Source organism: Lepisosteus platostomus, chromosome 4 (assembly GCF_059453375.1).
Source record: "Lepisosteus platostomus isolate fLepPlt1 chromosome 4, fLepPlt1.hap1, whole genome shotgun sequence".
Classification (NCBI taxonomy): Eukaryota; Metazoa; Chordata; class Actinopteri; order Semionotiformes; family Lepisosteidae; genus Lepisosteus; species Lepisosteus platostomus.
Genome location: NC_142614.1, coordinates 849,614 through 957,318, shown reverse-complemented (window position 1 = coordinate 957,318; position 107,705 = coordinate 849,614). Strand labels below are relative to the sequence as shown.

Genomic DNA, 107,705 nt, shown 5'->3' with positions numbered 1-107,705 from the left:
GCAGTGTCCAGTCCTGGTCCTGTGCAGTCAGTGTGTCTGTGTGACCGTCGCGGTTCCGCGTGGGCTCGTGCCCCCCCGCAGCACCTGGGGAACGAACCCGGGTCTCCAGCGTAACGCAACAGGGCACCAACCGGGTGTGCTAAAGGAGACCTAAAGGAGACCTCCCCCAGCGCAGGCAGCTGAGGACCCTGCTACGCGCAGGGAGGGCGATGACGTCAACGTATCCGAACTAGCTCCGCTACACCTGCAGGGTGTCCAGTCTTGGACCTGAGCGGTCAGTGTATCTGCAGGGTGTCCAGTCTTGGTACTGGACACCCCTTGTCCCTTTGTATAATAATAATAATAATAATAATAACTTCTTAGTCATGAATTAGTGTTTAACACACCGAAGGCATGACCCCACATTGGTCCTGCCTGGACTTTCACCAGATGTTACAAATACTTAAACAGTAAAACAATAGGTTGTCATTATTTCAATTCACGCATCCGAACGGAGTGGATATGGATTATAATTAGTTTCTGTCTAATTCTGAGAATGTACTAATATGTCAAAAACAGGAGCGAGACGCTGGGAGGTGTCGAGCCGTGTCGCAGCCCGAGTGTAAAAAACTCAGAAAACTCTTCCTCCAGGAGCCAGAGGAGGAGGAGTAACGACTCCCGGCGCAATGAGCGCGGAATGTCAGCGGCGCTGTGAGGCGGAACCGGTGCTGTTGCACAGGAATCACGCGGCAGGCGTGTGGCCGCAGCAGGTACAAGAGCAAAATGTCTCAAACAAACCATTGGAGTCACTGTAGAAACATGAACTGCGTTTAGGTAGTTACCAGAAAGACACAGTATATACAGGGTTTCCAGCACAAGTATTTTGCTGCCCTGTCAGGATGTTTGAAAATCAAGACCTGGGTGTGAAATGTATTCATGGGACCCATCTATGTAGACATTTGGCTCCGTACAGAACAAGTAGGGCTGACGAGTCTCATTTCTGCATCGCACTTCATCTAAACTATAGTTGTACTTTTATTCCACTAGATGGAGCCATTGCACTGAGTGAGGAAATGTTTTCACCTCTTTCCTTCAGTGTTGAGTGCTGAGCACGCCCGCCCAGTCTCGGTGACATTCATGACATCTGCTCAGGAGTGTGTGCTGAGATACCTGACCTCTGCCATGGCTTTCAGTTGAGACTTGTGCCCAGAGGGAGGGACAATGATGAACGACAATCTTCTCAAGTCTGCAGAGTCAAGGGAGTTCCTGTGGAATGAAGTTCCTGGAAAATGGGCTAAAGGTTTTAGACTGCGGCCTAGTGTTGCTCACAGGGAGGTTTCTGGTGCAGATTAAAAGAGAAGCTGAGCAGCAGCCCAGCCCTGGTCACTCAGTGCTGGCCTTCGGCTGGCAGCCAGAGGACAGGGGTGAGCAGCAGGTCTTCCTGCCCCTTGCCCGCCTGTGACAGACGATCCTCTAAAACACAGCTTCTCAGCATGGCCTCCGGGGTCATTGGGGTCAGCAGTGCCTCCAGTGACCAGGACCTGACTGGACTTGAGGAGCGCAGCAGCACTGTGGAGCTACAGACAGCAGCTGGCGCCAGAGCTTCCCCACCTGGGACAGCCGTGACACAGGGCTTCCTGTGGGCAGCCTGGAGAGACTCAAACAGCACAAGACTATCAGGTAAATGACACAGAAATAAGAATTAAAACCTGAGGCGACCCCTAGGACGCGAGGAGTGTATTGCATGAATGTTTGAAGACTTGCCTGTAGTGCTGTGATCTGAGCACCTGTGTGGTGATTTATTCCAGGACAGAAACTGTTCCAGAACAGAGCTGCCCATCCTGGCGATTCGGATCCTGGGGTGGATCTGTGGGGCAGGGAGGACCGAGGAAGACGAGGGAGAGGAGGGGGTGTCCGCTGAATCCTGCAGGTTAGGTCGGTCATGGGGGAGCCAGCAGGGAAATCCCTCTGTTTCCGTCCAACACTGAACAGGCGCTCAGCCCCTGGGCTGCAGCTGCCCAGCAGAGCTGTGGAAGCAGATCCCATCGGATCATCAAGACACTGCCCGGTGAGCTCCCAGGATCAACTAGCTCCTGGTAATCAAGTAACCTAGACAGGTCTGTTTTTCCGAGTCATTTCCCGCGCAAGCTCCACACACATGCCTCCCACAGATGAATGTCAGAGAATTATTTTTTAAATTTGTGGTTTTATTTTGTTTTTGTGTATTGTGAAATCCTCATATTGACTTGTGCGTAATTGTACTTCCCATATTATTTCCAAAACTGCTTCTGCTTGGTGCTACAGAATGTGACCCTTGACAGACAGCTCTCTGCTCACTGGTGGGTCAGAGAGCTGTCCCCCATGCTGAGCTGTGTTTCACCTCTGTCAGCTGCCCCCCTCTGAAGCTATAAAACTTGCTCCCTATGAGCTGTCTGTCTCAGTGCCTCCAACTTTGACACAGGACAGAAGCAGAGGGCTGGTCACTGATTTTTATACTGAATGATGTTGGATTTAGTGCATTAGTCATTTCACAGCTGGGGCCTGTACAGGGTTTTGTTGATGTCTAGTACAGAGTGGGGCTATGTGTTCTTGGTATATGTGATGGGAAATCAGTATCTCTGAAAGGGCTATAAACCAGCTGACACCAGCTGCTCCTGGGAGGTCTCACCATACATAGTCTCGGCAGAAGGGGGCGCTATACCACCCCTCCTTAACACCTCCTTACAATGTGGAACAAGTCTGACAGCATGATCATAAGAGCCGCATGGCTCCATAAATACATATGCCTTTCATGTGAGCTGACAACAGGAGCTCCTTCCCAGTGGATAATTCATTGACTTCATCCCCGTGAACTGCTGCACAAAACGAACTTGACTTCAACAAGCATATTAAGGGAAGTTTAAATTTAAGGTTTTGTGCTGCTGGTACTGATGTGCCTCCTCTCCTTTGTTTGCATGGAAAGACAGGGTGCTAGAAGTTAAATGTGCAGTTCCTGGAGCTGCTGGGTCGGTCCAGGGTTTTCCAAGTAAAGGTGCAGCAACACGCAGAAAAATGCAGTCAAGGGCAGGGGAGGTGTGGTTGAGCAGGAAGCAGAGCAAAGCCTGGCCCAGCAGGGCGCAGCAGCAGCAGCCGCTCGAGGCATGAGCTCCAGCACCCAGCCTGAGCCGGCTGAGCCGGCTGGCACGCGCAGACACACAGGGGGCAGCAACGTGGTGATCCGCCCTCCTCCGTAACTGCTGACCGCTCCACGGTGAGGTCAGTGAGGTATTGAACACATGATGCCCGATGACTCGCAGACGGTTTAGGAGTTGGCGTTTTCAGAGGGTGTTTGGGCGCTCAGCCATGTCCGTCTCTCTGCAGGCGCACGTCCTTGGGCTGCGGTGCCCGAGCACATGGAATGAATTCCGAGCAGCCGGCTGTTTAGAGTAGAGCTGGCCTGTGCAATGTCACCTCTCAGTGATCTTTCACGTTGGGTCGCCTCGCTGCATCCAAGAACACACTCTTCCTCCTCTCCTCCGGGCACTGGCATATGCAGATATTCACCATTTCCCTTTGGATTTGAGGGTGCCCGCAGAAATCAGCTTTCCACTGTGCCCTCATTCAGCTCCATTGCATCTTGCCAGAGAATCTCAGAGCTGAGCTCTTCGGACACTGGAATGTCAGAGTGTAGAAAATCGACTGCTGCTCCTGACACAGTGCATGGAGATGCAGTTAGCAGCTGTGTGGCATTTGAACTCTCCCTGCTGTTACACACACCCTCATGGGATTAAAAAGGCTAGTTTCGACACAGACTGAGAATACAACTTCACACCTAGCACAGAACAGGATGCACACAGACAGCAACATCTTCTTGCTTGGCCTACTGCATCATGCAGGGCCTGAAGCAGATGCTCGTAGCTGAACCACCTGATTAGACGCAAGTGCTGGGGAGAAAACAGCTCCATTCCATCTATGAAGTGCTCTGTGTGATGTGGAAGGACGCTGAATGGTCTTTGTTGTGTTTTAAAAATGACCACTGCACTAGTTAAGGAATCCAGTGCTTCTCCTCAGCTGTCTCTGTCTTACTGTTTTCATTCTGACATCAGTCTGCTTCTTCTGTTTGATCTTAAGATGTTTTTTGTCAGTTAAGGCAATGATTACTGTGCTGGTTTTGCTCACTATAAACCTGTCCCTTGTGAAGCCCCGAGAGCACTGCCTGCAGGTGCTGGGCTGTGCTGCTCTCTGCCCAGGCGGACAGCAACAGGAGCAATGCCCTTCTGAGGAAGGAATGTGGTCTTGTCTGGAAGTGCCAGCCTCCTGTTTGCTCTGCACGTGGTACAGCTGGCACAGCGCACAAACACAGAAAGGAAAAAGGCAACAACCTTTTCCAGTCTGCACCCAGTTCTTCTCAGTGTGTGTGCAAGATTCTGTTTGATTCATTTTGGTAACTGCTGGGTTTTTTCCCTTTGGTGTCTGTGACATTTATACACTTACAAGTTGCCACTAATCAGATCTTGCTTATCTGCCTGCCAAGCCCTAGTGCTGTTGTCACTCTTTGTTTGCTAACTATCTGTTTCACTGGCGTCTTGGCCACTGGCATGTTGAACTGCTAACAAAGCTCACAGATTCTTCCACTTGGACTTCAAGGATTTGACTGAAACCAGAGACAAGGACTCTAAATAATGGCGGCAGTGTGTATATACCATATATCAGTAGCCTCTCTGTCTCAGCAATAACTACTGAGCAATCCTTCTTGCTGGGTTACACTGGGCAGTTTGTCAGCTGTGAGGTACTGTCCGTTGGCGGCACTTTCCAAGCCAAACAGTTAATAGTCTTAATCCGGTCTTTGAACAGGCTGCAGGTTAACAGCACAGTGTGAGGGTTGTCTTGCGGTCTTGTGTCTTAGGAAAGTGTGAGAAGGCATTCTGCGCTGTGATTGCTCTGCAAGGCCGAGTGTGAGGCAGCAGTGTGAGTGCAGGGGCCCAGCGGACACCTCTCCGTGTATTCACTCAGCAGCTCATCACCAGCTTCCATTCTCGGGGGCTAGCTCGGAGGATGCTTTACTTTTGCTCTGTGCTCAGCGTGTGTTTCTGAACTGGAAGCTGCACCCTGGGAGGAAATGAGAAAGGTGCAAACGTGCCCCTCCCCTGTAGCAGGCAGCTGAAAGATGGTATAATTAACTTCAGAGCTGCTCCCGGAGGATCCTCAACAGCTTCATCCAGACCCAGACCTCAGAAAGCAACACACAGACCCTTGTGGTGCCAAGACATCATCCTGCTCTTGTTTAAAACTCCCTTTGTGAGAAGAAAAGAGATGATATCTAATAAGGGCAGTATCTCTTCTGATGCCCCTTAACTCAGCGGAGTCTCCCCATGTATCACAGTGCTGACAGAATGCGATGCGTCCGGCTCTGCTCAAGCAGGCCATTGCCGGGAGGCACAGCTCCCCTCTCCCAGTACCGCGTTACCCCAGTAACCTGACCGTCTTCAGTGCATTTTGACTGACTGGTCACTCAGCAGGAACCTTTCGTGATCTCCTGCTCCTTCCAAGACCTTTCAGATCCGCTAGCTCTGCCCTGAGCCGGTCAGGGTCTTGTCACGTTGTTTCACGCTGTGGTCTGCGGTGTCTCACTGCTCTCCGGCTGCTCGCCTCTGTCCAGAGGAACCCAAAACCCACATTCCCACAGAGGTCAGGAGACTGCACACAGTGACAGAAGTCTCACACACTGAGCACCCTCGGTTTCCTGAGTGCAGCCCGCTGGGGAAACAGTCAGCACTGCAGCTCTTCTGAATAAGACAGTCATTAGTGAAAAAATACCCCACTAGCTGGAAAAAACTGCCTTGTCACCCCAGCTTCGTGGAGAGGTGAATATTTCTGGACACAAAAGCATTTGATTTTACTGAGCATGATCAGTTTTTCAAGATCGTTTTTTAAAAACCTTGAACGTGTTTTCTTCCAGGAATTTTGGTGTGGGAAACAGTACAGTAGATGCCCATGGGGGTCTTCTTCGAAATGCACTATTAATTGTTGGTTTCCACAGAAGAACAACAGAATTTGTGCCATCCCTCAGGTATTGTCTCCTGCAGATAAAGACTTCCTCCTATACCCTGCGCAGTGACTGGCAGGAAGTGCAGCGCTGGCCTGCAGATCGTATCGGAAACAGCACATCACTGTTTTCATTAGGCCACCACTCACACACATGTAGGCCATTTGCTCCGTTACTGCAGACTGATGAGATGATTGCTCAGAGGAATGCAGGCTCCTGCGGCAGCGGGTCTCGCTCGTGCTGAGAGGCGGATACGTTTCCCTAGTTGCCTCACTCAAAGGAAAAAGCCACCAGCACACGCAGGAAGATTGCTGTGCGGAACACAACAGAGCACAGCGTCGTGCAGGGCCTGACACAGATGCTTGAGTCTAAGGCTGATTCAGATACCAAAGTGTGGCAATGCTGGATAGTTCCACTGTGCCTTGCAGTGCTCTTATACACTGGTACTGTATATACTGTGTGTTTGTTGGTACACATTCCTTGGTGCTTCAGTTGTGTTGTTTTTGTACATTACTTCTCGCCTTCATACAGTACATTTTTATGAGAGAATACTCTTCCAGGCTGTTTTGGTTTGTGATAACAACTTTTCTTGAAATATGCAAAGCCTCCTAGAATATACATGTAGATGCACATATAGTGCAGAATGCTCTGTATTTCAATACTCCCCATCTCTCATTTCCATGCAGCTGGGTGGTCAGATCCCTGCTAGTCTGCTGAAAGAAGAAAAGAGGCATTGTTTGAGAGTGTGGTGCTGGGGTGGGCCTTACTGTCACAGCAGTGATACCTGTTCTAGCTGCGTCTGAGCTGGGGGAGTGGGAGAGCGTCTCCTGGCGGCAGCTGGGAAGCGCAGTCTGACCCTCTCCCTCCGGCTGGCTGCCTGGGCTCAGTGACAGACTAGAGGCGTTACACTGCGTGCTTCCCAAACCACAGAGCTGCACGGAATTTCTCTTCTGACTTCCAACCGGCGTCTGAACTCACCGAGAAAGTGGAGGGCGGGGGGGGGTTGGGGTTCATAATTCTTAGTGTGATGCAATGTGGGTTTCACTCAATTGTGTTATCTGCTCAAAGTTAACAAGAAAAACAAAATCTTGGAAATGTTATAGGAGGTGAACAAGAAGGCCGATGGCTGGAAGTAAGAAGTGTACTGCTCTTCCATCCCATCGGATCTCCTTCGTGAGCAATTCTTAACTGATTGTACTCTTTAGAAGAACACTGTGCTTTTAAGTGTGTGTCAAAGAAGAGCCGAGCCGAGCCGTGACGTGAACAGGTCTCGTTTCTCCCAGGCGCCTGGTCCTGTCTCGAATCCGCCACCTGCCAGTGTTTCTGAAGGGTTTATGTTTCACACAGGAGGACGTGTGAATGCAAATTTACTCAGCCGAGGGCTTGTGGGAAACCACTGAGCTCTGCATTCACACTTCATATAAGAAAATATAAGCAAAGGCAAACAGTGTTGTCCTTGATGTCAGTTGTATGGCTGCCAGCGCCCCTAATTCAGCACGCGATCGTCCTTGGTGTCGTGTTTGCTCAAGTCAGCCCCAATAAGCAAACCTGGAAAGCTGCCACTGCATAATAACAGCTAGAGAGGAGGCCAGTAAGGATTGAGTGTGACCAAAAACAAACATCAGTTTTCTAAAATTGTTCAGAAAAGTTACTTTTTCAAAAGAAGTGTACCTATATAAATATTGTGAAGCAGAGGTCTTCATTGCAGAAAAGGTCTAACAAGTCTATTCAGTCAGAGGGTAAAGACTTTGACTTTTTTGTCTTTAGCTAAGAAGCTGTGTAGGACAGCGAATGAAAGCTCAGACAAAATGACAACAGTAAGAGTCAGTGTCCCTTGGACCAGGGCTGGAGAGCTCTGCCGTATTCTACTTAACAACGAAAATCTTACTGCTGCTAGAGTCCACAGAGGCAGCCATGATGTGCCATGCAGGGTATCAGCCAGGAGAGCCTTTGTTACTATGAGTTAACTGTGGCAGAGTGGTGTGGTTTTCCTCTGACTTCCCTTGTCAAAGATGATACATTGCAGAGAAAGAGAACAAACAGGATGCTGATAAGAAGGCAGAGCTGGCTTTAAAAAACTGTAAAACACAACTCCCACCTGCCATTATCTTACAGGATCAGCAGATAGCTAGCATGACTTAAGATAAGTTTTTGCTGTGATGACTTTTTTTTTAGCTGTCACTTTTTTTTTCTTGTTTTGTTTGTTTTTGGCAGGTAAAATGTACTGAGAAAAGGTCTGCCAAGATGTCTTTAAGAACATGTACAGAATGCACTAGCTTTCTTCCCAATGTCAGAGCGGTGGCTCTGTGGATCAGGATCTGCGTCTGTGGCTGGAAGGTTGCCGGTTCATATCCTGGAAAGGAATCCTACTCCATTGGGCCCCTGAGCAAGGCCCTTAACCCCAGCTGCTCCAGGAACACTGTACATTGGCTGACCCTGCGCTCTGACCCCAAGCTTCTCTCCCTGTCTGTGTGTCTCATGGAGAGCAAGCTGGGGTATGTGAAAAGACAAATTCCTAATGCAAGAAATTGTATATGGCCAATAAAGTGATCTTATCTAATGGGCTCTGAACTGGCACAACCTTATTGAAAGAAGCCTGGGAGCAATCTAACAGCACAAGCTAAGTGCACATCACTGGCCAAAATACTGGGAAACTTGCAAGGAAGTGAACAGACACTCTAAGCTGCAAGCAGTTCATGAACGTCTCTGGCCAGGACAGTCCCCAGATATCAATCCCATTGAAAACGGTTTGCAGTTCAATCCCATACAGACTTAATCTGTGCAGCCCCACCTGGATGATGCACCAGTCCGCTCCCCCACAGCAGCTCTCAGTGGGGAGGAGAGCAGAGGGATGAAGCCAGTTCAGAGATAGGGGTTATTAGAAGGCCATGACTGGTAAGGGCCAATCGGAAACACCCGGACTCTTCTTGAGAAACACCCCGGAATTTTTTAATGCCCACAAAGAGTCAGGACCTTGGTTTTACTTCTCATCCGAAGGACGGCACCTTTTTTTTACAGTATAGTGTCTCTGTTACTATTAGGCATTAGGACCCACACAGACAGCAGGATGAGCACCCCCTACTGGCCCCACTAATACCTCTTCCAGCAGCAACCTTAGTTTTTCCAGGAGTCTCCCTTCCAGGTACTGACGAGGCTCACACCTGCTGAGCTTTAGTGGGCGGTCAGCTGTGAGTTGCAGGATGATATGGCTGCTGGCTAAACAGATGCTCAGTGATATGATATGCTTGGACATGTTGATGCGTATGTGCCCAGCGATAGACTGGCATCATGTCTAGGGTGTGGCTGTGGTATGGGCTCTGTGTTTCTGGGCTTCTTCCAGTTCTGGTATGGGATGAATGGACACAGGTGTCCTGTGGACAAGGGCACTGCTGGCACCCAGGAGTACACAGATCACTAAATCACTGGTGTGTCTTTCTGTTTTCTCTCGCAAATCTTAATGAAAAACAGCGTCAACCCGACACAGGTCTCACTTATGCTGGCAGACAGGATACGTTCTGGCAAAGGCAATCATTTAAAACGCTGAGAGCCATCACACTGAAATATGAATGAAATGGCTCACAACACAGACCCAATAGGAAGGGCAGTTTAACAGCAGGTAATAAACGGAGTCTAGATTTGTTGGCAGAGGTGTGACCATCTTTCTTATCAGCGCTCAGCAGCCTGGGATAGTGTGTTCTGTTGGGCAGTAAAAGATTACAGAAACCTCTGTAGGATCAGCTCTAGCCTCATTCCTCCTGCCATATCATTTTGATAGAATTTCAAGCACAAGTAGAGTAAGATCCGAAGGCAGGGTTGTGGGGAAAGGTTATTGCAGCGAGACTGGGGACGGAAAGGAACACCCGAGCCTCTCTCTGAGACCTGCAGTGGCCAGGGGTGGTGTCGGCAGAGCCAGGTAAACAGCAGGCGCATGTCTTCTATCGCTGGCGTGGCCCAGCGTACTTTCCCATGAGTCAGTGCGTGGGCTGTGAGAGTCTCAGTTCGTTCTCAGCAGCTCTGTTCTCAAGAATCTCTCTAGAGCAGAACACTAATCTAGAGAGTCAAAGATGTGATTGATGTGACCACATGCGGCAACACTGCACTCGCCCACAGCGCCCACTGGCCCTTGACTGTTGTAGGTCAGAGAAGGAGGGGGACTGCACATGTCATTGGTGACAGAACCTACAGTACTTGATTCCATTCTTATTTTTCATCAGTTTGTCTTGATCTACAGTATCTGGTTGACCACTTTAAGAATGGGCTCTCTTTTAGATCTTTTGTCCTAAATCTGTCCAGCCTCTGATGGTGATGGCTGTTTGGCCCAGATCTAGAGCACTCAGCAGAAGCACACGCGAGGAGATGGAAAGGGCACAAAACAGCATTTACAAGCAGAAGCGGTCATGCTGGGTGGGTGCCGTCCTGCAACGGCAGTGGCTCTGGGATTCCCACAGCTGTGAAGCCGTTCCAGTCAGCAGGTGTTGATAAATGGTTTCTAGTTTTGCGTATGTACCTAGAGCTCTTGTGTTTCAGCAGAGGGAGATATTTAATCTTTGCTTTCTGTGTCAGAAGTGAGGGGATCTGTTTTTGTAGGCCCTTCACTGTCACAAAACCAGCTCCACTCCACAGGAAATGAACATAGTGATACCCCTCCATCATCAGAAAGAAACATGATGTACCTTTGTGCAATGCGTGAATGCGGAATTATTTGAGATTCCAAGCCCTTGTTGGAGAGTTGCAGTAACAAGAGGCTATGCACTTCACGTCCAGCATACCCAAGTAACATGAAGAATTAGTTTGTCACTTGGGTATCCCTGTCTGTGATCAGCACACCACACACCTGTTAACCATTAAAGGACAATAAAGCCGGTTGAGCCAGCAGTTCAGCTCCCCTCTCCAAGAGCAAATAAGGGAGGATCCCTGCAATATTGTGAACAGTAATTCTCTACATGTGTTCACACAGTGGCTGAGAAAGGGTCTGCTTCTGTCTTAAGAGTCAGGTTATCTAACTGCCTGAGGAGCCTGAGGAATGGAACCTGCATCATTCTGAGCCAGCAGCAGCGTCACCTCTGCCCCGCACAGCTCTCCCTCAGAGCAGGCCCTGCTCGGATGGGAAAGCCTGAGGAAATCTGTCTTTGCTTTATTCAGCTCAGATGGAAAACACGACATAAAAGGAGATGGTCACAATTTTTAATTGGGTCGCCTGTTGCAGTTCCAGGCTCCCACATCCCTTTGTGTAATGAAGCACCACATGCCCTGAGTACTAAATCCTCTTCTCACACATAGCAACACTGGCTGTGCAGCTCATCCCTTTAATGTGTTTTTCTGAAACAGTTATTTTAAAAAAAAAATTTCAATAACTGATGTCATGAAGAAAGAAAAAGCCATTAGTAACTCTCATGAGGAAACTTTTCGGGAATTAGGAATGTTTTGTAAGCTTCTTTGGAATGTGATAAAGTTCTGTGGTCCAAATTTCCAAAGAGGCAAAAAAAACCCAAACAGATCATAGGCATGTAACTCAGCTTAACCACCTGCTTAATTAACAGACTCTTACATTAGAAATGTGAGTATTTTTTTCTTGCATGCAGCAACATGTGAATTTTGAATTAAATAGCCTCCTTTCTGGGGAAAAAAGACTTTCTTGTGACTTTGCAGTGGCAAGGCTGAGTGCTGTGAAAACCTAGAAGCCATGATCGCACTCCCTTGCAGCCAGTTTCCATCCTGAATGACCTCCCTCCTCTTTGGGCTGGATCGTGCTCTTTTCTGTGTCTGCGTCCACTGGCTCATGCAGCTGGAACTGAGGATGCAAGTGCTCCCCCTTGCTCCGATCTGGGGGCCAGATTAGTCAGATACCCCACAATGTGGCTCCAATGCACTGCAATCACTCAGGTTTATTTGTTTAGTTCAAACACTTTTACAAGCAACTCTTTACCAGAGGTCAACACTGCCATGAGCTTGGTTAATGTGCTCACTGTCTACAGCACTGTAACCTGCCAGTCATCATGCATTGTCTCAGACAGGTAGGAGAACATGGAGAGCCAGGCATCATGATACATGCAACTTTGCACACACATGTAAACAACAGCACTTGATCACAACATGTACTGCAGGGTAGAATAATATTGCAGATAGACAGACGTTGTAAGACTGCAGCTCACAATATTCTGTACAATACAGGGGCACTTTTTACACTGAAGGTTTACAAATGCACTGACCAGTTTGTTTGATTTTTGGCTTCACTTGCTTGAAGTTCCCGCAGCTGCTCCATGAACTGCAAAGTTGAATTGCTGAGCTCAGGAAGCTCCTTCTTTCCTCCCTCCAGCATCCTTGGCTGCAGGGTGGTGGTTATGCTGCGTACCCGAGGAGAAACAGCTCCCCTTCTGACCTGTTCTGCTCTTGTGTTGGTTCCCCCTGAGGCAGAGCTGAGAGCATGAGTGCCAGCAGGCCGGAGCCTGGCAGGGCTGAGTGTGCTGCGGTCCGGTTACTGGCCCAGAAGCGCTGATCTGCTGCTGACATTCCATCGCATCTCTTAACCATGTATTGCAGCATGGAGGGATTCATGAATTATACAAATTATATTTATCATTTGTTCTGAGAGAAATATAGCTAAACATTCCGGGTTTTCTTTCTGGGATTTATGTATTCTTAAAAACACAAACAAAAAAAAAAAATTTTTCCTCCCCTCTACTGAGATCTCTTTGTGGTACGCTTTTCTGATGCACATCTGGTCTAATGCTGTCTGCCTGGTTTTACTGTTTGGATATGGTCCTACAGAAGACATGTTCCCAGCTGCATGGTCACCCAATCAAGACCCTTCGTGCTGTGCTTACTTTCAAACTCCTTTCCTTTGTCATGGCAATTACAAAATTCGGCAGTGTCCATTGGACTATTGTTCCATGCGAAAGGCCTGTGGACAGTCTAGGTTGTGATTCTGACTGTGAACAAATGTAACGTGCCTGCTGAAATTCCCAGAGGGACTACTGACACAGGGACCAGCTGGAGTCAGCTCTTCTTGCAGCACACAGGCTCTGGACAGCAGCAGCAGCAGGCACTCCCTTGCCCTCTGCTGCTGTGTCCGAGCCAGTCAGGGATCTGAGCTGCACACGAGGGCTATACTTCCTGTGACGAGGCTCCATGTGTGCAACACTGGCCTTGGCCCTGTTCTCAAGGTCTCTGAAGCTGCTCAAAGTCTGGTCTTCCTTCTGCAGTGGGAGCAGAAGAAAGAGAGCCGAAGGAGCAGGAGGAGTCGGTGGTGAGCTCACCCCGTCCTCCTGCGTGTGGTTCCGCTGGAGTGGAGAGTTGATGTGTCCAGATGTGAGGAGACCTCTGTTATCAATATAAATTAAACCTGTCACAGTATAAATTAAATTACATCAGTTGTTGTGATGAGAAATGTCCATCCTGCACTTTGAGACCATGAAATGATAATAATTTTAATACATGGTTGAGTGCTAATTAATAGAGTTCCTGCCAGCTAATCCGGAAAGCAGACCAGCATTCAGGGAGTTTAGAGCCCTTGCTGTAGTCAAGCAGTCATTGCCACCTTCAGTGTCCTGGCTGGGCGCTGGCCGTGAGGGGCTGTGCTTTCTGGAAGAGGAAGAAGGTAGGGCGCCAGGGTGGCACCCGGCCGCCAGCCCCCTGAACGTGCTCAGTGAGAGGTGACAGGCAGGCTGCAGTAGGTCTGCTGCTCAAAGGGGGTGCCGTGACCCTGGCTGGGCTCAGGGAAGCTGTTGGTCTTCAGAGCGCTCTGGGAGAAGCGGCAGCACAGCAGGGAGCGCAGCTTGTGGAATGTGCTCTTCCGGAAGATGATGAAGATCCAGGGGTCCACGATGGGATTCGTGGCGGAGAAGCGGAACGCCAACAGGTTGTCATCGTCATTGCCCCCCGGAGAGATGGCGCTCACGAAGCCGCAGATCTGGGAGGAGAAACACGAGGACAAACAAAGCGTTAAGACATGAAACGGAGGCCAGCGGACAATGGCCTCTGCCCAGTCCTGCACACCAGGGAGCAGGAAGCCCGGAGGCACACGCAGTCACATGCCAGTGCAGGATTAATAAGACTGGCGCGAATTTAAACCTGATGGGTTTCATTCATCTGGCATGTTTTTCCCATGACCTCAGAGGGCTTGACACCCAGCCGTCCCACTCCTAGCCGTAGGAATGGATTTCAGACCAGAGGACTTCCTGTTAGAAGTTCACCATGGTACATTTCTGCCTTGCGTTTTTTTTCCTCTGCTGTGGTCTGATGGCATGTGCCGTATTTGCCAGTGTCCCTGTGCGCTTCCTGATCTTCTCGCTGCTTTCGCTCTGCTCTGCTACGCTGAGAGTTCACTCGTGGCTGCTGAGAGCAGGGGCTTGTGTCTCAGCTGCAGACAGAGGCAATAAGACACAGTCCTGCCCCATCCTGAAGGACGTGCAGTGGAAACTGAAATCATAATACAGATGTTTTTGCCTGGTTTGCTACAGACAATTGTATCAGAGTTTTCTTTTCTGCTGATTAATAAGAATGTTTGTGTCAGTCACTTTGTGTCAGTGTCTGTGTTGCTATGGATGTACAAGCAGATAGAAAATGAGTCATAGGGGAAGTGTACTGGGGTCATTATGTGTGTTTCACAACTATTTCTGCTTTTAAATTATTTTAATTTGTCTGCTCAGCCTGATGTACTGTAGCAAGAGGAAGGGGACCTCAAGAATTGTAACACAATATTAAACCAATAATTATCCTGACAGGATAGATACTCTTCAGACGATCAGCTGATCCTCTTCATGATTTTTAAAACACTGGTCTTTTAAAACAGCAAGAGACTGCCAGAGACTGTTGTACAATTTCATTCCTCAGCCACGAAATGAGGGACAGTGTATTGACACATATTTGCACAGGCATTCGTGAGGTTTTACAGATCCCACACCCATTATGTCATCGGGATTTATTGGCGGTTTCATTTAAAAAAATGTTGTATTCCGCACTGTGACCCTGGCATGCATTCCTGCTCTTGCCTGTCAGATGGCTGTTTATTGTTTTGGAACTTGTACAGTTTATTACTCTTGTCCACAGTATTTTGTTTATAAAGGAAAATGACTCTGGGTTCACAATTAGTTTTCGGTTGCCCCTGCACAGGCTAAACTTGGCTCTCTTTCATGGAAAGACCAGGGTGGGCAGCAAATTGTTCCTGTCCTGTGGAGAAACAGCTTCCCTTACCCACGGCTTTAATGCTGTCTGTAGCCTCGTTTCCCATTGTCTCTCTCAATAGACTGATCTCCTACTGCCTCTGTACAGTACATATACATGAGGCCCATCTTAGTAGGTGGATGAATCTAAACTTTTGTCCAACCTTTTCCTAAAGATTTGCAGGATTTGGACGTCAACCGTCGGGCTGGGTAGTGTGTTCTAGACACCCACTACTTGAAATAAAAATAAAGTATTCTCTGTCCTAAATTAATTCCCCTTAAGTTTCACACCAGGTTTGTGAAACTGGTTTGAACAAATCTAAACCCTTTAGGATTTTGTCTACCTGGATCAAACCTTTTCTAAATATCCTTTGTTCTAACCTGAAGAAATGTATGTGCCTCATCCTGTCTGTGTACAACAGTCTCATGAGACTGGGGCTCACTCTCTTTGTTCTTCTTTGAACCTTTTCTATGGCTATAATATCATTTCTGTGGTACATTAGTCTGTGTAGTAACCTGCTCTGACATATTGCCTGTTTACACAGTAATCCTGAGACTTCAGACTCTGCTGCCCTGTTTTGTTCTTAAATGAGCAGAGAAAAGGGAACAAGTAAACATGTATTTCCTCCATGACAATTCTAATAGAAGGGCAGCTCTCAGTGTCGATTACATACGCCTATGGGATTTCCTTTGTGCTGTAATTAAGGTCTGCAAATATTTTGTCCTCAATATCGGCGCTGGCAGCCGGCCTGGGTGCTGCTCCAGTGCAGAGGGGAGAGGCTGCAGCTCCCCCCGTGCTCCGGCCCGCAGGAACAACAGAGGACTTAGGGATTGAACACAGAAGCACTGTGTTACTGAATGGCTCAGCTTTCTTTGTCTTGTTGCTATTTCCAAAAAAATCTAATCTAATTTTCCATAAACCATTGGAGTAAAAAAAGGATATTTTGCCCAGGTCTATTGTCTTAGAATTATTCCTTGAAATTTTGCACTTTCAGGAGATGATAAGTAAACTTCACTCTGCCGCAGAATGCCCTAAATATCCTTCTTCATATCATATCATACTAGGTCATGGTACCATGATAGTCTATATCTACTCAACATCTTTCACAGGTTGTGAATTGGTGTGTATCATACTTTCCCAATCCCCTCTGCGCTCTTCTACTTCTGTACCATGAGCTCAACTTTCGTTTCATTCAAACTGTAAGTGCATGAGGCATCAGCCAAGTCTGTCAGTGTGGTGAAATGACTAACCCCAAAAGTACCTACAGTTCTCTAAGATCTTCTTGTGAGTGTGTAGGTAATAATGTTTCTTTATTAGCCCTATACAATTTCTTGCAGTAGGAATTTGTCTTTTCACATACCCCAGCTTGCTCTCCATGGAGACACAGACACACAGACAGGGAGAGAAGCTTGGGGTCAGAGCACAGGGTCAGCCATTGTACGGCGCCCCTGGAGCAGTTAGGGTTAAGGGCCTTGCTCAGGGGCCCAACGGAGTAGGATTCCTCTGCCGGCTGTGGGATTTGAACCGGCAACCTTCCAGTCACAGGTACAGATCCTTAGTCACAGAGCCACCACTATTCGGAAGTTTCAAATATGCCATCATGAAGACATCTGAGTTCCAGTTTACACCAAGTTTATATCTCTGTGCTCCTCATCAGTGTCACTGGAGGTTCAGCCTATCGCTTTCCACTCTAATCAGAGGGTTGTCTGTCTGTCATCTTATCATAGCTGGTGTCGCTGTCTGGCACATTTGCTGGCTACAGCAATACTTGAATGCAGGACAGGTGCAGTTTCCAGAATCCAAAGATATCAAGGGCCTTTGTGTGATTCTTGTGGATCAACATCTATCTAATTTTGGAACCCTTTGAAGAGAAAGTTCCAGGACTCAAACACAGATCAGGTTTCTGTTCTAGAGTAGCTCTTCATCGAGATTTGATCTTGCAATTGTCACTCCCGGTCCTGGAGATCAACAGCCCAGCAGGTTTACAGCTGAGCTCAAGTTCCTCAATGTGTAGAGACTTGGAAATAGGTACAAGTCAGGCTTGTAAAATAAGTCTTTAACAACACAGCTCTATCACTGTGAAATGTGCCCATTTTAAATGCAGAGCCATGTGGAGCATCAGAATAAGTAAGCAGATGTTAACATCTTGCTGTTAACATATTAACATTTTTGCCCAGTGTTTGCCTAAGGCCTGGTGTTCAGGTGAAAACAGTGTTCAGGTGAAAAAGTATTTCTTTCATAAATAGCCGGTTACATGAGAACGATGTATTTAATTGATCTGAAGATCTCATTCAGCAGTTTCATGGAAAAAAACCAGGGTATCAGCATCAACAACACAGCTAGATCGCTTGTTCCACATCCCTGCAACCCATTGGGTATAAAAGCTTCATGTTGTCTTGCCAGTGTGGCAGGATCGTACCCGCTGAACCAGGGGACGTGAGCACTGTCCTCCGAGATCCACCTGCTGGGTGCTTGCGCTTTCACACGACCCAGAGAGCTCTGTCTGGGGCTGTGAAGCTGTGGCTCCTGGTTTCAATGACACTGTGGTGTAGGACAGCCGCCACTGACCGTGTGAGCAGGCCGCTCCGCTCCGCTCCACACGGATCTTCACAATATTCACAGTTTGAACAGTCGAGAGCAAAACGCCACACCAGAACGAACCTGCTCTCTGAGGAGGTGTACCGGCCCGGTGCTGGCTGAGACGCCAACTGGTGGCACATAGGAGGACTCTGTGGGAGGGCTGGAGCTGTGCCAGCTTGTGTTGGGAATTTTCTATTCAGGATTTCCCGTTGTGGTAATCCGAGGGACAGGAATCCCGCCGGAGAGCTGAGGCGGAGCACTCTGGCCAGCCGCCCGGATACCAGGAGCATCCTGGAGTGGGTGTGTGGCTGGGACAGGTACACGCCAGCAGAGCACAGGCCATGAAGGAGGTTGGAACTCGAGGAGGGAGACAGGGAGACAGGGAGACTGTGTGGGCTGTGGCCTGGCAGCGGTGCCAGCGGTCCAGGCCCGGCTCGTGCTGGGGCTGGCTGGGGGCCAGGTGTGAGGATCACACACCAGGGTTACGCTCTGCAGGTGGAATCTGTGTCAGCAGCTAAAGAGAAAGTGTGGCAGACAGCGCAAGTTTACATGAAAGCCAAAACATTTAAAGAACATTTCTGGTGGAATTCTGCCTCTGAGGACACTGGTTGTCAACAGCGCTGCAGATACCTGCTAATATCCTTCGACTAAGAGAAAACCAAGCATGTTTCCTCTCAAGAGAAAAAAGGAATTGTTTTCCAAAAGCGGGAAAGCACTTAGAAAGGATCTTCATATTTATTGTGTTAATATAGGAACACTACTGTATGACACAAGTGGATGATGTGCAATTAATCTTTCTTTATTTGAGCTGGATATATAAATTTCAGATGGCTTACTGCCTATTCAGACTTCCTGAAGGTTTTAAACAATGTTTTTATTTTCAAATAAACAAAGCAAAACGGATTGCTACAATTGCTGCTTGGCTAAATTTATCAGGCATCAGCTTGACTCCTGGGGCAATGCGGAATTGTTAACGGGGTTGGGCGCATGAGTCAGACCGTGCTGATGTGTCAACACAAGAAAGAAAACAAAAATCCCAAAGTGTTTACATGATCCAAATGATCATTGCTTTTAAAATGGAAATTGAAACTTCAAATCTTGTCCAGGGAATGAAGGTCGGTCTGCAGAGGTGTATTCTCAAGAGTGTGAGTTGACCTGACACTAAACACAGAACAGCATTGGGAGTAGAGGGCTCCAAATCTGACTTCCTGGGGAAATGTTTGGAAGAATGAGGTGAAATGATGTTTCGGCTTGGCTTTCTTGAAATAAGGTCGAAGAGAAACTAAAGGTTACAGTAAGTACAATCTATAAAACCATTGCCTACACAGGTAGTATGAGTAAGGTGCCTGGAAGTTAAATGACAGATTCTTTGTACCTGTGCTGGCCATCTCGTACTGTATCTGCAAATCCTTGGGTCTCTTTCATGACTCCTCACCCCAGTCAGTCTGCGCTCGCTCACAAGGCGGCTGAGAGTCTGGCTCTGACTGCTGTGCAGTGCAAGTCTTGCTTAGACTCTCAAGAATCCAGTCTCAGGCAGAGACACAAGGAAGAAGCACACTGTTCGTTCCAGTGCATCGAAGACAGGAAGTGGCGATCAGTGCCCCCGCCTCCCCGCTCCAGGGCCCTGTGTTGGCGTTTGCATGTTTTCCTTGGGTCAGTGTGGGATTGTGCTGGTGCTCCAGGTGCTCCGGACCTCCCAGAGTGGGTTTGGATTGGCTGTGCTATATTGCCCTTTTCCCTGGACCTGGCGATGAACTGGCACCCCTCCCAGGAGAGAGCAGTCATATCCTCGCACTCTGTGCTTCCAGGAGGAGCTCCAGCTTGCCTCAGCCGTTGCCAGGATAAGCAACTTTCTGATAATGGATGCAAGGATTAGCAGTGCAGCCCAGTACGCAGCTTCATTAGACAGGCTGTCAGAAACGCATTTACTCAGGCGATGGAAAAAATAAATTCCTAATTCTATTCTCCCTGGTTTCCAAACCTGGTTACAGCTCATGGTTCCATGTGTACTATAATATTTAATGGGAAAGTCACATTGATGCATGAAGAGACATGGCTAGGTATGACACCAAGCCCAGAGAAACAATGGCACATAGTACAAACGTGGTATTTCTGCAACAATACTGTGTACCGTAGCAGAAGTCCACAAGTGCAATGTGTCTGAGTAATGCACATTGCTGCAAGTTGGCCTCCTCTGAAAAGGCAACAGGATGGCAAAAAGATATTTGCTGCTGCAGTAGCTAATGATAATAGATACACAGGAAGCTGATGTAATAGGGTCAAGCCCATGCAGTGAGTGAGCAGCTCAAACTTTCACCCCAGATTCTGTTACAGCGTGTTCATTAGGAAAAAAGCCATTTTACCCATTATTGGATAAAAAGCCTGGACAGACCTGCCTCCTTATGATACCTCTTCCTAAGCAATTAGACTTGTTTATGCTCCGAGTTCTTTTAAAATGATTTCCTTTACAAATGTCCACTGGGAGCAGAGACGTCCAGTACAGAGCCACAAGGAAAGAAGGCACAATGTCGATGAGTCCCCACACATGTAAGGGCCAACCCCAGACAGTGTGCTGATATATTGCAGTTCCTGCAAAGAGACTGGTGCTGACTTTCAAAGGCACACAAGTTCTTCCAATCACATTCAAGACCTCACTCACCACTCAGACTTAATAGTTTAATCCTTTGCTGGAAGAGCTTAAAATAAAAAAGTGAAACGCCTGCCCGTTCCCAATTGCATCCTACTCCTCAGTCTTGTTTTGGTGACTAATGGATAAAGCTTCATTTGTGGAGCTTTGCAACCTTATCAGTCATTGGTCAGGCTGGAGTGTATATAGTGTTTTTTATGTAGTATATATAATAGTTTATTGTATTTTGGTACAGGTAAGGCAGAGGAACTGTGAGTTCCTCTGTCTTTGTTCAGTTTACTGTAGCTCACCTCTTTATTTCAGCAAGAAAATACATATAATGATCTAAAAATAACTATCGGGCCATTTTTGGTAAATCTACCAGGACCTGAAATCCTGTTATTCATTTTTTTTCTCGAGTCCTTTGAAGAAACACTTTGTTTCTGACAGATCATATCAGCACAGCTGTGAGGTGCAACTTCTCCCCTGGCACTGCGGTCGGTCAGACAAGCACTTCCCATCTCTTAGGAAGCCACCTCTCACAATCTCATCAACTCCCCCTGTGACACTTCAGGCCAGAGCCCAGGCAGGGGGGACTTTCACTGACGGCCCTGCGCCTGTGAGCTCAGCAAAGCCCACTGAGGAGCTGAACTCTTCTACCTGCACCCCCCCCACTGTGTCTGAGCGGAGCGGCGGCTCTGTGGCTCAGGATCTGTGCCTGTAGCTGGAAGGTTGCAGAGCAAGCTGGGGTCTGTGAAAAGACAAATTCCTAATACAAGAAATTGTATATGGCCAATAAAGTGATCTCTTTCCCTCTCATACCGTTTCCAGCCTCACTCCAGGGGCATGCTCGGTGCTCTCTGCTTGGAACCCCTGTCAGGAATGCAGAGGCCAGGATTGGCCACAGGCTTGTACAGTGTGAAATTATTTTTACAGAAATAATTTATGCCGGAGGTCTGATATTTCAAGATTTCACCCTTTCAGAAACTCTTCATTTGAGTTGGTGAGCTCGTTGGGGCTTCATCTCTGTGTACGTATCAACGTCAATTTTCAAAACAAACTCTAATTAGGGATGGTGTGGGAATTAAGCAAAAACGGAAGCCGATTTTCCACAGTAAGGAGGCAAATGTCTCCCTCTGGTTTTAGTCATTTTATGTTTCAACCACAGCAAAAGCAACACAGATGAGTTTCATCTTGTGGTCAGTCCGGAGCTTCCCCAGTGAAGTCATGGAACAGTGCCCTGCTTCAGCAGGCTGTGGGCTGTGGGGCTGTGGTCACTGACAGTCAGCTCACTACTCACTACTAAGTTAACACTCCTGGTTTCAGGAAGCCCAAGATTTCTGTACTTCATTCTGAGCAAATATAGTTTATTTCTTGTTATTTACACAATGTTGCATACGTACATTTCTATGGTATTGGGAATGTCCAGGTTACCAAATGACTGATCAAATATGTTTAGATTCATTGCTCATCCCTATAAAACATCATGCTTTGAATGCCAGAAGGATAGCACACACAGAGGTTGGCACATGTGGCTACCGGTTTAAGGACTGAGTTTTTAATCACCTGATCTCTCTGAAGATCAAAACACTGGGGCATGAAAGAACAATTCTGCCAAAAAACAGTGAGTGCACATTCTATCAGTTGATTGGCCTGGCTTGCAGTGTGCATGAAGCCGAGCAATACTGTGTCTCGTCATATTGACCTTTGGCTCAGGAATGAAACATTATTTTATACAGCAAAATAAAGCATTTTATATTCAAAAGTAGTGTCTCAAAGTGCTTTACAGTAGGTGTAAAAAACATTTACAGTATAAGGACAGCAAGTTACAAAGTAAGAAAGACAAGCAGTTAGAAGTGCAGTTCATTAAGATTTACAGTAGTTATCCCAGCAAGCAGGGCGTTGCAGTAATTACTTCTAGATAAGACAAAAGTGATGACCAATGTTTCTGCTACTGTCAGAGACTGGACGTAGACTGGCAATATTTCTGAGATGGAAACGTAATGTTTTTATAATGTTCTGCACATATGCTATATCCTATATGACCCCAAAATTCCTTCTTTCAACATTCTCTAAATTTCGATTGAAATTCAGGCACAGTGCCATCCACAGATAGGCATTGGCTTTACTGAGTTGATGGGAGGTGCCAAGTAGCATGACTTCAGTCTTTACGCAGTTTAAGTAAAAGAAATATTGAGTCATCTCGGTTTTTAAATTAGAGATGCAATTAGAGAGTTCAGTAACAGCTACTTCAGTGTCAGGTTTAGTATGAATATATATTTGAGTATCATCAGCATAGAAATGATCATTCAGAACAGGTGATTTTAATATGTTACCAAGCTGAAGAGTAGATGGACCTCAAATTGAGCCCTGAGGAACACCAGACTTACTAGACCCAACTTCAGAACAAAACCCCTGGCAATAAGTAAGATAGGAGTTGAACCACTTAAGAGTGGTGTCAGAAACTCCACACACAGAGTATCAAGAGGAAAGAGTGATTAACAGTGTCAAATGCAGTACTGAGGTCTAGGAGAATTAGAATAGATGGAATCAGCTGCCATAAGAAGATCATTAGTAACTTTAACCAGGGTAGTTTCTATGCTGTGTAATCGATTGAAACCAGACTGGAAGGGTTCAAAGAGCTTATTTGCAATGAGGTGATTGTTAAATTGTATTGCAACAGCATGTTCTGAATTTTTCACAAAAAGCAATAGATATAGGATGAAAATTGTTTAGATTGAGGATTTCTAGCGGTGACAATAATCAGGAGCTGTTGCCCAGGAAGGAGGGAAGGCTGGCGGACGAGTGCGTAGCTCACAGAGGGACTGGCGTCCCGCTGAGCAGCTGATATACGTATCGCCTTTGTTGTCCTTAACTGCCCGGCAACTCCTAGAACAATAGCAGCGCTGAGGCCCTACAGATCTGCACTACAGGAATAGCAGTGGTACCACGAGAACAGCTTTGGTATGTGTAGAGGTGTTTTTACCGTATGTTTATCCAGTGCACTGTGCTTTGATTGAATTGTTGTTTTCATAATTTTTTATTTGCTTTGCAAGTGCCCTTATCCAGGGTGACTTTAATTTCAGTGATTTGAAAAGAATTCTTGGGTAAAACCTCCAGGTTTTTCTGTTCCTAGGCAGTTGTTTTTCTTAATACACAGACACACAGGATCTATATCTCTATCTAGTTTTAATCAACCAAATCCAAAAGAGCATTTTCTGTGTTGTGTTTGATTTTTTTACAAATCACTGCTTGAAAGTTATGGGAAAACGCTCCTTGGATAATTAACTTGTTTCCTGTGGTCTCTCAGGCGTGCCTGATCTGGGCTTGCAGACAGTCTGTTTTAGTCACACTGCCTGCTCTTGATGTGTTCACCCACGCAGCTCGTGCAGCCTCCCGTGTGGACGTGCAGGAGGACCGGTTCTGTGCCACCCTCGTGCTTTTCTCAGGGTTGGGCTCCACCGAGACCGCCTGCTGCGCTCAGCTCTTTGGCTTCGAACTGAGGATTGGCAGGACACATGCAGGTGGTGGACGGCACTTACTGGAGTTACTGTGTAGAGGCCTTTCCCGAACTGCAACAGCCCTGTCTCATAAACCCTTGACTGAAGCTACAGCTGGAAAACTCCAGAGTTCGCATCTCACACTCACTGCTACATGCATGTAGCGTATTAAAACGTGATGATGGTTCCACACTAGCCATTCCAACCATGTAACCCATTTGGTAATAAGTACTGTTGCTAACTGAGCCAATAATCTCATCTAGCCACTTCATTAAGGAAGCCAGGGTATCGGATGTCAGCGCACTTCCAGGTAGAAATTATTTATGTCCTCTTCCTCCAGGGCAATTTCAGCGCATGAAAGCATAACGGAAAATTCCAAACTAAGTGAAATTGAAACTCAAAAGAGGGTTTATTTGAAAGAAGATAAAATGGGGTAGAGTTCAGGGTTGAGAAGAGATACTTCTCACCAGCACATTTTTAGAACAAACGTCCTCTTCAGCTTGGAAAGTGCTGCGCTTAGTGAGAAAGCCCCCAGACGTGGGCTGCGCTGTGCTCTGTTAGCACTCTGGCATGCAGGCTCCCAGACACGCAGGCCTCCGGCATGGGGAGACACGCAAGGGGCTTCACTGGCTTGCACAGTGGAAAATGGCTTCCAGGAGGCAGGCTGGGTGAACAGTCCAGAGGTGGGAAAGAGCAGAAGAACTAATTCCACCTCCAGACACCAAAGCTGGGCCCAGACAGTGCAGACTGGGGGTCACAGCTGACGAATCCTGCACCCAAGAGACATATGCACTCCCTGAGCCACGGTGCCCTCTACTGGCACTCAGGGGTAACTGCCACAGCGGTGGGACCCACTGGCATTCAGCAGTTTCTGTTTCTTCCACCAGTACCTCATTTTTATCACAAACACCCCCTCTCTGCAAATCGTCTTGTTAGAGCCCTGATGTCCACGTAGGGTTACCTCTGGCTCACAGAGCAGAGATAAAAAAAAACAGATAAAAGCTAATTATCAGTTTCAATTAAAGGCTGTGTTGGCTGTATTCAGAAACGAACTCCTAGTGAACTTTGGTGCCCTGGTGAGCTTTATCTCTTGTGTCTGCTCGAGCCTGTTGCGTGCACGCTGATATATACTCCTCTGTCACGAGGACGTCTGTGGGAGTCTGGGAACAGCATCATACCCGCCCTGTTGTGGTCAAGGGAAAACAGAACCGACACAACTAAGCTAAGAGAGCTAAAAGAGTTAGCTGCTCGCTGAAGAAGCCTGAAGAGAGTCTGCTTACAGCGGCTTGTTGCGATGTTACAGGCACTCAGTATGACTCATCCCAAACCTAAATGCACCAGCTTTGGTTTCATGGCTGAGCTGGCAGCAGGCCTTTACATTGACTTGTCCACTGGTGCAATGTGGCTGCTACACTCTGCCATGCTCTGCCATGCTCTGCCTTGGCGTGAGTTACTCTTCAGGGCTGGATGAAGTCCTACAGCTATGGCCAGGAATTGATAGCAATCTTTTTATATAACACTTTTTCTCTTTCTTTAGTAACACCCAAGCCTGATATCTGCAGCACAGTGTCATCCAAAGAGTGCATCAACAGAGAACTGCCCCCTAATACAGCAATGGAGAGCACTGCCTCTGTAACCGGTGTGTTGTGCCTCGTTGTTCACAAGCAACAAACTGGCCCTTCGCTTTCCCTTCCTTGCTAAAGGGGTCAAAACCGAGGTGCAGCTCTTACATGTTCAAAGAAGCACCATGTTGTCATCAGGTTGTGGAGGTAATTGTCTTCAGTATGTGCACCGTGTGCATCGTCAGAAGTGCTGCCTGGTTCAGTCACTCAGTATTGTTCGTGCTGGTCCTGCGGAGCAGGCCTTCCTTCACAAGGGGTGAAGGAGCATGTTCATGCAGCCCCTCAGCACCTTGTGGTTACAGGGACGCAGAGGTACAGAACCATCTAACGCAGCCGCTAGCCAATACACGATACATAAAGCAATAGTGCACTGCATAGCATAGAAGCACCCAGATCATTAAAATGCATATCTGCAGATTTAAAATCTTCTCAAATTTTAAAATGAACCAGTTGAGGTCCTGAGGAGATTTCATACAGATAAAGAATGAAGTAATTGAACATCATTTAAGTGTGTCTCGATAGTGTCGCCTCAAACAGTGCCCTTAGACCCCGCAACGAAACAGACAAAGGCCCGGGATGGAATCACAGGAGGAAGATTTGGGTCTGAAGAGCTGTGAGCACATGGAGCAGATCACTGGGGCTGGTCACACGAGCTCTCTGGGACTCTGAGGCTGGACGATGATGTGAGGAAACAGAATGATTCCACATGACACTGTATTCATTGAGCTGATTCAGCACGTTCAGTCTGAACTCTCGTACACCTCTGGACTGCAGTTCCTTCATTGTTTCCTTTAGAACAGAGTGCGACTGTGAGAGGCGAGAGGCTCTGCCCCAGACAGGAGCTCTGGGACGCTGAATTTTTTCACTGTCGCTTCTTAAGCATGTACAGTACCTTTCAGATTCCAGGTGTTGCATTACACACAACGTCACACAACAACCAAAACGCATGTCCCAGCAAGCAGCCTGAAGCAAACAGCATGGAAACGAAAGCAAGAACATATTTTCATTGCGTTTTCATTTCCCAAAACTTGGTCTCCATGTTGTTTCAGTTTATCAGCAGCTGCTTTGGTGAAACCATCCTCCGCCAGGATTTTTTGCCAAAGAGCACTCTCATGCCAGCCTTTTCAGAGCACTGATTGCTGGATAAACACTGCATTGTGCTTCTCATGCTGACTTTGACTCATGTTAGCGTTCCTGTGCAGTTTTCTTTATGAGCCTTCCAGCCAGGCTGATCAGTTGGAATTGAGAATACTGTTTCTGTGAAGAAAGCCGAACTGTTACAGTAGAGATTTCAGTGTGGGAACCAAGGGTGGCACTAACCTGTAATTCTAAAAATAGGCACCTGAATTCTTACGATGCTAGGTTAGTCTTTAATTGATTCAATGCTGGCTGGAAGGACTGAATTGTTCATTGAGAAATGTATTAATGAACTGAATGACTTTGATTAGGTAGTGCTCCCGCTCCTCTCCTGTGTGCTGTGCTGCGGATGGACGCTGCCATCACTGCTCCTTTCATAGAGGTGTTATTATCTTAAACAATCAACCTACAGTAATAGCAAAACACTAGAAGACCCTCGGCACTCCAGGACCCGAGTCTGAGTCCTCTGTGTCCACATCACATGTGTCCAAATGTCCAAACAGGATTCTGGATCAGTGGACCTCAGCCCATCTGTGATGTGTCCCTGCCCAGTCTGTCCTCTGAAGACAGACAGATTGCCAGGTGTGAGGCCAGGCAGCTCACTGCACAGGGAGAGCATCGGGGGAGAGCTGCGTGGGGAGAGTGTCAGGCTGAGACGGTCCAGGCGCCTGCAGACCTCCCACACTTGCACCCTGCCTGGCAGAGGGAGCGTGGCTCCTCCCCGGGGGAGATGTGTTTACCTTGCTGTCTGTCTGCTGACAGTGACTTTCACCCTGCAGGGGCCACTGGGGTAGCCGGAGCTTGACATGGCTGCTTTTTTCTCTGGCAGAGTGAAGTCTGGTGTTAATATTTTCTCAAAAAGAACCAAGTGATTGTGTGCTTCAAGACAACAGAGACCAGAACAAAAAAGCAAGCAAACACATTTCTGCTGTATTCTTCAAGAGTTGGAGCATTACGTATTTCCATTTTGCAGAGTTTACATCCGACTGCTGCCTGAAAAAGTGACTACTGTAAGAGTGCAGTCTGCCAGACAGGTCAGAAACGGGATTGAAAGTGTTTTTTGTAAAATATCGGCAAAGGGTAATAATGAGAAATTAGTGTTCTGGAGGGACAGACTAGGAATTTCACTCTCTTAGGAACTGATGTTTTTCCATCTGTGCTTGCCTGGTGCAAGAGTTGCTGGAAACGGTGCTTAGCAGGACTGATGTAAAACCTGTAACAGTGAAGCAGTTCCTTCTGTATTGATTTAAAAGATTCATGCCTACAAGAGTACATTGCCAGGTTTTTTCAGACATTCCTTTGAATCATAGTTTTCTGTAAATATTATATTATCAGAATAATAACTTTTGGATTCCAGTTTTCTTCTTTAAAAATAGCTGAAGTCCATTTGTCACTGTGCTGTCCTCCATTACAGTGAGTATAGACAGCATGCAGACACTAAAACACTCAGTAGAAATGTCACACAGAATAGAGAAAACACGTTTTTATAAACTCTTTCTTCATTTGTAAAATGTGTGCAAATGTTAATCCTTTAAACTTGAACTTAAAGATTTTCTTCCTTTGCCTGCACAGCTCCCATCTCTAAGAGAAAACAATCTTAAATGCCACATGGCATCCAGGAAGATGCAGTGAACTTGATACTTGGTAAGAAAAGTTCAATGCACGAGCATCGGCATATGCCGTCTCTTAATCCTTAATTAGATTATAATATGAACTATGCACTGACACAGATGCAGATTCATGCTTCTATTCTTTTGTTGGAAATTAAGAAGAGATGTATAACAGAGTGGCATGAGAAATTACTGGAGAAATGGATCAACAGTCACCTTTACTCTCGGAAGAAACACTCGGAGGAAAATGGGGCTGCACACAGTATTTTCTGTCTCCTGGGTCTTTCTTATGTCATCCCATTTCCAGTGTGCACTCGATATTGTGTCTAGATCTGTTTTCTTTTGGTTCTCCTTTATTGTGTTCACCCTACGAGCTGATTGCCACCTCTCCAAGTGAAAGTCGATGAAGTGAAGATAGGAAGCACAGTGCTTTGAAGAAATGGTGATCTGAGGTTTGTGCAGCACTGTTCTCCACCCCGGCTCACTTTCTTCCCTTTCCTCCATGAGGAATCATTTAGATACAGGCTGCGATTGGTAACTGTAGCTGGAACAGCAAGCAGGGATTTCTAAAGAGCAGCTAGAGTGGAAAATTGCAAAGGAATGTGAGGACCAGGTAAGGAGGTGACAGCAGATGATATCAGCTGCTTGGCGCAAGACAAACACTGGAAGACAATGTACTGAATTTGTGCACAGTTCATTGATTGTGTGCATTTTAACTCCCTTCTAATTCAGTTCCAAAAATATCGTTATTTCTGACCGCTTACTGTGAGTTAGAGTAACTATACCCTAGCTAGCTTTAAAGATGAAGCATGAGGGCTGGATTGCTCTGGAACACACTATGGTTTTAGGTCGGAGGACCTGGTGTGTCATCATGTCCTTTCCAGCCTGTCTCTGATCCAACATTGTGTATTGATTTCCCATAAAAGTCTGGAAAATGGATCTCTGGTTAAACCTCAGGCCACTAATGCCTCTTGAATGGTGTGCTGCTCCAGTGTTTTGCTGCTGTAATTGTCTGGTAATTGTCTGTGACACTCAGACAAACTTCCATAATGCTGCAGTCCACAGAAAACTGAACATGTGTTTACCAAATGAAACAGCACATGAAACCTGATCACAGGCATTTATGCCTTCATCTCCAAACTTGTTATTGATGTTTATTGTTGTGATTTGAAGGGAACTTTTTGAATGAAACCCAGCTTATGAGTTGTATTTTGTTTCATATTAATACTTGCTATTGGTCTTATTGCCAAGATGTACACTGTTCATAAGACTTTACAAAATTGCCTGTGATGTAGGAGAAGCTTTGTACAAACGAGACTGACATCATATTCCAGTATATCCCCATGACCAAAGAGCAAAACTAAAACTCTGTGTGGGAGTCATTATTCCTTTCAAGGTTCAAACATGTGGCATGACCATGCTTTGACCAAAAACGTCTCCAGTGTTTCCCTATAAAACATGAACCCTGCCAAAACCTGAATTACCCCTGAGCACAAATAAAAAGTTCCTTCCGACGACTCCTGTTCTTTTCTGATTGATAGGCTACCTTATGACAAAGAGAAATTGCATCTAACGCAGCCGCTAGCCAAATACACGATACATAAAGCAATAGTGCACTGCATAGCATAGAAGCACCCAGATCAGATGAGGTCCTGAGGAGATTTCATACAGATAAAGAATGAAGTAATTGAACATCTTTTTCCCTTAACATATAGGACTGGGGTGGTTGGCGTTTAGTTCAAGCTCTCTAAACCGTTAAGTGTGTCTCGATAGTGTCGCCTCAAACAGTGCCCTTAGAGCCCGCAGTGAAACAGACAAGGGCCCGGGGTGGAATCACAGGAGGAAGATTTGGGGATGAAGAGCTGTGAGCACATGGAGCAGATCACTGGGGCTGGTCACACGAGCTCTCTGGGACTCTGAGGCTGGATGATGATGTGATTCATTAGCTCCATGCTGCATTAGTGCTGCATTCTAAAGTCATTGTTCACACAGCTGTTAACAGATGGTGGGAGCACTTTCAACAACACTCAAAAGCTTCTCAAAAGATTCCCGTTTAGGTATTTTTTCCCAGAAACTCTTCTATTTTTTTATTTTTTCTAATCTGTGTCTCTGCTTTGCCTGCTTGACGGAGAAGTCCATCCCTCCTAGATACCGCTTTGATCGATCTTCACCACAGCAGTCGGACACGGACTCTCTCTTCCCAGACAGGTGGCCCGACGACTCCACCCACCCCTCCTCTACCTCCCAAAGCCCTGTGGCTTTTCCAGCAGCTGAAAAACTATTCTTGCAGGAAACATCATCAATTCCAAAGCGAAAATCTTTTTTTTTTCCCAACATATCCATCACCAGATGGCTTGGCCCCAGCTGTTCATACGATTATGTATCACTGTCAACTTAGTGATGGGATTGTGACTATTTTGGTATTTGTATTTAAACATACTTAGGGTGACCCAGGCTCTGGATTCTGTCGTACATTTTTTCATTTATTAATAGATTTCTTCTAAATTTCTCTATTTTTTCTGAATTTTATTCGCCATTGAAATGTGCTGCCTGCGCCCTGCCACAGTCCTGTCATCAGAGGTCTAGAAGGATCCTATCTGGACAGCAGGGCAGCAGGCGCATCATGATGGGCTGACTGCTGGACGTCTGGGCGCCCAGGGATCAGGCGTCTGTCCTATCCTGATGCAGATCCGTGTCGGGTGGTGAGCAGGGAGAGGCAGGATGGGGATCAAATCTCCAGAAGGCTCTGGTGGGACAAGTAGAGCTTGTGCATGTGCAGGCAGAATCAGTATAAAAATATCGGTGTGAACGTGTCCTGAGCAGAGGCACACAGGGACAGTTCCCAGGGCAGCGCCTTCGTTCTGGTGGTTCATGGCCCTGGCTGTCCATATCTTCTGCCGGCCTGCAGCTAGGAGAGGCCCCAGGGATCGGGGGGCAGCTCGGGGGCTGGGGGGGCTGCGGCTGGACAGTCCTCCTGCAGGAGGTGACCATTCTGGGGTTCTAAGCAAACTGAGGCCTTTACTGACGTCACCCGCGCCCAGGCATCGAGACATTAATCCAGCAGCCTGCTTTCAGGAATCAAAACGATCAGGGCAGAAAGGCAGAAATGTGTTCTCTGGAAACAAGGATGTCTTTTTCTTGATCGGGAGGCATTCTTTTCCAAGAATGTTTGGGAGTGTTTTGAAGAGTAAACTGAAGGTCATTAAGCTGCTCTAGGCCACAGCTGTTTAACACAATTCCAGATCCTTCCACAAATTCAATGTTATAAAAACATATCGGACCTGACGGAAGCAAGGTGTTTTCACAGCACAGCAATGAGCAGAGGAGTACAGGGGAGAATCGATTTTCAGGATCTCGAGAATCCAGAAACACACAGAACAACTGCATATATGGCAACTCATCTGTAAAGGTCAGCCTAGTTTTTTTTCAGGACTTTTTTAGGCTTGAAAGTTTTCCTTCTGAGGATTAAATTGTGGTTTTCCAACAGCTGGTTATTTGCCATTTGGAGAATTGCCATACGTACTTGCTTGTGTTGCTTTGCCATTGTGACCACTGAGCTTTCTCACAGCAGGCAGTGAAAGCCGTCCTCTGCTCACTGCAGAGCGGCGCAGTCGGGCAGGGTTAGGGGTCCTCCTGTGCCCTATATCTCGGACACCAGTCCTCCCTTCTCCCTCTGACACAGCTGGGCTTCGGTGCTGATGGAAACGTCCCAGCAGAGTTAACCCTGCTCCAGTGGCTGAGAACTGCAGTGGAGTCCTGTGCATTTGTTAGGGGGCCAGCAATGAAGTCATAGTTATTGAGCATTTGAGTTACAGTTTTTATTCAGATTAATATTTTTGGCAGGAATTTTGACATGCATATAAAATCCCAAACCCCAGACAAACACTCATGAAATGTGGCAGGAGAGCAGGATCGCGTGGGAAGCTGTCAGAGTGAAGGTCACAGCGGCAGGTCACGTGGTTTTTGCCACCATACTGCCTTTTTCACAGAATGTGAGGAACTCTCAAAGTTGTTGTTCTCTGAATCCATGCCTAGCAGAAGTTGGAAACATAGTGGACCTTGTTATTCCATGTTTGTGATATAAATTATGATATTATTCCATGTTTGTGATGATTGGTCATGTGCTTTAATCTTGGACTTGATAAAACAATTGAACTTTTCTTCTTCTATGAAACTGTGAGGTCAAATGAAGGAATACCTGGGATACAAGATGCAGGTCGTTTTGACTGACAAGATTGCTAATGCCACGATGTTGCCTTAAGAAACCAACACAGGTCAATCAGATCAAGGTATGGGAAATGTGCACCTATTGCATCAAATCTTGGGGATACAGTGTACCAGATTTAAGATGGCCAGTCACATGATTTTTTTCTCTTGCTGTCTATGATCTAATTCCCTCCGTCATTCTCCATTCTGTCTCTGTCCTCTGCTGTGCTATTCAGAGAGGCATTAACACAGCCCTTTGGGCAGAACAGCAGTGCTGGCACTGGTGATACTGGTAATACTACATGCACACCACCTCCATTAAATACCAGCCCATTGGCCATTAATTTCCCTAAATGTACCAATCGTGATCAAGAATAATATTCACTTGTACAGACTAAGCTACACAGCAGCCACATCACAAAATAAAACTTTAGTGTTTTTAAAAATGCACGTGATCTGCTGCTGTGTTCAGACTCAAAGAAGCCTTAGGTCCTTGGCAACACATAATAGTCACAGTTTTATTTATTGTTGTGTGTTAATCATCACTTAAGCTCTGTTCTTCCAGGATCTTCTCCCTCTCCTATTATATTCAAATAACTCTTTGTAAACACAACACAACATGTTACATCACTGTAGTTGTTGCAGTACTTGGTATACCTCTTGGACTTGAAATTAGACAATATAGTCTTTTTTTGTGACTTAATAGCTTTTTGAAAAGGTTTTGCATAGGTAGTGAGCTTATACGTTAACCTTTTAGACTGAAGTAGCGTGAAGAGTCTAGACTTCCCAGCACATAACATTGAGTGTGTTTCAACCTGAAGGCAGCAGCCCTGCAGACTGCAGACAGCTGCTGTCACAACGAACAGAGACCCACAATGCGGAACTTCACAGGCCACACAACAGACAAGGCACTGACACCCCAGACACCAGCTACTGTTAGGAAGGGAGCCAATATCTAGATCACAGGCAGAGGTGCGATGTGGGAGAACTGAAAGCTGGCACTATTTTAACAAGGGAACAGTACTGTGCCACTTGAATTCCAGTCTGGATATTGTCCCCTCCCAGCTGCTGTTCTTTTCTCTGAGTTGTCATGCTTTTACAACAGCCACCACTGGCATTACCACTACTTAAACGGTCACCAGGCAATTAACCCCTTTCTCTGCCAGGTCTTGGGACCCCACTGCAGGGAGAGGTTGTATCCCTGCAGTGCTTGGTATGTAGCTCTCTGGAGCCATGGATGTGTCCTCCCACAGTCTGTCCGAGCAGAAGATTTCATTATGAAGTTACATGAGCCAGGAGTGCAACTGCTTTTAATGAAACTGATATTTCTGTGTGGTGTGTCTGAACTGTTCTCTCATTTAAACCATTTGAAAATGTAGCCATGCAGGATGCAATTTCGCTTTTGCTCAAGTTCAGTAAAGTGTTTCCTCCTAGCACAAAAAAAATCAATAACATTTTCCTTCCACGGGACTTAATTTTTTGAGAGAGACAAAACAAAAAACACTTTTAGATCAACAGTGCTCAAGAGCGTAAAGCTGGGAGAGAGCTGGAGTGTGTAGGAAAGGAAGAGGAAACATATCTGGAATCCCACATGTTAGAATAATTATTACTGCTGAGCCACACAAACCCAGGAAAAGCCAAAACAACAGACAGGTCACGACCCTTGAACACTGATGTTAGAGCCTTTGCATTACTAAGATGAATAAGAATGCTCTTGAAGGTCATACCTTGCAGATCAGACAGAAGATTATGAACATCCAATTTGTAGGTGACACAGAAGCACGTTTTGCATGTAAAAGTTAAGAATGAACTGATTTCAGATAAAATACAGCTTCTGTTTAAGTAACAATTTCCTTCATTTATACTGCAGACATGTGGGTGCAGTGAAGAGCAGAGATGATCTCAGGCTCCAGGGTGGCCGTGCTGCAGGCAAGTACCCTAATAGATACCGCCGGGCACCGTAATTCACAGAGTCATTCTGCAATTTTCCCATTGTGAAATCATCGGCTGATGGATTTCTATAATTAGATCCTAATTAGAACAGTAGTACTGAGTCTTGTACATCTTATAATGCAAATTATGTTCATAGCTGGCAGTAAAGTGATTGAATTGCTCTGAGCCAGGTTGAGCCAGGCTCTTCCAGATGCCAGAGGCATGGTCCTCTTTAGTTCTTCTCTTCACTCTTTGCTGCGGACAGGCGAAGTCTACCTGGCGTTAAATACAGGTGTCAGACTGTCTGTTTCACCAGTGACTACCCTTCTTGTTTGATATTGGCAACCTTAAGCACTAGTGGGTGTGTTGTCACCCCACTGAGAGGCTCCCATACCTCCAGGGTGTGCATGAGGCCTCCCGATGGGGCACCCCAGTTTGCTAGAGCCTAGTCCTGTCAGAATGCGCATCACCACTCCCGTGTCTTAGCAGCCCTGTCAGATCGGCACCATTATTGATCCCTCCTCTGTCATTAGCTGGACAAATAGATTTGACTTTAAGAGAAATCAATTTTTTCCATTGCCTAATAATTAAGCACAGGCCTCACTGATAAAGGGCCTGGCTGTTTGCACTGGCGCAGTGAAAGTTAATGCAAAGAGGTATTGAGGAAAAAGAAGGAAAAAAACGGTTGTTTATTTTAGCCTTGTGACGTTTCAGCAGCCAATTTCCCAGCAGCCAGAATTGGCTTGAAAACCGGTTGGGATGTTGGCTGTGGGCGTGGTTTGCACCACATCCGGGGTAAACATGTGTTTCTGAGCCCCAGCGTTTACAGCGCGATCATTAATAATCTCATGTCGGAGACCGTGTGGAACGGAGAGCAGTAAAGAGCAGTATAGAAATCCACCAGAAACTGAAGCTTCTGTGAGAATCTGCCATGGTAAATTTATGGTGCTGAGTAGTGTAGAAGAGCAGTTAGCGCTCTGAACTTTAGGCCAGCGGGTGCTGGGTGCAAGTGGAAGGCTGCTGTCGTGACATGACCGGAATAAAAACTGGTTCCTATTTTCGCAAGAGGCTCATGATTTTACCAAGCTCGTGGAGCACGTTTACTTTCACTTCATCATGGGCTCCCACTACTGAACTTTGAACTCTACTTCAGCACACCTCACTGGCCTTACTCTACTTTTACCACATTACACTCTTGAAGGGTGTGTGATCCCCAGTCAGCCATGACAGTGCAGAATACAAAATAACATTCAGTTTTTTAGAAATTGTACAAACTTCCTGATGACTCTAAACTGCCAAAAGAGAGGTGTCGCAGTCAAAACAGACTCAACCCCTTGCGAATTCCAGAATGTAACAGATTTGATCCCTTTCTTCTGTCTGTTTCCCTGCCAACTGTACTTGATTCTCCCTCAAGGTTGCAACATCTTTTCAAACTAGATTTCTCTATTTAATGTTTTGTTCCATAAAACAGAAGTGAAGTGAGATCAGAGACTCTCACTGAAAGGAGCAGCACCAGGGAAGGATATGAGGTGGCAATGTAGCCCCCAGGCAGGGGGCAGGCTGGGGCTTCACACACACCTCTGGGCAAGCCACAGAGAGGAAAGCACAGCCCACCACATCACTGTACTGTGTCAGGATGTGGTCATGAAACTTTGCCTAAATGATCCCTCAAACCTTTCAGACTGAAGGAAAGTGATGAATTCATTTCTACCCTTGGAAACCCATGATTGCGTCCGTGGAAGAGAGAGAACCTGAGCGGCCGGGTGGAAAACCCGTCCAGCAGGAAGCGTGCCGCTGGCCAGCCTGGCTTGAGCCTGACTCTGCAGAGGAGCGAGACGGACCAGAGAGACCCAGACGCAGGCAGCAGGGAGGAGCAGCAGCTGTTGCTTCCTTAGGTGCCCTAAGAGTTTGATAAGGTGTTCGATGTTTTGTAAGATCACCTGTAGGACACTGACCTTCTAAATCCAGATGGATCAATCATTTACCGCAGTATGCACTAAACTATTACTTTATGTAAAAGCCCTTTTTTCCCATGAAAAATACAATAGTTTATTTTTATTTGATCTCTAGAGTCAAAACGTTGACCTGGCAACAGCATAGCTGTTCCTTGTTATAACAGTGAGTAAGATGTGCATGAAAACATTGGCCCTTTCCCAGAATTCCCTCTTACATTCCTTCCTTGTCTTTCCATGACTTGCACCTCTGAGATGCACTGGACATACAGTACACTGCACGATAGTAGAGTGCACACTGCGGATCTGTCCGTCTGATTCACTGTTGTCTGAGGGGTGGTGTTGTTTTTCCTGTTAGTGTGGCATGCCTGCTGTTTCCCCTCGAAGGTCCGATACTGTGTCTCACTTGTGGCACCGCAGGAGTGCGACTCTGTTGTCGTGTCTCAGACTCGTCTTTATTCTCTCCCCTTAGCCTGTAAGTGTGACACCTCCTGGGCTCCCTTGACTAGCTTGCCAGTTCTGCACAGCTGGCATTGACGCACTTTCACACCTGGACACCCCCTGAGTGCTGCTGAGAGCTGCTGAGAGCTGCCTGGACTGGAGGAGAAGCTGGGAATGTTGCTGGAAAGCTGAGCTTGAGGCCACCGCCTACAGAGCTGTGATCAGTCTTTCGCATGTAGTGGCTCTGTCTTCAGTAGAAAGGCCTGTTGTCTGCTCTCATTACAGCAAAGCCTCCACATTCACTGGACGGTTGAATTTCATCTACTGACATGTAGTCATTGCCTGTTCAACAACACCAGCCTTCTGCCACCCAGAGTTCAAATGAGACTTAAGTGGCAGAATTGATTTTTCAGCCTTTTCTATACCAACTCTTGATAAATCATTTGCCAAGTCTGAGACAAGATTGGTCGCTTTGCGACAGGGATTAGAATGAAAGAAACAAAGCGGGCGTGATCTAAATCACCCGCCTTCAGGCCATGTTAATCAGAAGCAGTTGACATGGAGCTGGTTTGCTTCTCTTTTAGTTTGAATTCCACTTCGGGCACTGCGTAGCGGACAGCAGGGTGTCCTTTTGCACGGTGCTGTGACCCAGGCAGGAATCTGTGTTTCTTTGCGCAGTCAGTGGCCACAGAGTCCGTCCCTCAGCATCACCAGCTTCTCGGGCTGCGGAGGACTGACCACAGCTCCTCTGTGTCACATCACTCGCTGCAGGACTGCTTGCTCTCGGTTTCAGCCCTGCCGTCCATAGCGCTAACAGACAACTTTACTGTATAATGCCTTGCAGGCAGAAAGCCTCTATATTTTCTTTGTTACAAAAGAAGTTATCAAGAGATTAAAATTCAATAGGTCATGCGAATCTTGCTAAATGACTCATGTTCCTGATAACGGTATTTGAACCAGTGTGGACTCTGGACTGGGAAGTATTAGGGAGGGTTGAGTATTCCCGTGTGATTTTTCAGATTAATGACACTTTTGTTTGTCTGGCCTTGGAATCTTTATAAATCACTGTTTTGTCCTTTGGGAATATTATTTCAGGAAAATTTACTTCAAAACCTTTTATCTTTTGAACAAAACCTGTTCTCAGACTCAGATGTTGCAGGGCGCATTTGGGGTGCAGAACATGGCTGCCTTCAGAGTTGACAAGGGTGTGGATCTGACAGACAGCCGACTCCAGACTCCTGTACAGCACTCGCTCAGAAAGACAGACGCCACAGATAGTAGCCTCTTCTAATGCACCCAGAACCAGAAGACCTCACCACTGAAGCCCTGTGTTTAAAAGGCTGTATGGGAAGGAGATAAATGTGAGCTGTATATCAGCTTGTCAGCTAGCGTTAATGTTCTCCAGCTCTAATACATTCGATTAGGTCTCCAGTCAGGCTAATGCCTTCAATACCACAGTGGGTCACAGAGTGCTGGCAGTCTGATTGTGCTTTGAGGTTGACCACTTCACCAGGTAGCTATCCAGGCTGCAGACTCTGCACACTGCTCTGGAATGCATTGAATATAAACACTGCAGCTGAGCCACAGGACCTCAGCTTTTAAATCAGCCTTGGTCTTTGCCTTTGTGTAATGGAAAACAAAAGAAATGGAAAGTAAACTTTGACATTGCACAGCACCGGAATCAAAGCCTGTCCCGTTTGGACCTTTGCCTACACATGACCGCTGATATTTGCAATATTTTCAGAAACCTCCAAGCTCTTTATACATTTTGCTTCTCTGAGGTTTGTCAGAAGACTGTTTCTTGGAGGGCAGGTGTGTCTTCAGGTTGTCAAGGTCTCCTTAAAGCAGCATAAGAACGTTAGAAAGGTGACAAAGGAGGGACATTCCTTTGGCCCATCTAGCCACGTGGTAGTGAGTTTCTAATTATATAGATATAGATATAGATATAGATATAGCCAGCAGCCATATCACCCTGCAACTCACAACTGGCAACCCACTGAAGCTAAGCAGGTGTGAGCCTGGTCAGTACCTGGATGGGAGACCTCCTGGGAAAAACTAAGGTTGCTGCTGGAAGAGGTGTTAGTGGGGCCAGCAGGGGGTGCTCACCCTGTGGTCCATGTGGGTCCTAATGCCCCAGTATAGTGATGGGGACACTATACTGTAAACAGGTGCCGTCCTTCGGATGAGATGTAAAACCGAGGTCCTGACTCTCTGTGGTCATTAAAAATCCCAGGGCGCTTCTCGAAAAGAGTAGAGGTGTAACCCCGGTGTCCTGGCCAAATTTCCAATTGGCCCTTACCAATCATGGCCTCCTAATAATCCCCTTCTATGAATTGGATACATTACTCTGCTCTCCTCCCCATTGATAGCTGATGTGTGGTGAGTGTTCTGGCGCACTATGGCTGTCGTCGCATCATCCAGGTGGATGCTGCACATTGGTGGTGGTGGAGGGGAGTCCCCATTACCTGTAAAGCGCTTTGAGTGGAGTGTCCAGAAAAGCGCTATATAAGTGTAAGCAATTATTATTATTATTATTAATTGGTTTGATAATCTCATCTCATCTAGCCATTTCCTGGAAAAAGCCAGGATATTGACTTCAGCCACATGTATGGTATATTGTTCCATACTATTGCAACCCTTTCCATAAAGAAGTGCCTCCTGGTCTCAGTTTTAAGTGCACTTTCATACAGCTCGCACTGGTGTCCTCTGGTTCATGTTCCACTGCTCGCTCCGAAGACACCTTGTCCGTGTCTGAGGGTTGTGAATACTTGTATCAGCTCCCCTCGTAGTCTCCGTTCAAGACTACAAAGGTGCTGTTCCTTCACCCTGTCATCGCAAGTCCTGGAATGTATCTGCTCTTGTCTGGACTCATTTAGAGCAGCAACACATTTTCTACAATGTGGTGACAAGAATTGTACAAAATGTTCTAAATGTGAAGAAGCACTGAAGAGCTGGGAGAATCTTATTTTGGTCCAGTTTGTCTGGCTGATTCAACTCACTAACAGCTGAACTGGAATAAAGACCCAAAGACACACCTGCCCTCCACGACCAGGACTGGACACCCTGACGGTGAGGGGTTCACACAAGCGCCCTCAGTACCAGACTGCCCTGTGGGGTCAGATCAGGGCTTCTGCCTGTGCATTTGCAGTGCTGTGCTTGAAAAATAAGACGCAAAAGTTTTCCTCTGTCCCAGAGCTTAGTTGGGGTCTTTCCACTGTCTCTGAGCGCATCTTAACGTGGGAGAGAATGGAATTAGCACAAAAGGTCGCCCCTTAATAAGTCTTTGCTCACCACAGAGGGTAGGAGTTAGCTTTGAGAATTCAAGAAAGGAATTTCTTAAAATCAGTTTTGAAAACTTACATTAGTGGAACACTCCCAGAAGTTCCCAGATACACTGCCTTTTCATCTTTTTCTCAGTAATTCTACACACCTGTGTGAGAGTTACCCGGAGACGCAGGACAGTACAAGCGGTGTAGTGTTACTGTGCGCTGATGTGTGATGCTGGGATGCGTCGCCGCTCAGAGAGATGGGATTAATGCCAGACTGCACAGTCCTGGAGGACAGGTACACCTACTGTATACTGTAGATGTTTTTATGGAGAGTGAGTCTAATGAGGAAGCCACAACAGGACATCTTTGAGTCCGTTGTGGCGTCTGAAGCTCGGGCTGTTCTCGAGGGCTCCTGTCTGTGCCTGGGTGCGCTCTGCACAGCTGTTCTAAGCGTGAGCGGGTTTTTCCCCGAGGCTGCAGAGCAGCATGAAGTCACGCGTGACTAACTGGACGAGCCCGCGAACCTCTTCCAGGGGTGTTCCTGGCTGGCTGAGGCAGGGGTGTCTCTGAGGATGAGCTCTCCTGAGCCAACTAGGACATACTGCAGAAAAAGACTCTTGGGAAACCTCTTACACTTGGCTTTTGTGAGCAAGAATCACAGCACTGAGCCGCACAAAGTACCCTTCCTCACGGTATCGATTCCTGTTCAGCACAGAGCATGCCAGTACAGATGACATAGAGAGAAATAATCCTGCTTGTTTTCCTCTGAACTACGCAGCACTGGCACTGAGTTGCCATCTCTTTCAAACAGTAGAATCATTCAGCCGATAAGAGGAGAACAATTGGAAATGGATGTAAGCTCACGCCTGTTTAACCCATTAGTAATCAGAAGCACCAGGAACCAGACAAGATAACCAGTCTGCAGGCATGTGGAACAAACTGTAACCAGACTCCCCTTCGCCTTTCAGCACAGGTGGACAAGTGACGGACAGTGACCACAGCACAGACAGTGACCACACAGACAGTGACCACAGCACAGACAGTGACCACACAGACAGTGACCGCAGCATGGACAGTGACCACACAGACAGTGACCGCAGCACGGACAGTGACCACAGCGCGGACAGTGACCACACAGACAGTGACCACACAGACAGTGACCGCAGCACGGACAGTGACCAGTCAAACTGTGACCACAGCATGGACAGTGACCACACAGACAGTGACCGCAGCACGGACAGTGACCACAGCACGGACAGTGACCAGTCAGACTGTGACCACAGCACGGATAGTGACCACACGGTCAGTGACCGCAGCACAGACAGTGGCCACAGCACAGACAGTGACCACACAGACAGTGACCACAGTACGGACAGCGACCACAGCGAGTCCACAAAACACACGAACCCGTGCCTACTGCTTTTCTGGAAATGAACCGCGGCGCCACCAGCAGGGACTGTAAGTAAAGGAGTGACTCACGGTGAGGGGCAGCGAGCAGATGACGAATATCAGGGTCATGCAGGCCAGCAGCACCAGGTGCTCCACCTCCTCCTCCCCGTGGCCCAGCCAGCTCCTCCTCTTGCGGCCGGAGGAGACCACCGAGCCCCGGCGGAAGCGCTGGGCCCTGTACATCCGGCACAGGCTGACGATGACGGAGCCGTTGCACAGGAAGACGGCCAGCACGAGGAAGGCCATGAGCGCGGCGTAGGACAGGGAGAAGGCCAGCACCGCGCCGCCCTCCCCCTCCCCGGCTTCCATCTCGATGAAGCACCAGGTGCCGGGGCAGTACTGCTTGTGCTTGCCGTAGCCGAGGAAGGGCAGCGAGCAGAAGAGGCAGGCGAAGGCGTAGACGGCCGGCAGCAGCGCCTTGGCGAGCCCGCGGCCCACGTGCTTGGAGTAGAAGTAGGGGTGGCTGATGGCCAGGCAGCGCTCCACCGCCATGGCGAACAGGATGAGCATGGAGGCCAGGCCGAAGAAGGTCATGGCGAAGGCGAAGAGGTCGCACAGGCGGGGGCTGCCCACCAGCCCCAGGAGCGAGGCGTTGCGGGCGTACGAGACGAAGACCATGGGGCTGAGGACGCAGGTGCCCAGCAGGTCCGTTGCGGCCAGCCCGGTCACCAGGATGCAGAACACCGAGGACTTGCTCCGCTGCTCCTTCCTGTGGACGCCCAGGATGGCCAGAGCCATGACGTTGCCCCCCACGCCGGCGAGGAACATGATGGTGCTGACCGCCGGGTTCCCGTCCGCGTGGATCCTCGTGGTGTTCTCGCACGTCTCGTTCGGCAGCATGGCTCCCATCGGCTCAGGGGCCGCGAAGCGCCATCGGACCCGCCCGCACCACGGGCTGGACCTGCGCAGGGAAGCACCAGGAGCTCAAGCAGGCGATCGGCGCCCCCGACCGCAGACAGAGCTGCCCGCTTCTTCCAGAGCACGGAGCTCCGCACAGCCCGACCCCGCTCACGAATCTACACTTCCTTACAGAAACCTGAATTGTCTCAAATCCTGAACTGAAAAGCCGCGCGGTGGCTGCCGGAGCTCTTACCTCGCTGACACAGACCGGTACCGGCTCGGTTCCTCTTCCCCCCGTGTCGGGATCGTCGTGCTCTGAGGTCCCGCTCAGCGCGCTCGGGTCCGAGCTCGGGCGCGCTCCAGCGGCTCCTCAAGCGACTCCGCGCCCCGGGCGGTCCGCTTCGCTCTAAGGCAGGAGAAACTCTGTCACATTGAGCAAATAAAACAGAAGAACCGCCTGCGCAGCCCGGATGCTTCACCCCCAAAGGAAGACGCGCTGTGCGGGGACCTGGCAGGAGCAGGAGCCACCCGTGCTCGTGATCACGGCCGCCGGCGAGCTCTCCTCGGGAGCGGCCGGTCCTGCTCTCGAGCAGCTCGCGCAGGAGGGCGGTTCGCCTTTAGACATGCGCCAGGTGCTGCTCGGGATTACTCATCTCTGTGGATTCGCACACGAGGGCTGAACACTTGAAGGGAACTTTTGTCTCGATTCTGCCCCGAGCGTCTCTGAGCGCGAGCGAGCGTGTTCTGCCTCGCGCCGCTGCGAAGCCGGACTGGCGCGCGGAGCGAGTCGGAAGGGACCGACGTGACCGGTGATGACAGCGCGCGCACCCCCCACTCGGAACATCCCCTCGCCCCCACGCGCGAGGAGCCCTTGCAGAGCGTGATGCCCCACGTCTTTCCAGGCGAACCCGGATCGCGATGTGCACCCGGAGCTCAGATGATGTGCAGAATTAATAGTCCCGCAGCGACTATTACAAACATTTTCCCCAGTTTTAACTATTATTTTCATGACATTTTGATTCAAACGGTAAATCTATTCTGAATCTGCTTCAATCTATTAAACTTGAAAGTTAAACCTATTCTTAATGCGCTTCTGTAATTCTCTTTTTATTATCAATAACATGAGATTCACTTGCATTACAATAACATATTTTATTTACAAACGGCTTATTTTACTAGTTACTGAGTGTTTAAAATAGAGACATACTGTACAGCCCAGTAACCCGTTGAAATGGCAGAATTTAAATTAAAACCTGCCACAGACTAGTGGGTTATTGTATCGTTTCTTCCCGGGGAGGATTTAGGCTAGACACCTGGTTGTACAGTATGTCAAACTTTATTGTTCGTTTTTGCGGGGGTTGTGCATGTAACGTTTTGACAGACGGTCACACCTGAGCTCGGGAAACTGGTTTCTGTGCGAGAGCCGCCGGGAGTCACGCTCACGCGTGTCGTGTGCGCAGTGTATCCTCCGACCGAACAGGCTGTCGCTGCGTGCTGCTGCACGGCGGTGCTCTGTTGTCGACGGCGACAGTCCAGCAATGTTCTTGCGGACTGTGGTTCGAGTTTCAGGGCCCTGTGTCTGCGCGCCGCGGGCAGATCCGAGAAACCCGCCTTGTTAGCACGAACTCGTCATTACTGCTGTCTCCACAGCGACTGGTAACATCGTGAAGTCACGGCCCACCCTTTGTGTGCTACTGAAGTGCTTAATTTATGTATGTTTGTCGGAACATCTCACGCGAATGTTTCTAGCCTTCGGGGAAAGGGAGCGCAGGCACAGCGGCTCCGAGGCAGTGGGCAGGTCCAGTGTTCTCTGGCGGTATCGACGTCCCGGATTCCGCCGCCCGGTGAAACCGCAGATGCTCCGTGGAGCGCGCGCGGGGCTGCGGTTCGGCTGGGTTTGCGTCCGACCCGTCGCTCGAGCCGCCGCCCGCGTGGAGGGTCGATCAGCCGGGTACGGAAAGACCCTCGAGCTGTCTACCAGGAGCGTCCATCTCCACAAGATTTTGTTCACTTAAAAATATATTTTAGATATATATATTTAATTTAATTTTTGAAAACAACAAAGAATACAATACAACCATATAACATTTCAAGACAAAAGCATCGTCAGGGGTACATATTACAAAATAAATACAAATTATGAAAAAAAGTTTAAACAAATTCAAGATAAACTCCTCACTGCTTTCATATTTTTACAATTTGAAATATTCTGCAGATACTACTTTACATCCATTTTAAAATGTTCAAACATAGGATTCTTCCCAGACCATTTCATTTTGTGTATATGATAACGTGCCATTTTAATAATTAAGTTAATTACAAACGATATTTTGGTATTGTTTTCGATGGGGCTGAACTTTAACATAACATTCATTTAAAAAGAAAATTACACTCCCCCGGTGTAATAGAGAAGTCGGAGGTACTGTAAATGTACTGTAGTGGACACAATCCCATAGCTAAACACCATAGGGCTGTTATAATTGCGCTAATAACACCAACGATTACACTAATGGGACTAATGATATGCGGAAAATCCATGAACAGCCCGCAAAGCATTAGACTGCAATATGAACAATGTATCGTTGCTTGAAGGTAAAAAACTAAGTGTTGAAAATACGTGGAAAATTCTCGTCAGTTCCGGTTTTTCCTCTGCGTGGGAAGCACTTTGTCGAGCCCGTTGGTTCACATTTTTAAAAACGTTAATGTGAAAACTAGATAATGTCTGTGCTGCACCTTCCCGCGTCGTTGTGGTCTTGGGGCGATAGCGCCGCTTCTCCGGTCCGGGGATTCAGAGCAGAGGGTCAGGGAGGCGGGGCGCTCTAGTCAGAGCTCAGCTCGATCTGGCCTCCAGGTTCAGTCACAACACACAAAACATACTACAGCCTCAGAAAGGATTCAAAGAAGAGGGTTCCTGATCTCAGCATTGTCGAGTCCTGAGGGGTAAAGGAACTGCATCTCCGCCACTCACAGCAAATGAGATTTGATTCAGGTGCAGCATATGGATCGCAGAGGTGCGAGCTGGACCACCTCAGTGCCTTGCTTGTGTCAGAGTGCGACTCAGATTCCTCTTTGTTTTTCAAGGCTTTTTGATTTCCTTCCCAGCTTTCCTTGGCCAGGTCTTCTTGAGAATGCAGCAGTTTTTAAACTTTTAAAACAGCTCTCAGCTCCCAGTGATCTGTGTTCAATTTTCCCTGTGACTCTCTTTAGATCGTTTTCAGAGTGCAAGAATGGCAAGGTGCTCCCATTCCCATGGTGAATTTCAAACCCATTAACATCATAGAAATAAATGTAGAAAATACATGTAAATATTGGTAAAAAAAGCCACTCTCTGGAATCACTCTCTGGTTGCCAGAAATCTACCCGTCAGACTGTGGCGTCTTGGCTGGGCTGGGATTCGGGGTGCCAGTCCTGCTCGCCCTGCTGAGCCAGCCCTCCAGGGGCATGGGGACTGTCCACTTCAGTCCAGCACTGTTCTCTGCTCCCAGTTCACAGCTTCATGATCTCAGCTCTTCCTTCATCACTACATGTATCTTTTCCAACCTAAATAATTCCTGATAAAAAAGGAAGCTGCTTCAGGATACTGAGTAGGGCAAGCCGGCCAGCGCTGCATTAATGTGTCTTTATTAGTAGAAAATGGTGATTTCCCTCAGTTCATACCAGTGTACCATTCCAATCAGGGTGGTTATTTTGGATCAGAGAGGCTGTTTTGAAGGGAGGAACTCTTTGAATGTTCCTCCAGGTCTGTAGTGCGGGTGGAGTAGGTATCCTCTCTGCTGTCATTAATAAAGGCAGTTTCAGGGTCCCGTGCCCTCTGCTCTTAACAGCAATAAGCTGTGTATTAACTAAAAAGACACTTAGCATCTGTTTTGAGACACAGCAACATTGCTTAAAGACTTCAGTGGCTGTGGCCATCTCTTTAATCAGTTAAATCAGAATTTTTAAATAAGATATGGTATGAAAATGAATGCAAAATACGTTTTAAAAGATAATGTTTAGGAAAATATTTTTTAGTTCTACATTTCAGGTTTTCCATTTTGTATCTGTTATTTTGCTAGAGTCACCATGGTGCCTGCTAAATCCTGGGTGAGAGTTATCTGTCTGCACAGGCCCTCAGGGTGAGACATCAGTGTGCTGAATGTGTGCTTGGACTTGAGTGTCACAGCTCTTCATGTAACACCCACTGGGTGTGGACTGTGTTCCAGCGATGTGCAGTGGTCAGTGAATTATCAGATCTGAACATGGCGCTAAAACCCCAAAACTTAACATCTCTGGGCCTGCGGTGTAAATACAGCACAGTATCTGCCATCTGCGTGAGCGTCTACGTCAGGCCATGCTTGTGTCTGCTCCAGCTGGTCTCGCGCTGTAGCCATGCTCTCTCTGTGGTATGGCCACCCATTGCACAGTAGTATAATGCTGGCCGTGTGTACTCCAGAAACCTGTTAAACCCAAATCAATAGGAAAATGTACAGATATCCACAAGAAAGTGTCGACATTATATATAAAGCAGATTAAACACACAGTTCTGTATTTACTGAGACAGGAGTGCGTGCAGGGGTCTGTTTAAACAGTGCATTTGAAAGTTGTGAAGGCAGATCACTTTTCTATAAATGTCCTGGGTTTGCAGTGCAAGAGGGCCCCATGTCCAAAAGTGGAATTCAATGGTGACTGCGTGGCCCCCTGCCTCAGCTCTTGGTTCCTTGGGGTGCTGAAGCCTGAGGTCCTGATGCCCCAGCACGGGCCAGGAGCCTGCCATGGGCCTGAGCAGACAGGCTCTTTATAGTGAGCAGGTGGGAAGGCACCGCATCCTGGAGTCATACCCACGTCCAGAGACAAGGGTGGCTGAATGGGTTCGACTGAGTTGAGCCCAGTCCCAGTTATCGCCCCTCACTGAGAGCCCTCTGCTCACCAAACAGCCATCTTCATCTGCCAAAGCACGCAGAGTCACAGCCTGGGGCCGCAGCAGGAGCTCAGTGGAAAGGATGAAAAGCATTATTTTTTAAAAAATGTGACACAAACAGGAGGAGAGTAATTGATGCTCCTGACAGATCTGTATAAGCAGAGACTGGAAAAGAAGGGCAATCAAAGCTTCATTATTTGTTAGAGGGGTTATTTTTGGAGCACCGTGCTGGTGCAATTCATTTACTGGTGACAGAACAGCAGGGCAGAGCTTTAACTGTGCCAGAACACCCGGAGCGATTTTCAGCTCCTTTTCTTATGGCATTTAACCTCCTGGGAGAGAAGGGAAAAAGACTTCCCCCACAGTTCGCTCGCTGGTTTCTCTCCAGCGCTGGAGGTGGGCATCAGACTCTCGTCCTGGAGTCCCGGAGCTCTGGAGTCCTGCTGCACGGTTGGTCTTTGAAGCACTTTCCTAGTTCGGCAGCCTTTAGCTGGGGCTTCTTCCGGCTCTCAAGACGAGTCTCACTGCGTCAGGACAGGACTTCAGCCTGGTCAACTGAGTCTTCGTAGACAAGTAAAAGCACAGTCATGGGCTAGTGTGGCATGCGCTGGTAAAAGCACAGTGAAGCACAGTGAAGCATGGTAAAAACTGTGTTTATCTGCAGTGGCAGAGGGGAAGATGACAGGATTATTTACTGAATTGTTCAGCAGTGACAGCTCTGAAAGGGCAGGCCGAGATCACTGAGCTCTCACTTTGCCTCACTGCTTGTCTTGAGGAGGTGTATGTTTAAAAATAACAACCCTGTGCATTTTACAGGGATTACTTCACTTTTTACCCAGATTTCTTTAAACCTGCTGCACCGGGCTGTCACAGCTCTGTGATTTCCCAAGTAAATGAATGCCTGTAGCCCTTTTACATTTTAACAATATTGAGTGTGTACTGAGGATTGTTGATGCTGCAGTTCCTTCACACTGCTGGTTCTACAGGAAAGAAAGTAGATGAGCAGTGGAAATCGTGCAGCAGGACTGAAGACTGTGCTGCCGTGCTGTATAACCACCCTGTTCATGCCTGCCTGATGGCATCTAGACCCTCTGTGAGGCAGAGCTAAAGCTTGATGTACAGATCTGGCTGCTTTAAATAACAAATCAGGGCCCCTGGCACCTGTGGACAGCAGCAAACTAGTAACACTCCAGCAGGCAAAATGCATGAAATTGCATGAGTAGGCTTTATGTTCATGTAATCGCTTCCTGTGTTGATGGGCCACATTAATAATTGACTACAAGTCCTGTGATACAGTACATAGATCTAACTGCAGCTGAAATGAACTGATGAATGATTTTGGTACAGGACTAGTGTCATGTCCCTTGGTTTGTGAATATTTGCAGCACGGAAGATGCAGCTCGCATGTGTGCACAAGGTCGTATGTGTTGAAGACTAGAAAGCAGCTGCTAAGCAGTTCTGATTCACAAAAGCCCAGAGAACTGCAGTAGTTCTCTGTCTGAAAGGGCAGGCAGCAGCATGCTTAACAGATACCATGTACTAAACTTAAAGAGTCTGAAAGGTGTACACACGAACTTAGAAGTGCATGTGAAACTGAATACGCACTGCTGTGCACTCCCATTCACCCCTGTTTCACAGAAAGGAAAGCTAATGCAAAAGAAAAAGCCTTTTATTTTTTCCTGTTTCTGTGCTGTTTCACAGCACTGAGTATTATCAGCCAAGCTCTGTCTGCTCCACCCTTCTCCCGGAATTGCATTGCCTTACTGCTGTTAAAAACCTGGTTCACTTGGCGAATCTGCTGGGGCTCCAGGCAGTGGGATCTTTGGATTCAGCGATCCCGGGTACATGTAGGGCCGGAGTTAGTGCAGAAGCAGACGTTTGCCTGGTACCATGTTCATCGCTCAGGGCTGTGTCTGGATCACCACCTGCCTAGACAGACCTCCTGGTGTCCCACTGACCAGCCCCTGACTCACGCCTGGTGGCCACAGTACCTTCAGCACAAGGCAGACAGTCAGAGCATGAGCAGCTCATGATGTGACACATCTGAATCCCTGCGGCAATCTGGCATTGAGTTTGAATAATTATATTTTATTGCCTCTGCAATCACATACCCTTTCTTTAAAGAAACAAATCATGTCATGAAAGGATTTTCTTTAGTTCCCCTTTCCTTTAGATATGTCTGGACTTTCTTTTCTTGCACAAAAATGTTAACAAAGAATTGTGTAATTTTTAAAGAACTCAAATTCAAGCCTTTGTGCTATTTTCCAAAAATAGTTATTTTCTTTGCACCTGTGATGTCCTTCCCTACACATCATAATGTAACGCAACGGGGGCTCAGGCAGGCACCCCTGCCGCATTAGGTCGGCCCTCCACCATAAGGGGCTCGAACCCAGGACTCCCGCGCCACTCAAGAGGGACCCAGCCCAGTGAGCCAAAGAGAGATCTCTCTACAACCCACTAGCTGTAGTCCTGCTATCACAGGGAAGGGCGGTGACGTCACCTGCTCTGCTAGCCGGCTCTTACACAGTGCCTGTCGGCCGTAAGTGTTACAATATTAATTCCAGGTTTAGTTCTCTGTGATGGTTTTTAAAAATTGTCAGCCTGTGCAACACGATTGCTATGGCATGTGTCCTTGGTATTGCTGTAGATCCGAACTGTATTTTGTCAAGAGGGTCAAGTGAGGTCAGTCTTGCGTTGCCGGTCTGCTGAAGGATGCTGCTGTTGCTCGACAGAGCCAAGAGGAAGCTGGGAGTTTCAGTTCTGTTGGACACTTCTTGTTCTCTTGGGCCTCTTCTAGTCACACCCTCACTCACACCCACACACATGAAACCTGATCGCATCTGCCAAGCACAGCATGTCTAAGAATAATATTTAACAACAAGGACAACTAGCGCTGTCTGGGGTTGGCTGGCCCTTCTCAGGCAGGAAGCACCTACAGATGTGCATATTTTGTTGTTGATTTTCATTTTTATTTTTGGGAAAAGATGAGGAGTGTAGCTCAGCTTCTGGCAGTGTGCTGCACTAGTGGGTCTGTGAGCTGTTCCATTCCAGATCGCTCAGTCAGAAATGAGCGCAGCATGAGAAGACCTCCTAACAAGATATTTTGAAGTTGTTATAGTTGTAGTAACGAAGAAGGTTTTTTTAAAAAAGCAAGTGATTGAAGCTGCACTTAAACTGAGTGATTTGAACAGAGCTGGTCTGCTGCAGAGTGTTTGTGAGAAAGAGAGAGACAGTAAGACAGAACGATTCGTGTCCTGGTTACAGTCAGCTTTCTTTCCACTGTGGAAGGTGCCCTTGGCAGGTCCCTGTTACTTGTAAGGAAGGGAAATTTAAAGGTGGTTTAGAGACTGGGTGCAGCAGAACCAGAAACATTTACACCCGCAGCTTTCGAAGGATTCCAGGTGAATCCCTTGAGTTTGCTCCCGGTCTCCCTGTGTGCTGCTGCTGAAGAGAGGAGCCTGGAGCACTGACCGAACTCCGGGTCTTTCCCCAGGAGGCTGAGACCTTCGACCGGAGTCTCCCCAAAGTGCTTTCGATTGCAGGGCATGGGACTGGAGCCTAAAGGCAAGAACTGGCTTTTTCTTAAACAGAACAAGGGTCAGGATTTGTTTTGGTGGAAAATTCCTGATTAATGAACGACATCCATGCACAAAAAGCACGGAATTCCCCAGCATCCTTTCAGTGCCACTGCGGTGTTGAGGAGGCAGTGGGCAGGAACTAACGATCCATTTAATTCCCCTGAATTAATCATCCACCAGCTCCCTAATGCAAACAAGTGAGAAATCACTTCCACTTGTGTGATTGTAGTTCACTGCACATAGGAGCTCAGTTATTTTAGAGATTTCCCTCTCCAGCTGGCCTGGAGTTGATGAGTGACTTTCAGCTTCAGCTCCAAGACTGCTCTCCTTAAGTCTTTCATACGAATGCCAGTGGAGTGACAGTGGAATGCAGCAGGTGCTTATAAGACAGTTATAATGTGAATACTGTGCAGCCATGGAAGCCATAGAACAAAGGGGACAAAGACAGCAACCGCATGAGGACACTGCCTCAGTCCAATAGCCTGGAAAAGGGCTGTGTGCCCTCTGGTGCACGCAGTGATATTAGTACCCCTGGGCTGTAGTTCTGTAATTTTCTATAATAATAATTAATAATTGCATACACTTGTATAGCGCTTTTCTGCACACACCACTCAAAGCAGCAGCCATAGTGCGCCAGTACTCTCACCACACATCAGATATCAGAGTGATGAAGTCAGTTCAGAGATGGGGATTATTAGGAGGCCATGATTGGTAAGGGTCAATGGGAAATTTGCCCAGGACACCAGGGTTACACCCCTACTCTTTTCGAGAAACGTGCTGGGATTTTTAATGACCACAGAGAGTCAGGACTTCGGTTTTTAGGGACCAACACAGACAGCAGGATGAGCGCCCCCTGCTGGCCCCACTAACACCTCTTCCAGCAGCAGCCTCAGCTTTCCCAGGAGTCTCCCATCCAGGTACTGGCCAGGCTCACACCTGCTGAGCTTCAGTGGGGCTGCCAGCTGGGAGCTGCAGGGTGATATGACTGCTGGCAATGGAAGCCAATTTCCCATGGTCTAGTCTGTATGTATGTTGCTCCATATAACAGCATCGATGAGAGTATTTTTTAACATTGTGAGTGTCCTGTACCTTGTCTGTTCCACTGAGCTGCTTTGACAGACATTATACGACCATGATAAAAGGTGGAGCTCACGAGCACACCTGTGTCTGCTGCAGCCCAGCCTGGTGCATGGACACAGGGCCTGATTACATACTGTGAAAACATTTGGAAAACTGGACTGATTCTGAGGTTTCATAATGAATACTAAGTGAAGAGAAAAGCCCTGAACAATAGTGTGATAATATTTCTGAAGTCTCAAGATTTTCACCGATGTGAGGAGAAGGCTGTCATCTGTGGCACAAGCTCAGCTGTTTTCGCTGCATGAGTACAATCAACCTCAGATCACATCTCGCACCCTGAGCCTCCAGCAGACTAGTCCTGCACCATCCTCCCTCCCCCCACAGGCCCATGTGCTCAGCTGCTCCTCTGAGGCAGTACAGGTGGTGATCTGGCCTGTCCAGGGGAGACCCTTCTGGAACCGATACTGGACAACGACAGGGAGCCATCGATATGAAACTGCTCACAATTGCACTAGGAAATCGTTTTCATTTTCAGAGCATGATAATGTTGCACTCATCTGTTTTTTAGTTTATACTTACAGTAGTATATTTAGTCTCCCTTTGATAAGAACATTAATAAATGAATCCCTAGTTTCTCATGCAAGAAGGCAGCAGTTTAGTCCCATGAACTGAGAGCACAGAGATTTATGTGGGACGGGGGTGTCAGAACTGTGTATTTATAGATTTATCTCCCATTAAGAAACATTTCTCTTGGTGGAGTGCAGATTAAACACAGTAACTCGAACCAGCTTTCTGTGCGCTCGGCGCTGCCAGCACGAGGCCTGCGGGCAATGTCGAATAAACATTGCCCAAATACAGGATGATTCTCTTCCCTGACAGCACGGCAGCCGCTCGGAGCGTCACAGCAGCTCTGTAAGTGGGCTTGATGGCTGCAGCTGTAAACTCCACAGGGCAGCAACACAAACAGAGCGCAGCTGCCGGCACTGTGGGGGGGGGCGCTCGTCCGGGTCAGCTCAGGCCACATCGATCCAGCGTCACTAAAACTGTTCACAGCTCCGCAGCACTGATATCCCGGTTCTGTGGTGATTCAGAGGCCCGAGTGCTCTAATGGACGGCCTCAGCTGGCTTCCTGTCAGGTGGCGTGCCCTGCTGCTCCCCTGGGTGCGACACTGAAGGCCAAACCTCAACCTGAGCTCCAAGTCACTTTACTTGAATCCGTAGTGTGCAAACCTGGTCAAAATGATTATTTCTTCTGGCCAATGAGGAATTTTGTTTTTTCTAATGGGAACATACACAGACACACACATACTGTACAGCCAGTGCAAGTGAGGATTTTGAATACTTGAATAAGGACCTTGAGTTTTTTCTGCTCAAGACTAAAATGTTTCAGTTTGTTTAACCTGTCAGTAGGATGTTCCTTTAACCCCAGGTCTCATATTTAGCTAATTGATTCCAGAGCAGCAGTTTCTTGTTTGTAATGTGGTGACCAAAGCTGAGCACAATGTTCTGACTGAGGTCTTACTAGTGTGTTGTACACTCTTATCATAACATCCCCTGATTTAAACTCTACAATTTTGACTGTACTGTACATCCTAACATTGTACCCTCCGAGAAAGCAATAAAAAGACAGAAGATGAAAGTCATGTGTGAACATGAATACCCTAACTCTTATTCATGTGTAGCTTCTTCAAGTTCATTGTTTCCCATTTTGTATTAATAGTTCACTCTAGCTACCTGAATACAGCATTTCGCTCTTGTCTACATTAAATCATCCACACGTGTCACAGTCATGAATCATAAGATCTAAAGATTTCCTATGCAGCTTCTACAGTGTTTGCTAATTCTCTTACTTTGGCATGACCTGCAAATTTCACGAACCATACCAGAATCTTGATTATTGAAATGAATTATGAACATCAGTGTGTAATTATTCCCTTATTGTTCTCTCACTTGTGTTTTCTTCCTTCTGTCTTGACTGTTTGAAAACACTGAAACAATACTGGCATTTCCTCACTCACCCACGTCCCTGATTCCATTACATAAGACTTCACAGCACCGAAACTGCCCTGTTCAAAGTGCTTAACGATCTTCTAATAGCTTCTGATTCTGGTTCTCTATCTATACTCATACTTCTTGATCTCAGTGCTGCTTTTGACACTGTTGACCATAACATCCTACTTTCTCGTCTTGAGGCTGTGTTTGGAGTTTCTGACACTGCCCTCAAATGGTTCAAATCTTACCTCACTGATCGCTGACACTTTGTCTCTCTCAGTGGGTACAGGTCTGAAGTTGGTCTTGTTAAGTCTGGTGTTCCTCAGGGCTCAATACTGGGCCCCTTGCTCTTCAGCATTTACATGTTTCCACTTGGTCATCATTTAAGATCACATGGCCTCAGCTTTCATTTCTTCACTGACGATACTCAAATATACATCCATACCAAACCTGACACTGATGTGGCTGTCTCTGTTCTATCTAATTGCATCTCTGACATAAACATTTGGATGACTCAAAACTTCCTTCATCTTAACTGCGACAAGACTGAAGTCATGCTTATTGGCACCCCCCATCAACTTCGTAAAGCCATTCCTGTAATCCTTTCTGTAGATGGCTCTGTACTTGAGCTTCAATCAAAATTGAAAAACCTTGGGGTTATATTTGATTCTGGCTTAACATTCAACCCACATGTGCAGCATACTGTCAAAACATCTTTTTTTCACCTCAGAAATATCACTATACTACGCCCTATGCTATCACTAACTGTGGCTGAAAAGCTGATCAACACATTTGTGTTCTCTCAAATTGACTACTGTAGTGCTCTACTCGCTGGGGTATCTAAATCTACTCTGAAAAAACTGCAGTATGTCCAAAATTCAGCAGCCAGAATCCTGACCAGGTCTAGTGCAAGTGTTCATATTACTCCAGTCCTGGAGTCCTTGCACTGGCCTCCGGTCAAATTCCGTGTGGACTTTAAAATCCTCATGCTCACCTATAAGGCTCTGCATGGCTTGGCACCTCAGTACCTGTCTGAACTATTATCTCCTTACTCCCCACCTCGCAACCTTCACTCTTCTAACTCTGGTCTCCTTACTGTCCCCGAAGCCCGTCTACATTGTATAGGTGACAGGGCCTTCTCCTATTATGCCCCCAAGCTCTGTAACTCTCTCCCCAAGGATATCAGAGAGTCACCTTTTCTAAACTCCTCCAAATCCAGACTCAAAACCCTCTTGTTCAGAAAAGCCTTAACTTAACTGGTTCCATTCTTCACCCCTCTGCTTCTCTTAGGACCACCATCCACAGTCTCCTCTATACTGTATATTGTAATTGTGTTTTATCTTGTGTATTCTTTTTAATTATTGTTGTTGTCATTCTGTAAAGCGCGTTACAGAATAATTATTATTATTATAAGACGGCATCATAGCTAATTTGTAAATAAAGTGGTCTGTATCACACTCTGAACTCTATGCCCTTTGAATGCTTTGTTGAGGTCTGATTATCCCATACGCCTGTCCCTGCTTGCTTAGAGCTTATGGAAAAAATGAGGAGATCAATGACCCCTGTTGTCTCTATTAAACACTGACAGAAGTTCCCACTCAAAAAAAGTCAGAATTGTTTTTTAGATTTTCCAACATTCCTCCTAACCTCATGCTTGACCATTGTCACTGCTGCCTTCTACACCTGTGTGCTTCGCCTTCGCTTTGCCTCGTCACAGTTTTCTTAGGATCTTCAGTGGCGTGTTGTTTATTAGGTTGTCAGAGCCATGCAGATCTCCGGAAATCACTGGGGTGGGTCTTCAAAAGGCTTTGATGATTCAGTCCATGGTTTGCCAAGTACAGTTACAAGCTCTTTGTCTTCCCTGCTCTCTTATCTCTGCTTTCTGCCTTTCCACTACAGAGAAGCCAGAGCAGCTTCACACCACACCAGAAAAGTCACATTGACTTCTCTTGCTCTGCAAATCCAGAGCCATGCTAATGGCACATTGAACATGGGCACCATGCCCCAGCAGTCTTGAATCAGCCAGATCAGTGCTAAAGCTGGTGTTCTGTTAACCATAATTAGATTAGGCGTCTGTTCATTGTGTGCTGCCACAATTACATTTTTCTAGGAGGAAATTAAAAGGTCCTCCCCCTGTAAGTTAACAATAATGGACTGTGGGCAGCTAATTTGCACAGGCTCCATGAAGTGATTATGGAATGATAAATGGGGATGATCAGGGATATAATTAAATGATTTGCAATCAGGCTGCAGTGCAAGGAGGGTCAGATGAAGAAATAAAAATGTGCTGTGTCTCAGGAAGGGTCTGGGCTTGAGTTCAGTCCTGAGTAGTGGGGTGAGGCTGGATCACTCGTTAGCTCTCCTCTGTGCCATGTCTTAGGTCTACATCCCATCTGTGGCTTCTGAAGAACAGCACTCTTCCATCCCTTCTGTTGTTATCTGTTTGTGTGAAGTTAGGAATGCACAGTATCCTCCCCTTTCTGCTGAAAAGATTGCTGGTTGGGCAACCAGGGTCACTGCTGTGGTGCTCAGAGTACCCCAGGGGGAATGCAGACCACCCTCTGGAGGCCCACAGTGATGTCGTGGTTCACACTGGGACTCTGCACAAGCAATGGTTCAGCCCTTCATTAGCCCACTATAAAGTAAAATGTTTCCAAGCAGGTGTGGAGCTTCAAGCTCCAATTTCCACACACAGTGTGCCATATTGTAAGAGGTGATCAGTAAACACCTCATCTGATGTCACTGTCAATTCTGCATGTGTCCATTGTGGGTTAACTTTTCCATGTCTGTGGGAGCTGGGGAATTTCCCATCCCATATCCTAGCCCCCTGTGCTGCAGTTCCTACAGGTGTTCTCTTGTCTGTTCTACAAGTGCAGATCAACAACATGAAGACCTTCCTTGCTTGGTTCCCTTTAGCTCAATGTTCCAAGATCCCCAAAACCCGTTTCTGAAAAGGAATCTGACCTAAATCCCTACTACTGTGCACAGTACATCACGGCATTTGCAGGCTTTTCCTCTGCTCTTCTCTGAGTCTCAGAGCTAGGAAATAAAAGGAAATTCACTCCATAAGGCCTTGCAACCTGGAATCTCAGTGATTCAGCACGTAAAGGAAATCAGACCTTTACTCCCCCAGTAGTTAATTACAGTTTGATTGCTAGCAGAGTGGAAATGGATTTGATGTTGATGCACATTTACCTTTGAACCCGATTTTGTGGTTATCATGTCCAGGGGTTTTCATACACTGAAACTGTTTGGGAAGCAGAGTGCAGGCAGGGGGGTACCCTGATGTCATCCTCCAGGTGGAGAGGAGAGGAATCACTGAGTCAGTTGATCCAGAGAGGACTTGCTTTGCACAGACCAGGCTGGGAAAGGTTGAAATTAATTTGGAATTTGAGCAGAACTAAATGCTTTGCACCCCCATTCTTTTGACCAGCCACAGGGAAACTTGTTGTCACTTGGAACGTAATGTTACAGAGCCCCTGCAGATATGTTGGACACCGACTGGTCAGACTATGTGGGACAACATTGAATAATGTCCTGGGCTTCTGCAGGTAGTAAGACGGGCTTTGGCAAGGCAGTGTGTGTTTTCCACTAGGTTGTACAATATTTCCAGTTCAATTCCAGGCAGTGCAATAGCCCTGTTGCTGTGCAGAGAGTTGCTGTGCTGGGTTGGGAGACCTGTGCCTAAGGTGTTTGTTATTGCTTGTCTGCCTTTACAGCTAAGAAATTCATTTTTTGTTAAATTTCTTTGCAAAATGAAACCTTGAAGGCAGAAGCTAATTACATTGTATGTTTTCACCGGCCAGACCTGTGCTGATGTCTGTTGCCGTGAATCACAGTAGCAGGGCTGGTGCTCTGTTATCACATCACCCATAATTGTCCAAACGAGTTCACACAGCTGAGGTTTCTGACACTGACATGGTGAAGCCATCTGGGGCTCAGTGCTGCTGCTGTGTCAAGGCACATCTGTTACTAAAAGAATGCAGATTTTCAACAATAAGTAACTGCAAGAAAAGTGAATTAAGAAGAATAATCTATTTATCAAGATTATATAAGAAACTTATTTTCACACATATCTGAAGTAGTATTTCTTGTTTTCAGTAATAAAGCAATATTAGTTATCTAAGGCACTGTTGTTTACTTTACAGATCAGTTTAAACGAATCCTGAATTTTGCCACTTGTTTTTTCCTAGAAAGGACAAGCAGCTGGAGCTCCAGGTCGCATCCTCACACTGCAGAGCCCTTGCAGGATGAACAGAAGGACATCTGTGTCTTTACCGCGGCTCTTACATACAGTATGAACGAGAGGGGTTTGGTAGCCCATGTGTTTACTGGTTGATCTAGTAAACAGAACCAGCAGTCCAGGTGACTGCAGCTGCTCTGGCCAGCACACAGAACAGCGAGCTGTTGTTTTCTTAAAGCATTAGTAACAAACAGGAATGGGAAATACAGCAACCAGGGTGGCATTCAGCACAGGAGAACACAGTATCACTTTCAAACAGTCTTTGTTTCCTGTTTTTAAAATTAAATTCTGCGTTTCATTAAAATAACCTAGCAAGTAGCTCTGAAATGAGAAGGTCGTTTTGATAGCATTGTTTCTGCAGAGCTGAAAAAAAGATCAAATAATCTGAGACAGAGGCAATGAAGCTGTGACAAAAACACCAGGCACAAAATGGAGCAGGCACAGACACAGTCTTATTGTTGTACCATAGACACAAACTCATTGTGGAAAACCATGTCACTTTTTTAAGGGAGTGCTCTTTATAATGTAGTAGGTCTTTTACAAGTCACAGAAACCTTAAGAATCATGTCTTAATTCCATGTCATTTCCATACGTGGGTATTTCTTGATGCCCCTGTCTGATGATAATCCTTCACAGGTCCAGATGGCTGGTGTACTGTGTTTGGAGTACTTGCAGAGATTCTTGCAACTGAATAGATTTTGTTTTGTCTTCTTGAAATGGATGCAGGGTAGCTCACATCTTCCCCTAGCTTTGCTAGAAGGATTGAGACAAGGCATTTGCGTAATGGAAAAATAAACCAGACAAAATACTTCCAGAAAACCTCAGAGTGCCAGGTGGCTCAGGATGTTAGTTCAGAAGTGCTGTTGGCCTCCTGGGTCTACAGATCTGGGTGTACTCCTATCAATCACAATGGGCAACATGAGAGCAGGGATTCTGTTCAAGGCTCTGCAGCTGACTAGAGCATCAGCGATTCCTGCTCCACAGCTCGACTCGTCAGGTGAACCTCAGCCATGCTGATCCCCAGAAGGACCTCTCAGGGGGAAGATTGAGCCCCTGTTAGCCAGAGTCTGGCTGATTCTTTTTCTGGAGCCATTTTTCCTCAGAGACGCTTATCTTTACTGCATCTCAGGTGTGTGACTTAGCATAGCTAAGCATAGCTGATCTGGGTAACACACACAGAAAAGACATTACAGCTTTAGAAAGAGCAGAAGAGCAATGAAAAAGATTCCTTGTCTCAGGCAACTGTCATAAATGTACAATTCAAAGCAGCTAAACCTCTTCAATTTTGAACATTTAATTCAGCTGTAGTTATCAATCCTCTGAGATCCTCTGAGTCCAGGCATCATTTGTTGTTTTTCTTTGCTGTTTTGCGAAATAGGAATGTAGATCAAACCATGGTGTGGTCCTCAATCTGCATAAATATCATAGTGAGGACTGATACTTACGTTAGCTTGACAGCAAGGAAAGTAAGCAAGTAAATAATGCAACAGAATGGTCAAGATAGTTCAATCTTTGACAGGATTTCACTAAGAGATCTGGCTGATATCATTGTATTTCATTAGAAAAACACTTCACATATGTTATAAGTACATCAATGATTGCACAACAATTTCTGGGAATAATGATCTGAAATAAGGGGTTCTGTTGCGCCAACAAATGTGGGAGGAGGGGGCTTAACTCAGGAGATCTCCTTCCAGTGTTACTCTGGCATGGCAAGCCACACCAGTCTGAGGTGGGGGGGCTGGGGGTCCGAGGTTAGTACACAGCGCTTGTGGTCATCTGTCCTCAACCGCCACCCCAACTCCACCCGGCCTGGAACTGACCCAGACACCTCGCCCTCCTCCACCCCTTTCACAAACATTGCGTGACTCAGAACCAGAGGCCCTGACGATTATTTGTTTTGTGCTCCAAAGGGCCAGATGTGTGACATAGCACTCTTGACAGCCCTGGGTTATTTACAGCTCTCTGCTGAGACCTCTGGGACATGGTCTGAAGTCACTGGGCCATGACAGTTAGGTAATGAAATCCAGGCAGGCAGGAAGGCTTGGTCATGGTTCAAAATGGTTATCAGGGAGCATTAAAAATTTCATTGCAAGTCTAAATCAAAACCATAGTGACAGCAGGGCCTGGACACTCTGTACAGCTGTGCCAGGCTGAGGAGAAGACAAGGACAGATGTGCTGAGGGGTGGGGCTGTGTTGAGGAGAAGGACAGATGTACTGAGGGGTGGGGCTGTGTTGAGGAGAAGGGCAGATGTGCTGTTGGGTGGGGCTGTGTTGAGGAGAAGGACAGATGTGCCGAGGGGTGGGGCTGTGTTGAGGAGAAGGACAGATGTGCCGAGGGGTGGTGCTGTGTTGAGGAGAAGGACAGATGTGCCGAGGGGTGGGGCTGTGTTGAGGAGAAGGACAGATGTGCCGAGGGGTGGTGCTGTGTTGAGGAGAAGGACAGATGGGCTGAGGGGTGGGGCTGTGTTGAGGAGAAGGACAGATGTGCTGAGGGGTGGGGCTGTGTTGAGGAGAAGGACAGATGTGCTGAGGGGTGGTATATTCAAGATGTTAATTCACAAGTATTGCTCCCCACCTGAACTATGTCTTGGGATAGACTCTCACTCACCTTCTGTTCTGAACTTAATCAGGGGCTCCTTAGTAAACAGGAATAGACTGAAACATCATACCATTATGGGGTTTTCCTGGTGTGTTGACCCTAATCCCAACTAAGAGAGAGTCTTTGACATCAAAACGAAGGTTGTATGGACAAATGTTCCAGTGTATTAGGCTGTAATAGGTGAGTTGACAGCAACAGAATGTACATTGGCAGAAAAAATATAGCAGTATGTAAAGTAATTTAAGTAATTTAATGACAACAATCAATCAAAGTGTATTTATCAAATGCACAACAATACAGAATGCAGCAGTAGTTGCTGGCAATGAAATGTCAATGTCACCACAATATGGTGGCCAGTCACAGCTCATTGACTGTCCAGGAAAACATCGAGGCATCTCCGCTATCAGCACAAGGCATGCTGCAGACAGCGTTTGGTTGAATAGTGCCCTCTGGTGGCCGCTCTGTGTAGAACTCAATCAGTGTTCGTCTACCCACTTCTGAGGAACAATTGTCAATAAACTGCAGAAAAGATCAATTCAGAGGGACAAATAGAAACGAGACAGCAGGTGACACAGCAGCCAGTCCTTCGGCATTGAGGGGCCATGACACCTCACAGTCGTTCCTTGATGTGTCTTTATCAATAGTGTGATTAGAACTAGCAGCTCCTAGAAAAGGATTTAAGTAACATCTGTAAAAGGTTTAATACTGCGGAGGCGTAGCGTATTGAAGAGGAGTTTGCCAAAAGATGATGTTTTTTGCTTCTCTTCCTGCAGACTGACAGAAGGGCGGGAAAACGGATTGGCTGTGATGTCACCAGCATGGAGCAAAGCTGCGAACACAAACTGGAAACAGATGTTCAGTTTGTAAAACATCTGCAGTTGTGTCGGCATTCTCCATTGCTCTGAATTATTTCCACTCCCTTCCCTCTAAAAACCAAGGTAGGGGGGACAGAAGATGCTTTACTGGGACTCCATTTCTTGCCCTCAAGTTCCAGACGTGTGATTTCTGAAGCCCATATCTAGGGATAATGATGCAAAACCTCACGCAGGTGGACCTGCCTGCCTGCAGGCCGGACAGAGCGCACCCGAGCCAGCTGCTCCTGCTGCTCCTGCACACGCCTGCCACTTTCACACCTCCTCACAACCTCACGAAACTCTGCCACGGTCTGCAGGTGTTCTCCTCTGAATTCCTCGGGTCCCTGTGAATGAGAGAGCCGGGAGGACAGACTCGGATTGCTGTGCCGTGCTAGACTCAGGGACGAGCGACGAGAGATCTGAGACAGTCGTCATGTGAGCCCCGTTCCCGTCTGCAGAGCGTTGCATGAAGTCGTTTACATTGATTAAAATCCTTATTGTTGTTGCAGTTGATGAAAAAAATGGTTTCCTGGCAACTGCGATGAAAAAGCACAAGGACGGAGCTGGCTTCCCCCTAGGATCAGTGTTGACGAAAATGTGCTGGTAGGAGAGCATGAGAATGAGAAATCACGCACAGCCCTGCGTCTGCTGACTCAGCCTATTCCAGCCTTCGTGCCCAGCAGCAGCAGGAAGCTGACCAGGTGCTCCGAGAAATCCGGAGTGACTCACCAGGTCAGAATTGGATTAAAAGCCCACTTAAACCAGCAGGAAAGACATGAAGCTCCCAGGTTGGGTTGGCGGGATGTGATGGCAGGAAGGAGCATCATGGCTCAGGTGAGCCGGGTTACTCCGCACGAAACTCACACTCCCTCTCCTCACCCCCCCCGCCACGCCCTCTAGCTGCCCCTTTTCCTCCCCCAAGTTTTCCCCTTGAGTGCATTCCTTGTCTCCGCATTCATTCCCACATCTCCTCACCTCTCTCCCTGTCGCTCGCAGCTGCCGGGCGGTGTGGAGGATCATGGGATGGGAATGTAGTTATTCCTTCTCACCCCAACAGCAATACTGTCCTGTCTGCAGCTCCCAGCCCCCCACCTTCAGCGCCCTCGTCTACCACACAGACCTCGGGCACTAACTGTGTGCTTGTGGTTTACCACAGTCTGGACGCATCATGCCATAACTCTCTGTGCTTCACTGCGCCGTCACCATGATCTCACACCACTTACTTTGCTTTTGCTGTGCTACACTTGCCGTGCAGCACTCCTTTTAAGAACTGTTGTAATGTAGCAGAGATTGCATGACTTTGCATGTGCATTTACTTATTGTGAGATGTTGAGTGTGAAATAAAATTTATTTTGATTTAAATAATCAAGATCCCCCCCCTCAGTGATAAAGCTGGGACGAGGGCTGTATTCGCTGTGCCGCTCAGAAAACAGGCTACAGCTGGAGATCACAGGTCTGAGAAATCACACCCACATGCGCTGCGTCCAGGCCTGAGTGCCCCTTTGTCCAAGTGGAGTGACCGGCCCCCCTACATAAGCACACATGGTTCTTTCACTTTAATTGACTTCACATGACAGAGATCATCTGATTGCAGCCTCAAGGTTTATTCCCTGCTGAGAAGAGAAGAAAAGAAATGTTTCGGCTGTGGAGCCATCTTCGGGTGTGGAAGAAGATGGCTCTTCCCTTTTCAGCATGGAATGAACCTTTACTTGTTTACTCCTGCAGGCACGTTTGTGTCACTGCCAAAGCAGGAACCTGATTCTTATTTCCAGCTGCAGTATTACTGCTTTGTGGTTCAAGGTTATGCATTTCCCTGCTGCTGATGAGACATCAGTCAGGAAGGATGCGTTTAGTCTCTCGCTGAGGCACACAGGGCTTGTGCAAGGCTGTCGAGGACCAGAGACTGCTGGCAAGCTCTCTTGCAATGCACCAAGACAAGCAAGCAGCGGCTGAAGGCTGGCTGTGTTTTCAACCAGCGGAGAAGATGTGAACGACCTTCTAACTACCAGTGAAATTCCGTGCATATAGTAGTGTCAATGGCTGTGGTGCAAATAGGGAAGTTATTTTGGGAAGGCCCATGCACAAAAAGTGTGCCGGTTTCCAATGCTAGAAACTTAGTCTCGAAATGCAATGTAATTCTCCTATTGATGTTTAACTTACTGTCTTTACCATCTGGTACATGTGAAAGCAAATTATTACTGAGTGTGTTCACTGCAGGAACCATTTCTGACAGGAGAAGTAAATTCCCTTCAGAGGACACAGAGCTGTGACTCAGAGATCCTTTACATTTTGTCCAAGCCGTTTTTTTTCCATTTGCCCAAATTCCCGCCAGGATGCAGAGCTGGAACAAGTAGGCTGGCCCAGGCCAGGGACACGGACAGACTGCTGGCACTGCGGTCCTGAGGCGGCTGAAAGCTGAGGAACCAAACCCCTCCTCAGGTGTGAGCAGAGCAGCTTCAGGTTTCTGTCACCAAAATATAGAACTTTAAAAATACTCTAAATATTTTAAACTCATTTCAAAGGACTGAAAGGAGCCATTCAGACACATGAGAACTATTAAAGAACAGGAGCAAGAGGCCCTGGGTGTGTAAACAAGGCTGCTTAATGACCTCAACGGGCACAACTGCCAAACTCCAGGAGAACTCATCCCTGTGTCAGACATCCTTTTATTGTGCAGCGAAGTGTCATTAGTTACAGAGCATTTCCTCCAAAGCAGAGCCTCCTGTCATGGACAGTTTTCATCTCGGGACGATTTATTAATTAAAGCATCAGTCACAGGCCCTCATTCCTTAAGAATGCTAGAAAACATGGTTGACTGGCTCAACTGTTCTTTTCGATTAAATGGAGTATACAGTAGTAACTCGTAGTGTAAACATTCAGTCAGTAGACAGTGCTACAGGGAAGTATTTCCTTTTTCCAATTAATCATAACTAGGTTCGGATTTAAGCCGTTTAAATTTATTGTCCTTTTTTCTAAGAAATTCGGGGGGAATTTGATAAACAGGGCTGTTTTCAACAGAAGCGCTCTGTGGCTGTTGCTATTTTTTAGCTGCCACTGCCCCCTGGTGGTTCTTGTGAGTGGTGCAGTCTCTCCAGACCAGCCCCTCTGACCTCACTTGGCTCTGCCTGACCGTTCAAATCAAAGCAAAGCTTGAATCACTCAGCAAAGCTGACGCAGCATCGACACTTAGGAAGTGCAGGTGGAAATAAATTCTATCTGAAACATGGAAAAATAAAAAAGTATTCCCATGTGCCTCTTGCGGTGTCTTTTACAAAGACGCAGATTTAATAACTGTTGGCTGCCTGCGCTCTAATGAGTGAGGGTGCGAGTGAACACAGAAGGGCCTCGGCTTCAAGAAGGGAATCACCCAGGTGAAGCAGCTCATAGCCTCCATTCAGAAAAACTTGACCTGCAGAAGAGAGACTCGCAGGAGCGAGCTCAGAGCAATGCTCCACGCCGTGCAGGTGGTACTACTGGAACCCCAGTGAGACTGGAGGGAATCTCCAAGGTTTTAGAGGGGTCACTGCATTGTGCCTGGTCCTACACAAGGATAAGCTCATGATTTACTTTAGAAAAAGATAAGTATAAGTTATAAACTTATAAAAAGTTATATTTACGTGTGGTAAAGCACAGTGAAACCATGGTAACTCTGAGTCATCGCTGGGTGGGAGTTTAAACCAGCAAGCCCAGTTTGTTCCCAGCCCGTGCTCTCCTGGACTGTCAGGGGCTGTGCTTTAGGAGAAACTGTTGGGCTCAAAAAGCTTGATGACCACGGCCTCCTGCGGCGCGAGCCACAGTGTTTCCAGAGAGATCGGCCCGAGCCGGTCCATCCCCGAACTGGCCACAACCACGCCGCGAGGGGGCAGGCTGGCGGCCCACCCCGGCTCCAGCAGGCCCTGCCCAGGGCCGAAGTTGAGGAGCACCAGGAAACGCACACAGGCCCACGAGCGCAGGAACCCCAGCACGGAGCAGGAGGGGGAGGAGCAGACGCGGGACCTGGGGAGAGGGGCGAAGCTGCCGAAGAGCAGGGCGCCCTCCTGCGAGCGGGTGTGGCTGAGGGAGCGGAAGAGCTGCAGCTGGGAGCACCTGGCCTGCCTCCGGCCCTGCGGACGAGAAGGAAAGAGCTCAGAGACCAAGCAGCTCCCCCGCCAGGCAAACCCAAACTCTCCGAGCAGAGTCTGGGTGAGCACTGGGACTGTGCCCCTCTTCTAGCCCTGATCGCGCAGGGGGACACTGCTAGGGCGACTGTGCGATCCAGGACTCTCAGGAGCCCTCGAACCCCTGTGGCAGCAGGCCCTTGCCATTCGCCCAGGCTGGCTGTGTGTGGCAGGAGAGGATCGAAACCAGGGCCTGACTCGCTGCACCAGTGTGGTGTCCCCGCATACCTGAGCTGAAGAATTCAATCCGCAAGAAGGGTTGCACATGAGAGGAGGGCATTCAGCCCATCTAGCTCATCTGGTTTTCAGGAACACATGGATCTGACAATCTCATCCAGCCCTCCTTGAAAGACGCAATCGTATTGGCTTGAGCAACACAGACAGTTACAGTTCGCTTGTTCCAGGCTCTGTGTAAAGAAGTGCTTCCAACAGTATTTCCAGTTTTCAGTGTGATGGGCACACTTGCTGATCCCTGGTTGACGTGCGTCATCCAGTATGAGTGACAGTAGAAGATGAAAAACTCCAGACTCCACTCACCTCCACTGAATCCACCGATGGCGCCCCTGTACAATCTCCTGTTTCTCCGGATCTCGGCCGACAGCCCCAGTCCATGGCGGTGAGCCCGGCATCAGTGGTGCCGTTCTTCAGGGATGCCAGCGAGACAGAGAAAGAGGGAGGTTAGGTGATTGTCTCCTCCTCTCCACTGGGCACCATATTGAGCTCCGACTTTACCTTCGATTGGCCAAGGCCAGCCTCGTCTCCGTAGAGGACAACGGGCGTGCCGGGCAGCGTGAGGACCAGGACGGTGAGGAGTCTCTGCAGCTCCCCCGATTCGGACGCCAGCTGTCCCACTGCAGGAGCCCCCATCTGAAACACAGCCCCTCCACACAATCAGTCTGGAGCGGCTTCCCTACCACTGAGAGAACTGAGGCTTCCCATCCGTGTCACACAGCAGGTATGACGTCACGGTCCTGCCAAGCTCACCGTCCAGCCAGGCCACGGCCCCTGCGGCCTCTGCAGCACGGTCTCCACGGCGACGGCCACTTCCTGTTCGGTGAGGTTGTGCTCCGCAGTCGGTAGAAGGGGGCGCACGGTGAGATCAGCCAACGAGCTGTTTCCTGCTGGGCCTGGGTCTCCGAGCACGGGCTGCACTGCGGCGTCAGCGCGCCACACCACCACGATCCTGCACGCAGTGCAGCATGGGCAGGGCTTACAGATGAGCGCATCAGCTGCACTGCCATGTGCAGAGCCAATAGGCTTGACAAACTGCAAGCATGTGAACACACTACTCCCCTCTTAGAAACACTGGAAGCACTGTTAGAAGAACATGGCAAGAGATATTCTGCTTTACTTATTCTAAAATGACTCTTGGGCTTGCTGAGATGAGAGCACACTTAAAAAAATTAAGACAATTGTCTACTTTCAAAACCACATTGTTATGAACTGCCCTTTAAAGGCAAGAGCAAAATCATAAATAAAAAATCCAGCAGCCTGGGTCAGATCACAGCAGCCGAAAGTACCTCTCGTTGTCCTCAGAGCTGAAGCGCTTCACCTCGTCTCTCCACTCCTGCAGAGTCTGCAACACAGAGGAACGTGACAACGAGCTGCCCGGCCCCCTGCTCCAGTCTCACCGGGAGCTGGGAGTAGATCATATCCTTAGGAGTAGGTAGGTAGGGTCCCCTTTTCGGGCCATCAAGGCCCAGGGGGAATGGGGGGCAAGAGCCACCATTTTTCTCAACCATCCGACACTGGAGGTGGGGGTGATGTGGTCAGCAGCACGCTCCGGCCAGCCTGTTACCCCCAGAAGGATAAACCCAGGTACTCATTCAGCAGGCTGAGTGACCTGGGAGCCGTCTGGAAGGAATAAGAGCTCCATCGCTTGCCCCTACCTGGGATTGATCCCGGGACCTTCCAGTCAGGAGCCGGACACCCCTGCTGTCTGAGCTGCCACGGCTCCATCAAGAGTGATTTAACGATTTTTTTTCTAATTTTTGAACTAGAGGACTTGAAAGTTTTCCACGCTAAACATCTTCTTACGGGTCTGTTCCATGCTGAAAGGAAAACTGCCTCTCTCACATCCTAAATCCGGAATCCCTGCATCTGCCTTGGCTCAGTTAGAGAATCATTGAAGACTTTTTCTAATCCACCACAGGAAATGAGAGAAGAGCTGAAAATGGAACATGGTTGTGAATATTATAGAAACATGGCCCTTATTCCTGTCCATACCTGCTCTGAATAGAATGGATCCGTGTCACATATTCTGAACCCGGCCAGCCCTCTCTCCAGCCACACCCGCAGAGCCCTCTGGGGAGAGAACACAGGCAACACGACACAGCGTCAGAGAGGTGCCTCTCACAGGCCAGGACACGGCACAGATCTGAGAGAGGACCGTCTCACAGGACAGGACACAGCACAGCACAGGTCCGAGAGAGGACCGTCTCACAGGCCAGGACACGGCACAGATCTGAGAGAGGACCGTCTCACAGGACAGGACACAGCACAGCACAGGTCTGAGAGAGGACCGTCTCACAGGACAGGACACAGCACAGCACAGGCCTGAGAGAGGACCGTCTCACAGGACAGGACACAGCACAGCACAGGTCTGAGAGAGGACCGTCTCACAGGACAGGACACAGCACAGCACAGGCCTGAGAGAGGACCGTCTCACAGGCCAGGACGCAGCACAGGCCTGAGAGGACCGTCTCACAGGCCAGGACACGGCACAGGCCTGATCCAGGTTCATTAGAAAGTTATATCTAACATCATGTTTATAATAGGGGTGAAATGGCAGCTTTTCAGAGCAGTGTTAATGACAGTCCAGGTCACAGCTTTGGGATGTTAGAATCCATATGTAGTCCAGGTATTTCCGGAGCGGTCTGTGAAGACTTCCTCCTGAATAGAGGAGGGCAGGAGGGGGACCTGTACCTCACCTTCAGAGTGCCAAGCTGCACTGGGAGCCCGTCTCTCCTGGAGTCGTCCCTCGGAATACGGGAGACGTCAGGGAGGTTGACTCCATGTGGCAGGGAGACGTTGCAGAGATCCAGCAAGACGCGCACGCCTGCATCGTAGAGAGAGAGAGTTTTTACTCCCACATGCAGCGCTGCCCCTTGTGCTCTTTGTGGGGCTCAGAGGAGACGAAGGTGTTTCCACCTGACTGGGGTTGAAAAGAGAGCTGGCTGTTCACCGTCTGGCACAGGTGAAGACGAGGTGAAATACTGCTCATTCTAAACCAGGTCATTTCTTTTTCTCCTTAAACCAAAGATTTAACAATCCAAACAATGTCTGTGTTGGACAATCATCTTCCGTGTTGTGGGTGCATGCCGGTTGCGTCTCTTCCTGGGCGCAGGTGCCCCTGTGCCACCCCGCCACCCGCGCCTACCCGCTGTGCTGCAGTGGGCCAGGAGCTCCTGGAACTGGGCCTCGGTGCCCAGAGTGTGGTTGATGTGGGTGAGGTTGGAGACGGACCCCAGCTCCCCCCGGGGCAGCAGGCCCCCGATGAGCAGGGCGTTCACACCCAGAGACCGCAGGTAGGGCAGACCATCCTGGAGGCCTGCGGGCACAAGCACAGACAGGCACAGACTGTAGCCCAGAGCTGGCGGGCAGAGGCAGTGCCTCTCCTGGTGCAGGCGGCCGCGTTACCCTTGATGTCGCCCACTCCGTCCCGGTCCGAGTCAAGGAACAGGGCGGGCTGCAGCTGGCAGAACAGCGCCCCCTGCCACCAGGGCCGCCGCGGGGCGCGGGGCCACGGGCCCTGGGCGATGGTGGCGATGGCAGCACACAGCATGGCCAGCCAGCCCAGCCAGAAGAGCAGGACCAGCCGGGCCCGCCGGGCCCGCCACACCGGCCCCCCCGCCTCCCTCTCCAGCTCCGCCTGGCTCAGGGGCTCCCGGCGCGGCTCCGGCGCGGCCCCGAGGAGAGGGCACCCCTCCGACACCCCCGGGCTCCCACACACAGCGCCCCCCAGAGACGCGCTGCTGCAGCCAGGTGCACCATCCACAGGCAGGGTCATCCTGCGGGGCAAAACACAGTCAGGCCCCCAGGGATTAGGCACAGTCAGGACCCAGGGATAAGCACAGTCAGGCCCCAGGGATAAGCACAGTCAGGCCCCAGGGGCTGATCGCCACTCCAGCAGCGCAGCTCGCTCGGCTCTTCTCCCGGCGGCGCGACAGCAAGACGCTCCTTCCGCTCCGGGCGGCCGCGGCGCGACCAGCGAGCGTTGCGGTGCCACAGAGGTGCTTGTGTTGATGTACAGTGGGGGAGGGGCGACGTTGCTTGCCATGCGATGAATAAAGCAAATAGTTCACGGTATCGATGCCTAACACTCTAATAACGCTGTTATATAGTACGACACACTTCTAATATCAGTTATTAGACTTCGTGCGGTCCTTAACACTCATTATTTGGGAAGCTTAGCGCCACGTATCTATATCATTATACATCGTGTAGATGACGGCTGTAAGTTCCGACCCTTGCAAGCGACCAGTTTTGAATGCGCGCCGCCGCGGGTTACCTGTGTCAGACCGCTCCTGGCGCGCGGTCCCGCGACTCCCGACCTCCTTTAATGCGGTCACACATCCCATATCGACCAATAACGTTCGTGTGGGCGTTTTTGCCATTTGAATTCGCGTTTCCATTTAAGTACAAAAACCTCATTTGACATCAGGTACAAGCGCTGATGCCCTTACCAAGGAGTACGGTATTTCACCGCGTCCCGCAGCGCGGTTTGAGCAGGTGGGAATTCGGCGCTCACACTGCTGCTGTAAAAACGGTCGATCACAATATTTTCACTTGTCGTTTTTTAGACTGCATGAGTTTCCAGATTAAACAGTAACAGTTTCCTGTTAACTGACGCGGTATGTTTTACTTGACCGTATGTTTTTATTGGACTCCCCTGTGCTCGGGTAAGACCAGTGTTTCTTTGTGTTGCTGCTAACAGCCTGTTCTTCCAACACAGCTTTCTGTAGCTCTTGCACCAGCCGACGAACGGCATTGCTTTAGGGACAATAGCTTAGTTTACACCTTCTAGCCCTTTTAATGACTGTGCGACACCTGAGCGTGGTTACAGGTGCCCGATTCAGTCTCTCTCCTGGAAATCTGCGCGATACCGGCGGCTCAGAGCGCCTGTTCCTGCCTTCGCTTGTATCGGTGCGGATGAGGAGCCCGCAGTTCCTGTGGGTTCATACTGGCTTCTCGGTGTAGTTCATGTGTTTGCTTGGCATTTCAGTCGTGTAAAGCATTCCCGCTTCCAACACAGCACAAACTGTACCGCTACAAGTTGTCTTTACGTAAGACAGGGAGGGGAACTCGAAAGGGAGCCCACAAAAAGCCTTGAGCATCTTCCGTCCTGACGCGTTTCATAGAAATCATTTCAGTGGAAGAGAAGATTCAAGCGTCTCCGAATCGGATTTTCAGGGGTACGACACAGGAAACAAAATGCGACTTTTTCAGTCTTCTAACTGCCTGAAAACCTTTCACACACTGAGGATCGGGTGTAAACTTACTCTGGTAAAATTGTTGGATCGGGAAGTTGCGCGATTATGTGAAAGAACGAAATGTAAAACGAATTAAATCTGTCTTCGGTGCTAAACGCGATGGGTTCGCCTGCATCAGTGATCAGGAATTCAGCTTAATTCAGTCTGTATTCACACCCGTACACACTGTGGAGGCAGTCAAATGGACAGAACAGTGATAGATGCAGTCCTTCACTTGGACGGTCAGTAATGCAACTCAATAAAATGAGCGGCAGAGCAGACAAACGCCACAGCTTTGAAAGTTTGATTAGGTGCAGAAGCTAGAAGAAAACAGGACAGAGTCCCCTCTTTCTGGAGATGTGAGAGTGTGCACAGGTCTCGGTGTCGTCTGCCAGGCTTTCATCAGAACCGCAGAGCACTGCAAGCAGTTTCAGGTAATTACCTGAGCCACTAGGAAACAATGACATTTACCTTGGATTTCCTTGCTTCCTGTAGCTGGGTTTTCCTCTTGGTCCTTTCTGCTCTGGTGCTGGTCTCCTTCTCCCCCGCTCTTGCTGTTCCCAGCGCTGGTCCTCCCTCTGGCCTCACAGTGGTGGCCGGTTGAATTTACACAGAGCTGCAACCTGCAGCCACACCCCTGTGATACATTCTGGAGCTGCTGTCTCCGTCCAGCACGAGCCCGCAGAGAGAGAGCCTGTGATAGTCCAGCTGGAGGTCTTGCTCTTGCTGGGGCCTGCAGCAGCTGCTCACACAGAGGCTCGGGTTATGGGAACTGCTCAAAAATAAACAGGGGTCAGCAGGCAGTTACCCGCTGTCCTGTCTCACCGTGTGAGATGTGGGAGCGGGGTGAGACGGGGGCAGGGTGAGACAGGAGTGGGTGCCACTTTCTTTACTGCTCGTAAGGGCCCTTACTCCAGTGTGGACTGCACCTGGCCAAGGGTTTAGATCTGAGTGACCAAGACTCTTCAAGACTTCAGTTCACTCTGGAGAAGACAAACGCACACTGGCGCAGTCCTTGGGTATGGACGATATTCTGATGAAGAAGTGTGTTTCTTTGGCCTTGTTTCTTTGAATTTCTGAGTTTTTCTTCTTGCTGAATTCACTCACTTCCCTCCTATCCTGTAGTACTTGTTCCTGGTCCCACTTGTGTCACTTTCTAAAGCGCGTTAGACAGTTTACTGCCAGAATCCTGGGCTGAGGTGTGACCCCTTGTGAAATACTTCAGCTCTCAGAAGAAAGAGACACCGCAGTATGTTTGTGTTCATTTATTAAAAACAAAGCACAGCTCCCAAAGGAGAAACATTAACATTACAGTGTTTGGAAGACGTGTAATTCCCGGCATGTCTGTTATACAGATTAACCAATTAACAATCTCATTCATTTTCCAAATTCGATGTAATGTAAATTGCCTGTCCTTGCCATACAACACAGTCGAACTTTCTACAGCATGTTGTACGATTTAGAGTATGTTATTGAATATTTACTTTTTTTTCCAGTTCCAAATGATAAGGCAGCAAAGTACATTCTAAGACAAAACCAAGTAACTGGTTGTGGACCTGCAGGCATGAAGGAAGGTCCTGTGTCTGTTGTCACTTGCGTCTAGTCATGTGAACAAGGGGTTAGGTCTTCAGATTCAACAAAGAAGAAACTGTTAGAAGCAACAGTTTGTTCCCTGTCAATAGCCTTGCTTCTTTGCAGATAAATATTTCTCAGAAGCTTAGAAAACCCTCCATTTTCAATGTCCCTGCAGACTCGGAGGCCTGTGGGCCTGTGTCAAGAGCCTCTCTCTCAGTGCAGAGTGACTGCGCCGCTGTGACCTGCTCTGTGTCAGATCACGCCCTCTGACCCTGTGTGGCTGTGGTATTCATTATTACAGTTTGGGAAGAGACACTAACATTGCTCAGCGCCAGATGTGAAGACTGGATATTGTGTTGCTATTTTCTATGCATCTAAAACATAAATGTGGAAAATTGCAACGCCTGGCTGCAGAGGGCCCTGGGGTCTGCAATGAGCCATGCATGGTTAAACCCAATTTAATCATTTTGTTTTGTGGCCTCACTAAGTACACTGCACCAGTCACAATGTTATTGAGACACATTTGCAGAGTCCCACAGCACTTGTAATTACTTGTCAGGTGCTCAAATCATCTCCATTCCTCCTAAGAAGAGAGAACCTCATTTTGAAACAGGCGTAAGCATTTTAGCCTGCTGATTACCCCAATCCTCTCCTCCTTTTTGCTTTGTTTAAATCTTCATGGAGGGTACAGGTAAAATCCATATTCCAGCTTTTCCTTTCCTTGTTTGTTTGCTTTTTGCTGTGACCACAGTAAGTTTTTAATTCCATTTATCTTTGCAAAGAGAGCAGAGTTTGAGGTCACTTCCTTGGAGATTTTTTCAGGCTTCAGACTTTGCTTTTCTGTGGGAACTGCCTGCTAATTGGAGTCCTCTGATCCGCTGTGGAACTGGAATGACAGGAGAGGGAACAACAGTGGTGTCGGTCTGCGGTGAGGGACAGAGGGAGAGACAGTGGTGTCGGTCTGCGGTGAGGGGACAGAGGGAGAGACAGTGGTGTCGGTCTGCGGTGAGGGACAGAGGGAGAGACAGTGGTGTCGGTCTGCGGTGAGGGACAGAGGGAGAGACAGTGGTGTCGGTCTGCGGTGAGGGACAGAGGGAGAGACAGTGGTGTCGGTCTGCGGTGAGGGACAGAGGGAGAGACAGTGGTGTCGGTCTGCGGTGAGGGACAGAGGGAGAGACAGTGGTGTCGGTCTGCAGTGAGGGGACAGAGGGGGAGACAGTGGTGTCGGTCTGCGGTGAGGGGACAGAGGGAGAGACAGTGGTGTCGGTCTGCGGTGAGGGGACAGAGGGGACAGCCGTGGTGTCAGTGTCCTCAGGTTGTTCTCTCCAGGTGAGATCCAGATGTCCAGGAGCTTACCAGCGTGTCCTTGGGTGTGTATTCTTCTCTCAGCTTGTAATAGGCAGCAGCGATGCAGTTCCTCCTGAGGGCGGAAGACAAAGCCAATCAGTCCACCCACTCACACTCCGGCCCTGCGCGGGTCCGAGCTCAGCCCCCTCTCCCCTGAGACCTCCGGCTCTGCCAGCCGCAGAGTTCCCTGCTGCTTCCTCGTCCTCCTCGACTGAGACAGAGGTCCTCATGCTGTCTGAAGCCCTGCCTTTATAGCTGTCAGTCGCATGGTTGAAAGGTGCAGAAAAGACCGTCTTCGCAGTGCAAACGCATTCACTTTCTGCTCCATCAGTACTATCTGACTAAGAACCTGCAACTTAGAAAAGCTGAAATGCATCAAACTGCAGTGCAATTGGAGTCTTATTTCCATCCCTGGAATGGAGAATCCCAGTGCATCTAGACTGTGGTTTCCCCAGGCCTGGTCCCTTGCCTCTCCCCCTCTCTCCCCGGCGTGCTGCCCGACTCACTTGCTGGTGATGCCCCCTCCAGGTGGCAGCCCCGGTATCCTCTCAGATGACATGTACTTCATCACGTACAGCAGGTCTGGCAGCCCTTCCTCGTGCTGCTCCTCGAAGATATCTGCGCACAGCGGGGACACGGAGGGCAGTCAGCGCCCCCAGTAGGCAATAATCCTAATGTGCACTAGCCTTGCCCAGAGTGTTTCCAGGCAGGAATTACAGTACAGTCATGTGAACTGGCGTGTGTTTAAGTGGTGTTCTGATAACAAGCTTTTCCCCTTTACCTTCATGCCTTGCAAACATCTCACCATGGGTATGAACGTTGGACCTAATAAGATAAGATCACTTTATTAGCCCTATACAATTTCTTGAATTAGGAATTTGTCTTTTCGCGTACCCCATCTTGCTCTCCATGAGACACACAGACAGGGAGAGAGAAGCCTGGGGTCAGAGCGCAGGGTCAGCCATTGTACAGCACCCCTGGAGCAGCTGGAGTTAAGGGCCTCGCTCAGGGGCCCAACAGAGTAGGATTCCTCTGCCGGCCACAGGTGCAGATCCTTAGCCACAGTGCCACTGCTCCACCCTAAGTGAATGTTTAATATCTAATATATTTAATATCTAATATAATATCTTAACCCTAAGTGAAAGTTTTCCATCTGGGCTGAAGGAGCTGTCCTTCCACTGTGTGTGATTTCGTGATGGAGTTAATAAACACTCATGACACCCACAGACGTGGGTTCCCCTCTCTTACCTGCCACTCTGCTCTCCAGCAGCTCCTCCAGTTCCGCCTCGCGTTGCAGTGCCTCCGCTGACACCTGGGGGGCGCCAGGGAAGCAGATGAGCGTGATGCTGATATTGTCTTGGCTGCCCTGTAGCAGGAGGACACAGGGAGCAGAGTTACCGCAAGGAGCCGACTGCTTCAACCCTAGAGAATTAAGGCCCTTCACTTCCAGTTTTTATTGATTTAGTCATGCAGGGTGATGACTTTTTCACAAAGGAAGAGAAAGACTTGCAAGTGACTGTCACGGAAAAAGTCTTTACACAAAGGGTTGTGGAAGTATGGAACAAGCTATAAAATCATGATATTGAAGATGGTGCACTGGCTCCTTTCAGGAAATAGCTAGATGAGGTCCTCAGATCAGTTAGCTACTAATTAACAACCAAATGGGATAGACTGGCTCAACAGCCTCTTTTCATCTGTGGCCTGTCTTTAGGTTCTTAGGAAGCTCAAAGTTCTTTCTGCTCAAAGTGAGAGTGGGGTCAGCGTGAGTTCCGATATCAGCAGAATGAGACAAGGATTCCTCAAACTGCTGGCACAATAGGAAATGAGATTATTACTCTTCTCAAAACACATCAAGCCAGCCGGATACAGCGAGTCACTGATCATAGGAAAGAAATAAGAGTTTCTTTGGAATTGAATGGTTCACCAACAGCTGCAAGATTAAACACCAACATTTAACTGCCCTGAGCTGGAAGAGGTCATACTGATGCATGGAAATGTTTTTTCAGATTTGTTCTGGACTTGATGATGTCAGTCAGCCTTAATCTCTTCCGGTTTCGTTTGTCCTAAACACTAATTAAGTTAAAGGTTTACCTGGGTTTTGTGGAGGCACAAACCACCTAATTTAATTGATTATTAATTCACTGTTTAAAAACACTGTTAATCTGCCCCTGCCTGTAGATTCTGTAGATTCGATTAAAAAATCTTTTCTTTCTTTTTAAACTGACACCCTGCCCTTCTCGTCCTTGAGCAGTTCCGTGCTCTGTGATGTTCAGGTCTTCCTTCCTGAAGCTTGTGTAGAGAGAACGGGGCAGATGGTGGCAGCACCTTTTCCAATAAATTGCAGTTCTTCAAAGTAGCAGGAGTTCTCAAACTGAGAAACATTCTTTACCAGCCCAAGCTGGTTCTGGCAGCAGGCCGTCAATACAGGCAGAATGTCTTCTCAGAGAGGTGGGACCAGTATTTCAGATTCCAAGAGTTCACAAAGGGATTCAGGGTCACTGAGTACAGGAAGTCAGCTGGAAAAATGCTGTCTGAAGCCAAGGATCGATATTACAAAATAATCAAGGTGCCCTTTCTCCATTGAGAATATTTCAGCTGGTCTGTGGTGGGGCCAGTGGTTTTGTGTGTATTTTTTCCAGAGTTAGCTGGGCCATCCTCCCTGCTGTCCCACAGGGTTTTCCTTGGTCGTCATGTCTACCTGCATCTGATCTGCTGCTCCGCAAGCTGTGTGCTAGCAAATCCCTTTGAACTCTGGGAAACCGTCATTAATCCGAGCCACACGTAGACTCCCTTCGCTAATCTGCCGTCTTAGAGACAGAAATAGCCCCTCCAGATCACTGGCCGGGCAGGATTTGGGTATTATTTGTTTGCAGTACTCTTCGAGAGACAGGCAATAGCAGTGATCGGGCTCATTCTTGGAAAAAGCAGCGTTGCATTACTGCGCTGTCCTGCTTGAGGAACAGTTAACGAGAGGGACCTGGATCACAGTGCACTGGTTTAGCCTTATTGTCGCTGAGCTGTGATGATGTGTCTGTTATGTGTGCACTGTGTCACCCCAGCTCTGAGGAACACACTACAGTCATTTATAATTCACTGCTTTCAGTGCCCTTCCTTACCCCAGTCTGAGGCAGACTGTCTCCGTCATGGAGATTAATGAGCCACTGAAGAGCCACATTAGTGACAGCGATTAGCCGTGTCTACGTCTAAGGAACTTAATGAAGCAACGCTGCAAATTAAGCAAAATATAAAAAAGAATATCATAAAAGACCCTGCTTGGTTTTCCCCAGTAGCATACAGAAGGGGCTCCAGGGTTTTGTTGGTAACTGCTCTGCAGTTAAAGACAAGCAGCCTGTCGTTTTTCTCCCTGGTAACAGGAGAGAAGGCAAAGCAAATGTCTAGGCAACAGGAGGCTTTTCAGCCCATCTAGATCTTTCCTTGCTAGAAGCTAATTGATCTAAGGATCTCATCCAGAAAAAAGGAGTGGATCTTCCGGGTAGCTTGTTCCAGAGGACCACAAACTTTTACGTACAGACAACTTTCTCTGCTGCGCTAATCTTTCTACACAGCAGGAAATCCAAGTGTGACACAGCATGAAAGAAGTGTCAGGTGTGCCTGAGCTGAGGAACGTTCACAGTACCTGTCCGACTGGCAAGAGACTGTGGAATTAATTGGCTGTGAGCAGGGTTAGAGCCCACTGGTATCCAGTTGTGAAACTGAAAGCTTGTCTCCCTTGGGCAGTTATACATTGCTATCCTATTACCCAGCGGACATTTCCATACGTAAGTCTGAAAGGACTGCGCAAGTAAGTGTGAATTCTGCAGGCATGCATATTGCTTACCTCATGTGGGATTATGAATGCTTTCACTGCTGTGTGATTATAGAAAGTGCTGTGACTCGCCCAGCAGGCTGCCTCTTGTGTTGCGTAATTCCGCTGAGCTGAGATCTGTCATTGTGAACACAACATCTCAGGCATCACCCAAGAGAGCAGAACTGTGCTTCCAGAGAAATTCTCCCTTCGAAGTCTTTCTGGCCAAATGGTGTTTTCTCATTGCAGCTGTTTTAACTGTAAATCTGCAGCTAATCTGACCATGTGTGAAGCAGTTATCCCCATAGATCACAGTGCATGCAGGTCTGTATATTTGTAGAAAAAATGTAAACTAGTGCAAATCATGAAAAATGCTTGATTGTTTCTGATGCAAATTATTTCCCAGAAATCCTCAGTTGAGTGTATTATTATCTACTAACTGGAACTGGAAATATGCAGCTCATTTTCATGTGTGCGTGCAATTCAATGTTTAACAGTTGTATTTGAAGACAAAACCTTTCTGTAGTTCTTAAGTCTTGACCCATCAAACAGACTTAAATCTAATAATTCTACAATGATGTCTCTGAACGCATTTGAAAACATGAAACAAGTGTTTCTGATACAGTTTCATTCACAATGACTTTAAAACGCGCTGGAGTGTGAGAGCGGGGCAGTAACTGGTTCTGGTTCTGGTTCTGCCCGTCCCTGGGCCTGTGTCTGTGTTAACCCGCGACGCTGACTTTGCTCGGTGCTGGGGCGGGGACTGACCTTGTAGAGGCAGAGGTCGATGACCTGGCCGCACACGTCCTTGAGGTCGCTGGACAGCTGCAGCCGGCTGCGCACGAAGGCGCACAGGTCCTCGTTGCCGATGGTGTCCCAGACGCCGTCGCAGGCCAGCACCAGGAACTCGTCCCGGCAGCTGCGCTCCACCTCGTACACCTCGGGCTCCGGCGACACCAGCTGCTCGGTGGGCGCCCTCCACTGCACCTCCTTGAAGTCGAAGTCGCCCAGCGCCCGCGAGACGGCCAGCGAGCCGTTGACCCGCTGCAGGGTGACGGTGCCGCCTGCGTTCTGGATCCGCTCCCTCTCGCGCGGGTTGAAGGGCTTGTGGTCCTCGGTGTAGAAGCACACGGACCCGTCCCGACACAGCACGGCCCGCGAGTCCCCGCAGTTGATGAAGTAGACGTGCCGCGGCGAGATCATGGCGGCCACGGCGGTGGAGCCACTGCGGTCCCAGCCCTCGCTGCGCCCCAGCCTGTGCATGTGCCTGTCGATGCTGAGGAAGCCCTCCCGGATGCCCTCCTTCACGGCCTCCTTGTCCTCGTCCGGAGTCACCGCGCCCGTGGCCAGGATGTGCTCCAGCAGGTGCAGGGAGCAGTACTGCGCCACCCTGCTGCCCGCGTGGCCGTCGTACACGGCGTAGAAGCCCCAGCCCGCCAGCTCCCCGGGCAGCTCGGGCACGCAGGCGTGCGCGTCCTCCATCTGGGCCCGCCAGCCCTGCACGCTGGCCAGGGCGAAGACGATGCCCCCCGCGGAAGCCCCCTCCTCCAGGTGTTTGTCCAGGATTGGCCTCTCCAGGTAAGGGCTGGGAAAAGCCTCCTCGTCCTCCTCCTCGTCTCTGTCCCCCACCTCCCCTCCCTTGAAGAAGTACGACACCATCTTCTCCGTCTCCTTCACCAGCAGGCGTACGAAAGAGGTCATCTGGGGCATCTTCCGCTCCCAGTCCTCGCTGGGCACCCGCCTCGCCGCCATCATGGCACCTGTCCCCCCTGCCAGTGCACTGTTCTTCCTCCTGGCCTGTGGCTGCTGCTGCTCTTCCTGTGTCCTCCTGCTCCTCTCTTCCTCCCTGCAGCACAGCAGTGGCTCTGCGCTCCCCGCGTCCTCTTCACCCACAGCTCCAGCTCGGAGCCGCCCGATTGGCCGGCCTATTTCTGTCCCCTGGGCTGTAGTCAGGCCTCTCCCACGCTCCCTCCCTCCGGTTTTGTTCCCGTTAATCCGCGGCCTGATTAATGAGCACAGATTAATGAGAGACTTTCCCATTTGCAGGTTAAAACATACGGTGTTCCATAATCGGCTAAAAATACTTCCCAAGAAGAGATGTGTTTTGTAATCTCCATTAGACCTGCTTGCATATGGGTCACTCTGCAGGGGCCCGGCCAGGGCTCGACTTCACACGGAACTGCACAGAACCAGCTGGCCCGCTCCAGGCAGATCAGGATGAGTGTGAAAGTGATTCAAATTGTTCTTGTACCACTGATCAGTTTAGGGTTACAGATGTCAGGTTATATTCACTAAGTAATGATTGCATATGGTATACTTTATAGAACTCAAGTACTGGTGCCCCTCTGATTCGGGTAAAGTCTGCTCTAAATACTAAGATTCAGATTTATATCATTAATCCAATTTTATTTTTCTGTTCCAATCAAAGAAGACTATGAGTTGAAGACAATGATGGGAACTGATAAAAGGATTACAAATCCTCTGAGTCACCGACAGTCAACCCAGTGCACGTCTTAAGAACCAACAGTGAATCTTGAGCCAGAAGACAGTAGTGAAAACTATGTAGAAGTGTATTTGAAACCAACAGCAGGAAGCACTTCTTTTCACAGAGGGTTGTGGGAGTATGGAACATCCTACCCAGCCATGTGGTTGAAGCCAGTACTTTGGCTAAATTCAAGAAAACGCTGGATGAGATCCTCAGATCAATTAACTACGAAAGGAGCTAGTTGGGCCAGATAGGCTCCTCTCATTTGACTGCAGATGGGTTTCGGACTGGAGATGAGAAACTGCCATCTTTGTTCTGGATTTCTGTTTTCTAGATTTTCCCTCACATTTGTGTCTAGCCCCGTATCCATCTTAGTTGCCATGTGAATTGCCATTTTTCTCTGCATGTCGCTCCTTGAAAAGACAAGCTGCTTGCTTCCCTGCAACCACCAGAGGGCGCATTACAGCCCAAAAATGACTGCACTCTACCGTCACAGCCACAGGCAGCACTGGAGTGTTCCGGGCTCTTACAGGGTGCATGCTTCTTCAGCATTCACATCCTGTTTTTCTCAGGCTTGGAGTTACCTTATTTGTTATTATTTCTTGTTTAATGGGTGACGCGGTGGTGCAGTGGTTATCTTTGCTGTCTCACTGTGCTGGAGCCCTGGATTCAATTCTGAGGGTGCTATATCTTGGGTCTGCTGCTTGCCGGGATAGGCTTAGGGTCCCCTGAAGTCCTGAATTGGATGAAGTGGTTAGAAAATGAATGGAAGGATTATTACTAATTTATTTAACATTACATTTGGCCCATTTATACAGCAGGGGGTTCTTCTGGAATGGTTCAGGTGAAGAATGTTGCTCAGGGATACAACAGCGGTGTCTCACCTGGGATTTTAAGCCACAGCCTTCCAGTTACAAGTCTGTCACTCTGAGCTGTGTGAAAATACACAAGAAAAATGCTGCTCTACCTAATATTGTAAAGGCAAAAAAAATCAGTAGAGTGTTTTTTAATAAAAATTTCAGTTTGTCACCACCCATCGTCGGAGATATTACTGCATTTGGCCTGTCACTTCATTGAACGTGCCCCTCATCTGATCTCTCAGATCTATAAAACCCTCCTGGTTCAGAGATCGTTTTCAAGCCACAGCAGGTACAGCACATTAGCACAAAACTGTAGTTTTTTGTCTTCCTTTAGTTTCCCTTTTCCTGTGCTGATTGCTGTTGCAATATGTGCTCACCTCTGAGCTGGAGAAGACTGGCTTCCTCGCTGTAGGAGCAGAGGAGCTGCAGTGAGGTGGCGTCACGCGCACACACGCGCGCTCACACGCGCACACACGCGCACACGGCTCCTCTCTCTCCCGCACACACTCACACTGCGCTGAGCCAGAGAGGGAGCCCCTGCGGCCCTGCGATGAGGGGGGGAGGGGGAGAGTGAGACTGAGAGAGCGCATGGTGGAGAACACACAGCTCTCCAGAGCCAGGACCGAGGAGGAGGAGGGCGCCGAAGGGCAGAGGGACAGCGCTGCCTGCGACCGCAGCCGTGGAAGGACTCCAGTCTGAATGGGCCCAGACGGAGCCGGATGGAGCATGGGCCAGGTTTTAGGATTTGCCCACTGCAGTACGTATCCTTTGTCCTCCTCCACACCCTGTCGGCTGTGCTGTCTGTGCAGGTGGGCCGTCTCCCTCCGCCACTCTTTCTCTCTCCCTCAGCACCGGATCGGCTCCCAGCCTCTTGTTTCCTTCTGTTCTGTGCTGTTTGTGTGATTGACTGAGCTCCTGTCATCTCTTTCTTACTGCGTGTGGCTCTGTGATGCCCTCTGTCTGTTTCCAGCCTCCCAGCTGATTTTGTTTTGTCTTCAACCATCTAAGTCTGTAAGGGTACACCTCCTGTCTCTCCGCTTGAGGAGCGAGTGTGCGTGTTTCTGTGCACTGCGCTCAGCACAAACTGCATTATCTCGAACGGCACAACACATGATGCATCCCCCTGCCTGCGTTTCACAGCCTCAAGCCCACACCCTGCGGCTGGGTGCACAGGGACTAGGAGGTTCGCCTAGAGTCTGGATCGCGGTTCTTGCTAAGCCAGCAGGCCCGGATCGAGGCAGAACTTCACTCCGCCCTCCCTGTGAGGACCAACAGGTTTCCACAGGATAGAAGGCAGAAGCCACTAGGAGACTAAAGGTTTGACCGACCAATGCTGGATTTGGAATCCGGGACAGACCTGTAGCCTGTAGGTGTGACATGATCTGGGTCCCTCTCCCTCTGGAAAGCACTTCAGCACCTTCTGGATGAAAAAGGCATTACAAATCAGAGGAATTAATATTATTGCCATAAGAAGCAATCCAGCTAGAATCATGCATGAATAAACAAGGTGCTTTAGTTTAAACTGATACCAACAAGAATAAAGGCTACCAGGTGACCTGTAGGATCTGAGTTATATGCACCATTTCATCCTGGTTTTAAGCACCTACGCTGGCAAGCACCAGTTTCAGGCTGGTTCTCCTCTGTGCTGGACCAGGGTTCTGATTCTGATCACTTTGAATCCTCGTTCATGGAGGCCTTATAGGAACCAGAGCTGTGGTCTGCAATTACCCAGAAGACTGGGTGGGTCTTCTGACTGGGTGACGGACTGGGTGCCTCCAGCAGCGCCCACAGAGGAGCTCTGGTACGTGGGCGCGACCTGGGAGCTGCACTGGCACTGCAAACCTGTCTGCTTGAGCAGGACCCTCATGCAGGTCCCCGGGGACCAGCTCACTGTGCCTCACTTTGCATTTCAAAGGGTGGCCTCCTGTCTGTCAAACCCTCTGCTATTGGCTGGGAGGCTGGCTTTTGTCTTTTTGCTTTTGTCTGCGATAGTGTTGCTAACGTCCTCTTGGCTGTGAAATCACGCCGAGCACGAGCAGCCAAGCAGGCAGAAACAGCTTCCGTCTTCATTGGTGGTTTGAGTGAAGAGAAAAGTGATCTCGGAGCATCATTTTTGTTCATGTTGATTTTAGACGAAGCTCGGGGTAAATGAGTGTGAAATGTCTGACCTAATCCCCAGATCATCCTTTCTGTAATACATTACTCTGAAGAAACCCTGAACCTCTTTTACAAACCAGTACAAATGGCCACAGCCCCTTTATTCTCTTGACTCCCAGATGTTCGCTGGACCTGATGACATAATCTTTCTCTTCTTTTTCTCTCTAATTGGTTGCAGAGGAATCTGGTTCTGTCTCCACGACGCCTGACTCCACCCCTCCCAGCACCGAGGGTAGGTCTCTTGAGAACGCTGCCCCCCAGTGGGCAGGGCAGGGGTGACTCGGGTCCGAGTGCCTGTCAGCATGTTTGATTGTTTGTCTCCGTTCAGCTGTTATTTGTATGAAACACTCCTGGTGCTGCATGTGCAACTTTGTTAAAGGAGAATAAAGTTAAAGAAATTAATAGTTTTCCATGATGACTTACATATTAATAAAATAACAAGAAACACTGCAAGGCTTATTGAATATTTAAACCCAGCTAGAAAGTGTAAAAATAACAGATAAAGGCTTATATTTTGGATGTCTATTTTTTTATGTTAACTGCACCATTACTCTCTTGTTTACGCTTTTCATGAAGCTTGAACTGTGTGTCTTACAGGGCTCCTGAACTGTGTTGTGTTCAGTGACAGTGAGCCCTGTTCCAGCCTCGGGCAGACCCCAGACGGTGCCCCGGGTCCGAGCATGTAGACAGGCCTAGTACCGCTCTGTGGCTTAACCAGCAGTCTGCAGGCCTGGACGTGAAGTGGAGATCTGCCAGTGAAGGAGAGCTGGTGCCGTCCGCTCACTCACGGGAGACTAGAGCCCAGGACACTGAGGCGCTGCTGCAGACTCCCGGCTCAAACGTTCCTCTCCCTCCCCTTCTCCAGGTGGGAACGAGGAGTCGGATTTCCCGGACCTGCACACGGCCCGAGAGTGGTCGGAGGATGAGGAGGAGGGGGAGGATGGCCAGGGGAGCCCCTCGGTGTGGGGGACGCCCCGACAGAGCTCCTACGAGCTCACCTTCTCTTACATTGCCTTCTCCGAGCCCGAGGGCGGCGGGACACGGCGGAGGCGCGGGCGGGCGGCCTCCGGGATGAGCCGCACGGACACGGTCGAGACGCTGCTCCCCGAATCTCCACAGGCGGACACGTCCTTCCAGCAGTGGGACCCCGCTTTCTCTATGGGCACCGAGGAGGCGGAAGGTGGATGTTGTTGTCCTGCGGTTGGGCGGCAGGAGGCAGAACTGCCCCTCGTACCCCCGATGGAACTGAGACTGCAACCCAGCACAGCCACAGTCCTGCAGGGCGGTGCTCTGGTCCGACTGACCCAGGACTCCCAGGTCTCCGAGCCCTCAGTGGACAGTCTGACCCGAGACACCTGGGTCTCTGAGCCCTCAGTGGACAGACTGGCCCAGGACACCTGGGACTCCGAGCCCTCAGCGGACAGACTGGCCCAGGACACCTGGGTCTCCGAGCCCTCAGCGGACAGACTGGCCCAGGACACCTGGGTCTCCGAGCCCTCAGCGGACAGACTGGCCCAGGACACCTGGGACTCCGAGCCCTCAGCGGACAGCGAGAGGATGACCCCAGCGGACAGCAGCCCAGGTAACAGCCTCCAGGCTGATTGTACCATCACTTCCTGTTCCTTTCCTGCTTTGACCATATGCTTCATATTGTCATAGAAAGCACCACAGAGCAAGTTAAAACTGCAGTAATCACATAAAAACTGAGGTCAGAACGTTGTGACCTTTCCCTCTTTAACAGCCTCAAGTCCCTTTCGATGCGCCTGCCAAGCAGGCTGGGCCAAGCAGCCCTGGGTGTGAGCAGGTGTATGAAACCGGGCCAGGCTGTTCCGGAACCAGCGCCTTCCTGCACCTCCACCTGTAATCTAAACTGACTGGAACAGAGGAGGCCGAGCGTCAAGGACAGAGACCGAGGCCCTTTTCAAGACTGTGTTTTAGGTTGCCAGTCTTTATCACAGTGACAATGGAACCCGATTCAGCGATCAGGACTGTTAAACAGCACTGATTGCAAGTGGCTGTAGTTGCTTGGTGTAGAAAAAGCTCATGTCTCTATTCCAGCGGCAGAGGGGAGACCTCTTTACAGTGGTATCTCGTGGGCTTCTCGCCTTGTGGTTGATGGCAGGGTTCTGGCTGTTTAAGATCTCTGTTACAGTGCTGCAGTGTTCTCCCAGTGTTACTGGCTGGAGGGAGCTCTTTGGGATCCTCCTGTGATATTGCACCTGTCCTCCCCTACAGTAATCTAGAATCCCACACTGGTGCCACACTGGCCTGGACCATGTAAACAAGCTGTTAAGAGCATCGTCTTCCTTCAAAGCAACACTCTATAAGAATCATGCTTCATACTTTTGCTCTAGCATGAATCCTTAACTGCCTATTCCTCTGAAAATCATTTGCTGGTGAGCTGTTTTTTTTTACTAATCATATGGTTTCATTGGACATGGTCACCCCAGCTGTTGTCTCTTTCCACAGTGCTGCTGCACCCCAGCACGGACGCTGTGCTCTCGGGGGCGGGGAGTGTCGACATGTCATCTACCATTGGCCAGAGCACTCAGGAAGAGCCAAACAGCGAGCGGTGGTTCACAGCGTTTAGCCAATCAGAGGGTCACGTCCAGGTAGCAGGTATGGTCGCATCACCTTTTGTGTCCTCGTCATATCAGAATATCCAGATGTCTTCAAAAAGGGTGGATCCTCAGTGCACAAACCATGGTATTGACTAAAAAAATTCTCAAACACATATAATCTTAGCGCACTTGCCAATTAAATTATGCCTGGAACGTTGTTGAAGGTGCTGAATAGTAGCTCGATACAATTTAGGTGTCACTGGAAAGGAGGCAGTCATTAAAGTTCAGCACCCTAATGAATGTTTAAGATGAAGTACAGTGAGAACGGACCTGTATGACACCAGGCTGCAAGCTTTCCTGCAGTCTGCTGATTGCACAAGGATGGAAGGAAATGGGGGTCTTCAGCTGTGGCTCCATGCTTGTGCAGATGTGGTGGCAGATGCCCACTGAGACACAGTGTGGCGCCGAGAGGAGTGGCTGTATCACAGGTCAACGAGCTGACGCAAGGCTCCCTGCCTTATAAAAGAGGTTTTGCAGAGATTAGATTGCAGCTATAGCAAACACTAAAATGTGATCCATTATAAATGCACTTACTTAAATGTTCTGAATTGCCAAGCTTAGCATTTCGTCTTGCATGGTGGAGTGCTGCATCATGCGGGAAGCAGGAAGCAGGAAGCAGGAAGCAGTGCAGGACAGGACACAATTAAATCGGTCGCCATGCAGGATGGGAGCACGAACAGGAGGAGTGGAGTGGAAGAGAGTGAGAGACGGGGAACAGGAGGCACTGTCCCGCTGGCACCACTGTCATCACAGAAGATTGTTCCAGTGCCCCAGCTGTTCAGAGACATCTGCCACCGGCATCTATTTAAAGACTCAGCCAGCGGAGGCTGGGAGGACTGGACAGGACAGGTGTCCCCCTGTCCTGCTGTCCTGCTCAGCCCCAGGGACGCGGCTCCGGCTTAAGGAGAGCTGCTTCTCCCTGTTCTTCCAGGCGAGCAATGATGGACGCTTTGAGAAAGAACATCTTGCTCTTCCTGTGGTTTGCTGGGCGCTGAAGTCAGGAGAGTCGCAGTTCAGTTTAGAATGAAGTCAGGTTCTAGTTCAGCTCCATGCTGACTGCTTTGCAGTTTGATGATTTACTTTCCTTTACTCCACTTTACACTTCACTAAGTGTTTAGATTGAAGTGATATCTAAACTCAGATTCGGGCTGTGATGTGTGTGGGATTCACACTGGGCTGGCTTATCTTATTCATCATGTGACTCGTCATGACAAGTGCTATATACAAGCATTTCATGTTTTAATTCTTTTATTCTACCAGATCTGGCTCAAACCACGTTTTATGAAAAAGAGCCTCTTGTTTTTTTGTTTTAAATACACTTGCACATAGTTTCCACCTGTGCCCTCTGCTTTGTGTTTCACTGTTTATTCCAGAGTTTGTGGGCTGACCTTTTCAATGTCTTTGAGGATTTTTAATACTTTCATCAGGTCCCCTCAGTCTTCATTGCTCAAGAGTGAAGAGGTTCAATTCCTTCAGACTTCATATCTTTCAGTGAGGTTATTAATTAAAGCCCAGCAATGTACCTATATCTTTCTTTTCTGTTATGACTTGTGAGCAGTAGCATAATTTCTGTAACACGGTGACAAATCATAGTGTAACCCATACGGTCTCCATTGCTTGCGAGAGCTGAGCTGGCTCACCAGCGCAGTGACGTCACCGCCCTCCCCTGTGAATAGCAGGGCCTGCAGCCGCTGGGCTGAGAGGAGATCTCTCTTTAGCTCAAGAGGCTGGTTCCCTGTTGGGTGATGCCGGAGGCCCGGGTTCGAGGCCCTGACGGTGGGGGGCTGACCTGATGCGGCGGCGGCGGCAGCGGCGAGGGCGCCTGCCTGAACCCCGAAGCGTTACAATAGCATGCACGGTCTTACCAGTGCATTATCCAATTTTAGCATAACATCCCTTGGTTACAGTTCTGTGCTTTTATCCTAACACTTTTTGCCTTTTTTGTTGCTTTCTCCTTCTGTCTAGATGAAAGATGAAAACAATGTGTTAACATAGACAGCAATGTTTTGTTCTTGGGCAGGCACTTAGAGCTTATATTTCCAGGGTGTAAAACTCTGCAGCTGTGTACATTAATCATCATGTGGCAGCTGATCTAGTCAAGATCTAAATATTTTGGATTTTCTTTCTTTTGCAGCTCCCACAGTGATTACTAATAATCCTGTGTTTATATCTTCTGCACACTTGACTAGTTTCTTAATTACATTAGAATCTACATATTTGTCTCTAGTCATGTGGTTTGGTTTTGTCATCCTTTTATGGATGGAAACAACAGTAGCTGTTGTCCTGTAAGGGGTATTTTTCCTGTCTTGAGTGAATATTATTGTCTGGAATATAACTGTGGGAAAACAATCAGGTTAGGGAGCTCCTGTATCTTAGTTCAGTCAAGCACTACACTCCCATGCAGGTGTAGGATAAGCAGGCAGTGAGCTGAGGAAGCTCTAGCAGCTCTAGCTGTAAGGAGGCTATGGGAATGTGAGGACACATTCATCCTCCCAGCCCCCGAAAAGAAAGACTCAGGCTGCCTTTGGGAGCAGAGCCCTACTACCAATGTTCAAGTCCCAGGCCTGCAAGCAGTGCTGTCTCCATGGAAACCACCCCCGGGACTGAGGAAGGGCCCAATTAAGATCAGCTGAACCCCAGGAAACAGGGCGCTGTTTGCTCAGAGTCAGCGAGCCGCAGAGGCGACCAGAACTCCTGTTGCTGCTGCTGTCAGCTCCACACCCACAACCCCAGCAGCACAGAGAAGACAGCACCTACGGCAGAGGGGTGGGGCTGTGTTGTCCACTAGTACCTTCCTAGTGTCACAGATGCCAACGTCTCCTTTTCTTCATGGACAGCTGAATCTCAGCAAGGAAACACAGGTTCAGATGCAGAAAGCTTTGAGTATCAAGACAAGTAGTTTAGATACAACAGTTTTGCCACCATAGGAGAAGTAGAGCAGAAGCAAACACCTCTACATTCAGGACAATAGCTTGGTGCACTAAACAGCCTGGTGCAGGCTGTTTATACTGGGTATAAATACATAAATAAAAATAAATCTGTGTGCTGTTATCAGTCCTGAACGGGGCTGTGAGATTTTGGGCCCAGTTTTATTTATATCACATAAACGAATAACATTCTTGCCAGTGTTTTTTCACAAGCATTTTTGTTCCTTTGGAATAAAAGAGTAGAGAAATATTGTGGAGCTGTTTGCTGGAGATAGAAGATGTGGTGACAGAGACACGTCTCGCTTTGAGACGCCGAGGAGTAGCTGGTGTCCAGCGCTGCTTGGGGCCGTAGCTGCCTGCAGTGTGCACAGCAGGTGCTGCTAGCCTGCAGCTTCCCAGGGAGCAGGGGGAGGGAGGAGATCTGATTGCAGGACAGAAGGGAGCCTGGGGACGGGGAGGGGGAGAGCGAGAGCTCTTGTGTTACAGGTGTGGGCGTCTGGCCACAGGCAGCCCCCCCCTCGACATGCTCCCCCCGGCCACGAGCGTGCGAGAGAGCGCACAGGAGCTCGCGTGCCATTGGCCAGTTAAAATTAGGCAGGTCAGCCTTTTCGTGCTGACCAGGCAGCAGAGGCAAAAAAAAGTGCAGAGGGGGAGACAGGAGAGCCGCGAGGAAGCACAGAGGACCAGCTAGAATGGCCAGCAAAGGTGAGCCGTTCCTGTGTTTGAGCAACTGGACAATTTGTGTAGCCTTGTTGTGTACCAGAGCGGGGCGGGACTTTCAGATCTCAAGCTATTTGGCACGTTCCTTCACAGTTACGAGGTTTGTTTGTGGCGGACTGACTGGAGACTGTTCGCACAGGGAAGTGTAGCTGCTCGTGCTGCACAGACACCAGCAGGTAACCATGACTTCAGCCCAGGGCACCTGGCACCTGGAGGGCGGTTTGGAAAGGCTTGGAAGTCAGTTTTCATGAACATCTGAAGACGGTGTTGGCAGATGTTGAAGTCTGTGTCTGCATGAACATCTAGATTCTCGGTGTGCTCAGAGGATCATCGATCTGTCTGTCTGGAAGATCAGTGCATCTCAAGAACAGGAAACTGCCTGTCGCCTGGACCTGCTTGTCTGGTGATGGGACTGAACATGCTGAAACAGAGCACTGCCAGTCTGTTCCACCAAAACAATGAGAGAGAAATAATGAATTCCCATTCCCCATTCGTTACCGTCTGTTTCCCCTGTTCTTAGGGGTTGAACAGGCTGGGAGTGTGCGCTGGGATCTGATTCGTTGGTACAATGTGGAGCCCAGGCTGTTACCTTGGCCCTGGACTCTTGTGGGAAACCCAGGGCACAGACACACACGGCTGGGCAGCATGTTGCCATGTTTCCTTGTTATAAGAGCTGTCTGCTCTCAGAGCAGCAGTGCTTCATTAATGCTGCAGCTCAGGATTTATTTATGGGAGGTTGAATATGAGCCCCTGAGTCATTAGCTGGGTAGGCTCAGGCTTCAGGCTGCATCTTATTCAGTGAGAAAACAGCTCCACTGACGTCCTTCACTGACGTGTACTCTGTTCAGCTCAGGTTGTTTGTCATATGCAGAGGTGCAATGGAACACCTGAAGAAGGCTCCACGGCCGAAACATTGTGTTTTCTTTCTTCTCTTTTCAGCAGGTAATAAACCTTTACTTGTTCCAGTGCAATAAAATGCTTATTTGCATGTGTGCTCCAATGACAAAGACATTGGAATCACCAAAAAACATAAACACAGAACAGCAGCAACAACATCAAGTTAAACATACATACAACTTAAAATAACGTCAGACAAGCAGTGGGCAGATAAGCAACACATCGTCCTTCTAAATTTACAAAATATTACAAAGGGCAGTATTGGTTGTTTTAAATTATTGTTCTTGTAAGGGAGAAGATGCCAGGGTATTTTTAATCTGATGCACTGTGCTGTAACAAGAGGAGTCTCTTTAAGAAGGAATACATTTCTCTCATGATGTGAAACTTTCTATATCCGCAATACAGGCAGACGGCAAATGGTTGGATCTAAGTCATCAAATTAAACTGATTTTCAGATGTAGATGATGAAAATGTGGTTAGGTTATAAAGAATTGTGGGAAATGTAGTGCGAAAGCACACTGCCTTCATTACTGCACTCCTGCTGGAATTCTTCACCGCAGCTCCAGCCTGCAGCAGACGCCCCCAGGACTGAAACTGAAGAGAAATTAGCAAGAACATTGACTTCTTTAGAGACGTGTAAGAACTAAACAAGGAGAAGACTAACAGACCTAACAACACGTTTTCACTCAAGGAGTGCTCCTGAATTAGAAGGGACACCAAACAATCCTGTCAGTAGATGTGAGTCTTCGCAGGTGTTCAGTAAGTGGGGACACTTATGCGAGGGCATTTTAGAGGAGCAGTCCTAGCTCTGTGATGTGTGGCCAGTAAAGAGATCGGTCCCACTTCCTCATTCAGGCTGCTTTTTACTCATTCAATGCCCACTTCAGACACCAGGTCTGTCGGAGCCAGGCGGTTCTGTCAAGACTGGTACTTGCATAATAATAGTGTGTCTCTATTACTGCAGCAACGTGAAAAGAAAGGCCTTAAGATCAGCAGGCTCCCATATACTGTCAATCCTGCTGTGCAGCAGTTTGATCTGCTTAGGTTTTCCTAGCTGTAGACTCTTGAATAATAATACCGGTGATGTAGAAAAGCCTACATCTTCCTGTATACAGTACCTGCCACCTCTGTCACATCCCTCTCTGGACATTCAGGCACAGATGAGAATAAGAAATGAAATGTCAGGCAGCAGAAGCACTTCAGAAGCCTGGGCTGGCTCAGACAGCTATGGGATGGGAGTCTTGATGTGGTCCCTGGGTGCCTGCAGTGTGAGGAAAGGGCGGAGGGCGCTGGATGAGCTCTGGAAGCAGGTGCTCCAGAAGGCAGACAAGAGCGTCTCTCTTCTATGACGCCCTTGTACAGCCCCCTCCTTCGCTGCCCTGCCATCCAAGCCTGCTCTGGCTAAATTTAGGACAGCCCGAATTCTCCCTGCTCCCTACCCAGCAGCCTCGGGGCTGGCTTGGCTGCACTAAAGTAGCCTTTGCATTTCACAGGCCCTGTCCTGCTTTCTGTCCTCAAGTGTCTTCGTGATGAGATCCCGCCATCCAATCTCTCTCCAGTCACACGCCCTGCTCTCTTCCCTCCACCTTGATCTCTCACTTCCTGCTCCTCAGCCCTTCCCTTGCTTCTCTGATGCAGGAGGCTGGGAGCAGACTGAGAAAGGCGCTGTGGGAGTCTGGAGCGGATTGCTTCAGATCAGTAACGAACTAGCACCCAAACGAGCAAGAAGAGATGAAAGCCCCCCTTTCAATTATCGTCCATTTTCCCTGTAGTGATAATTTATGAAGTGCCGCTAGGAAAAAATCACAAATGGCGCACAAGTTGTAAAACGTAGGAAAAACACAACACAGACCTGAAGGTAAAGACCAGATTAAAACAATGGGTTTCTAAAGCAGATGGGAATTCTTGTAGTGTGTCAGTCCTAGCCAGTGGGGCACTACAGTTGATGATTTTGTCCAAAGCGACTGGCGTTTTAACCTGTTAATACAGCTGGGTGTTTCAGTGCCGGGACAGAGGTGCGGAGCCTTGCTTAAGGAGGTGTCTCAATTCTTTAGCACTGGGTTCTCAGGTAGCATAGGAGATCACGGTGTGGACCTCCAGTCCAAAGGAGTAAACCTAGGAGCTTCACCTTTCAGCACCTCTCAGCAGAACCCTGTAAGTTGTCTTCTGTATTCTGCAAGCCAATATGAAGAAGCTAGAGCAGCTGCTATTGGCTCACAGAAGCCAGGCCTTGAGATTCTCTAGCGTGAGAACCTCACCCTGTATCAGCTATACAGTCAGGCATCAATGGCATCACTCCTCAATGAGACATGAACAAGCTTTTCAGTGTTGGTTACAGAAAGCAGCACTCTTAACCTCCTGTCCGCTCCCCCTCGTTCTCTCCTCTCTGTCCCTCCAGCAGTGTCGGAGCTGATCTACTGGAAGGATGCCCAGCGCACGGGCGTGGTGTTCACCGGGCTGGTGGTCAGCCTGATCGCCCTGTCTCAGCTCAGCATCATCAGCGTGGGCTCCAACCTGGCCTTCGCTGTGCTCTGCGTCACCATCACCCTGCGCCTCTACTACAAGACGCTGCAGGCCCTCCACAAGTCTGACGGGGCCAACCCCTTCCAGTGAGTCCCCCCCCAGAGGGGCCAGTCTCCGCCAGCGACATCCTCATTGCTGCTTTTAAACAGATCAGGACTTACGTGCACGTTTCCCCATTTGTTGTTGACTCTCAGACTGATTTTGCAAGAGCTATGTTCCAGCGGCGCTCTTTCCTGGGGCGCTCTTTCCTGGGGCGCTCTTTCCTGGGGCTCTCTTTCCTGGGGCGTGCTTGTATGGCTCCCGGCCTGCTGCTGGTGTGAAGCTGTGCCAGGCGCTGTCCAGAGAGACACCTGAGCTGCTGCAGTACTGCACCCTGCAGCGCCTGGGCTGAGCACTCGGTCTCTGTGTGGTTCTGGTTCCAGAAAGAAATGAATTTTAATGCTTGAATTTTGTGTGCTGTAGCCCTCCAGAGCACTTAATATAGAGTGCTTAATATACTGTAAGCTGTCATTGGTAGTGTAATTCATTTCAGACATATCAGCCTGACCTTTCATGCAATGGGCTGCTCCATGCTTATACTTTTCTATGTCAGTTGGGACTTTATTTAATTGCAGTATTTGGCTTTGGATTTTTTTCTATAATGCTTTTCTGCAAAGTGACACATTTTTGCACCCGTCTCTACAGCTGGGTATTTCAGTAAGTTAGTACCTTGCTCAAGGGGCGTCTCTGTGTGCGCAGGTGGTACCTGGACTATGACATCAGCGTGTCCAAGGAGCTGACCCAGCGCTGTATGGACCGGGTCGTGCTCATGGCCACCACTGCTGCCACGGAGCTGCGCAGGCTATTCCTGGTGGACAACTTCCTCAACTCCTTCAAGGTGCGCAGCCACATTCCTCCACCTGCTTCTCTGGGTGCCTCTCCTCTCCTTCTCATCTCCTTTTCCTCTTTCTCTTCCTTCCCTTCTCTCACTCCTTTTCCTGTTCCTCCTCTCCACCTGCCCTCTCCTCTTGCCTTTCTCCCTCTCTCTTCCTGCCTGTTGAATTTCTGATGAAACACTGCTGCTCAGAGAAGGGAGTGTCCCACACTGACATGCTGTAGAAACTGAGTCTCTTTAGTCTCCATGGATTGTCCCACACTGACATGCTGGAGGAACTGAGTCTCTTTAGTCCGAAGGGAGTGCCCCACACTGACAGGCTGGAGGAACTGAGTCTCTTTAGTCTGAAGGGAGTGCCCCACACTGACAGGCTGGAGGAATTGAGTCTCTTTAGTCTGAAGGGAGTGTCCCACACCGACAGGCTGGAGGAACTGAGTGTTTTGTTCTTGAACAGAGATGAGGGCTATGAGGGGATCTGATACAATTATTCAAAACCCTTAAAGGTATCCCTGTGGATTTAATCAGTTTTACTGATTGTGAATTAAAGTACACAAGTAGGGAAACAAATGTATATTTTAAATTGAGAACAGGAGGGGCTTTCGTACAAAAAGGCTTGCAGTTTAGAAAAACGCCCAGCTCAGTCAGCTACTAGCATCCAAACTAAAACGTTTATGAAGGTGAAGAGGCCATTTGGTACATTTAAGTAATCATCATGTGTTTCCTAGCTGAGGAAAAGTGCCTCTCCCTGTGTTCCTACAGGTCTCTCCATCTCTCGGCTCCCACTCCCCCTCCCTCTCTCCTGCTCTCTAATTCAGCCCCACTCCCTGCCCTGTGGACAGGACCTGGGAGAGTCTCATGCCATCATCGCCTTGGTCAACTGGAGCATCTTCTATCACTGCAGTATAACACCTGCCAGAAGAAATCAAGGTGTCCATGTCGCACTTCAGTGTGACAGCTCAAGCTGCTTCTTCCCTCCCAAAACTGGCCGACACTGCAGTATTCCTGTGTTTCCTACAAGGTTCCCAGCAAAGGGCAATGCTTGGAAATTTGGCCACAAACACTGGCTTTATCTTCTAGTTTGAACAGGCGCCTAAATTCATTGAATTAATTTTCTTCATGTTGTGTGTCCTCAGTTCGCACTGCTGATGTACCTGCTGACCTACATCGGAGCTGTCTTCAATGGCCTTACTCTCCTCATCATGGGTGAGACACTGTCGCCCCCTGGGGGCATCTGCCTGCCTGCACTCATGTTGCTGTGGTCAGCGGGTTTTTATAAGACCCTGAGAGACGCACAGCTCACTGGCAACAGGAGGCTCTCCAGTCCATCTCTGTCCGTCTGCTCAGTGGAACAGGAGCCGCTCAGCGCTGCCCCTAGTGCTCAAGGATGCAGAGATTGTGCCTCTGCTGCTGTGCTGGAGTTCTGGGGTTATTTAAATTAGTTTCCTGAATTAATTAATGAAAGACTTTATGAGAGAAAAAACAGAGGCTGTCTTATATCAGTACCATTGTTGAGTGGCTGTGTCCCCTTGGGAGGGCGTGGTGCCCTCGGTGTGTGACGGTGGTGACTGGGTGTGACCCATGGTGAGGGCGTGGTGCCCTCGGTGTGTGACGGTGGTGACTTGGTGCGACCCATGGTGAGGGCGTGGTGCCCTCGGTGTGTGACGGTGGTGACTGGGTGCGACCCATGGTGAGGGCGTGGTGCCCTCTCTGTGTGACGGTGGTGATTGGGTGTGACCCATGTGGAGGACGTGGTGCCTTCGGTGTGTGACGGTGGTGATCGGGTGTGACCCATGTGGAGGACAGAGTGCCCTCTCTGTGTGACGGTGGTGATCGGGTGTGACCCATGTGGAGGACGTAGTGCCCTCTGTTTCCCAGGCTGACTCCAGTTTCTCCTGTGTTGCAGCTGTGATCTGTGCTTTCTCCCTGCCGCTGCTTTACAGACAACACCAGGTAATGTCCTGCGTCGGTCTCTTCTCCTGCTCGGTCCTGTTCCTCAGCCACCTGCTTTATTCATGGGTTTTTGAGGGATCACTATTACAGAGGACACTGCAGCTTCTGTTTCCTGTCTGTCTTGTCTGAAGCACTTGGAGCTCACAGGTGGCTCAGCCAGTAAAGGCGCTCCTGGCTGTGGAATACCAGAGCACAGCAAAGTAAATGCAATATAGAATCACGGATAACTAGGAAGAAAGTACCTTATTCTGCACTGGGATAGATCCAAATGCATTGAAAACACAGAACAGAATATTACAGTACTGTAATATTATCATCATCATCTTCTTCTCCTTGACACATACGAACAGCAAATCAAAGCTTTGCAAGCAACTGTTTGCACTACATACTATGCTGATAGCTCTCAGCATATTGATTGTGGCCAGAATTCTTAGTCATGTGTGTTTGTGTTGCAGACGCAGATAGACCAGTACGTGGGGCTGGTCACAGGCCTCATCACTGACATCACAAACAAGTGAGTACAGCGCCCCCTGGGGGAATGTGTGGGGAATGACTCTCTGCATTTATCTTCAGTCTAAGTTTCTGTTTTTTTCTGCAAGATAGGACTGAGGCAAGCAGTTAGGGGATTCTACAGAGAGATAAGGTGTCCAATCAGTCAGATTTCTTTGCAGCTATTATTGTATTCACCTGACACAATTGGCAGATCTGTAACTATATGCCTGCTCTGTAGGCTATGGGGGTGTGGTTGTGTTGTGTAGGCTATCTCACATGGGTACATGTGCCACAGTGGTTTCTCTTTCTGCTACATGGTCTGTGGCTACATGTAGCACTGAAAGCTTTGTAAAAATGTGTTGGTCAGCATGAAAACATCACAATGGCCAGAAGAGAAGTGATCAGAATCAGAATGACCAGACGTAAACAGGAGATAAGCTATCTGCTTCTTATTGTGGACAAAAACGTCCTTAATGATGTGCCTGATCAGTGCTGACCAGGACTACCAGATTGGTTTCCTGGTCTGTAAATGAAAACACACTGGTTGACAATAATTTGTTCCTATATTGAACATATTTAATTAACAGCTTCATCATCACTAAGCTTTATTAAAACAGTGTTATACAAAAAACAGAATTTTGAATACTTTGTATTTGCACTGTTTCTTCTCTACTCCGTTAACGTTAGCCATATTGAGAATTGACGATTGTCCCCTGTTCATTTGCCCATCTTTGCTGGGAGTCAAGAATGGGAGTCACCTGTTCTGACCGCCCGATCAGTGGAATCTGTGGCTGGCAGTATAAACAGACGTCACCAGTTTACTATACAGGCTGTTTTGTTTCTGTTTAGAGGGTAAAAGGAAAGACCTGTCCTGTCTCAAAGGGTGGGCTGGATCTGGAGCCAGCTGGTAACCCCAGTGTGAACAGTAGGGCAGGGATCAACACTCAGGGGAGGACAGGGCATCTCATCTGAATGTTCCTCTTCGAGCTGGAGGGAGAGCTGTGGCTTTCAGAATTAAAGAGGTGGCAGATGAAAAAAAGAGATAAGAGCTGGGTGCTGAACTCTGCATTGCCTGCAGCCACAGCTCCTTAAAACTCTGTGTCTCCTTCTGGTTATTCCACAGGATCCAGGCGAAAATTCCAAGTGCCAAACCCAAAGAACAGTGAGGAGAAAGGGGACACAAGGGGCGCCTCTCCAAATCTTACCAGGCGGCTCTCCTGCCTCAGAGCCCCGCTCCTGCTGGGGGTCAGGGGGTATGGGAAAGGGTTCGAGAGGCACGATCTGAAAGCTGAAGTGGATGGCAGGGTGGGGCTGCAGTTTGCAAAAACTATAGGTGTCCATCTCTGACAGAGAGAAAAGCCTCCAGTCCAAAATCCATAGTTTTAATTTAATTAAAAGGGAGAAAAGCATCTCTGGAGTTGTGTGATTGTAGTTTCTAGCTGTTTCTCCTTCTCTTTTTAACACCTTCTGCTCCATTCTTCTTCCGAGTTCCTCTGTGTCCGAGCTGTGGGCCACAGAAGTCCACTTCCTGTCTGCCTCCGGATTGCTCCGGAGTCGCAGTGGGAATGCGCGGCAACTCGGGATCACCTGCACAGCCTCGGGTTCAGCTCCGGCTCAGCAGAGACCAGAGACTTCCAATCCCCCGCCATTACTTCCCTTGCGAAACCTACTGCGGTATTGATGCCGGCATTTTTACCAGGGTTTTACCATAGTTTTGCTGTGGCTTCAACACGTCCTCACTGTGCTGGACTGCAGTGGACCGTGGGGGTGTTATTCCATGATCTAGTGGACACAGTGAGGGCATGGCTACACCACGCTGACATGCAGGTAAAACCCCAGTGAAATCGGGTCAAAGTGCAGAAACCCTGCGCTCTGCCTCGCTGGTCAGGAACAGGATTCTGCTTGCCTGGCCAATGTGTGCGCAGGGATACAGTTCATTTCCCAGGCTGTTATACAGTGTAGGTAATACGATCGTCTCTGCAGGCTCCTCAGCTCAAGCTGCTGTTTGAGCTCGCAGGAGGACACAAGCTGATCAGACAGACCTCGTCTGTACTAACAACGATATAAAAAGCGTATGCTTTCGAGGACCGGAGATCGTCGGGTGTGTTGTGCTACACAGCGATTGGAATCGTATCACATTTTACATACGGGAGGGATAGTTGAGTCTACTTCCTCCGCTTGATCGTGATGGGATCTGGACTGGCAGTGGACATGTGGCCCCAGCCTCAGCAAGAAGAGAAGAACTTGGAGGAGGAGAGAGAAGCAGAGTGTTGCATCAACTCACAAGCAGGTCCGGCCCCATTTAGCCAGAATCTTGAGTGATTTGTATGAAAGAACCACGAATCCCAGTGATCAAAGTTAGTTTTTCTTGTTCACCCATTCCCTGGTGAAAACTCAGGAAAGTGTTAACTGGGTGAGCTGCACTGCAACAGTAGAATTTGCCAGTGCACCACCACAAGGGGGAGCCCTGCGCACCACTAAGCGTTATGTGAATATGACAGCGGCCCCTGTGATGCAGGAGGACCTCTGCACGTAGCAAGTTAGTGAAGACGTTTCTGCAGCGCCTGGGACACTGGCACCTGAGGGTGCAGCGAGGCCTCCGAAGTCCCCCAGCTCTGAGAGAGACACGAGAAAGTCTTAATACAGGAATCCAAATGTCATTATTAGTATTATTATGGTTATTATTGATTTTTTTGTATTGTTACCAAGTATAAAATACCCTACTTTGACTCTTGCAATAAATAAAAGTGACGAAAAAAAAAACTTTGGAGCTCTTGGAAAACTAACTGTGTGTGGGTTTGTTGTCCTCTGTGGGAGAGTTTTCTAAGAGATCCCTTGTGCAGGCTGCCCAGCAGGGGGCAGTAGGGTCTGGCTGGCTGCTCCAGAATGAAGAGAGATACTCCGAGCCCTGCCCAGTCCCACAGCGTGGCTCACGTGGGCTGGAGGAGCGAGGGAAGAGTGCTGCAGCCAGGTGGCGTCAGGGTACACTAGCACCTACTGTACAGCACTGCGAATCTGCGTGGCTTCATGGCAGCTGTGCTCAGAGACTCCAGGGCACAGGACTGAAAGACATAGGCACTGCCCACAGAGACAAGAGGCCCAGGGACGGATCTGAGACAGGAGTCGAGTTTTAGCGAGGGAGTTATGTAGAGACAGTAAAAAACTGGAGTCACTTAAACTGTGGAACCAAAGCTGGTGAAGAGGGTTACAGGTCGCATGTGGTGCACGGTTTCTGCCCTGCGTCGTGATCCACCTCTTCATTTCTGTGGCTCTGTCTTCTCCATTCCGCCTGCGACTGCTCCTTCAGCAAACTGTCATGGCAAAGTGTACGTGAGTGTGGGGAGCATGTTCTGTCAAAAAGCCAAGAGAAATATATTTATTAGACAGCCTATATTCGATCAATTACTCTTAAGCAATAGGTGGACAAACCAGAATAAGGAGCAGGTTCTGTCTGCTCATCTGAAACTCCAGAGGACCGGGATCTCAGGGTGTGCTGGGGTGCTGTTGGCGGGGGGCCACCCAGAATGGGGACCCGGCTGCTCTCCAGAGCGCTCTGAGCTGATCGCTGCTGCAGTGCAGCTTCCTCTGCGTCGGACAAGAGGTGCCCCTGCTTGCCTTGAGGACCAGGCACAGCTCCGACACTCAGGGCAGGCCTGCGGGAGACGGGAGGGAGGAGAGGAGTGTGTGCTGGCTCTCCGCAGGACGGGCTCTGCCCCCGTCCCCCCCCCCTTCACTGCCCCTGCCCCTGCCCCAGGGCACAGACCAGACTGCCCCCTGGTTCCTCCACAGGGATACAGTGTTTATGTGAACACAGGACTGCTGGACTGAATCAGTTGTTTCAGCGATTGCAGTGGCTTTGCTTCAAAATGTTGTTTTTTAATTGGTCGTTTGTTTTAATTGCTGTTAGGTCATATTTCAAATTATATTGATGTACAGGCATCTGTAGCACTTTGACTGCGAAGGATGGTTTTTTGTGGAGAAGAATTCTCTCGGTGTCCACCAGAGGGCGCTGCAGACTCATCTGTCCCGTTGAAGCCCCATTGTGATGCAGCCGGTCGCCACTCCACTCAGCAGCAGTTCAGTCAGTTAGGTTGTGCATTGATGAGTCTAAAGACACCTACAGCTGGGACATTAAGCCATTGTTATACAAAGCCATCACTTTGTTAGCATTGAAAGGGACTTTAGTCACATAGCAAGCCAGAGCAATTGAGTGCAGCGGTTCATACTCATTAGATTTTAAATATCACATTGTAGCTTTTTTCATAACAATACGGATTATGTATTGTGAACTGAACTAATGAAGCTGATTTTCAACTGTCCATTTTGTAGCTGGTTTCCATAGATCATGTTAAACAATGCGAGCATTTCATCTCCGGATTATAAACCTATGCGGTTAAATGCTCGTTTCTCGCTGTGGCTGAGACGCTGTCTGCGGACGAGGTGCTAAATTTCCACAGCCTGAGTGACCCGGACAGCGCTGGGACCCACTCCACTCCCCGCGCCCCTCGTGCGCACACGGTCTGCGTCACGTAGGCAAAACGCCGCGGGCCATCTCAGACTCCCGGAAGGGTATTTTAAATTGAGATAAACCTCTTAATGTAAAAGCGCAAAGTATCCAAAAAAAAACCCAGGGAACAAAGTGCTGATTATGTGAATGTAGAACAGTAACCTTTCTGAGGTACTGCATGCAGCCCTCGGACTGGTCTCATAGTTACTACAGTATTAATGACGAGACTCGAAGGCGGACGCACAAAACGTCAAGACAGGACTGGCGACAGCTGTTATTAATACTGTATCCTCTAACGCGGGAGCAGAGTGTAACTCTGAAGTTTGCGTCAATTCTACACGATTTGCAGAGGCCTGTAATTTCTGATAGTCCTGGTGTTTTCCCCGAGTGAAGGCCCGCATGTTGATGCAAACTGTCAGGGGATGTTTTGAAACTTTTTTTTTTCATCTTTGTTATTATTGTTGTAAGTCGACTGTAAAAATAAAAGCCCGTTAAGCCCCCCCAGCGCCAGGTGGTCGGAGACCGGCCGAGGCGGCATGTCCGGGCATGTCGGGTCGTTATTAATATTCCGAGGCTCGGGGTTTATCACACAGATATTACTCGGGCTCCTGGCGACTGCCACTCCGTCAGCGCCCGTCACCCCCTCCACACCTCTCGGCTGACATTTTCTCTGCTTGCACGATCGTCCTGCTTCGGGACAGTGTTCGCCGCTGGTTATGAATGTTGTTTGGGTCTGTGATAGTTATAGCGTGTAACTCACGCAAACACACGGTAATCGATACCGTTGGTTGTGCAGAAAGACGTCATTAAGAGTTTTGGGAAACAAAACTCAGAGCCTGTTTTCTCCTTTTACTGAGAAAAACACTTGCGGTGTTGACAGAAATATCTACTACTAACCTAAGGAAATGTCACAGACTGCAGTCGAAGCTGTGATTATTTCTGCCGTGAGTAATCCAGACAGCTCAGTTCTGTTGCTCTGGATGACATATTGCGCTTTATAGACTCGCTCTGTATATACAGACACCCGTGTATGTGTGTTTCTAACGTGTGTCATAATAGTGTATAATAATAACAATCACATTCTATAATTAGGTCACCCAAACACGGAAGCGCATGCGCTCCTGTACAAAAACAGTCGTGTCTGCGGTGTTATGAGGTATCCCACAAAACATTACTGTGTACGACCCCACAATTTCGTGTTTTTTCCTTTTTTTGCTCACCAGCGGAATGCTACAGATGTAGTAAATTTTGTAGTTTCCTTTACCTGACTTCTGTAACCAACTAATCACAAACAGATCAATCGCAAACGCCGCAGCAGGTAACTGAAGTGAGGGAATCGATACCCAGGACCTCCCGGCTGTTGACCGCCTGTGATCAATAATCACGATCTCTCTTAGGCAACCCACTTCACCTCATGGCGCTGAGCATAAAATAGGTTAATACAGTAAATAAAACAGAATTATCTACCGGAATTTAATGTAGTGTGCAAGACAGTGTGTAAGTGTTGAGCGACCTGCAGGATCTGATCCGATGGCACGTGTCGCAGCGCGGCGTGATGTTTGTGTTAGGAGCGCGGACCGTTTCCAGCCCTTTGCAGCCTCCTACACTGCAAATAAATCACGTAACCGTATAAATACAGGCACTAATTACATAGTGCTGTGTCATTTTTCTTCTATACTCAATGATAAGGCGGCTTGAAATGGCGTCGGAAAGGGGCTTTTTTCCCATGTTTTAAATGCTATGGGAATACAGTGCTCCGGCCAGTCCTCCGCGCGCGGCGGTTTGAAAGCGCGGTGACGCGACACGGGGGCGGGGATAGGCTAATGAGCTCGCGGTTTATACCGGAGTCTCGCGGCCGCGCTTCTGCCAGTGCTCGTGCGCTCGAGGAGGTTTGCACAGCAGGGATATCTTTTAATACATAGTTAGTCTTTCGGAAATGAATCCTCAAACTTGAATTATTTTCATTTTACACCCGGTGTTTTTAAATGAAAGCGGTTGTGCTCTAGAATCGGCGTTTCTTCATCTATTCCGGGGATTCCGCAGAAGCCGGTCCGTGGAGTGGTCTCGACATGCCCCGTGACGCGCCCGTGGGTCAGCGGACAGCGGCTCCCCCGGTGCCGCCGCACAGGGCCCGGCCGGCCCGCCCGGGCGGCGCGCAGGAGCGGCCGCTGAAGTGCGTCCTGCTGGGGGACGGGGCGGTGGGCAAGACCAGCCTGGTGGTCAGCTACACCACCAACGGCTACCCCACGAAATACGTGCCCACGGCCTTCGACGACTTCTCAGGTAAGCGGCGCGTCTCCTCGCTGGCGCTCTGGCTGGCTGCAGCCCCGAGCCGTTCCTGAGCCGGGTTCGTGTTGGGCAGACACACGTCCTGCTGCGGGAAACGTGTTGACGTTCAGGAGCCCGAGGAAGAGGAGCTCGGTGAAGCCCAAGCCTCAGGTCTGCTGAGGCACTGTTGCCACTCCGTCACCCCAGAGGTCTGCGGGAAGTGATCGAGTCCTCGAAACCTCCGCGTCTGGCCCGGAACTCGGGCTGGTTCTGCCCCCCGTCCCGGTTCTGCTCGCGCAGCTCGAACCCAGGGCCGCGCGCACAGCTGGTCAGCTCCTCGGGATGCACGGCTCTCGGCGCACTGGGGTGCCCAGCGAGGGGCCGAGGGGTCCGGGAGGGGGTCTGCGCGTCTCTGCGGAGGGAGTACCGGGACAGCAGAAACAAGCCAGCACCCGGGGGCGCGCGCTTCTCCCCGTTGGCGATGGACAGCTGGGCTGTCGGTACCGGACGGGATGTAAACTGCGCCGGAGCGCGGATTCGCCGGGCGCCGCTGGCGATGCGCGACTCAGGCCAGCCGGTTGCGTGGCGCGGCGCCTCGCTCAGGTCTCCTCCACGCCTCCAAGCCCCTCCGCGATCGCGTCCTCGCACGGCAGCTCGGGAGGAGTTTGCGAGAGCTGGGGTCCAGTCAGGCACCACTGCGCCCCTGATCGACCCACCGGCGACTCTCCTTCCCCGACTCGCACGCGCGCTGCGCAGCAGACCAAACACTAGAACCCCGGTCATTTCCGTTCAGGAAGACGAGTTTTTCTAACTCACAGACACGGGTTTAAAAATAGCACACTTGTCCATTGTCTTCTCCACTGCAGACAGACGCCCTTTCTCTGGGCTGTGTGATAGTCACAGCGCTGTGCTGTCCAAGAGACTCCCCAGTAACAGTCCCATACTGGAGCAGATAGGCAGCGGAGACCTGGTGCCCCTTCACACTGCTGGGTCTTTCACCAGAACCCTGACAGGGTCCAGTCTTGACCCGCCCAGGGCCCTGCAGGTCTTCCACTCCCTTTAGAGAGGCACATCTCCCAGGCTCAGAGAAGAGCATTTATAACAGAGCTTTACACAAAGGGTGGCGGGAGTGTGGAACAATCCAGATGGGCTGAAAGGCTGGTTGGTGACTCCTCTGAGGAGTAAGTGTGGCAGACTGTGGTGGCGGCTCGAGCTCGGGCTGTCTGCTGCGGAGCGTGAGCTGTGGTGAGCGGACCTGTCTGGCCGTGCTGGAGTGTGGACCTGCTGCTGTTCTGGGAGCAGAGCTCCTGCTCGTCGCCAACAGCGTCAGCAGACTGGTCAGCTTCCAGTGCGGGAGCAGAGGCCGCAGGTCTCCCTCGCAGCTCCTGTCTGTGCTGGGACACAGACCTCACTGCAGACTGGAGGCCCCTCCCTCCCCGCGCCATCGGGTCGTGTGCAGGGGGCCCTGCGGACGCCAGCGGCGGCTGTGTGGGAGTCGCCCCTCTGCTGCCTGCTGCTGGCCTGCCAGGAGCGCGGGGCTCTGGGATTGGGGGGTGGGGGCTCTGGGAGAGTGGCACTCTGGGACTGGGGGCTCCCCTGGGGGGATGGGGGCTCTGGGAGGCTGAGCTCAGGTCTGACTCTTCTCCTCTGATTGCAGCGGTGGTGCAGGTGGACGGGATGCCGGTCCAGCTGCAGCTCTGTGACACCGCGGGGCAGGTAAGCAGCACGTCTCTCGCCCGTCTCCCCCCCTGGGGCGACCCCCTCTGCACCCTGCCCGCGCACAGCGCATCGCCCTGGAGCTGCTGGGCCCTTTGTTTCGCGACGGGCGTGCGGTGCTGGGGGAGAGCACAGTTAATACCTGGGCAAACATCCAGAGCTGCAGGAGCCCTGCTCCTTATCACAGCGCAGTGCGTGCGCTCTGCCCTGTTAGTACACACGGGAGCCAGCAAGCCAGAGAGACAAGCTGGGGCAGAGCTGCTGCACATGATAAGCCTGTTCTCTCCTGAAGCCATAAACATTGTTTTCAAGGCAGTGGGAACGGTGTCCTGCAGCAGGGCTGTGTATGCGCTGCGTGCAGAGGGGTCGGATGTGAAATGATATGAGAAGGAAGGTGCTGTTTGGGACAATTACAGTTTGCTTTAAGACCATAAGTGCTGATCTGTGAGGGGGGTGGGGGTGTGTCGAGGTTCCACCCCAGTTAATCTGCGCTGCGCCGAATTCCAGCCCCCCCTCCAGCACACATACTTTAAGCTGTTTGGCTGCAGTGTTTAATCTTCCTCTGTTCATTCGAAAACAAGAGGAAACAGTAGAACAAGACTGCAGGAGACATTGGCACAAGGACGGGTTTTCACGCCAGTCAGTGAGCCCGTTCCGCAAGTGTCCCGGCCCGAGGAGCCCGCCCGTGTCCGTGTCCGTGTCCGTGTCCGTGTCCGTGTCCCCGGGCCTCACGGCTGTGTCCCCGGCTCTCCTGCAGGACGAGTTCGACAAGCTGCGGCAGCTGTGCTACCCGCGCGCCGACGCCCTGCTGCTGTGCTTCAGCGTGGTCAGCCCGGCCTCCTTCCAGAACGTGTGGGAGAAGTGGGTCCCGGAGATCCGCCGGTGCTGCCCGCTGGCGCCCGTGGTGCTGGTGGGCACCCAGTGCGACCTGCGGCAGGACGTGAAGGTGCTGATCGAGCTGGCGCGGCGGCAGGAGCGGCCCGTGGCCGGGGGGGACGCCCGCGGGCTGGCCGACAAGCTGGGCGCCGTGGCCTACGTGGAGTGCTCGGCGCTGACGCAGAAGAACCTGAAGGAGGTGTTCGACGCCGCCATCGCCGCCGGCCTGCGCTTCTCCGAGCGCCGCGCGCGCAAGGAGCGCCAGGTGCGCAGCACAGCCGACAAGATGAAGACGCTGTCCAAGGCCTGGTGGAAGAAGTACGTCTGCGTGCAGTGACCCCGCGACCTCGCGACCCCGCGGCAGGGGGCAGGGGCGCGACCGTCCTCCCGCAGGGACCTGGGCACCCGGGGGTGGCCCTGTCACCACCGCCCCTCCGTCTCCATCGCGCACCGTATTTATTTCACAAAGCTCACACAAATGTTTTTCTCTCTCGGAAAAATGCCCCGGTCATGTCCTGTGGATGATTTTATTTTGTAATCGGAGCTGTGGTGATCTGAAACAGCGGTGCGGGAAATGAGATCTGCGTCTGTCCGTTCTAAAATGCAAATCAGATCGAACCTTCACATTCCTCCGCGGTGTCCCTGCTCCAGCGCTCCCGTCCCTCCCCTGTCCTGTCCTCTTCTGACTCCACCATCCAACCTCACGGACGGTCACTTCTCGTGTTCACTCCTGAAGAGCACCGTTCGATCTCTGACCCTGTTAGTATAGACTTACAAGCATGTTGACTGTTGCTCAGGACAAGAGACCGAAGGCGTTCTGGACAGATGGACAGATGGGACCACAGTATTGCTCCACACTTCTGTACATACAGCCACTAAAAGAACTACAGGTATTTCACCAGCAATAAATGTGGGTGAGATAGGGAACTGTGAATGATCATGTTGCTTCTCATTTTTAAGAAGCTGTTCCTTTTTTTTTTTCCTTTGGTGTTTTATAATGTGATGCCATGTGAATGCTGAAGTTGCAGGCAGCCTGGGGCCCATGTTACCCCCCAAAAGGCAGGCAGTGGCCAATCGAAGTGGGGGAATGGATCCGATTGGTCCGTAATGGCCAGGGGAGCCTGTGGCCAAGCCAGTGGACTACACCTGCAGTCACAAGGGTTCTACATGAGGCCCTGGACGGGCCCGGTTTGTCTTCTGCGTTGAGCCGCGGGTCTTACTGGACAATAAGTGATCATGAGGTATTCAGATTGGCTCTTGCCTGCCTGTAGAACAAGTAGAAGCAGCAGCTGGTATGTTGCTCAGTGGCCGGCATCACCTTGGGATGTACCTACCAGTCAGGTGTTCTTTGATGCAATAAATAAAAATCCTGATAAAACTGTCCCCGTGGCCTGATTCTGTCTGGAACGGGGTGTAGGTGGGCAGGAGGAGGGCTGTGCCTGTCTGTGTGCTGCAGGACTGGGCTGACAGATGGCTGTGTCTTACTCTGCTTGCTCTCCTGTCACCAGACCCGGAGTGAGGCTGCTGGGTGTGTGTAAGTACCTGCACGTGAAGGACTATCTATCATACGTTTGCAGAATAGTCCAAAAGCAGTAATGAAAGATTCAATAAAACTGCCTGAGCATGACCAGGGTATTAATGTCCCCCAGGCCTGAAGTGTCAGTCAGAAAGGGCAGTGGCAGGCTGAGGTTGTGCAGGAGAGAGGAGTCAGTCTGCTTCCACCAGGCTGCTGTTGCCACACACAGGCCCGAACAGCAGTGTCCCGCGCCTCTCATGGGTTCTAATGTGCATTTCCCCTCACAACACTGTCAGCGTCCCAGCCTCAGGGGTCCGTGTCCTGGACCTGCCCAGTCTTCTGGAGCTACTGTTTGCCTTTCCCACAGGATCACAGGATAGACCA

General features: G+C 49.1%; 5 protein-coding genes across 8 annotated transcripts; 2 read left to right on the top strand and 3 right to left on the bottom strand.

The window, feature by feature from the left end:
* Positions 1 to 11,869: 11,869 nt before the first annotated feature.
* Positions 11,870 to 43,872, bottom strand: ptgir (prostaglandin I2 receptor). 2 transcript variants are annotated; one of them, XM_088627328.1, is made up of 4 exons: positions 43,722 to 43,872; positions 42,584 to 42,736; positions 41,521 to 42,391; positions 11,870 to 13,913 (listed from the first exon to the last, which is right to left on the bottom strand). In XM_088627328.1, exons 3-4 carry the CDS (start codon positions 42,337 to 42,339, stop codon positions 13,647 to 13,649), a joined length of 1,086 nt encoding a protein of 361 aa, XP_088483454.1. In that variant the 5' UTR covers positions 42,340 to 42,391; positions 42,584 to 42,736; positions 43,722 to 43,872; the 3' UTR covers positions 11,870 to 13,646. The 2 variants fall into 2 exon arrangements, with proteins under 2 accessions (XP_088483454.1, XP_088483453.1); XM_088627327.1 differs by lacking the exon at positions 43,722 to 43,872 and adding an exon at positions 42,839 to 43,268.
* Positions 43,873 to 64,161: 20,289 nt separating this feature from the next.
* On the bottom strand, positions 64,162 to 72,359 carry LOC148672023 (amino acid transporter heavy chain SLC3A2). The gene is made up of 10 exons (XM_088627320.1): positions 71,677 to 72,359; positions 69,374 to 69,744; positions 69,114 to 69,284; positions 68,665 to 68,792; positions 67,961 to 68,038; positions 67,255 to 67,310; positions 66,719 to 66,917; positions 66,467 to 66,601; positions 66,272 to 66,376; positions 64,162 to 65,680 (listed from the first exon to the last, which is right to left on the bottom strand). The coding sequence occupies exons 2-10, from the start codon at positions 69,741 to 69,743 to the stop codon at positions 65,312 to 65,314; spliced, it is 1,611 nt and encodes a 536-aa protein (XP_088483446.1). The 5' UTR covers position 69,744; positions 71,677 to 72,359; the 3' UTR covers positions 64,162 to 65,311.
* Positions 72,360 to 72,455: 96 nt separating this feature from the next.
* On the bottom strand, positions 72,456 to 79,890 carry ppm1na (protein phosphatase, Mg2+/Mn2+ dependent, 1Na (putative)). Of its 2 annotated transcripts, XM_088627319.1 has the most exons (5): positions 78,701 to 79,889; positions 75,376 to 75,493; positions 74,634 to 74,745; positions 74,137 to 74,200; positions 72,456 to 73,666 (listed from the first exon to the last, which is right to left on the bottom strand). In XM_088627319.1, the coding sequence occupies exons 1-5, from the start codon at positions 79,685 to 79,687 to the stop codon at positions 73,637 to 73,639; spliced, it is 1,311 nt and encodes a 436-aa protein (XP_088483445.1). In that variant the 5' UTR covers positions 79,688 to 79,889; the 3' UTR covers positions 72,456 to 73,636. The 2 variants fall into 2 exon arrangements, with proteins under 2 accessions (XP_088483445.1, XP_088483444.1); XM_088627318.1 differs by having other exon boundaries at positions 72,456 to 74,200; positions 78,701 to 79,890.
* A 1,893-nt stretch (positions 79,891 to 81,783) lies between these two features.
* On the top strand, positions 81,784 to 97,847 carry rtn2a (reticulon 2a). 2 transcript variants are annotated; one of them, XM_088627316.1, is made up of 10 exons: positions 81,784 to 82,034; positions 83,613 to 83,666; positions 84,300 to 85,016; positions 85,904 to 86,053; positions 93,001 to 93,208; positions 93,861 to 93,999; positions 95,130 to 95,199; positions 95,900 to 95,946; positions 96,402 to 96,460; positions 97,562 to 97,847. In XM_088627316.1, exons 1-10 carry the CDS (start codon positions 81,977 to 81,979, stop codon positions 97,602 to 97,604), a joined length of 1,545 nt encoding a protein of 514 aa, XP_088483442.1. In that variant the 5' UTR covers positions 81,784 to 81,976; the 3' UTR covers positions 97,605 to 97,847. The 2 variants fall into 2 exon arrangements, with proteins under 2 accessions (XP_088483442.1, XP_088483441.1); XM_088627315.1 differs by having other exon boundaries at positions 92,998 to 93,208.
* A 4,946-nt stretch (positions 97,848 to 102,793) lies between these two features.
* rhoub (ras homolog family member Ub) lies at positions 102,794 to 107,183 on the top strand. Its single transcript, XM_088627317.1, has 3 exons — positions 102,794 to 103,228; positions 104,871 to 104,929; positions 105,687 to 107,183. Exons 1-3 carry the CDS (start codon positions 103,015 to 103,017, stop codon positions 106,140 to 106,142), a joined length of 729 nt encoding a protein of 242 aa, XP_088483443.1. The 5' UTR covers positions 102,794 to 103,014; the 3' UTR covers positions 106,143 to 107,183.
* The last annotated feature ends 522 nt before the right edge of the window (positions 107,184 to 107,705 follow it).

What these genes read in the sequence shown, in the direction of transcription:
- ptgir (XM_088627328.1), bottom strand. Translation starts at nt 42,339, where the DNA reads ATGGGAGCCATGCTGCCGAACGAGACGTGCGAGAACACCACGAGGATC. An exon ending in TCTGCTCGCTGCCCCTCACC is followed by an intron (nt 13,914 to 41,520) that starts GTGAGTCACTCC and finishes TTCTCCTCCCAG; the next exon opens with ATCTGCGGCTTCGTGAGCGC.
- LOC148672023 (XM_088627320.1), bottom strand. Translation starts at nt 69,743, where the DNA reads ATGACCCTGCCTGTGGATGGTGCACCTGGCTGCAGCAGCGCGTCTCTG. An exon ending in GGCCCACTGCAGCACAGCGG is followed by an intron (nt 68,793 to 69,113) that starts GTAGGCGCGGGT and finishes TCTACGATGCAG; the next exon opens with GCGTGCGCGTCTTGCTGGAT. An exon ending in TGCAGCTTGGCACTCTGAAG is followed by an intron (nt 68,039 to 68,664) that starts GTGAGGTACAGG and finishes TTCTCTCCCCAG; the next exon opens with AGGGCTCTGCGGGTGTGGCT.
- ppm1na (XM_088627318.1), bottom strand. Translation starts at nt 79,687, where the DNA reads ATGATGGCGGCGAGGCGGGTGCCCAGCGAGGACTGGGAGCGGAAGATG. An exon ending in TCGACCTCTGCCTCTACAAG is followed by an intron (nt 75,494 to 78,700) that starts GTCAGTCCCCGC and finishes CTCCTGCTACAG; the next exon opens with GGCAGCCAAGACAATATCAG. An exon ending in GGAGGGGGCATCACCAGCAA is followed by an intron (nt 74,201 to 74,633) that starts GTGAGTCGGGCA and finishes TTCCGCCCTCAG; the next exon opens with GAGGAACTGCATCGCTGCTG.
- rtn2a (XM_088627315.1), top strand. Translation starts at nt 81,977, where the DNA reads ATGGGCCCAGACGGAGCCGGATGGAGCATGGGCCAGGTTTTAGGATTT. An exon ending in GGGTCACGTCCAGGTAGCAG is followed by an intron (nt 86,054 to 92,997) that starts GTATGGTCGCAT and finishes CTGTCCCTCCAG; the next exon opens with CAGTGTCGGAGCTGATCTAC. An exon ending in GACGGGGCCAACCCCTTCCA is followed by an intron (nt 93,209 to 93,860) that starts GTGAGTCCCCCC and finishes CTGTGTGCGCAG; the next exon opens with GTGGTACCTGGACTATGACA.
- rhoub (XM_088627317.1), top strand. Translation starts at nt 103,015, where the DNA reads ATGCCCCGTGACGCGCCCGTGGGTCAGCGGACAGCGGCTCCCCCGGTG. An exon ending in GGCCTTCGACGACTTCTCAG is followed by an intron (nt 103,229 to 104,870) that starts GTAAGCGGCGCG and finishes CTCTGATTGCAG; the next exon opens with CGGTGGTGCAGGTGGACGGG. An exon ending in TCTGTGACACCGCGGGGCAG is followed by an intron (nt 104,930 to 105,686) that starts GTAAGCAGCACG and finishes GCTCTCCTGCAG; the next exon opens with GACGAGTTCGACAAGCTGCG.